The 121,896-nt window shown below is 38.5% G+C and overlaps 5 protein-coding genes across 6 annotated transcripts; 1 reads left to right on the plus strand and 4 right to left on the minus strand.

Annotated features, from left to right (window-relative positions):
- Positions 1-3,831: 3,831 nt before the first annotated feature.
- On the minus strand, positions 3,832-6,613 carry hoxc11a (homeobox C11a). The gene is made up of 2 exons (XM_057319644.1): positions 5,870-6,613; positions 3,832-4,755 (listed from the first exon to the last, which is right to left on the minus strand). Exons 1-2 carry the CDS (start codon positions 6,567-6,569, stop codon positions 4,523-4,525), a joined length of 933 nt encoding a protein of 310 aa, XP_057175627.1. The 5' UTR covers positions 6,570-6,613; the 3' UTR covers positions 3,832-4,522.
- An 8,460-nt stretch (positions 6,614-15,073) lies between these two features.
- hoxc12a (homeobox C12a) lies at positions 15,074-16,634 on the minus strand. The gene is made up of 2 exons (XM_057319736.1): positions 16,049-16,634; positions 15,074-15,312 (listed from the first exon to the last, which is right to left on the minus strand). The coding sequence occupies exons 1-2, from the start codon at positions 16,632-16,634 to the stop codon at positions 15,074-15,076; spliced, it is 825 nt and encodes a 274-aa protein (XP_057175719.1).
- Positions 16,635-23,695: 7,061 nt separating this feature from the next.
- Positions 23,696-26,550, minus strand: hoxc13a (homeobox C13a). The gene is made up of 2 exons (XM_057319673.1): positions 25,887-26,550; positions 23,696-24,142 (listed from the first exon to the last, which is right to left on the minus strand). Exons 1-2 carry the CDS (start codon positions 26,548-26,550, stop codon positions 23,886-23,888), a joined length of 921 nt encoding a protein of 306 aa, XP_057175656.1. The 3' UTR covers positions 23,696-23,885.
- A 32,606-nt stretch (positions 26,551-59,156) lies between these two features.
- calcoco1a (calcium binding and coiled-coil domain 1a) lies at positions 59,157-75,233 on the plus strand. The gene is made up of 15 exons (XM_057319603.1): positions 59,157-59,320; positions 61,531-61,667; positions 61,749-61,851; positions 62,272-62,474; positions 63,968-64,180; positions 64,360-64,508; positions 64,853-64,922; positions 66,087-66,242; positions 66,625-66,879; positions 66,950-67,075; positions 68,320-68,415; positions 69,160-69,247; positions 70,419-70,672; positions 71,510-71,601; positions 72,249-75,233. The coding sequence occupies exons 2-15, from the start codon at positions 61,536-61,538 to the stop codon at positions 72,274-72,276; spliced, it is 1,965 nt and encodes a 654-aa protein (XP_057175586.1). The 5' UTR covers positions 59,157-59,320; positions 61,531-61,535; the 3' UTR covers positions 72,277-75,233.
- Positions 75,234-81,086: 5,853 nt separating this feature from the next.
- On the minus strand, positions 81,087-121,600 carry rarga (retinoic acid receptor gamma a). 2 transcript variants are annotated; one of them, XM_057363199.1, is made up of 9 exons: positions 121,391-121,600; positions 111,966-112,270; positions 87,515-87,663; positions 86,210-86,351; positions 84,723-84,886; positions 84,182-84,358; positions 83,894-84,098; positions 83,527-83,685; positions 81,087-83,418 (listed from the first exon to the last, which is right to left on the minus strand). In XM_057363199.1, the coding sequence occupies exons 2-9, from the start codon at positions 112,132-112,134 to the stop codon at positions 83,063-83,065; spliced, it is 1,521 nt and encodes a 506-aa protein (XP_057219182.1). In that variant the 5' UTR covers positions 112,135-112,270; positions 121,391-121,600; the 3' UTR covers positions 81,087-83,062. The 2 variants fall into 2 exon arrangements, with proteins under 2 accessions (XP_057219182.1, XP_057219183.1); XM_057363200.1 differs by lacking the exons at positions 111,966-112,270; positions 121,391-121,600 and adding an exon at positions 100,079-100,613.
- Positions 121,601-121,896: the final 296 nt, after the last annotated feature.

The following is a 121,896-nucleotide window of genomic DNA, read 5'->3' on the forward strand; positions in this document are numbered from 1 at the left end:
CCCAACGTGATACACGGGGGAATGTTGTGATTGGTCTATGGACTCTATGGACTTGTCTGTCATCGAGCCTTCTCACATTCAGGGATCATTCAAAACAGCCAAATTAGCATTAACGTATCGATTTTCAGGTTTTAAAACTTTTGCTTTTATTTATTTCACAAGGTGGAATTAGCAGTATGATCTGGACTTTCATTTGCACATGTTTTAAAAGTTTTATTTAAAAATGTGCAATTTTCAAATAACATTCTAAATTCTAAAATGTACATGCATTCTTTTTTTCTTCAAGGGAATCTTCAACAGTGCAACGACATACTGTATGTTTACCCAGACCGACAACAGTGGTTGGTAGTGTAAGCAAAGTTACATACTAATTTAGTATCATTTAAAATGACATTTCAAAGAAAAATGCATGATTTTCTTAATAATTACATGTGAAGCTTCTGACTAATGTGCAGTCATTTTGTGGTTCCAGTTGTCAGAACAATGATTATCTATTTCAAAACATATGTACATCTCATAAACAAAGCTTTTTCAATTTTGGTCGACAGAAAAGTCTAGAAAGAATAACAGGCGAAAAACATTAAATACATCATTGCAGGTATTAGCATGTTTGTTTTGTTTTAGGCGTTACAGAGCCACTGTTTTTCTAAACAAATTCCAGTGCAAATAATAAATTATTTACCTACTGTTTACATACTTAAATGTGCAATGCATCCTGGTCTTATAATAAAATACAAAGAGCCTGTGACTGTTTGGTTATTTACAATAATTTAAATAAAAGCATATTATATTGAAAACAAACACTTGCTGTTTTATGATCAATAGATTCTGGTCTCCTCATGTTTTTGTGCGCGTGTGTGTCTGTGTTTATGACAGGAAACTTGTGCCTTTGCGACAGCTCTCAAACATTTACATTTCCTAATTTGTAATAGCATTTAAAGGTTGTTATTAAAACAAATTCTGTATTTGCTATTTTTTTGCATTTTCAGATACCATTTTTCTTTTAAAGGTTTTTCTTTTTGTTTACCCATGCATGAGTTGCCCTGCACGTATACATATATTTTGAAAAAGTGTTGATTTCTGATCATTTAAAAGGCCATTAGCTATTTGCGCGAAGCAATAAATGTGGCTAAAATGTCAGAAAATAAGAATAACCGTCGTCAAATTAAACTTTAATACGTTAAAAAATGTACACACATAGTATTTAACAAACTGAGCCTTTGCCTAAATCTGTTGGCCTTTGAAGGAGAAATGGGATATGGAAATACGGTGACATTTTCGGTAGGTATTCAGTGCCTGTTTTGGAACTGAAACCACCATAAAACATATTTTCAATTTAAAGCAACCAGCTTTTTAACTGTTTCTCCTCACTAAACAGGCGTTCACCCGCAGAGCTCTATGGAAATTTATGGTTGATGCATGTAACTTCTTAAAGACATTTATAAATCAGAGAGTGGTAATCGCAAAGCACATCAGCATTATATTAAATTTTAATATCACAAAAGACCATACAAATGACTAGTGAGAACCAGTGGCGATGGTATTTACAGCTTTTCATCACATACAGGAGAACGGAAGTAAGTATAGCAGTACAGTGTGTGTTAATAGGCTCTGTCCAAAGTCCAAAGCTATACACCGTGGAGGACAAACAGTAAAGGGAAAACACACTAACGAATGTGTATGACCACACGCATGGGAAACGTCTTATGTTATTGCTTCCAGTATTTATTCATTTTAAATGTAGCCTAATGTCAAGTAAACTTTCTCCGTTTTGCCAACTATTGCATTATTATTTAATATTTTGTTATTGTTGTATATAATGCACTGTGTGTTATTTCAAATTTATCTTTCAAATCTGTAAATGCACTTGTTTTTAGCGTGCGGCATTTGTAGTTTATTTTTTACGTCTTGAAGAGCTTATGGTGAATCCTTCCCAAAACGAAAATCCAACTTGTACCTCATCCAAGAAGAAATCAGTTCAGGCCTTTTATGCTAATGTCCCTGGAGCTTCCGCCATTTTCCTAGTTGTTATAGCTAAGACCGCATCCCAAAGTGTTCCAATGCGCCTCGTTTTACAGATACCACTATCTATTCGGAATGATTACGATAGCCACACAAAAGAACAACAAAAAATGTTTTGTATACATGCATTCATCAAGCAAACCAACCCACTGCTGAAACTGTTATTTTATGCCTATTGTTTATGAGTCTTCGCGCAGATTGGTTTGCTGAGGACAAGGACGGACTACATCCTCAGCGTTCGATAGGTGGACGTTCAGAGTTCCTGCTTCTCAGTGTGACGACGCGAGAGAGAGGAATTCAACAAATTAACTACGTCACTGAACCAGGGCCAAGGTTGGCGGGTGTGACATGAAGACAAGTCAGCCTTGAGCCTTGGCTATGCCCCTCTTCGCAGCTCCCCGCCATTTCTCTCGCACATTTCAAGTTAACATCAGTGGCAATGAAACCTCTGTGTTAGCAAACTATAAACTTACACAGACGTAAGCTTTATGGGTTTATATTTTAAATTTTGCATACGAATGAACAGGCCTATGTTGTATGCGTTTTGATGCATTTAAATCTCTGTAGAATGCCATTTCTGTTTGTAAAAGCACTCCCTTCGGCTTACCTTTCACGTGCTCCGAGATCTTTGTTTTAAATCTGTCAGAAAGAACAAATGTTACCAGCGAAAAGCCACAACCATCCAAATTTAAATGGTCAGAACATGCCAAAATGTCATAAAATATCTCATGCATGAAAATATTACATTTTACAGAGACAATAAAGTGTATTTAATGGGAGTGCTAAAGCCGGAGAAGTTACCTGCTGCAGTTTAATGTGAGAGGTCAAAGTGTTGCTGCTTAGACATTCCTTGTTGCTTTCCCACTTGCTCTGATTGGTTCTGTGCTGTTCACCGCGTTTCCTGACTAAAGGGGCTCCTTGATTCCTCTTTATTGCAATGGGTTAAAGGTGAAGGCCTTGACATTATTGAAGTTCAAAGACAACTTTTAATTATATCTATTCATTTATACAGACAAGGGCCAACAAGCACAACTGCACATCTTATGTGCCCACATGTTCTGACAAAATGCATACAGTGTGATCACATAAAAAACTGCACATGGGAAAAACATGCAACACAATTAAATGCTCTCACCTCTGTGAGTGTTACCTTTTTAGATCGCATATGTGTGAGTGTAGACATTACATCTGCATGCGAATTGACTGTACAGGCACTGCGCGATATTACAGAATTGGTTTGTTGTCTGAGTTTTTTTTCTAGCAGCCGGACTTTCTTGTTTACTATTTACTGCGGAAGTGAATACCATTCCCTTCGAACAGACGGTGCAATTAAGTCGAAAAAAAGCAATTTAGGGCTTGGACTTTATTGCAGTGTCTAGACATGAGTGGCGATTTCATTTAGTAGGCACTAAAAGATGTTCTAAATCCTTCCTTATTTTTCACGTGTTCAAAAATGAATGCATCTCCATAGTCACTTTGATCAATATCTTTGTTTTAAATATTTAATAAAAAGAGCATGGGTTTTATGGTAACTTATATACAAATGTTTAGTCACTTTGATGAATCAATCAGTAGTTAATACAAATATAGCTCAATAATGATATTCACTTGTTTGTGAGCAAACGTCTGGTGAGAGCAACGAAAAGAGAGAGGTTTTCTTTCGAGTGATTTGTTTCAATTCTTAGAACTCAGTTTTCAGTATTGTTGCCACATTACGCAATGTTTTTTTTACTCTGGGATACTCCGAGTATTTTTTGTTTTAATGCTCTAAAATCAAGTCACAGTTGACATGCAAACATTTTCCCATTATTTATGTTTATTTTTTATTAATATGTGAAGTACACAGGCCAAAAACCGATCGCTGAGCCTTCCCTCTGCAAAATAGGAGAACTTTGGGTGTACAGCAAATAATTTAAAGAATCAAACAACAAAGCTCACAAGGGCATTGTAAAGTAAAATAGCAGCAGGGATAGGGTGAGAATATTCGAAAATAACATTATATTTACATTCACAAATGCACATAGCATAATCTCTGTACAAGGAATACATTATTACAGATTGTACAAATCACAGTTCTGAATGGTGAAAACATAAAAAATGATGACATCTCCAGATTCGAACAAGAGTCGAGTGTGTATGTTTTAATGTACATATATACAACCAGAAAAAGCAAAACTGTAATTTTTTTGACTATTATAATAGACTGTTTTGTGACCATTCTCAAAGGGTTTTCAAACACTTAAGACGTGACAAAACTAAACTCCAGTTTGTCAGTCAAAACGAGAAATGCCTGTTTGTATATACATATATAATCAATTATAACATTTGCATTCTCTTGTCCCCACCCTCCTGTTTATAACCTCAAATTACTCTAACAGTTAGTACTGTTGTTGGCCCTTACAAAAACGTTTAAATGATTTAAATAGATAGATATTTTAGATTGGCATATTGTAGGCGTACGTGAGACGAATTTTAAATAATAGACAAAACATTTTAACAATTACAGCAAAGGATTCCCAGAAAAATACTGCAAGCGATCTCTGCTTAATTTCTTTTCTTTCATTCTACGATTTTGAAACCATATTTTAACTTGTCTGTCAGTAAGGTTTAACATTCTGGACAGCTGCAGTCGTTTCTCCTTGTTGATGTAAACGTTAAAGAAAAACTCTCGCTCCAGTTCACGAATCTGAAACTTGGAGTATGGGCATCTCTTCTTTCTTGTGCGCGGGGTACCTTGGGATAATCAGAAAGAAATTTGAAATGAATACGTTATAAAACATTATTTTTATTTTTTGCAAAAAAGGAACGACATAAAATGTACTACTTGAAAACTTATATTTCAAATGTTACCAAGGTCGTTGCCTTATAGGGAAATATGGATATCACTTCGAAGCGAAACTAAAACCTCGATTGTATTTTAAATAATAAATGTAAAAATCCCCACATAGAAACACACTGACGCCCATTAAAGATACTTCAAAAGGTTCTTGTTGTTTTATCTGATGTTTTCTATCTGTCCGTGGGCTGAATTAAATGCTTTTTAAACGTATAGACGTAAAATGTGTGGGTTTTTTTGTAAATCCTCCAAAACTACAGATATTAGGCTACTGTGGGCCTGAGGTACTGACAGCTGTAAATGGCCGTGACCATTAGCTTATTTCTGGTAACTAATATATATATATATATATAAGATATTAACGGAAAAAAAAACATTTTACAAGAGTAATTATGACATGGAGGTTGATGTTTCTTTTGTGTCGCAAAATAACAAACGCATATATAACCAAATAACTTTTTTGGTATTAAAAATAGCCATGCATCATTTAATAAAAAATATGTATACATATAAATATGTACATTTAATTTCAAATGAGACAAAAGCGCAAATGTAGGACATTCGAAACTGATAATACCAGCACACTATCATTATGGCTAGTGACTAACAGCACGTTTCACAGCTAATAAGGGTTTAGCTAGTTTGCATTCAAGCTGTTAAAACAAAAATCACAGTATGCCAAAAGTAATGTTCTGCCCAATTGGTTTTTACCCCCGACAGCTAAACAAGAAAATCCCCCGAAATGCTCAACGCAAGTTCATGATCAAAGTTAGCATTTGTCACAATAGCGCGCTCTTAAAATTTCACAGACTCTGGGATAGTAGCCTCTGTGTATAACATCCTCTTTTTTCAAAGCGCTTTCCCATCGTAAAAATTCTTTTCGTTGGAGGAAAGAGCTTTGTAGGTTATAATAAAATCCTTTGAATGCTTATAAAACTCCACATAAAATCTGACCGACAAAACACCGGGCTAGTCCCTTAACCTTTCCCCATTTACAGCTTCGGTACCTACTCGAGTGACTGCTCTTGCTCGCGTTCCCGTCCTTAGTAGCTGCCGACGTACATGAGCCCGAATTTGTATGTTCCTCATCATCTTCTGCGTCTTTTTCCTGCTCCTGGGCTGCCGCAACAGCTGTGGTTTGCTGGGACGAAGTGTCTAGTTTGTTCATCTCGCTCTTTTGTAAACAATGATCGGGCTGATTGTCCGCACTACAATAAGCTGTTTCAAAAAAGCGATCAAACCCTTGAGGCAGCACGTTGTTTTTCGCTACGCCGGTGTAGAAACCAGTAGAGGGGTGGTTGGAGTTTGGATGATGCTGGTGGTGGTGGTGGTGGTGGTGGCTGTACACACTCTCGTTTTTCATGAGCATTTCTGTCATGGTGGATGGGGGAAGACAGTCTCTGTGCACCAGATCTTCTCCTGAGTAGCAAGATGCATAGTTGGTTCTGTGGTGCCATTTGCCGGACGGGTCCAGACCATAAGAAACATCTCGCACCGGCTGCACTTGAGATAGGTTTGTGGAATAGGGGTAGGTGATTTGCCGCGAGGGGCCCTGTGGAAGGAACGAAGAGACGGCGGAAAATTCGGGAACGTAGTAGGTGCAGCTGGGGAGGTAGATGTTGGAGGCACAGCCCGTCCTGTCCCCAAACTCGGATGTCCGGTCCTTACGCGTCTGGGAGCAGAAGTTGCCCAGATTTACAGAGTTGAACATCTTTCCCCTGTAGTCCGTACTACAGATATGATGTTTTGGATTCGAGGAGCAGAAGGAGAAAATTTGGGAAGGCGAGATGACGCGCAATCCGTCTAAGTCGCCCCGCAACACGTGATCGAAAGTAGATATTGTCATATATCAATTTGGAACACATGGATGCGTAGGAGTGGTTCTACTGGGTAAGATATGTGAGATTCAAACGATTAATTTTCAAATCATGCAAGACCATGTAAAACAGTAACAGATTTTGTTTGTTGTTTTAATTCCGTTTTACGAGAAAGTACTTTATATTTGTGTCGTGTGTGTGCGCGCGTTAGAGCCTGTGTAGTGAGTATCGCTGATTTTATAAGACTGAGGTAAGACGTATTGGTTTCATGTATATTATATGTTTCTATATGTTTCGCATGTATCAAGGCTATAAATTAATAAATAATGACATTTGAAGACTAATTGGATTTCCTGTCGTGTTTATAGATGCGCTGATAGTATTCAAATGCTCGAATTTCGTAGCAAAGTTTTTCAGTATTGTTCAAACATGCATTCTCTTTATGACGTCCCATGTAAAATTATCTTTAAAGCAATTCATACATTTATATGTATTCATTATTTGAACAAACAAATATATCATATAGATGTCACGTGCAGGCTCCACCCAAATCTTGAATGTACTAATGGAACATGTGAGAGTTTCATATGTCTTTGAAAGTTTGTTTGAGAAAAACTTGTCTTTTTGTTGATATTATTAAACATTTTGAACGTATGGAAAATATGATGTCCTAATAAAAGATAGCCTACTATCAATTTATCCGAAAATTTTCAACCATTGATTACACAAAAGGTTAATGCTCATACACAACAGTACTTAAAATGAGAGCTTTTGTTCATAGATGATGACGTTAGCGTGCGTGTTAAACACGGTCTTTTATGAAATGAAACGAGAAAATAAAATGATGTATCATACTACTGTGTTCGGCCTTCCTTACTCCTCAGCACTACATTTTACTGCATTCAACATGTGCAAGAAATACATCAAACGACATCTTGGATATTTTAAATCTGGATATTTTAAAAAATGATCAAACATCTGTTTAAGGCAAACAAGTCCATAGCCTACATTTTCAAAACCATCCAGAGCTTACCAAAACAGGTAACATATTTTAGCTTGGGCGCTGTGTTAATTGATACTATATATGTTTTGATGATTTTTTTCATTAAACTCACAATATAGAAGTTTCATTAGTTCTCTGTAATACATTTATTTACATGCTGACATTGACTAGACTTTGTACAATTTATAAAATAATTCGTGAAATTAACCTTTTTCTTTATACATAAAATATGCGTATAGAAATTGGCACTAAACATTTGTCTTATGTGCCTAATATTTTTTATTTTTGAAAAAAATATTTTTAAAAGACATTTTTACATGATTAGATGTCTTAACACCTTTCGTGGAAATTTCAGAGAGCAACATATACAAACGCGCTAGTTTTAAACTAAACATTTGCCGTTGTTTATGTTACTAAACTCTTAGTCAATAGTTTGTCTCCAAGACTACACGTTTTCTGTCTAATGTGTTAATTTTTTTTAAAACAGGGTGACCAGGATGTTCTCCAACACTAACAAAGAAAAAAATGAAGCAGGTTTGGGCTAAAATATTGCTTCTATTTAAAAAATGTATATAACGAAGAACAACTTTATACTAAATAGTTTTGTATAGTTACCAACGTATGTAAGAGGTATGTGGCAATGACTTTATGAGCCCTCTCTAAACTGACAAAAGGTTTGTGTGCAATATGCCTGCAACTAAGTACAAAGAAAGCAGACAGCTGCCCAGACCCAGCACTTGAATTTGACCACTAAAATTCTCTCTGCAGCCATTAAAGGCCCTCGACAGGAAAAGAAAAAAGTTGTAAATAAATACAAAGTTTGAACACATAAAAGGTTATTTGGGATTAAAATCAGATTAATAGCAAATGCAATACAGCGACACATGCAGGTTCAGTCATCCAGTGCTGGCAATTTTTTATCGAGAACAAACTCAAGCATTTTAATTTGTGTTTGAGGAATAATAGCATCCAAATGAATGTTTCTACATTCTCTATCATGCTCGTTCACGGTACTTCCACAACATCAATAAGGAAATTAGTAATGCAAAACAATATACAATAATAACAAATGCATGAAAAAGACACAAGAAAACCAATCCAACATATTTTGAACCCGATCTTGTCATGGTGCTGCATATCTATTTTTTTACGTGTCATAAATTAGCTTAGCATCTTTTCCTGTACAAAACAAAAATATTTAAATGTACATTTAAAATGTCTTAAAGGCCCCCGTGTTGTTCTATAGAAGGTAGGTTTCACGTGTGTCAACTATTTAGATGTCATCATACAGCTTAACACTACACACACTGCACTAACTCGCTGTAGGACCCAGAAATCAACAAAGGCGCGGCATTTCCTTTCTCTAAACAAGCACTATATCCTCACAAATGCTCAGCCCCTGCTGGAGATTTCGACAATTGTGGATATTGTGGTGTAGCAGTTGAATAGAAGGGGCAAGTTCAGCTGAGAAGAAAAGCTAGAAAGGCGTTCAAAGTCCGAGACAGACAGAGGTGTTGTAAATGTTTGCCACTCTCTTCCTAAAACCATCACTATGTAGAACCGTGAGCCTTGACTATGTCAGTGGCATTTTAGCAATGCTCTGAATATAATTATAGAGTTGAGCTACACTGAACGTCATTTGCAAATGCTGCTAGGACTAAAATGACGTGTAAACGAGTGGCACTTGCTTAAGACATATCCGTAGAAATATCTCGAGTGCTACATTTCAGCATGGCCAGTGCAGTCCATTTTTTCTTCCGTGCATCAACGCAACAATTCCTTTGCGTAATCGCCTTGATTTTGACAAGCAATGAAACATATTCAGCAGTAGAGATCTATCAACAACGACACCCCACAACAGTTGTAGGCAAGAATCAAAGGCCCTTCAGTTTACCTCTAGGGCTAGAACCTCACTGGGGCTAAAAAGGGAAACTGTGTAATAACATTACTGTCCCCTCATGGCCTAGATAAATTTAATTGGATGTAAGTCGGGCTGTTAAACTCGCTGGTATGAGCTGTGAACAGTTTCAAGCAACAAAAAATGGCCCTCGTTTTTACTGGTTTCTATAAGTGCATCTAGCTGTGGAGCATTAGCACATGCAACCAATACCCAAATATATCAGTCAGACCACAGAAATACCACAAGCTCTATATTACAGTAATACATTCTTATAAAGGTAAGGCCACAGCATTCTTTGAGAGAAAAGGGTAAACTTCATTATTTTCTACATATAGCCTAATATAACATAGCTTTTAAATAGCCTAAGTGCACTATTGTCACATTTTCCTTAACATTTTAAAGAGTCGGAATACACTGTAAAATTTAGGCTGTCGCAGAACGTTAAAAATGGCAAAGAAAACTAGCAGCTGCTGCGATATATCAGCGGTGACACGAATCTTGTCGATTAAAAAAACGGACTGAATTATTGGGAATATATTTTGGGAGATTTAAAGGCGCAAATACGCATGTGTTGCAGTTTCCGCTTCTACTTTCGATAATATCTTTCCTCAATATAAGTAAAGCAGAGGCACCGCAGAGGGCCAGTTGAATATGGATGTAATCCAGCAACACCAAATTGCTTCTCAAGCTACACTATAATGACGGCTTTGCATGATCTTTTAGGTATTGTGTCCAATTGTTCTATGAAGATTCTATTATAATTCTAAATTCTAATTAAAAAAATTATTCATTAAATATTGTTTTTTGTTACCCCTGATTTTAGCAGAAAGAAAATTTGGTCAACTTGGAATTAAACTAATATGTATCTTATGTTCTTCTTATTAATGCAATTACGTATAATCTATTGATATGTTTATGTGTTTGTTGCTTAAAATGATTCGACGATGATAACTGACTGGCAATTGTTTTTGAATCCCGTTTTCTTCCCCAAGGCTTGATGAGTACGAGATAAAGGTATGTATTCAAAACAAATCTGTACTAATATGACACCACATTGTTGCAACATGACGCTTTTAAATAACTAAAAACAAAAAAGAAAGAAAAAAACACCGTTAACTTGAAACTTGACATGGTCGGATAGGGGCCAGTGGTGTCAGAAATCATAGTGCTTAACTCTAGTAAAATAGGATACGTATCTATAAATTACGTTCTTAAAACTATTACTGGACACTCAAATGCATCGGTAAGTAAAGTATAGTAAGTGTTCTCTAAAATCTTACTCTGCAAAGTAGATTCATTTATTCCACATTATCAGAAAAATGAAGTTTCGAAGTTTATGACAATGTTTGTCAATATAAAAAAGAGAATATTACATCCAGTGCACCACAAAAAGCACGTAATGTATTATTTTTCAATACAATTTTAATAAAGCAAATTGCATAACTAAATAAACACTAAGTTAAATATTTAGTGTAGCCTACCTTTATATTAAAGAAAAGAGTAATTGAATTTTGTCTATTCTAGTGGCACTGGATACTTGGTATGGGACACACTAACTTGACCTTCAATTTGTACGTTGCTCCCGCCCACTAAGACAAAGCTAAATGCGAGGGGTGGGATGGAAAAGAAGGCCATTATGATATTGAACGTCGTTTTGTCACGTATATTTAGCACATATACTATATATATATATATATTCGTATGTTTAGTTCTTTCTTAAATATAGGCAAGAATCCAGATCAAGTTATTTATTTCTGTTCAGCATACATAATACGCCAACTAGCAATAGGACCTTAGGGCTGCTTTAGGGTTTGACCCATAAAGGTTCGATCACTGTTATGGGCCATATGTCTTTTGAGGAAACCTTATAAATAGTAATTATATTTACATGTATCGTTTTTAACTATGACGCTCTAACCCCATAACATATTCTCTAATGAGAAATTACTGCACTGGAAGGAGTTCCGATACCGGTTAAAGCACCAATAAACCTGAAAGCAATAGTCACGCAATGATATGACGCAGTGGATGATGTTTCGTGCGAAGAATTCAATATACTAGCAAAATTAGGCATGGCTGGGACAGATTGTACTAAAAACTTTGCGCTAATTTTCTTTGTTTTTACAAAGTTTTCTAAAAAAATTAATAAATAATACGAAACAATCTATAAACATAGAAGCGTTAATCCAATAGTAAGAAACACATACTGTACATACCGAAATATATGTATTTTTAGTACTAAACAATTGTAAATCATGTTTATTTCTACATTTAATACTTCTAGGTATAAATGTAACAAAACGTTTTGCAGCTGACATGGTCATTCAACGAAGCTGACTTAAAATTAATTAAAAAATATGTATTGACATACCAAACATGACGTTTAAATAACAAATTAAACATCAAATGGAATTTAGAAAAACAAACTTTGCACTAAAAGAAAAATGGAAAGACCTTTAAAACAAAGACCAATATTAAGGCAGTATTTTAAACAAAAGGACAAACCAAACTTGAATGCAATCTGCAAAGGAAACGTGTTCACTTTTACAAAAGCTTTGGGGTGAAATACGTAAGTGTGTAGAACGTCAGTTTTCACATGTATGGAGTTATTATCGATTCAGCTAGACTAATCTTTTGTTAGGCCGCGCATATACATGAAGCTACTCGTTAAGAAACAAACGCTATCAATGTCTTACTCTCAGTTATTCGCACGCAAACCCGTGTAAACTACAGACATTACTAATGTGCGTGCAATGTAAACGACGTCAAAATGTACACGCCTGTGATACTAGCAGAAGCGACCGAGCCTAAATCGCATGACTACACAAGTTTTGTCTGAAGGGCACGGAGGTGCTCAATGACCTCTGAGATGTGGAGACAGGCCGTTTTAAACAGATTTGGTCAGTCTCAAAGTCAAAAGCGCCGCAAAGCACATAAAAAGTCATTGTGAAGATTGCAGCGGATTTCCTTTGAAGAAAGCCTATAGGATAGGCCTTCTTGACACGAGGCTATAGAATAAAGCTATTGATATCTATGGTCCACTGTAGCTTCTATCTACCGATTCTTTAGAAACGTAAGATAAAGTTAGAAATAAGCTATAACATCACAATAAACGTAACACACCTCACTGTGACTATAAGTTGACCCTAAACGCGTAGCAAATAAAAGCCAAACTATTTTCCTTGCACAGTGGACATAAACACATAAATAAACGAGTACAATACTTAAACAGTGGACAAATGAGCCTGTTTCCAAAGTCTAAAATCTGTTAGCTATTCTTGAACAGAAAAGTATTAGCCTATGTTTGCATGGTCCAGGGTCCCTGTTCAATTTATCCACTAGGTGGATGTCTTCACCATTTTCAAGCTCTGGACAAAGCACATCAATAATGTTGCTCGAAATGTGCCATGTTGGCACATATTTATATGACAAAACAGTAAGTTAAGAACGACAAAAACGTCTGAAATATTTAAGAGCTATTAAGATAAATGAATAGAAAGCAATGTTAATGTGCAAGTCTAAATGTTTGCAAGTATTTTTTCAGTATTATTTATTTGTAATATTATTTTTATATTATTGTTTAAGAAGATAATATCAGCGGCCAAATGCTTTCGTGTTAAGTTATAAGAAGCTTTACACGTTAAAAATAGCTCATATGATTAATATGATTGAACATATAGACTAAAACAAAATAAAGTTTAAAGACTTTATTCTTCAGAAACTGTGCGATACACATATATGGATACATTCATGAACTCGTAACTTTATTTACAAGACATATACGTACAAAGGAATGCGACATCGGTGCAACACAGAAAAATTATACAACAGACAAATTCACAAAACAATCAAAAAAGGATGGGGACATGACTGGTTATTGTAGTTGCTGATGATGTCATTCATATAGTTTAATTTCATTTGTCCTTTCAATAATCACACAAAAGGTCAGTTAAATCAAAGGACAGTCGCCAAGTTCAGTCAGTCACATAAGAAAAAAGCACCGACTGACCTAACTGTATAAATTCCTTAATTGTACTACTACTAATAATAAACGTAATTATGATAATAATCACATTAATAATAGTAACATCTTTTTAGTTCGATAACTGTTTTAAAATAATAGCTACATGCGCCATTTCACAATAAAAATAATGGGAACAACATTTGCTTTTGTCTCCTAACTACAGCCATTATAATAATCATGCAGCAAATATTTATTTCACGCGCATATTTGATGATCTGAGCAAATAAAGCTTCTGGTAACAAGACGGGTAGCGCTAATTTGCGAAACAAGCTTGTGAATATTTGAATTTTAATTCAGTCTAATCAGATTGCTATAATTCATTTAGATAGCTATTTCCACCATACTTAAAAATTACTTAATCTTTGTTTTAATTTATGTTTGCGCTTTTTCGTATTATTGCGTGACCATGCATTTCTCTCCCCAAAGCGTTGTTGTAACATAATTAAATAGACCTCAGCGAATATGTCCGAATAACACGGATCAGGGGACGAGCAGTCATTAATGGGAAATTTATGCTTTCAACAATGCAAATATGACGAAGCCAAGAAAAATGCTTTTCACTTTATAAAAATGATTAGCAGCAGCACCATGTTGTATCCAAATGACTTAGCTGCAGGCCTACTTATTTACACCAATATCACGTTATAGATAATAGATGCAACACGAATAATTTCTTTTTAAATGTTATCTCATACTCTTCTTTAAAGCTGTTCTGTAATTGCAGTTTGATCAACAATGGCCCAAGATAGTTGTTGGGGTACTAACTTCATGCCCGTGACCGTGAACGTGCCAATGAACACGTGGCGATGACCGCGGAACGGAGATAAGACTTTGATGGCTGAACGCGCGTGTTTCTAGACACCTACTTTTAACGAAACTGGCAAAACAACATAGATAGGAGATTATGAACATAAACTCTGACTGTGACCATGTATGGTATTTCTGTCTATGTTTTGGAGCTGACAGAGGCCATTTGTTAAATTCACACCACAGCACATTTACCATGACACAAGATGATATTACTACGCTATTTTATTTGTTTTTAGAACTCTGGTAATAAATAATTAGCAGTAATTTCAATGTCACTAAAATGAACGAGAATACATTTTAATTACCCTTTCAACGCTCTCTCACAGCTTATACTTTAGCTAGAAGTTCATTGCAATATTTAATCAAGTGAGAGATGGCCAAGGCAGCTTGTTTCTTTTAATACTCTGAATAAATCATTTCCATCCTATACATACCCAAAATTACTGGGCACAAACCCGCTAAAATAAACACCACACCACAAACATGGTAAGAGTTGAGTTTTAGAGCCAACGTTTGGTCGCATGCCCCTAACATGTTTCAGAATCGTATTCGATTTTTCTGAATGTGTGTCATGGGGCAAGACTTTCAGAGTAAAATGTGCCAGATTACCAATAACTGAATACTGCTGCTGGACTATTGAGAAATGATTTATAGTGTCGTCCTAAAAGAAGGACAAAGCCTGCTCCCTCAGCAACAGTCTCTTTTTCTTCATCCGACGATTTTGGAACCAAATTTTAACCTGTTGGTCGCTTAGACTGAGCCTGTCAGACAGCTCCCTACGTCGCTGCCGGGTGATGAACTCGTTCAGCATGAATTCCCCCTCAAGTTCGGCCAGTTGCAATTTGGAATAGGGCTTTCGTTTCTTGCGGGTCCGGGTGTGCATCGGGTACCACGGGGCACCTATAGAGAAGGCAAAGCATAGGTCATTAGAGAGCTTTAAATCATCTCGCAGGCCGCCAGCACCATAAACAGTATAGCAAACACAATATACATTTCTGTCTCGTTTGATGTGGCATAAGTGGGCTGTCAAAAAGAAAATTCAATGAGAACCCAGTGTAATGCAAACTGTGGACGTAATGGGAGTAATGTGTTTACATGGATAGCATGCCTCTGAACGTTTCACTCTTCAAGTTAAATGCACATTAACGCGATAATTGTCTTTCTGTCAAAGAACACTAGCTATTTAACGGTTTGAATGCAATTTAAACGACTACTTCCAGCACGGTAACAGATATTCATTCAGTTTACGAGTCATTAAAACAAGAGCCATCTTTTCTGTCAACAGAGCAAACTTCCATTTTTCAAAATTGCTCTGGAACAAATAGATGATTTAAAACAAGTCAATTCTATTTTTGCTTTTTATGTTCGAAATGTCAAACATTGCCAATGGGGTTGCAAAATTTTATGGTGTTGTGTTTACTGGTTGTATAAATGACTGGACGCTTAAACTGGTGAACGTGGAGCATTTTAGGGCAACCCCTAGTGGCCTTGAACAACCACGCACGAAACATGCAGGAAAATAATAAGAGTTGCCACAAAATAAATCCACAAACAAACGGGCGTGCAAAAATATAGCTAAAACTAATTCGTTTCGTTATTGTACGTTATCGAAATAATGTGAATGCGAGGGACAAACCTCCTCCACTGGCGATATTGCTTGCGTGGTTTCCCTGCGATATCAGGGTTTGTGGGTCGCTCGTTGAAGTCTTTCCTCCTTCGTTAAGCACCGACGAACTGGAATCGGACTCCAAGGACTGACAGGACGGCGGGTCTTGGGTCAGATGCTCGGTGCCATAATCATACTTTGTGAAGGTGCCACCGTTGCCCATCCCATTGTGCATCCCGTGATCAGACGATACTGATGTATCTCTTGCTCGCTCCTCTCGTTTGAGGCTGTTGCTTTCTGAACAAGACTCTCTGGTGTTGCTCGAACTGCCATAATAACATTTGCCTTCATCCAGTCGGGTTATTTCACAAGATCGATTAAAAGAGGGGTTAATGGATACGGGACTGCTAAAGTAAGACTGAGGATATCCATTGCACGACTCCGATGGATTCCACGGGAGAGAGCAAACATTGTCCCTTCTAGGGTACGAGAGAGACGGTAGCCCCGCCAGCTGTCCCCCTGAGGCTCTAAAATTCGGGAAGTAAAACCTATCTCCAGTGTGGATGTTTACCAAAGGTCCCACAAACCCAGGATTAAGAAGATTATGCTCGCCCATTTCCGCGGGCCAGACCAACAGCTTCTAGTTTATTGCAATCTGACATTTAACGTAGTTAAACCTGGAGGTGCACCTGATTGGTCATTTTCACGTCACGTGCCGGAGCTTACTCGAACACTAGAAGGTACCACCCACTCGGTACATTTCAGACAAAACAAAACATTAACTTCTATATTATGGGTTTTATATGCTTTTTAAAAATACTATAAACTGATTTATTAAAAATGTAAAATCTTGTTTTCTTTTCCCATAGCCCACGCGATCTAAACCGATCTTCTTTTCACTTGCCTGTTTGGAAATGCATAGAAGTGTCCCTAGCCTCGTTTAATATCTTTATTACAGAGCAGATAAATAAATAAATAAAACGAAACCTTTTTATGTTGCAAGAAAATTATTTTTTTCTCGAAGGAGTGAGTGATTCACGTTATTTTCAAACAAATTACGGTTGAATTCAGTGTCATATAAAGCTGTGATGTGATCTTTTACAGGCTTGTTTTAAAGAAATACTGATGCTCAGTGCTGAGCTCCACTCATATTTACTGTAGTGGGGTCAGCAGGTTGAAACCATTGGCTCAGTAAAAGATGATGATATTCTATAAGGTTATTTTAAGACCGTAGCCTATATTTGAGATAATATGCTCTATACACCTCATATGAACAACTTTAACAGATACACCCTATAAATACTCGCAGTCAAACTCTTGGAGGATTGTTACACATCTCACAATCCTTTTATATGAATTTAACAAGCTGGCAGAAGGCATTTAAATGATTCAGCCGCACCAAATGCACCACAATGAATCACATTAATTGTTTTTTATTGTAAATATACAAAGTGCAAACGCAAATTGTCCTCATATCAACTGCAACGACGCAGACTTATGACGTGTGTAATTTTTGAGAACATAATGCTGACAAAGAGACAATATCAACAGTCTAAGTTAAACAGTATATTATTTATTAAAACAGTACTGCAAAGTGCCTACGCAGTAGTGGTAAATTTGTTATAAACGTCTTATGTTTTGGATGTGATTCTTTTTATTTTAATGTACTTTTTCTCCATTTAATTCAATTATTAAATAATTGTAATAAATGCAGCAATAGTCAGTGTCATATGGCGCTGGCGTGCATTTTGTCGTCATTTTTCTTTGGTTGTGGAGGGCAAATAAGCAATAACATATTTATATTCATATGTGCGAACATCTGTTCTATTATTATAAAGTGATTAGTGCTGTGGAATTGTATAAAAGTTTAAATTTCTAAATTATAACTGTTGCGTGCATATGTCTGTTGCATGCAGCATAAGCACGGCGATACATATTTGCTTTTTTATCATTTCTTTTAATTATTTACATTATCTTCTTCCATGTCCTGACATAAAACACGTAAGTAGCTATTTTACATTTAAAAGTTACAAATTTAATTTTATAAACTACATATACACTTTTGCTGCTGGTTTTGTGTTTATCTGTCGCTTTGAGGAAGGAGGGGCTTTGGGATTGTTTATTTATTTTTCTTTTGTTGCCGGCTTTCAAACCAAAAACCACAAAACCACAAACACACAAAACAAACAAAAGTATTTAGGTATGTTGGCTATAATTCTAGAGAGTGTCTAAAGAAATCCTTCTATTAGCTCATTCCAAATATTGATGTAGGCCTATCAATATTATGCATAGATCCAAAACAACCAAGAGAATAAATAATGGTCTCTAAATTCACCGAGGATTTTATTCCAAAATTTGAGACACAAGTTAACCAGTTTTCCATAATACATTACCAATTAACATACAGAGGATGCACAACATTGGTGTAGGCAATATAAACTGACACAAATGTCCAGACTTGAATGTGTTAAGTATCATGAAAGTGAATGTGAAGCTACAGAGACCAGATATTTAGTTAGTGTGAGATAACACTAGTCAATTCTGTCTCATCATTTTAACGTAAACGGACAGTGAAACAAGTTACGTGCTCCCCTGGAATTCTAACAACAATTTACAAAAAAAATGCGCCACAACCTTACCTAAATAATACACCTTAACAGTCAAATTAAAAACAAGAATGTCTTACCAGATGGATTGCCGAAGCTGAAACATCAAAAAATCGCGAAAATGGCTAAAGTAGTTGTTAGTTCAAGGTCAGTGTCTAGTGCACCGTCTGCGCCGCTCTGAGATAGCTGTCTTGGAATCCCTTTTCCGTCCAGACAGGGCCATAGCGTAAACAAAGGCCTTTTATTGTCTTTAAATTCCGGAAGACAGGTTTGCTCAATGAAACTCTAGCATCGTATTTCCTCCGAGGCTACTTTCTGAAGGAAACAAAACAAAATGTAAATTAATTTCGGTTCTGGAACATGTCCTGTTTGATTACTATTACTACTATTACATAATACTACTGCTGCTGCTGCTGCTGCTGCTACTACTACTACTAATAATAAAAGTAATAATAATATCAACAACAACAACAAAGAAATTCTGCTGCGATTGGAAAAACCTCAAGCCAAATATACCTTTAGCTGTGTTCCATTCAGTTCCACGTCGCGTATATATTGCACATGTTTCGCTTTTTGTGTAGAAACAACAAAGCAAAGTTGTTAAAATGAATACTGTATATCACGTGAGCTTATAGAAACAGAAACGACTAAGGTCATTTGAATAAACTTATTATAATTGTTTAGCCAAAAACCTTTCCATTTTTTACTTTGATATTTGAACTAAGTTTGTTAAGTGTTGTTTGTTTTAATTTGTAATTCTTTTTATTTACAAGTCTATATACGCACGTATATAGTTTGACACAGAAATATTAAGAAGTAGCCAAAATATGATAAAAAATCTAAAGGATGAGGTTGTTTGCCTTTTATATTTTTTCTTTGTATTTTCTAACTGTGCACTTATTCAGTTATTTAAATAAATATCTTTAATAAATAAAACAAACCCGTGAACTCGAGTAACCTAGTTTCTGATTTTCTAAAGTATCTGAAAAAATAAAAAGCAAACGTGTGTGTGCGTCACATTTGATTTATTTTTAGTACATCATACTGTTCAAAACTAGATTATAGCCGCCTCATATATTTTAATAAACCCATCCAATATTATCATATCTCTGTTTGCTTTATCTTATTTGGATTACGCTTTTTAAGGACACAAGACATTTTTTTAAATATGTATATTAATCTACGTATTAGTTTAACACTATCCTAAAATAAACCTATATTTTATTTTAATAAAATGAAGCGTTTCCATGAAAATCCGAAGAGCAGTGCAAAGCATGTGTTTTCTTGTTGAATCCGTAGTGCTCACTTCCTGATATTTCCACCATGCCGCCACCAGAGGTTATCAGACCCCTTTCTCCTCAACCCACTGCAGCTCTATCCTTACTTTACAGCTGGGCTTTTCAGAACTGTGTGTTCGGCTGAACAGGCCTGTTGAATTAAACATCTAATCATTAGAGCAAAAAAATCCAAAACTTTGCTATAATCAATTATGTTTTCCAACTCTGCACGAAGTGTTACATTTGTGCCACCTGCATGCGTAAAATAATGACCCTAATTCAAAGTTTTCGAGTCGTGTAGAATATTTGAACTTTGTATTTTAATTTGATTTTTTATTTAAAATAGATTAGAGGATCTATTTTAGAGTCCTTAAGCACATGACCGAAACGTTGTTCAGTAAAATATGTATCTGGAATCGGTGATTTATTTTTCCATAAGAACTATCTTTTAAAATGTTACCTTGGGATTATTAGTGAAATGTCTTGTTTGGACTACAAAATATTATAAAAATAGTACAAAATCCTTTTAAAACGTATAATCGTAGTAGATGGATAGCAGTTGTACCTAAATATACGTATACGAAATATATACATATTTCTCAAATGTGCGCCACACTTCACCAGATTTCTATGTAACCATATAAATATAAGGCCCAACTCCGCTTCATCTGACCTGTATGCAAATTAGGTAAAAAAATTAGCCAAAAATCGCTCAATAATCTGATTAAAAGTAAGAAATATTGATACATATAAAATAACTCAAAAGCAACAAAACAAAAACATTATATTTACTTGATGCAATTCAGACCATACGTTACGTACTAAATGGCTATAATTAGTTTTTTTTGTATATTTAAAATATGAATTATTTAAAATATAAGTGCAAGTATAAATATATTAAACGCATATTAATAAAACGGTGCTCTATTTCCCTTTGCATTCTTTACAGACCATGGATAAAGGCCTCTTCCTAACCAGACAGAAATCGGTAGCTTAAAAGAACAAGAGCATAAATTGAAAGCAATATTTAATGAAGAAAAACATTCGCATCACAACCTCATTAAAGCAACAACATCACCACCGTGTCTACTCTGAAAATAAATAAAATAGACATACCTTTTAACATGGCCCTGAGGAGGATGTCTCTCTTGATATTTGGAAAGAAGAAGTACCCATCGGTGCAAGCCTAAATGGAATTACAGGAGATGACATGACTGTGAGCATTGTCTTTTAGACGTAAACGCACTACCTGTCTTCTTGGTCATATAACCTACACCTCATGATGAGAGAATACAACCATTGGTGGTTTAAAAGTTATTAGGCCATAGGATCACGGAAGAGAAAAATCACGGTGTTCAGTGGCGTGAGAAGTAAAGCGTATGGAACAGAAAATATACGCTATGTACATTTTCACAATGAAAAGGACATTGGATATCAGTGCTTTTCCCCCTTTTATGCATTTATGGCGTGTCATTAACTCTCGCCGTCTAGACAGGGAAATAACACCTTGTTTGCCTGAAAACAAACCACGGGCAGTGGTGTCCTGCCCCTCTGTTTATTATTCACAAACCTCTGTGATGTCAAGGTCAAAGCGACTGCATAGTCATGGTCAAGGGTAACAATCACGTGACGTCAAAACTTCCACTATCACGCAATTAACTTAACATTTGTGGTCTTGAACGTGGTCAAACTCAGCAAAAATATAAATTATTTACACAGCTTACTCAAGTAACACATGACGTACAATGTTTTACAAATGAATGTGTGCGCGCGTGTCTGTTTCACTCGATACACGAGACTTTCATAATTAAATTAAAACAATGATGCAACAATACACTGAGTTTATTTTTATGTAACATCGGTTTACAAAAACGCATCCTCCAGGATATTTTAGAACTTTTCCATACAAGCGCAACAAGGTTGAAGACCCATTTCAATTGAACCCATGCCAAAATAAAAAAACATAAAACATCCTTTCAAATGACACACCTTAGCTTTTAGTATAATTAAAAGACTATTCAATTACATATTCAAAACGACATATTAAAAAATGTATATGCATTACATATTTAGTTTGGTTAATTTAACTCAAAAATCAAAGTTTTGTAGCGTCAAATGATGCCTGAACTATTCTCTTAATTATTATATTCTTATCTTAAAAATGTTGACTGTCCGACACAAAAAGACATTTCCCAGTATTTTTTCATTAAATTTACCCTATCAACGTAAATATCGTGCCATAATAATAAACCAACAACTATATTTTATATACCAAGGACAAAGTTGTTTTTAAGAAACTCAAAGGGTAATGTGTGTATGTTGCGAGAAACGCACTCCGTGTGATCCTCTATTGTGAAGATTAATTAAAAGTGAGATTTCATTAAAAAGCATCCATTTCATTTTTCATAAACATTTTATTTTGATAAAATTGCAGTGGCAAGGAGAAGAAACTACGATCTTCGACATTTACACGCCCAACTCAAACTGAATGATGTAAATTGGTAAAAACACATTATTAGTATTATTATTATGAAGCAATAATCACAGCATGCCTGTGGTCAGGTAAGTGCATTTCCGAAAGTATGATACCGGTACGTGCATGAAATCATATTCAACATATATGCAGTTAGACGTCATGGAAGTATTGTTGATAAGTGCTCATTTAAGTGTTATTTTATCATTCACAATCGTTAATTCATCCTTCCATTTGTTTTGTCTTTTAATATTTTTAACACCAATATTAACGATTTGTCATTTATTCTTCAAGTAGGACTAAACCTGATCCACGACTGATAAGTAAATACAAGCATTTCGCCGACTGAAGACTCCTCGCATAGGCTACTTGACAATAGATACTTTCTCTGTGTTAGGCAAAACATTTTGCAAGCTTTGACAGACATATAGTAGATATATATAAGCCGGCAAACAGATGGAAAGTGGTTGCCATCAACGGACCACCGATAACAATGATAATTGAAAATACATTGAACGGGTAGGGGAAGAAATAGAACGTACTCGTGCTCAATTTCAAATGTCATTTTTTATTTATGAAACATTTAAATTCAGTATACTTTAGGTATTGAACAGTTCACATACTGCACGAAAAGAGATTCAGACAACTTTTGTGAACAGCTCCGATGCTTTACGATAGGCTATATATATTTATATATATAAAACAAAAAGATTGTGCATTAATGTGTAACGCTAAATGATTTTTAAATGCTTACAATCATTCCAGTTGCATGGTAGTCATATCCTTCACTGCTAATATGGACACATACAGATGATCTTGAAACATGCCTTTTTACAGACCTGTCATGAGCGAAATCTAAATTAAATAACAGAAGCATTTAACTGTACATTTAATATAGCAGCCTGGCTCCCACCGGCATCACAAAGCAATGTGTATATCCCACAGTGAACCATTTAGCTTTTGAAATCTCGGAGGCTCATTCTAGCAAAATCGTTGTCATCTCCACCAAAAGCAAATCATGGTTATTGTTCGTGTCTCAGTTCAATATTCGCTATAGCCTTGCGAGTTTATACAAGTCCTGATTCTTCCAAAGTGTCCCGTATGGATTTGTTTATCTCCTCGTGCTTGTTCTTCTGCTTTGCTGGCTTTGACGCATAAATGAGGAGACAGCGAAGGGTCACGTCTTTTTTGTATTTTCTGATGCACGTAAACCATGTTTCTCTTTGATATCTCAATTTAAATACATAATATTTATATATGTACATTCATAGAAAATGACGAAGTTGAAATGTTGTTTCTGTATTTTCACAGTTCTATAGCATATGTCCCAAAGGCCGAAGAGTCAGCGAGTATGGTAGGCTATTGTGTGCATATTTTAAATTAAATTAAAGGTAAGATGGCAGGTTTGGCGGAACGCTGAACGGATGTTCTTCATTCATGTTTTTTGAACAGAGGTAAATATCGGACTTTCTGGACGGAAGGATGTAGGCTGATGGGGAAAGTACAAAACATCAAGTATGCATGTGGTTATTTGACTTGGATTTACTGACAAACTTCTTCTCCTTCACTCTGCGGTTTTGGAACCAAATGGTAACCTGACGTTCTGAGAGATTGGTTGTAGCAGAGATGCGCCGTCTCTTGTCTTTGGTGATAAATTTGCTTGCTGCGTACTCTTTTTCCAGTTCCTTCAGTTGTATCTTGGTATAGGGAACACGCTTTTTGCGTCCTCGGCGATAACTGCTGACTTCAGGCTGCAACGGAACAACATCTGAAAAATAAATGAATAAAATGTTAAATACACGGAAATATTATTATAGCTGCCAAATGATAATCTGTCAAAGAGACGATTCCATCGCCTTTAAGGGTCAGCTCAAATTTTGTGTAAAGCATCCAACTGTTGCATCAAATGTCTCGGATAGATCTAATCGTTAACAAAAAAAACGTCAAACAACTTCACAGAAATTTTAAAATTAAGTAAATGAGTTACGATTCGTCTACCACGTATACAGGTATACACACATTTTTCACTTGGTGAACAGAAGTAGTTATGCGAGGAAAGTATGAAACACCTTTCTTGTGTCAAAAAACTACAAACATACACATATGAAAAGTTTTTTTAACGTTGTGTGAAATGGCTTTTAACAAACAAGGATATAAATATAAGCAAACAGTGGATGCAAGAGGTTTGCGAAAACAGAACCATTCTCATAAGTAAAGCAAAAGTGTATACATTGCAATGACAAGTGTTTCACTAGTAAATACACCCATTCTGTTACGGTGCCATACCATTATGTAAAAACACGTCTGTTATTCTATGTCCTAACATCGACCAACACATTCAAAAAGAACTTGTCCTGACAAAGTAAAATGAGATGAAGGTTGTTGGATTTATCTGCCAAACTGACATACACCGTAAAATGAATGTGAGTGTGTTTTAGCTATTATAAATAATAGACATGCCCACTGCCATTCTGTCTTCAACATGCCATTATTGCCTTATAGCCCCAAACAGACACATTTCCAAAAACAGAAAATAAGTGGTTTGGGCCATGCATCAACGCAGCATTTTAATAAGTGCAGAAAAGGCATTAACATTAAACACAAATTAATTTAGGCTCTATGTAGGTCTAGTTATTTGAATAAATAAAGGCAATTGATGTATGTGTTCCTTTTAGGGGGAAGGGTTGCTAAACGAGTCAGGGGCGTGTGGTGGTGACAAGCTTTCACTACAACCACTAATGCCACAGTATATTGAGATCACCAGAGATATTACAATGGATATTGTTTGCCTGGAGGTGCCACAATCTGATTAACAATACGGAATGACGGAGGGGCATGATATTTGCTCATTTATATATTGCCACGCAGGAGCAAAGCTAAACAGTTAACAGCTCCTGACATTTGCAACATATCCACTTTAAATTTTGAAGCACCTTGGTCACTTGTCAAAGACTCTAACATTACTAGCGGATGAACAAATAGAAGAGCAAAGGTAGCAGTATTGCCCTGCGTGACTGTAGCTTAAGACATCCTTTGACACGATAATGTCCGAGTTAATATATGACTAAGCTCCCTGATACGTCACTCAAACATTGTACTATTTTATGCGAGGCTGTAAACACGATACATATTCTAACTTAACTGTTTTATTATTGCCAAATTTAGGTTTTGGTCAAACCCTTTTTCTGGAAGGCCGATTGAACATTTACTAATAAAGAGGCAAGCACAGGTCAAAACTGAAACCAGTAAATTACACTTTTGACAGGTTCATGAAAACCTTGTGTATGTGTCATCACAATCTATTATGTGGGTTTTGAAATAATTACATTGTTTGACAGCTGCTGACATTCAGCCAAGAAAACAGAGAAACAAATTTCAATATGGCGAATACTTGAGAATAATTTACAGTACGTGAAATGTACACTATAACCTTATAGAATATTCTTTTTTTTTCTCTTTTAAATTCATGTGGTTTGCAAGTTTAAAAGTTTCACAGCTATAGTAAGACCAACCTGGAAACGGAGATTTCCAAAGATGAGAAGACTGTGTTTGATCCTTCGAACAGTACACCTGCCCATCCCAGCCATTCGATAGTGCCCAGTGTTGATAGCCCTCCATGGGGATCAATGCATCGTGACGTGGCTCTGGATGTGCGCTAATACTGGGAACCACCGACATGTCAAGATATCCTGGAACTGCCTGGTACGAGCTGGCAAAGCTCGGGTAGAAAGCAAACTCCTTTGCCCTACTGGAGAGCTCCTCCGTGGGCAAACTGGTGCTCGGCTCGGCATACTTCTCTGCAGGGTGGTAAGAACACGGTTTCTGCTGCAAATTCACGTTGTGCGAGTGGGATAATCTGCAACCGTAGTAGGGGTTTCCAAAGGGGTAGCCGTAACTCAGAGAAGCGCTGGATGACGTCTGAGGAGCGGGGCACTGTCGCCCAGTGTCAGGGGAAGATATATCCGAGTACACGGATCCCTGGTGAGTCGCTATGGTGCCGGAATGTCGCCCCAACGCGGGGTGTGAGATCAGGTCCCTGCAATGAGTCGCAGGGCAATTCCCGCTTAATCCCTCCATAATTTGGTTTTTATTCTGATTATTTTCATTCGGGCTTTTTTCATACAGGTACATCAAGGTGTCCGCCCAGCGTGGATGCAGGACCAGCGAAGTCGTCATATCACGAGCTGCCGATGCTTTTTAAAAGTCGCCTACTCCAAGACCGATACCTCATTTCCAACTAGATTTTACGCACGCGCATGCGCACCATAAAATACATGTGTCCAGTTCATTAAAGAGCAGACACGTGATATGCTAACTAGTCCGAAGAGACAGGGGTTGTGGGTGGGAAGAAATATCCCTTTAAACAACTACTGGCTCACGTTTCACGCCTGGCTTGTAAGGCTTTCAGTGCTCGGGCATTGGCTGAGAGTGTCCGAGAGAGTCGTTCTTAAAGGCAAAGGCTCCAAGCGAAGCGGAACGAAAACAACCTCAGTATTTCGGCCGACGAAAGTCTGGACACTTAGCAGTATGCACAGTTAGTGAAATTTAATTTCCCAAATAAACAATAACAGACGTGGCAACAACAAACAAATGTATGTATAAAAAAAAATCTTGATCTTGATGTACATACAAATAGACTAAATTCGGCAACACAAACACTCGTGCAAATTAATTTCGAATCTATTTGTTATTCATTTGAAAGAAATACGAAAATATGCATTCATGTTAGTTATGTTAATGAACGCAAATTAAAATCATTAAGGTTTTATCTTCATCAAGAAAAGTCAATCAAGCGTTTATCATATTTAATTCTCTACGTCTAACAGGCTCTGTTGCAAATCATAATATTACAAACAAATATAGCCTAAATAGGCTACCAGATAGCAAAAAAAATCACAATCACAAAATCATATCACAAGCAAATCAAAATAACTGATAGCAAACAATCATCTGCCAAATTAATTTAATGTAAACAACTGGAGTGCGCTACTTTGTTTCAATTGTCTCATCTTCAAAAACACACAGCAAAAACGTGTTATATCTGTCCGTATAATTTCGTGCATTGTTGTGGAAGCAGGCTTTTTTATTTCATACCATTTGTCGTTATGTACGTTTACCGCAGTAAGAAATTGATATGAATGCAAACTGTAACAACAAAAATCGATTTTACGTATATAAATCTACAAAACTGTTTCAAAATTACAATTTATACACACTTTGTGGTGCTTTAGGAAGTATGGAGAATTTAGTTCTTTGATGCTGTTCTTTCCAACGACTTGTTACAATTTCTCATCGTTAAAAATAAACAAAAAAGTCACAATTAAACACAACATACACACAACATAAAAAAAGATATTCGCAATTTCATATAGCCTAGTGGTTTATTCTGCTATGCTACATGTTAATTTAATATACTACACTGCAGAATAGTATACGGAATATAGAGGCCCTTTTATGAGAAGGAACAATGCAACCACTACTGCGCCAGTAGTAGTTTCTTCCGGGCTGATGTTGCACTTTTTTACAGTGATGAATGAGAAATGAATAACAGAGTTCTATACTCTATTAAAACATTCCTATGCTTCCTCTGCTGTTAGTCAAATGTGTTGTATAGCGACGAGAGAGACAGAGACTGTTCCTGGAAAACAAGATGATAACATAAAGCATCAAGACTAGAGGTTTTTTTTTGCGCTACATATAATAAATTCATTGATTACTCTTATTCGCAAAGATAAATACAGTGTTGTCCTCACAAGCTGACGAAAGGACGGATTCTACAAATGGCAGCTGCATGGAAGTCCAAGGTCAAGGTAAAAAACGCAGACAAACAGGGTCGTAATCGGAGTCTAGACAGACAAGAATGAACTTCACACTCGTATGCATGCAAACTCGCTGTAGTTTTAAAGTCTTTGAGAATTTGGAAGAGCGGAAAAGAAACTGGCAAACAATCCAGTGGTCCCCAAAGAAATTTCTTCCTTTTTTAAAGAGCGCCGGCACCTGTTAAACTGTTAAGAGTAGGAAGACAAACACGACTAACAATACAGAAATTCCCTTCCGGTGATTCTGCTTTCTTCATATCGTTTTCTGTGTAGCTTTCCTCTCCAGTGTGTTAATTATGGAGCATTCAGTTTACTCAGATGGACTTATATTAGCTTATTTTCTGACATGAAATTAAACGAGCTACAAGGACCAGAATACTGAGAAACACTATTAGATTAGCAGGTATGTATTTAACACAAGAAATTGGCAGGCGAGAGGGTGGAGGTAGGAAGGATTTTTTTGGAAACTATCATCTTCACCCACTTTGTTTAAAAATGTATTTGAACACCTCACAAGTAAATCGAGCGCTTTATAACAAAGGGGTTTTGTTGGGTTGTCCTTACTCGTTTAAAATGATTTCTGTAGCGCAAAATAGTATTTACAGTGTACAATACAGTATAAAAGTACAAGTAATACATATGTAAATATATGGTTTAATTTTATAGTACAGGCTGTTGACTGTTTTTCAGAGTCAAGCTCCAGCATCAGAAAACCCCTTTACACTTTTAAGGAATCAATTAATAAACTTAGCTGTTCGAATAATACAGTTTGTAGTATCGCAATGTCTATATAAGTGTTTATAAATATAATAAATGTAATAACCGTCTGCTAAAAGAATGTTTTCTATCCCTGCCGATGGTTGGTTAAGATTATGCATAATTCATCTATAATCACGGCATAACAACAACAATGTCAAATGTTGTAACCCCGGATCTTTGTTTCACTGGACATTTGTGTTAGTAGTTTATCAATTAGTGGTATTACCAGATACATTTATAAACATTATATAAAATTAGTAGTTCTAAACTTGAACACGTAAGTTAAATTATTAATATTTATTTTTAAAATAGTTTATGTAAAAACAAATGATATTGTATACAAAATAAACAAATACTACAATATAAGTTGCTTGCATTATAGAAATACATGTCTCCAATTTTTGACAACAAATATAGCCTTTATTGGTAGTGCTGTTTTACTTTTTATTATGCAAAATGATCACAGGTGCATACTGAAATGCACTTAATCGTGCTCGCCATTGCGGTGATATGGATCTGGTTACGAGTCTCTATTGCGCCTCAGCACTATTCCAAATCTGCGTGAAAAGTCACGAGTATTCAAATTTGAATCCATTTAAGCTTGTACATAGTGTTCAATGGTAAAAAGGACAAGAAAACAAATTGTGTAGTTTAACGATTTAAAAATACTCCAAATGCGCAGACCAATAAGTTAAAGGCATTTGAATGTTCAGACAAACTGTTGAGAAGTTAAATGGTAACATCTGACTCATCGCATCCGCCTGTCAAATAGTAAGTACGATTTTCATGTTTATCGACTTAAATGAAATAAACAACATGACCTAAACAACATGAGATCATCTTAAAAATGTGTGCATGCATGCCAGTTGGTTGTTTAGGAAAAAAATGAAGCATCGGTCAAGAAAAACAAAAGTCAGAAAGCATGCACGGATAAAGTTATGGCAGTAAAGACAGAAAGACAGTAGTACAGAAATTTGGGACCTTACTCAGCAAATCTGCATTGGGTCGTATTTAAATTAGTTTATAAAGGGATACATGTGATGAATGGAAAGCATAACAATGATATGTGGCTTTTCTGAAACTCTTTTTAACCCTACTTGAGGCGATGAACATCAATGGTGCGCATGAATAGTAAACTGATAAATACTTGTTTGAGCTTCTATCTTTTATTGCGACTATGAATAATATCGGCTCTTATTAAGACTATGGTTGCATTTATCTTTCCCCCCATTCAATTACCAAGTCATAGGACGCCAGAAATGATTGAAACGAGTCAAAGCCATATATGCCATTTAATCATTTGGAAGCTGGACTGTTAGTGCTGCGCGCCAACATTGTAATAGAGAGGCTAAAAATCGATTGCAGCATTGGTTAAAGTTCCCTAGCCTCGATGCTATTACATTGTAGCGTCTGTTCTGTTTTTCGACACAAAGACCTCTAGGCTACTGGAATATTCTATATATACCTTTTTAGTTATTTAGACAAAATTACATGTACTAGAGAATTCATAATAAAGTAGTTTCCGTTGGATGACTATAGCGTTTAGTAATTATGTGGCACTTGGTCATCTGTCAGCTGTTCGCTTGAAACTCGTTTTCTATTTATGAAGACAAAGTTGTCGCTGTTTCCTGACAATATGTGCATTGAAGGTATACGTAAAACATTCTGTCTGTAACAAGTTAGAGTTGTGTTCTTTTTAAAAACTATTCCGCTCCGTCAAACCCAGTCTGCAGGTAAAATGAATGCAAAGCACAACGTCCTGCCTGAGGTAAAGATTGTTAGTCTTGAACTGGTTAAAGACACCTTAAATGTAATTAACAGAATGAGAATATATTTTCCGCTAAGATAAAAACGCTTTCATACGTCGATTAAATATTTAAAACAAAAAAGAACGGTTTTGCAAAAATGTAACCTGTTCTTCGCCTTAATGAGCACCGCATAAAAAAATGTAAAATGCTGAAGGCAGTTGAAAGCCACACCTTTGCCTGTGCATGCACATTCTTGCATAGACGGGAGGGGGGTACTGCAGGCCTTGGTCAGACATTGAAATTTACAGATCAAAAATGTACATTTTGTAGAGAGCTCTGGCATGTGTACGAATATATATAAATATGCCACTGAAATGCCACAGAATAGGCCTACTATACCCAAAACCTTTAAAGTAGAAAAAACCAATATAGTCAAGTGGATATTATTTATAGCTGATCGTTTCAAACACAGCATTTTAAACTGTTTTTATGTGACCTTGTTTGTCCTTCCAGAAACCATTAGGCTGACCTGTCTCTTTAGGAAAAGGACAGATTTTTGGTACATCTCACATGGATGTCAGTCCAGTATGAAACGTCGTTTCAGTCTGGGTGCAATGCGGTAAAACGTGTGGCTGGCACAGCAAACAAGTAGCCTACGTGGGTAATTTAAATCTGTGGTCTGACAAATAAAAATGTGGTAAACGTCACTGCGTTGTCTCAAAACACACAACATTCATATGACACTGTAGCCTTACAATTAATTCACAATAATAAACCTTAAAACTAACTTTGCTGTTCAAAACTGCTACACAGATATACTTTATCAATGGTTAGTTATATCAGCTTTAAATGAGATATTACTACCACAGGTTAAACACATCAAGATGGAACATTTTATCAAATCCAAAACATACCACAAAATACTGATTATACTGTGGACCACAGCCGTGTTTTCTGTTTCGCCAGTCCATTTATTACTTGTTTAAATTCCCTGTCGTATAACGAGACATTAAAGCATTTCAATCCAAATACAAAAATATTCAGATGATCTCTTGAATGTTGACAGTTCGGCCATGTGTAGCCTCGAATTTTGACCAGTTTTTATTTCAACACGCCAAGCCCTTAAAATGCAGGGGCTGCATTTTAATAACAACTAAAGGTCCGTTATCAAGGCGTCTTACGAAAGACAAAATGTCTCCCCCACTTTCAGACACGTCTAGTCGGAAGTCCAAGTTCAAGTTAAAGGAGGCGGTCAGTTCCTCTGCAGACATTAATTACGACAGCAGAGAAAAAACCCCGCAACACATGTGTTCCTAAATATATTTCCTAATAGTTGAAAGAACTCGGAATGCATGTGTCAAAAGTGGTAAATTAATTAGGCCTAATGTGTTTTCATGTACCTATGTTTACTACATTCTGAACATTTTAACCGTGTATAAACCGTGGACGAGTGTTTTATCGTGAACATACTTTTTGTACAATAAGTTGCATAAGGACTATTTCGAAATATTTTATCTAATTATTGTCGAGGAAAAAGGCGGCAAATAAAACAACAATCAGGCACCAATTTAATTCTAGGTAAGGACGTGAAGCCAAGATTCTTAAAACACTTGCCCTATACTGTTTGATTACACTAGAACATGTCACACTTCGCTCATGACTCATATAGTAAAATTGATCAGCAATGAAATGCAAAAAAGGAAATGTTATGTCATGCTTTGATACAGTTTCCCCAAGAATGAAAACAACATTTTCTCTTTAATATTTTGCATAACTTTCCTTTTTATATAGAAAAAATACACCAAGCCTATTTATAAACGTTACGGTAATGCAACTTAAACATTGAAGGATGTTGCAGCTATATTTGCACAAAACGCAAAAAAAATTGTCTTTATCTAAAGGTGCATTTTTAAGAGTTTATCTGAATAATTATTTCTACTAAAAACTTTTTATAGCTTGAAAAGCAAACAAACAAAAAACATTTATTTCTAGTTGACTGCTTTTCAGTCCCAAACTATTCTTCACTGGTATATGTACTGCTGTTTTCTATTTTCAGTTTCAAACATCACAGATTCTCACACTCAAATATCTGCAAGTACGATCGATAATATCGAGGTTAATTCTTTAATTTATCAGTTTTCCTTTCTATAGTATGAAAACATTATACAACGCTCTTTATCCTACAGAATACCTAACTAGCCTATTTTACATCATTGAATTGTATTACACGTTGGATTGTTTATCAACAACATTATTCAAATTAAATATAAAACGTTGAAAACATCACAGTTCTTCACAACTTTAGCGTGTTAACTTGAGGTATGTGCAAAAAAAATTAAGAAATAGATACCAGATCCAACATAGTCGGTGTCGGCTCATGTGTCCTGCTGTACAACACAGGTACTATTTAGTATGGTGTGACACCCATTTCCCACGCAAAAATTACAGAGTTACCTAGGCAGATGAAACACTAACAGTAATAGGTTACCTGCTCTTAAAGAAAGAAAGACAACCTGAAGAAGTTCAGGACAAAGATTAGCATGGATGAGAGCAAAAATGAATACACAGTTATTCAGTATTCTAGAACTCGAAGTTGCCACGGTATTATGGTAACATTGCTGTGGTGTTTGGACGACATAATGTACAACGCGGAACTGTAATAAGAAAAAGTTTCTATTAAAACCAGGATTGAGATATTTATTATTTTTTAACACACACATTGCAAAATATTTTATAAAATGACATTAAAATGTTGAAACATGTACTATATTTCAATAAATGTTTCATTAAACTCCATTTTCATCTATATGCGCACCTCTGTCAGCACAGCTGCAAAGATCCAGCCAGGCGCTGTACAAATAATTTAATAATTGTGAAATTCAAATCGCTTTTTTATTTAAAGATTACATGAAAACGGTTGTTCTAATCGTATTCTTTAGGTAAATGTAACCTGGTTTATACATCCATTTAACAAAACAGATAATAGTGAAGCGCAAAGTTTGTGATAATGTAGATTATTATTAATGCACTGCATATCACTAATTTTCACTTAACGGCGCACGTAACATAAAAAGCCCTTTTAGAACCGTCCAACATGGTGTCCAAAATAAAAACGTTTGAAAAAACAATTAAAACAAATATAATATCGCAGCAAACACTAAAAAATAAGTTTAAACGAAGAGATAGAACAATATCCATGACCAGAGCATATAGTCCGAAAGGAACAGGCGAATGCACAATCCTGGTTGAATGCGCGTGTTCAGGAGACATTGCCATGTCTATTTTTTAAATGTTTTGAACAGTGAAAGTTGTTTACAAGCGCTGGTCTTCATATATAAAATCGATAACCTTCTGCAGGACGGGGACAAAAAGTAAAGTTCAAGTTCAAAGTCTCAGCAGACAGACTGGGAGAAGGCGCAAGGAGAAAGACCCCCCCCTCACCCCTTACAAAATAAATCACACCAAATGAACAACTTTGTCTTTAACATTTAAAACGTGTCTATAAATATTTTTGGTTTAAGTCGATTAATCAGAATTAAATTTCTTTCTCCAAAGTTAAAATTAAACTTTAGAAACTCGCTACGATTTATGTAATATTTTCCTGATCCACAACCGATGTAGTTTTTATCCCGTCAATAATTAAATGAAAGGTCTTGTTTATATATACTACACCCTCTATGGTCACTGTAGGACCACTTTCTCTCCACGGCCATCTTCCTCCAAAGAGCTTCTTTGGACGATGTTTAGAGACGATCTGCGATATGCTCGGCCCATGCCCATGCCCATGCCACCGACAAATGCACCTACACAGATGTAAATTTGAGGGCTAGATTAAAACTTAAAACAAGACACATCGCGCTACTTCAACAACATTTTATAAATCCAAACTCAATGCTTATAAATACTCCCCGTTTTCAGCAATACAAACAGTATTTTAAAACATTATAGGACTTGTAAATCATATCTCAATAAAAGTGTATTTTTTCTTTTGTTTCCGTCCTAAATTTCAATTTCAGTATAAAGAGGCCATAACAATACAGCAGTTACAGTTCAAAACGTTATTATACTTTAGTGATAATCTGGGGAACTACGAATCCGAAAGCTTTTAGATCAGTTTGGCAATATAACACGTGCTATTAAAATAAAATAAAACCATATTAATACATGTTTATAGTACATAGTATATAGAACAGTATAGAATTGTAGATTAATTGTGTACATAAACAAAGATAAAATGCAAGATAAAACGCAAAAAATGTGTGATGGTTAGGAAAAGTTTATTAATTAATTTGTGTTTTGTCAATATTTTGACGAGTAAAAGCGAGAATTTGCATTATCAAATGAAAACTTGTTCCAAAGAGTGTAAATAATAGAGCCATCGATATCATACGCATGGGTAAACCTATCATAACATTACCAAGTTTGGAGCTATTTATAAAGGTGTGGAGTGGTCATCAGATAAAGCCATTCCACCCTGAGTTCCAAATAAACATTTTAACTATGCAAAATGTAAGTGCCTCCAGTCCTCCCATTTTTTTATTTTTATTTAATTGGTAGTTTAAAGACCTATTCTTGGATAAAAGTTGTTTTTCTCAGTCAACGCCGCTATAAATGCAAAGTAAATACAAACCAAATGTAATTTGAAATTAAATATTTTTTATTAACATAGCCACAACGGTTATGAGCCATTGAAAAACCGCATTTTGCAACATTTCATCCTGCGTGGGATTTTATGAAGAGCCCAGGAGAAGTGAAGAGCTGTGATTTTAAATTCGGCTATGTCAACAAGAGAGTGCACATGGGGTCCTTCATTAATCCTTTTCTTAATTAGACAATTAACGCATCCCGCGGTTGTAAAATAATCTGCATGAGTGAGATATTAAATGCATGAAGGACTTAACATGGCTGTCCAATGCGATAATATAGCCTCTGAACAATGGATAGTATGTGTCTTTGTGTAAAAAAAACCGCGGTGTGTGCATAGAGCCGAGTACAACCACTTTATAAAGCTGATTTTGGGGAAAAAAGCAGTCTTAATGATTGAATGGATAACGATAGAAAGATCTACCTGATATGATGAACAACCCACTTGACAGTATGTATCTCTTAGCTATGCTACCAACATACTATAAGCCATAATTATTATAATTAAATAAGATAAGAAGCCTAAATAAAATATTTAAAAGTCATTGTTACGATAGTGTCTCTCCCAGAATGTAAGGGGAAGTGTAAGAATGTAATTTCATTCAAATAAAGATTGAATACATGCAATAGATTGCTTTAAAACAATAAAATAGATTATGTTTCTTGAAGCACTAAGTAGAATGTCACATATACGCACTTAAGCATGTTTCTTTGTAGCATCAAGCATTATGTAAAAACATCTGTAAATTAACAAGAGGCTTAGACCACTTGTCCATCCTGAAACTGAAGTAGATCTCTCAATGATATTTCAGATCGTCAGAGACAAATAGGCACAGGGGTCTAAATGGATTCATAAACAGGCTTCTAGATCCGGATTGCTAGACAGACCATTAATGTGACAAGCCAGTGACAGCTTGCACCAGAATGTGCAAGACAATGATGTGGCCACGCTAGTCTCCTGATTGCCAGCTATGGAAGCACTCTGGCTAAAGTAAAAAAGGAGAGTGAGAATGAGGCAGACAAGCAACAAAGAACAGAACATTATACAGATAAGTTTTCCTTTCTGCAGAAGCTGCCAGACAGCCTAGAATTATTTTTTAAATAATTTCACTACAAAGACAAAATAGGAATTATTTTAAATCAATATTCACTAAACTTAGAATGTAAAAACTGATTTGCAAATGCAGTGATTGTTTTGGAACACTTACCCTGTCTGCAATTGATCAGACATCCACTGCAGTTGCCCAACCTAGATTCATGCCATTGGTTGAGCCTCTGTTGCTAACTTGCTATGTCAAGCTGCATGACTGCTTAAACAAACAGACAAATACTTTTATATCATTACAGTGTTTAGACTTTGTAAGAGGAAATAAGCATAACGCGTTAAGACAGTACAAAGATTAGCATCGAAAAACACAAAGAAAATGTTTCAGTAACGAGGCAACATTAATAGCAACCTAACAGAAAACATATATCAATGAACATCATAATATCATTAAAAAAAGGAATTGTCCAACGTTTGCGTTTAGCATCACGGCAACTTTTAAAAAGCATAATAATAAAAACCTGAAGCCCTATTTTCTGCCGTCATTATTACACCAGTCTACTGAGAAAACACAGTAAAATACTACCATATCTGTACAAGTTTGGTTTCAAAAACAGCCAAACAAACAGACTTCTCCAAAAACTCATTTGTGTAGAGATGAAGGCTATTTTATACACTGCCATCTATACCAAAGAAAGAGAGAAAAGTGGTAGTATTGTCTTTATTTTAAAAACAGACCCCTCAATAGTGCTCGGCTGCCGCTATACATGGACAGCAGCAGGAGTAGAAAATGATGAAAGTCAGACAAAAATTCATATTTGACGGCGGCAACACACAAAAAAAGAAATAGGTAAAAGAATTCGAAGACAGTGTGGTAAATGACTAAGAGAGTATGACAGACGGAAACAAAATAATTGTCAAGATTAAAAGAAATGTCCTACAAACCAATAACACTCATAAGGAAATGCAACAGAACAAACTTTTGAATATTTTAATAAATTAACTGTTAGAATGCATAGGTCCTATTATAGATACCTATTATAATTGTTATATGATTAATGTACACAAATTGTCTGATAATGGTCAAAGAAAGAAATTCAGTTATTTGTTAAAAATAGTACTTTTTATTTTAAAAAAGCATCCTTCAAGTAGACCTGTTTATTAGTTGCACTGTCAGAAAAATGTGCAAAGGTTTTACTTTTATCTTGTCACTGAGACTGTACCGTACACTCAAATCAACTGCTTTACACTAAACACCTTAAGATATCCCTCGGGGTAACAAATACTGTATATGTTAAATGCACCTTATGATGGTATTGTGAAAAGATAAAGGTATACATTTTGCTCCATGTAGGGTATCATGCCTCAATCATTTTGCTAAAGCAATACATACTATTGGAGATACAGAGGTAAAGCTTAACATGACTTAGATTTTATTGATGTTGAAAACTCTATAAAAGTTTTAATAGAAGTAGGCTACTCTGAAAGTACTTCTAGTAAAACAAGCAAAATAAAGAAAGAAAGATAAATAACTTTTACCAAATACAACAAAATGCTTTTTTTAATGTTAGAAAAACTTGTTTGTATCTTTACTATGTCACATGTTTCTGTTACTCCCCGAGCGTATGTCAATTATTTAAGGGGATAGTTCACCCAAAAATGAAAATTCTTTTATCATTTACTCACCCTCATGACATTTCAAACCTGTATGACTTTTCTTCTGCAGAATACAACAGATATTTTAAAGAATGTTGGTGCCCCAACAACATTGGAGCCCTATTGACTTCCATTGTGGACATAAAACCACTGAGACATTTTTCAAAATATCTTATTATGCATTCCACAGAGTCATACATACAGATTTTGTTACATACATGCAGACATGTTAAAGATTCAACATACAGCTGTAAAACAACAAACAGTAAAAAGTACAAATCGCAAATGAATTATAGCAATGAATCATCAGTTAGATATTAGGTTACTTTCAGCATTTAAGAGCTACTTGAGTTTAAAGACATAATTCTTTTTTAAGCTAGTACTCAAGCAATTATTATTCTCTGATATACTGTATACTTACTCAGTACACAAGTTCACCCCTCCAAGATATTTGTACAATATTGAATATGCAGCGAACAAAATTAAGAGACAATTCCGAATTTTCATTTAATCAACATTTCTAAGTGTGGCCATTCCAGTCCACTGTCTTTTGAATTCAACCGCAACCGTCATCCAACAGCAATGTGAAAGACTTGTCAGCATGACAAGACGTGAAAATTGTGATAAAAATCCAGGTTATCAATCACTTTTTCTAATTGCAGGTACAAACATTACTGTTGTATTGCTTAAAAATATTAAATTTGTTTTCTTTGCAGTATTTAAGGTCTGAAAAACTGCAGAGCATCTTTTCTGTTATTTTGAGCTGTTTCTCCAGTTTTTATTTTCAGCAAAACAATGCAAATAGAAACAATATTTTTATTTTAAATTTGGGATAAATATTGTTAGTAGCTCACATAATGAAACAAAGGATTTCTGTACATTAGTTTGTGAGAAAATGCAGAGTTAACAATGCCAAGTATGCAATCTAGAGCTTAAAACTAACTTATTCAAGCAGAAAATAGAAAAATAGATAGAAACTAACTATGCCAAACATTTCATGACAATTTAACTGCATCAAAAAATCAGCAACAGCATTCAGCACAAAGGATTCACCACAACAAGAGTCTGTCAGTTTTAATCAATCTGCACATATCGTCCTTCCCAGCAACCTTTGCAGTTGCATGAATCACAAGCCGCAACCATGTCTGACCCACTCCTTTGTAGTCTCCTGTCACGTCTATACCAAGCAACAACTGTTATTCCACTCAACAGTAAAGAAACTGCTAATGACAAGATGTTGTCATGCAAAACAGACACAGTAAGCTTTTGGAAAAATAAGTTTGGTTTGTGCCTCAAGTGGAGAAGGACAGGCCTCAAACCCAAGGCACACTGCTTAAGTACTCAAGCTAAGCTCATGGTCTCCAGTCATGACCCAACTGGGAAAAAATGTCTCTCTTGAGCCAGGCCCATCAGAGGCAACATGGTGTGATCTCTCCTCTGTTTACCTCCTTAGCCTCAGTCTTAACTCTATATCGTCCTTACAGCTTCTTTGACACCTGCATACAAGCCCCACCTCAGTTTCCATTACAGCATTGCTCTTTTGTTAATTAGACTGCATCTGGTTCCAGTTAATGTCACTGATGTCACTGCTCCCCCTCCCAGTACCAGACCAGTTCATCCAGAGAAATATGGATCTCATTAGAGTTGCCTTAAATTAAATAACCAGTGAAGGTTTGTCCCTATCTTTGTCTCTAATACATAAAATACAGATTTCATAATCAACTAGTCGCTGTTAAGGAAGCCCTGTAGTTAATTATACAGCATCCAAATATCAAATGCATTTCTCAGGGATAAATGGATGCCAATTTAATGGGGGAAATAATAAATTATACTAAAGATTATAGTTAGAACTAAATGACAACTTTCAATTTCCTCAGGAGACACACAGATCCAGTAAGGGTACAATTACATTGTGGGGCGATATTTCTCTATACACAAATATAAAATAATATATTATATTTTGTGTTTTGACTGCTTTAAGAAGTTCGAACTTTAGTGTTTAACATTCTTTATCCCTTTCTTAATTTTATTCTTATGTTAAAACAGACCTATTCCATTTTATTTACAAACAGAAGGATCAGTTCAACCTTGAATGTTGTCAATTCTAGTACTGTAGGAAATTATTGTCATATTATCGCATCGTGAACACAGTCCTGTGTATTATTGGATCGAATCGTAAACTGAGAGTATCAGTTTAGCATTTTAAAGTTTTACTTAATTAATATTGCATATAGGAATTTATAGTCTGTTATATTTGACATGTGCTTCTCTCTCCTTTATCTTAAATGTGCGCTCTCACTGAGCGTGTGTGTGTGCGTGCGTGCGTCTATGTCTATGTGTGTTAGTGCGTGTGCATATTGTGTGTGTGGAGTGTTTTGTATGTATGTCTGTCTTCTGTGTTTTCAACTTTTTCTTGTTTTTACAGGTACAACTTTAATTGTTTTGCTTATAGTCTTATGTACAGCTGCTTTGTAACAATGAAAATGGTAAAAAGCGCTATATAAATAAAGTTGAGTTGAGAGTGGAGTATCGTTAAAATCCTATGCGCAATCAGGACGCAGAACGACGCGCTTTTCCTGAGCATTTCAGTGGCGTCACTATTCACTAACACTTGCATAAATGAGACATTTATATTTAGATATTTTGAAATGACTTACAAGAGAACAGAGCTAACATGACGAAATGTATCACCATAACATTACAGGTCATAATCAGAAGAAAACAACGCCAACATGAGGATCTTACAGAAGGAATCGCATACACTTTTTTTTCTACACGAAGGAAAGTCTTCTCGGCCTGGCTTACCTTACCAACGAGAAGGGTTGTAGTTCTCCTCGATGCTTGAACTTCGAAGTTCCCAAATCCACGTTTCCATTTTTATGGCATCAAGATCAATCTCATTCTTGAGGAATATCCGTTTCCGCAAGAAATAGTAAGGTTTATACACGGTCGCTGTTTATTCATTTTGAAAGAACATTCACGTATTTAAAACATAGGCGTACTAAGTTTCACATCTTTTCTTGGAGATGGATGTAAGTAAAGCCTACCATTATTTAAACGAGTTGACATTTATTTAATTGCACGCACTTGTATGAATGCATTGCACGGCTTTATACCTTTTATGCTTGCACTTAAACCTTGCAAGGTCATAAACAACGTATGTAAACACCTGTTCAACTGTAGCATCTACAAACACATTTGGCCCTGGCTCGATGCAATGCACGCATGTTAGAAATTGGCGCCACCATTGCGTCACGATGACATGTAACGTAAAGCACCGCGAGAAGAAGAAAGGCAGTAGCTGCATGAACTCTGAAAACGAACCTGATGGACAGATAGCTGTAAGGTGTGTGCAAACAGTTCTGCCTGACATTATAAGGTAGATGATGAAGTTAATGATACGGATAAGATGCTGTAAATATGCACTTAATTTGATTATAACACGTTACATATCATAAATCCATGTCAAGTAAAAATGTAGCCAGAGTCGTATTTAAAAAACTAATTACATGCATGCATTTTATTTCAAATTAGCCTTTTTGTTAGCCTATTTAATTGTTTATAAAAAATATTGTGCTCTTTTATAAACAGTGAAGGAATTATGATTTCCACCTTCTGCTTACATTCACAGAATATCAGGTTTGAGACAATAGCTTTCATTTTCCCCCTTATTTTCGTTTCATTGAGAGAATACAAGCCAATAAGTTTAATTTAAATTATTTATATTATAACACATGTAAATGAAGAACAAAACATGTGTGATAGTCTAATATTATCATGGCTCTGCTTCGTTTAGTCATGTTTTCTTGGTCCTGTAGCAGAGCCATGACAAAGTCTTTGGTTAGGTGTGGAGAGAAACATATTATTGTTCTTTTGACAATCTCTCCAGTGTCTTGTCATTGGCCCCGCTCCTCTCGTTTCCTTGTTATCTTTCCCTGAGTGTTTGATGTTCCACACCTGTCCTCGTTCGTTATAAATGCCCTCATGTTTCTTTGTCTTGTGCCTTTGGATTACGTTTGCATGTGTGTTTGTACGTGCACCCTGTACTCGTGTGCCTACGTGCTGTCTCTGTGCTAACCTGCGTTCTTGTTGGATTTTGTGAGTGTTTCGTGTTCCCCTAGCTTCCCCTGCCGTGTGATTTATTCCTTGCCTTGTTTTGGATTTTGTTTAGTTTTTTCCCTCTCATGGGAGGTGTTTTGTTTTGAGTTCTGGTTTTGTTCCCGTTTATGTAGTTCTGGTTTTGTTTTGCACCCCATCGTGGGTTTTTGTTTTGTGTGTTTTTGTTTAAAATTAAAGTCTTGTGTTAACCCCTTCACCGCCTGCCTGCATTTGGGTTCTTTCACCTCGATCGTGACAAATATGAGGTATTAGGAATACATCAAAAATAACATACAAGCACAGACTTTTGAACACTAGAATTTAAAGCTTGATATTAAGAAACATTAGATGTTTAGTAAATTTACTTCCGTGAATTCCAGACACTTTCTTTCATGATGTAGTTTTTAATAAACTTGACAGCTCTTCATTTCTACCCCTCCGTTTTTTCTAGTTATGTTTCATTAAAGAAATAAAGTAATATATGTGAATGACATGAGGTTGGAAGTGAAGGCTTCCACAGGTCGTTTTGGAACTGTTATTGGTAGGACATTTTATTAAAGCCAAAATGATTAAATTGTGCTTTGACAAAGATTTACCAAAAGACTATTAGGACAAACTACTGTAGTTAAGTATTTTCTGTCAGCCAAGCCTATACATTGTTTTATAGCTTTATGAGTGTTTCCTTGGAAAAAGAATTTCAAACTTGCGAAAGCTCAGTAAAAATCATAATTATGGTAATTCCACTACCATGTGAGCATGGCATAAAAAACAGTCATTATGAGTTTCTGGAGGAGGTGAGAACTAGCTGGGTCATGTTAGCGAACACATTCACCTAACATTTAGTTAATATTTTAGCTCACTCTTAAAAATAAAGCTTACTAGAAAGTTATTTACAATCCACATAAACTTTCTTTTGCGGAAAAGGTTCTTTGTATTGGAAGCGGGTACAGAATGCAAAGGTAAGTTAGTTCAAAATTAGTTGTGCTATAACATCACTGTAAGACATTTTTTTACAAAAAAGTCTACCAAAAAACAACCCAACACAGGTTAATTTACAATCCAGTGGGTTTGGTTTGTCCTTTATCTGCCCAACACATTTTTTTATACCTAAGCAGATATTATTAATGCATTAACGTATTTATTTGTGCAATAGGCCTACATAAATGTACCACTAGGACTGTACAATTATACATTATAGTAAATATTGAACTATTTAATCAGGCTATTTAATGTAGCACTTATTTATTTATTCATACATTCGTTCTTGTAGCTCAATTATTCTAGCAATGGTAGCAAATAAAGTATGGTATTTAGTCCAAATTCAACTAAAATGATCTTATCCAGTTCAATTACTTTTTCAATTACATTATCACTCTTAATGGCTTTCCCCGATGCTTGCTGTTCTCAGGTAATGACATCTGTGTGTTTGCCGTGCTGACTGGCTGAGGCTTGCTGCAGGCTCAATGTGTATCTGAGGGGTGGCTGGATGGCGCGGCAAGGAGGTTTATGAGGGGAGATGGTAAACAGACAGCAGTGAGAGCCAAACCCAAGGTCTTACCCTTTGGATCGAGCCAGTCTGTAGCCCGACGAAACAGCTAGCCAAGCAGGAAGCAAACGCACACTCCCTATTCACTAAATCATAAATGCTCTCTTCATTCCTGCACAGTGTCCACTTAAGCTGAACTGTTTGACAAGAATTTGGACATTAAATAATGTTTCTTATACAAGCTATGTAGCTCTCCCGAGTCCCAATCCATTCTTCAGGTATCCGGATTTCCACAAAAAACCTTCCAGGGAAAACACTAGATGTTCATTGATATCATCACTGCAACATTCTGTTTCTCAAAAGATTTAAAACTGGATCCGATCCAGTTTCACTTCATACTTCCTCTCTCATTCTTGTGATGTTAATCATTGTCCCACAGTTACCAGTGTTCTTTTATCACTAAACACTTTTATTGGAAGACATAATGTTTGGTTGTAAACATGTCTCAAACAACATGCTGCTACATTTGTATGCCAACAGAGTCTGAATCCCACATGAAACTAATTACATCATCCTCCGTTCCTACTTTCCCTGTCTTCAAACAGACAGAAATACAGAAGGATAATCAGAGAAAGAAAGACGGGTTCGTGACGTGAGCTGATATCTTCTTGTTGTGGTACGTATTTTCTTCTTTGCACTAGAAGTCATAAAAGGCCTGTAGGTTTTACAATGTCATGTCCAAACGCAGCATCCCCCACTCTCCGTCTTTCTTTCCTCCTCCTTCTCTCGGTGCTAGCTTCACCTCCAAACCTCCTCCCCCCCCACCCTGTTCTATCTCCCTCTTTTAATCAGTCGAAAAAGACGAGCATGTATTCACCACCGAAACGCGGTATGAAATCTGTTTAAAAATAACCAACTGGAAGGAACGTAGTGGTCTTGCGTTTGTCTTGCATTGACTTTTGGATGTGGTCAGAATGTTCTAATACACATACAAAGCGAACAATGCCGGAACCGTTTGTGCTCACTGATGCCTTACCAAGAACACATCAGAAATTCCATTATAGGCTTCAATGCATTTCAAATGCAAGTCCTTTTCAGATCAGCAGATCAAAACAGTTTTTAATGATTGAAGATCAATTCTTAACCCAAAAAAAGTGTCAACACGGTGAAAGTCATTCCATTCTTTAAAGCTGACAATTTGATTTATTATCGGCCTTTCAAAACAAAAGACTCGGAGGTGACCAATAAATCCATCTGTACTTTGCTTCCTCGAGCTATTTGTCCGGTTGAAGTGTAAAACACTACGCGGCGAGCCCTACTTGAACCAGAGCTGTGAATGTATACTGTCCACCAATTATCCTGTCTGTCTGTTTCTCTGCTAATTATGGCTTTGCCTGCTGTGTTTGTGCGTGTGTGAGAGTGTGTGTGCCTCTTACGGAGAGACAGAGGCTAATAACTCCATATTTTTTTAAAAGACAGAAGGCCTCTGGCCATCATGCCACACAAGCAGTCCCACCCAGCACTCAGACCTGTCATTGATCGACATCCCCTTCCCACTTGTAGACTCCCGGCAGCTGTGGCTTAGCGTGACAGAAAAGTGCAACAAATTACTTTGCTACTGCTATTGGGGGCAAATGTCAAATATCCCTCCGTATTTACCAGAATGGAGTTGTGCACCGCCACGTACATAGTAGGTATTTTCTGCGTAGGGTGTGGATGTCACATCAGAGAGAAAAAAACTGGTTTCCTTTTCTGGATGCCATCCAGGTCCGCACGCAGTACCAGGCAGCTGTCAGTCGGATTGATGAGCCCAGCTGGTAAAGATGTGCTGGGTGTCAGCAGGGCAGTAGATTTGAGAGGGCCGGAGAGCGCTCGCTGCATGGGTTAGGTGTGATCTGAAGAGGACATGATTTAGAGCTCTCCGATTGGGCAGGTGAGATGACTGTGCTGCAGATACTTTGTTGGTGAATCAGCAGAAGGTAATTTCAAGAAGAGAGCAGAGGTCAAGCTGTGTGTGTGTGTGTGTGTGTGTGTGTGTGTAAATAGGAGCGTTTTCAAAGTCGCTGCGAAGAAAAAGAAGAAGAACAAGAGAAATTGCTGGAGGTGCAAAAGCTCTCTGCAGATGTCCAAATAAATGGTAAATCATTGAAAAGACCTGGGGCCGCTCAAATGCTTTTTGACTGAATGTGTCTGGCAGCCCACAGGCTAGCGAACGACTAAAACGTTAACAGGAATCCTCAGGGCACTTGCGCACTACCCCATCCCCCCTGCACGCAAGGCCTGTGCAAACACACATGCGAGCAGAGCCAAAATGGTGCCCGATCACATGCTTCAGGAGATGGCCTCTCTCCGGGTGGGAAATGCATATCTGTGCATCGCTTCGCTCATATACACAAAGGGTCTATTTAGGTGTGCGTCCTCATTCCAAGAGCTGTTAAGATGCCATTGGCATCTTTGCTCAGAACACTGAATCGAATTACAGGTGTTCCTTTGACCACAGTTGCCCCGAAAAAAAGGCATTTTATGACTAAGCTTGTAGAGGCCTGGGGAACCAGAAGTGACACAGAGCCACAAAACAAGTTAAAACCACGTACCCGTGATCACAGCCGGCACACACAAGCACAAAATGGGGGAGAGAGTGAAATGACTTTAAGGCGGGTAAAAATCTCTCCTATGATTTACAAGATATCTTCGTTCCCTTAAAACGTTGGTCAGAGATTTGAATGTGTATAAATCATGCTATTTAATGAGGTAAACATTCACAGTTTGTCCACTCAAACGCAGCAAACGTAATTTTTCACCAGCTAAAGTGAAAGTCGTTCACTCATTTTACCCTTCCTTTTACTGCGTGGTTGAAAAAGAAAATAAAGCCACAATGAATCGTTCTATATTTTTAACAGAGACATTTGCATTTTAAAGGCCACCGTGATGAGTTAACTTAACGGTTTCTATGTACAGTTACATTATTGCCTCTAATAATTATCAGTGATAAACTGTCTGAACATTAAAAAGAAATACAAATCCATTTACGTTTTTATGGGTGGAAAATTATAGTGTGACATTTGAGAGTCATTGGGCCGCGGCTTATGGGCTTATTTTGGAAAGTCAAAGACATCTCAGATGTTTAGGCAGTTTATTTAGCCACACTTTGGTATGGTTAGAGAATGATGGTCTCTGTTAAAAAAAATATTTGAACACTTTTATTTTAGTTATCAAACTTTTTAAAATGATGAATCTTGGAAGTAATATCCTGTTTTTGGTCTTGAAGTTTGCGTAAGGCATTTATATGATTCACTGAGACATTTAGTTACAAAAGAAAATATTATTTGCAATATGGCCTGTTTCATTCATAAATTCTGTGGAATAAAAGACTTTCAGAGTATTAAAAGATCATAACATTTTAACACTATTAAGATTCCCACCATTAGCTGCTGCTACTACTAATAATAACAATATCCGCAGCATTCTTTTATAAAAATTGAAAATATATTTTCTATACATTCCTCTGAACATGCACTGGTAGATTTACTGCTAGCAGATTGGCTGTATATGTGGTTTTATGAATGTTTCACTGCCCTCTGGCGGTTGAACTTGTATTTTGCTGCGCGTCTGATCCCCCTCCCCCCAAATCTGTAGTACACCAGCAACCTCGACACGCAAACGCAGTGTTGTGTAGATATTTGGTCATCTTTTGGCATTGTTTTAGGTTACGAACAACGTGTTCCTGCAAAATAGCTACAAAGTGCCTCACGTTTATTTCCTTTCACGCTGTTTAAGTGTCTGCTTTATGGTGACTTTATTTTAAATGTTATGTTATTATGTCATCGTTTGTTCATTTACTTGCTATTTTTATTACTTTTTTGTCAAGTTTGATAAATAAATAAATTATAAAGCTTTTGATAAATAAACATAATATACTAACGTTAATTTACTAATAAATAAATTAATATAAATATTTATAATTAATAATAATTTGGAGGCTCTTTGGTTATTTTGTTTTCAAGTTTACTTCCCTTCCGGTTAAAATAACTATGTGTCACTATAGTTTTCTTGTGTGGTAATGGACTCGCATAATGATTTATGAAAAATCCTTTGTTTGATACGTGACTAATATTTCATCATATGTGGCCTCATACAAGCATCCTGGCAAACACAAAACAGTTCCATAAAACACTTGTATTTCTTTTTTCAAAAATAATCTGTAAAAAAATATTTGATCAAAAACATTCAATAGCAGTTTGTTTGACGTCCACTGAATCAAAAGATGCAGACCGCGCAACTGCAATTCTCCGGTGAGACCACAGGTGGCAGCACAGCTCCTGAGACTCCAAGCATAAGGGTCCACTTTCCACACGCATGAGCCTCAAATTTAGATGAACAACGAAATTATGTCATTAATTATTGTTATACGTTTAAAAATCATGATCTTCTTCTAATGTGATTGCCCTTTTTGGCTTATTTACAACAACATTCCCACTATGCTCTATGCCTTTTGTGTGTGTGTGTGTGTGTGTGTGTGTGTGTGTGTTCATGTTTGTATATGGGGACCTAAACCTGAATACACACCAACACATGGGGACTCGTGTCACCGTGGGGACCAAAATTGAGGTCCTCATGGGCAAAAAAGCTAATAAATTGTACAGAACAATATTTTTTACAAATCTAAAAATGCAAAAAGTGTTCTATGATCTTTAGGTTTAGGGATAGGGTTAGGGGATAGAATATACAGTTTGTACAGTATAAAAACATTACGCCTATGGACTGTCCCCACGGGGATAGTCAACCAAAGCCTGTGTGCGCGTGTGTGTGTGTGTGTGCGTGTGTGTGTGTGTGTTTTGGAGGGACTCACCGACATCACTCATTCTGTAAGCGCTCTGGAGCCTATTCAAATTAATTAACAAATTACCTTAAATATAAAAATGGCGCCTCCTATGTGACAATTACACCATTTGTCAAGTCCATGAGCGGCACTTTCAGCTCCTCTAACTTCCTCAGAAGACCGGCATTTCCACCAGCATATGCTGTGTTTTTAGTGCTTGTCCCAGCATGGGATGCTGCTAACTATCCTAACCAGCAACATTTCTTTAGTCCAACAGCTTCACTAAAAGCCATATTGGTTGTCCATCTGTCTTTATACCTCTAGTATGAGCATGATGCTGATAATACAGAGGTCATGGGTTCGATCCCAGGGAATGCATGTGCTGATAAAATGTACAGCCTGAATAAACTAGCTTTGGATAAAAGTGTCTGGCATAAATGTAATTCACCGTCACTGTGCAAATCCCTGTTATGTATAATAAATTGTACCTAAGAGAAAATATGCCTACTCTCTCCCACACAGAAATCTCCTTTACGTGTGTCAATCTACTGGATGCGGTTTGAGATTACAGCGACAATACAGAAAATCAATGGAACAAGTGAGGAAACAAATCACGGTGAAGCTGAGGATAACGAAGAGATGGAGAATGAGCGAGGGGAAAGTGCAAATGAGGTGAGAGAGAGACCGAGATGCGATGAAGGGGGATAGAGAGAATATCGGAGTGTGTAGAGGTGTGTGTGCGTGAAAGACTTGAGACCGTGGAGGAGATTTATGACAGTTGTATAATCCCCCCAACTCCAACCCCACATCAGGCACCAGCCCACCCTCCCCGGATCTCCTGCTTTACGCACGCGCGCGCTTTCTTTCCTACCCGCCCGCACCGGAGCCCGTGATTAAGATTCTGGCAGGATACGACTGCAGCACTTTGCAAATGGAAGACTAGACATAATTTCCCTAAAATGCTGTTTTTTATCACCGATTTCCCCTCCACCAGCCTCCCACCACACGATTGATAGCTGATGGCACCTCTGACAACTTAACGTTTTTATGGCCAGATTTATGGGCTATCTGCTCCTGCTTCTTTATAGCTAAAACTCTGTAAAAATGCTTATTTCTGTGATAAGGAAAGGGAGGGCGAGTGTGTCTGTATGTGCAACTAGGAGAAAGCGGCAGGCTAACGTGTAGTTGTCGGTGAGGAGCGAAGCCTCTGCATTGCAGTGTGAGCGGCGTGTATAACCATCTCCTGGTGGTTCCCTCAGGCTCCGAGCTCCACTGAACCTGAACTAGAACATTCTGTGTGATGGCCAGATTGCAGATCTCTGACAAAAGTGGGGTGTGTTCAGAGCAAAGGAATGCCTTTCATTTCAAGGGAGGGTCTATTTCTCGACGTGATTACATGTCGTATTCACCGAAATATCACAGAAAATGAATTGGCCGCCTGCAGGAGCTGACTTTGATTTTGCTGAAATAAATCAATTTTACATTTATTGGACCTCTCAGGAAGATTTGCAGTTCAATCAACAAGGTTTTATAGTCATACTTGGGGAATTCAAATTTCTACCCAACTGAATATGGAATAGTTCATCTCTTATCGTTCTTGTATCATCCTCGATCCTCGGGTTAAATCATCATTGAATCTCTTGAACTGGCATTCCATTTTGTGCAAATTAGAGTCGATTAATATGGCACAGTGCCATTAATTTTATTTAGTTTCTCACTATTTCTCCAAACCTAACCATGAAACTGTCTCTGTTATGATGTCAGCATTGTAATTCTTCTTTGACTGTTATTGTAAGTCATAACAATTGATGATTGTTTTTAATCGTGCATTTAAGTATTCCTCACCAGTAAGGTAGCATCAAAAACTACAGATTACCCAAATGTGGCATTCATTTCGCCACTATTTAAATCGCTGCGATGAATTTGATGGAATGTCCGATTTAACCGTAAACACGACAGATATTAAGTGCAGAGTTTATGTGACTAAATTTTTATGCGCTCAGTGTTTATGTCTCCATGGCAAACTGCTCTTTTTATGTGTCGGTGGAACCAACATTTCTTCCTGAATTGGTGAGCTATTGTTTATGTGTTGGCAGTGCCTTACGGAACGCTCTGCTGGAGAATTTCCTCTTCGGCTACAAATCACGTAAGCGTGTGCGCAGTTATTGTGTGTTTTTATTCAGGCCTTTATGAATGCAGATGTCCACATATATTTGTTTGACTTCTATCACTATGCTGAATTGGAAACATTCTTTCAATGATCTGATGAATAGATGTCTTCTCTTCTAATTTTAGTTTCTCCTTACTTCATTCTACTCCCCAGTCTTCTTGAAACTCTTCTATTTTCTTCCTCTCCGCAGTGACTGTTTGAGTGTACCTCAGTGTAAAATGAGGTTTCCTTACCTCATCACAGCCACAAATCATACACTGAGAATTTACAGGGGAATGAGGTCCAGTTTCAGGACTCTCCCTCACACACATTGCTGTAAAGGAACACCCACATACTCAAAAACCAGTTTGACTTTTGAAGTTACACTGTTTACTTCCCACCACTTTGCCACAGGACGTTTATTTTCCACATGCTCTTTTATCAGACCAAAATTCGCCCCTTTATCTTAGCTCACTGCTCCAGGTCTACATCCCCTCCCGTCATCTTCAGTCTGAAAATGAGCGACGCCTGGTTGTTCCATCACAGCAAGGCACCAAATCGCTTGCAAAAACCTTTACTCATTCGGTTTCCCTGTGGTGGAATGAACTGCCAGCCTCCACCCGAACTGCAGCATCCTTCACAACTTTCAAAAAACAGCTCAAAACACACCTGTTCCACATTTGTTTGACTAACCATAACTGTCTATGTCTTAAAAAAATAAATATATATATATATATTGTTGTCTTCATTCTAGTAGCATGGCCTTGTAAACTAACGGTACTGTTTAGCGTGTTGACAAACTGTTTATGTGCTCTCCTACGTGTAAGTCGCTTTGGATAAAAGCGTCTGCCAAATGAATAAATGTGATATCATCATCTTCAGTTATTTTACTAAATGGTCTCAAAACCCTACAGGGTTGTTCTTTTTATTAATGTATACGTAACTGCAGAATCTACACATTTCCATTTTCAAGCTCAAACTCCCTGAAATTTTCCATCACTCTTTTTCCACTAGGGGTGTCTGGAGGGGTGGTGGGAATTTTACGAGAAGGAATCTGAAAACGGAAAATGTGTGTTTCTAAAGCGCACCAACCCAATGATCTTCATAATGCAGTAAAGTAGAGTGTTAATGTCTTCCAGAGCAAAGCTCTCAACACTGATGCTGTACACACGATGGTGTGTTTTGTTGCTGACCTGAAGGGTTAATGGCGTGTGGAGCTGAAGTCCTGTTATTCTGCTGTTTTCGTGTGCATCTTTTGGGTGTGTTGAAAGTTGTTATAGCTGGTATTATACAGGTGTGCGTGTGTTTGCATGTGTGCCAGTTTGCCTTTAATGAAGCACCCAAATTATTGTATAAGCAACTCTGTGTGTGTTCAAACTGTGTAGCATACTTGTAATTGGGCCCTGATGATTATCTGGCTCCTATTAGGACCCCTGCTGACCCGAGTCTGGTGAAGAACGAAGCTCTGAATTCTGGAGCTCAAACAAAGAGTTCAGGAATGTTTTCGGCCTGCGTGTTCACTCTTGGATCTAATTTTCTTTGATATCTGGACGAGCATTTAGTGCCTTATATGTACTGTTCATACCCGTGTTGACTGTTGCTTGTATGGCATATTAGAAGGTATTGTTCTGCTAACACTAAAATGTGCCTGACTGATTTTTTTTAATAGAGAAAGGAAAGAAGTAAGCCAGAGCTGAATGCCACAGCCCTCTCAACACCAGATAATATTTTGATTATGTCTCAAAAATATTGGAAAAAGAAATGAAAAAGCATTTATTTGACCTCCGTGCATTAAATGTATATGAAAAAAAACTTAGCTGCAAAATAAATAGCTTTGAAATGTAAAAGCATTTTCTCAAAACATATTGTTCTAGTGCAGCTTTATAAAAAACAGGGCGTTACAACTCCCCCAGCGAGTAAAAAGTCACAAAGACAAGAATGATTTCTAAATATACATAAAAAAAGGAAAAAATCACGGGAGGAACACTCCACCACACCCTGAAACACATTTAACCCTCTTGTGCTCCCTATTTAGGGGTCACACTCAAATTCCTCCCAGTCAAAAGGGACTAAACATGCACTTAGAATATTTTTGATGAAATAAATGTAATACAATAATATTTTGTTCAATAATATTATATAGATTTTAGGGATTTGTATGATTTTATGTAATATTTATGCAATAATTATGAACTATTTTTTCTATTGAATTGAATATATTTTAATCTAAAATCACTTTTAATCAATGCAGTATTTCAGGTTTAAGTATAGAGAAGGCCCTTAAGTTTTGTACCATTGTCATACAATACAAAAGAAATCAAAACGTGAAATGTTTCACATTCTTTTAGCATTGTGTTGTTTCTATACATTGTCATGTCACATACCCCAGTTTTGGAATCACTGTTTCATATGACTTGCATTATATGCACCCTACCCATACCCATTATGAAAATGAAAGGTTTATGTCACAGGGAAAATGATAAAAATGTAAGGTAGGAGCCCTTTAATTCAATTTTTTTCATGGTGAGATATGCATGATTGAAATTTGTAATGCAAAAGCCTCAAGCTGTAGTCTCAAATTGTTTCACATGCTAGTGCATCGTTACAAACCCATGTATGGGATAAAAGGAATCATTTTGTTTTTCATTTGACCAATATATGCATTCAAATGAGAAGCCACAATGACTGACCCATACAGAGGCCGACTATAAAGGATAATTAAATGAGAATGTCACTTTGTTGGCAAAGACATAATAATAATCAGGCTGTGCCCATTTCAATAAATCATTTGACATTTGAAGCATTTGTTTCAGTTTCATCAGTAATGAGGATCACTGTATTTGCATGCTTGGTTGTACCATTTTGTTTGCACAGTGTACAGTTTCGTGAGTTTATGTGTATGACTACTCGCTTATGGCCTGTTCTTTGTCTGGCTTAGATTTTCCAAAGCTTGCACTTTAGGATGTTCCTCATTAGTGTGAATATTAATGTGGCCAGAAAAAAAGAGGCAAGGCAGTAGGACAGAGAGGAAAAATGTAAAAGGAATTTGGAAGAGCTTTTTAAAGGGGCCATTTCATCTGAATCGTTATTTTTTTGCGGTCCTCCCAAGGCTCGTAACTGGCGGTCTATGAAGAGAGACAAGCCGCAGAGGGGCTTCATTTAAAACCTAAAGGTCACAGCACAGAGAAAGGTCTCCAGCTCAGCCAAAAATATAAAAATGTGGATATGGAGGAAGAGATAGATGTGGAGCGTGAGCATAGGTAAAATGATACAAGGGGGCAAATGGCAAGTGACGAATACAAATGCATTAAGACACCAACTTTACACAGAGAACACAGAACAAGCCAAATGTAATGACATAAAACAAAAGAAACAAAGACAACAAAGGGAGGGTGAAACTTGATGAAGCCATTAAAGTGAAAAGAACATTGTGTATGTTTCTAATGAGCGTATGCGAATCGATTCCATCAAACCAGATGCAAGATATTTTCTTATACATGCAATTACTTTTCTGGACAGCTCTTCTGACAAAATCAAACGCTGTTAGGAAATGTGCCAACGTGTCCAGAAATCGGGTCTGAAACCATCCCTTAAAAGTGTATTGGCACCCTGCCTTTAATGCAGGTACCTGGCAGTAATGCTTTTCCAGTCTGGTTAAAATCCAGAGTCTTTGTCAGATGGGAAATTAATTTTGCTCTGCTCATTTCCATGAATAAATCTTTTCCACTCAGCAATTACATGCCAAGAACAAAAGACGCCTTTCCAATTTCACACTGCTTGTGTTCCAAATGCTGCAGATAACATAACTGCTTCAGATAGTGATGCTGAACTTTTTACAGAGTACAAAAATGTGTGTGTGTGAATAGGGTATTAAGCTCTAGATTTTGACAGATATTTGATCATGTATAAAGGTTCATTTTATGTTAGATAACATTTGGCGATCACTGTAAAAAATCTACTTCAAAAGTAGTTCAAAAAAACTAGTTCAAAAGCTGCCTGACATTTGTAAGTTAAATCAAAACTTATGGCAGCTTTTAAACTTAAGCTTTTAAGTTAAAATAGGTAAACTATTGGTTGCACTTTATTTTACAGTACCTCTACCTATAGTGTACTTACCTAAGAAAGTGCTGGGTAGTATAAGTTAACTACATGATATAAGTTTAAGGGTAGGTTCAGGGTCCAGTTATTTTACAGTATTTACTGTAATAAGTAAACAGTATGTACATGGGAAACAGGACTGTAAAATAAAGTGCTACCAAACTATTTTACAGTATCTAACTGTTCTCACAACAAACAAAAAACATGGGATTTTTTGCTCGTTCAAGCATTGACACATCAAAATGTACCATATTCATGAAATGCATCATGCTTTTTTCCTCCACATCACTGAATGTATTTCTTTTAGCATTTATACAATGCAATAGTTGCAACATACGTGTTGCGTAAGGTGTTCAAGCATACACTATTAGACTTTAGTGTTTGTTTCAACACAACCTCTGCCATCTCCCCGGTCACCATGGTAGCCATTCCATCGTCCTTTATACACCCCTGTAGTCTATCACTTGTTTATCTGTGGGTTCAGTTTAATTACACAGTGGCTTTCTGAGGACCCCACACAACAGCACAAACCCAGAGGAACAGTGCGGGCCAGCTGAAAGAGGCTGATCTAAAGCCCTGCGCTCTGCACTGATAACACAGGCTTCACTGTTTATGTCCCCAGCATAGAGAGATGCACCAGGCCCGCTAGTAAATGGAATGCCCCTGCTCGCTTGTAAAAGTAGGATCCCTGGGAGGATGGGAGGACAGAGAGAGAGATGGGGGATGGTAGAAGAGAGCCGTCTGACATGAAACGAGAATGGAAGGAGCATCTAGGAAATAACTCCCTCAATCCTTTGCCTGGATCAATCCCCCTTTCAATTCCCAATCCACCCCGTCTCTCTTAAACTCATACCCAATTCCAATCATGGCCACAGTAAAGCACTCTTGTAAAATACCACAATGCGACCTCAGACTTCCGTAAATTAGATGCCTGTTGGACCCCTTTGCTTTGAAATACAGCGCGGGCCTGCCTGAAGCAGCATTAAAACTGATGTCAGCCCGGCCACTGCACACGAGAGATATCTCCTCGCCGTAACAAAATGTTTGTGCGGAGGTGAGAGAGATAGATCTCATTCAAAGGTGCCGAATCGGAGGCTACGGCCTGCCAGGTCGGCATTGGATTTCTGCATGTTTGCGAGTGTGGGTCTCTGGCGAGAGCGTGTCCGGTGTGCGTCAACATTTTGCTCGGCCCAGGCATGGCCACCGATCAGATGGATGATCAAACTCTAATCATTCCCTCACGGCCCATCCTGGGTAAAGCTGTCATTAATTTTGCCGAATTACATCAAATTGGAGACATTCTTTATGTGGCCCACAGCCTACAGACAGTTATACGATGGGGACTGCTGTGCTAAGCAGATGGGGCAGCTTGGCCATGCATACTAAATACCCCTGCCCTCCCCTTCACGTTTCTCTCTCTTTTTTTGGCACACCCACCTTCTCTCTCCATCTTTTATCTTCTACCTTTATCTCTGGCACTTACCCCTCCTTTCCCTGTTCTACACTTTCTGGTGCCTTTGATTGACTTTCAGTTTCATCACCTTTTCTCCTTCGCCACCCTTAGATCCTGCTCTCTCTCTTCTCTAGTTTTGACATGGCCACTGCAATCTGCTTTTCTGCACATCGGTTGCATCCCTATTATCCACATATGTTGTCTCTCACGTGTCGTACCCACAGCCTTACCCATCAAACTATACATTCAGGGTGCAGTGGATGTATTTGGCGTTTACTTGGTCCCTCCCGTTTCTCTCCAAAGATGCCACCATGATATGAGCTAAACTGCTCCACCCCAGAGCCCAGTGTCAGCGTAGTCATGTTGCAATTAAATGCATGCTACTGCATGTCAACAGCGCTCATCCCATTCAACATGCTGTAAACGGGTCACGCAAACCTAAGTATAAAAGATCAATTCTGTAATGTTGTGAACGTAATGTTCATCACACATGGTTAAAGAGGATCCGACACAAATTTATTTTGATCCGACACAAATTTAATTTATAGGTTGGCATCATTACACTTAAAGGGATAGACCACTCAAAAATAAAAATTCCGTCATCGTTTATTCACATTGCTGTCAATCAAAACAAGTATATGCCTTTTTCTCCTGTGTAATACAAAATAAGATATTTTGAGAAATGTGTTCATATAATTCAATGGGGTCCAATGTTGTTCGGTTACTAACATTCACTAAAACATCTTCTTTTGTGTTCTGCAGAAGAAAGTCATACAGGTTTGAAATGACAAGAATTGTCATTTTTGTGTGAAATATCCCTTTAAGCATTAGAAAACAATTAAGCATTAAGCGAACAAAACCATTTTTAACGTGTAGAGACTTTTGTAGACTTTTTTCAGTCTCTGTCTTAATTTTTACTGAAATGACCTGACGGTCTATACAAACCTGAAAACCTGCACCCAGTTAATCCCAGTTACAACATTGTGATTTAGACCTTTGCCCTGAATGGTAGCAAACCGTTTGAAGACCTCAATAGTTTTGCAGCATCTATAAAACAACCATAAGGAATCCTTGACCAAGTTAGGACTGACATGGAAAAATGATGGTCCAACATAAGCTGTAACTCCGGACTGCACCAGTTCTTTTCATTGATCTGCTCAAAATCATATGACACGGAGCGCATGGGGGGAGGAGCAAGGTTAGGAGTGTCACGGGCCTAAGGGGGGCTCGTCATCATGCAAGGTCGGTAACATGCTGTCTGTGTGCCATCAATCACAGACCTCTGCCCTTCCCCCTCTCCTGCTCTTCACGGCAGCCTTTGACGCATTTCAGCCAAGCTCACTCTGTTAAAACAATCCCAGCACCTTTATTGGGCTGCCTCATTTACTGCCTGCATGCAATTACAGACTCAGGGTGGCCATCTTGTTTGCGGTGGCCGCCCTTGCAAAGCAAAGCCATTCTGTTGCGGATAGATTTTGATACATATATACAAAAAATAAGTTGATATTTTTATCAGTGGTACAAATAATCAACTTAAATAGGTTAAGCAATTGGAGGTTGATGAATTTCCAAGATGTTTGCATGTAGTGTGCTAGACAGTGTGCGAAGATTATAAAGATGAAATGCAAAATGTCTCTAAATCCTGAACATCAAAAGCAGGCAAGTGTTAAATTGGCACTTTGGCTTAATTCAGATTGTATATATCATTGTGACTTATGACCTCTTAATAGCACCCTGAGACCCTTCATCCTACGTGTGCCGAATTCCTCAAGTAAGTTCTTCTCCAATATAATCGTTCATCCATTTAAGTACACCACAAATATGAAAGATAACATGCCTGACTGCTCCAACATATTACTCCAGGCTATATAGAAAAATTAGGCGAAGTTGTGTATCGGTGCCTTCAATATAATTTACATGTGAAACATAGTACTATGCCATAAAATACTATTTGGAACATTATTGAAAGTAATTAACTTTCAATTATTAAATGGTGTAAATAAAGACAAAACATAAATGGTAAGATACAGCCCGGTTTGAAGTTTTAAAGATTGCATTATCATTTTATTAAACAACTAATCATACATTTTTATACATTTATAATACATTATTTAAAAAATGCGTTCATATTAAATTTAATATAGGTAAGAAGCACCTTACTGGGTCCAAGACACAATCCCCCTTAGTTTTCTAAAAGTACACCGCCATCTGGTGTTCAAAATGAGGAAAGCAGGTTTAAAACAGCTACTGTTTTGAAGCTCAACACAGACTATGACTGCCAACTACTGCTTTCCAGGAACTATTTATTTATCATATTAAAAATCCCATTTTCACTGTTTCATTGTTACAATCACTGACCTTCCATCTTATTTTTAAGTGAGACTAAGTGGGAGAGACAAACATTTATAGGAATTATTGAAATATAATAGGCCTTTCGGCTTCACTGCCAAGCATTCCAGTTTTAAGTTTCTCTCGAGTCTGCAAGATGTAGCGTGTTGTTTACTCAAGCTAAACATCTGACAGCCGACAGGGTTTTAGGGTTAAAACATCCAGGAAAAACGAAGCTTTAAACAGCCAGATTAAAGCTTTTTCACAGTAATGCCACAAATGAAGACTATAAATATATCGACAATATTAACCATGAATACACGATGCCGGCGCTCTACGTAAACAGAACCGATTGACTTTACATTTCGCAATCGTCTATTAAAAATGCGTCGTGTTGCTGTCCACCATGCGTATTAGGTGCGAACCAATTAATTCGGCGAAAATGTGATTGACATGCAGATGTAACCAACAGAAGCCGAGTCGGGACACATATGATGAACGTAAACCAATGAGAGCTCTAACCACGGTAGCGTCATCACGAGTTTAACGTCCCATGTTGACCTTCAAATGCATACTTGATATATATGGGGATTGTAGTTTTTTGATCTTATGATCAGTCATTGAAAACCACCAAAGTAACTTCATTTCCCAAAACGCAGCGGGGTTCTCCAAGCACCCATGCTTGTGTTTTTGTTATTGTTGTGAAGGGGTTCTTGGGACAGCTCATCTCGGCGAATGTCAGTGTATATTACGCTTCTCATCAGTCTTATCGATGTGTTTTCTTCTTTATAACAGAACATCGTTTCTCTGTCGGAAATTATTCTGATCATCTAACCTAAATCGGGTGAGTTTTTTAATACGACAGTTGCATTTTTTTCCACAAAGAAAAACTGCAGTATGCTCCGTAGCACGCAGCTACAGTAGACACAAAGCATGTCACAGTTGTAATGGACAGGATGTCTGATTTCTGGCAGTTCAAGATAATGTGTATTCAAAATAACCTTATCAAAATTTAGCCATATGGTTTGTATTACTGTGTTCAAGTGTCAGGTCTGCTTTTGTATTGTTTCTTTATTTGCGCGTGTGCTGAGTAACGAGCTTGTTTCTAACTTTGGGCCTCGCTTAAGGCCATCCGCGATTGTTTGCTAAATTAACACGAGTTTATTTGGCAAGACAGCTAAAAAGATGTTTTACATTACAGCATGCTACTTATAACCGCTGTTGCCAATATTATTACATAAACATGTTAACATTACAACGCACAAATCGAGTGTCACGTGTCATCTGATATTTTTACAAGCATATTAAATGTAGATGTAGGACTTTTTTATCTATTCAGACTATTTTTCACACATGTTTTGTTCATAAATGATTCACCCACATATGTTATAGTTAACCAATCATATATGAGGAATCAACTTATCCTTGATCAGAAGAACTAGTTTGATATACTATAAAACATGTTTTAAAAATGTATTTATTGATTTTAATCTACAACATTTTTGACATTGATTTTAAATAAAAATAACTTCGAGATACTAGCAGGATAGATGCCAGTGTTTAAGAACAATGTGTGAAAGTTCATCAGACCTTGTGATGCTTCCATCTGTGTAGCACCTTCTAGAAACAAGATGCTGAAGTCAAGGAAAGTGCTGTTACTAAGGGCACCTGTGGTTCGGGGGGGGGTTCTTAAAGGCACAGTAGCCACTGTTTCTTTCTAAGAGAGCTTAGGGAACTTAAATAATGAGATCTGACCATAATGGTTCTCTGCTGCATTGTTAGACACATTGCAGCCTGTTCAGGGTGTCCGCGGGTTCTTAAAAAGTATTAAAAGTTGATAAATAAATTTAGAGAACATTAAGGCCATTAAAAGTATTCAAAAGTCTTAAATTCCATTTTACAAGGTATTAAATTTTGTATCGTTTTTTCATATTTGTCCAAAGTAGGGATGCACCGAATGTTCGGCAACCGAAAATAGCAAAAAAAGGCCATTCAAGAAGGGAGAGAGTTCAAATTTTGTTTTAATTTAGCATACCCCTGTTGAAAAAAACAGCATATGCTGGGTTAGGTATGTTTTGATGCTGGTTTGACCATCTTAAACCAGCAAAGAACCAGCACATGGCCATCTTAAACCAGCACATGACCAGTTTAAACCAGCACAAACCAGCATCAAAACATACCAAACCAGCATATGCTGTTTTTTTTCAACAGGGACTTGTTTTGCTCAATTTTATTTTAAGTTATATTGTATTATATTGAAAAGCAAGACAAAATAATGTATGGAAAGAGTCTTGAAAAGGTCTTAAAAAGTATTAAATTTAGCTCCATGATTCCTGTATATACCCTGCTGTTGCAAAAATGTGGACAGCCTAAATATGGGGCAGGTGGATTATTATGAGCACAAGTGACAGTAGGCCCACCTGTCATTGCAAGTAATCTATACAGTTCACACTGTCAGTCATGGCATCTGCAACATGTGACAGTGTCACAAGCACTCTTAAGAGCTGATCTGTGTGTCAGGGTGAGAAAAACTACTCCGTCATCCTCAGGCCTTTACCATCTAGTTTGACATAACAAACAGGTCCACTTTAATTGCGCAACACACCGAACTTTCCCCTACTGTGCTTTCCTAGATGAGCCCAGATAATGATGCCCATGCCCTTTTTGTGGACTGATGAATAAAAAACCTTTCCTAAATTCATTTCGAAACCAACGGTAACATGCGTATGGAGATCTAGATAAATAACTAGGTAGACTAGATGGAATATAAAATTAGATATCGATAACTAGACAGATAGCACTACTGTTCTTATACTTTGCCTTGAAACCGCACATGGACTTCCATAGGTCACAGATGGATAGACACGTCCATGATTTTTTACCCACTTAAAGTTGAAAGTTTAATAGTCATGCATTGCAATGTGTAAAAATGTAAAAACAAAATACTAACATTCTGTGTAGTTTCTTGATTAATATGGGGTCATACAACAGCATGCATTATAATCATGTAAGAATGAATTATTTTTAACAATGTGTAATTTTATCACTACACAGCTGCCATGGAGAAGACACGGGGGGTCGAGTTCAGAAATGTGGGAAGTTGCTATTTCCCTCAGAGCAGAGTGGACTGTCACTATACCGTCAACCAGCATCACACATGGGCCAGTAATGACTGGATTGGACTTTTTAAGGTAAGGTAGAGACACCTGCATGAATTTGTTATAAAATACTGATTTACTAGTAATTCCTAACTAAGTATTGTTTACACTAAGGTTGGCTGGTCATCGGTCATGGACTACCATACGTTTGTGTGGGCAGTGGCTCCATCCAGCTACAAAGAGGGGACTTCCGTCAACTGCTGTGTTAATTTCCAAGGTCTCACAAGCATTGATTTTGGTTTTGCCAGTGCTTACGCCAGCTGATGGTCTCAACGCAATACAAATACGGCATTGAGTGCTATAGCGACATTAAAGAAGCAGTTTCTTTCATTGAGCTTGTCCTCCGATGGCTCATGAAACAGATAAAGTGTCACAATTGATTTTTCTTGTAGCTTTTTATTTTAACGAAGGATGTGTGATAAGGGTGAAGCACAGGCTTCATGTCATTGTGTTTGACATCTCCAAACCCCACTGACATAACCACACATATTCAAATGCACTTCGCCTATATTTAAAACAAGCGGAAAGGCATTAAAACTGTTTTGATTATCATGTCGGTTTATTATGTGTACCATAAACCGAAGGCTGTGATCACCGCGTGACCTTTTACGTCCTCTTCTTTTCCTCCCTTGTTTAGCTTCTTATCTACCAGGGCCCAGTGCTCAGCAGTACCAGTTTGTGTATGTGGATGGAAAGGGAGATGTTTGTTCTGTCAGCACTGACTTTACCTTCTCGGCCCCGAAGCCTTTGGAAGAGCTGGTGACCCTGGAAGAGGAGGGTCAGGGAGAGGAAGTGGGAGAGGACATGTTGCTGGTTATCCCGAGAGCCCAGCTACTGCAGGTCAGATGGAAACAAAAATATGTTTAATGTGTATAAAAAGACCTTTATCTATTAGAGAATGAGTGGATTGGTTTTAACAACAGTCCGTTTGTGTAGAAACAACAGGGTAAAAGTGAAAAGAAAGAAGAGATGATGCAGTTTATTGATATTTTAATCCACGGAAGCTGCAAACCTCAGACAGAGAGTCTCCTATTAAAATGTCCACAATGTGCGGTTTTGATGTGTGACTTGATAATCACATGAAAAGCATCAGGCGCCATTTAGTCTGTGTTGAGCTTTGCAACCAAGTCAATAATGCCGTTTTTGTCACAGATCCTTATAGATGTAATGTCTTAAGGCAACAGCATATTATATACGTAAGAGTCAAAATACGGGAGTTACCGAGGTAAAGCGAGCGCTATTTCACTGGTCATGTGATCACATGTTGACCCCCTTGAGTTGACCCGCTTCATTTAAAATAAAAAGATTTTATATGCTACTGAAATGACTGAAGACATGATTCTAAATTTATCTTTCAAAAGTACTATTCATTTTTTCATTATCTAAAACTTAATAAGAGGAAAGGAATACTGAGGGCACTATTAAAGTGATAGTTCACCCAAAAAAGAAAATTCTGCCATCATTTGTAAATTCACCCTCTTGTCATTTCAAACCTGTATGACGTTCTTTTCTTCTGCAGAACACAAAATATATTTTGAAGAAAGTAACTGAACAGCACTGACCCCCATTCACTTCTATTGTATGGACACAAAACCAATGCAAGTGAATGGGTGCCAGTTAACAACATTCTTCAAAATATCTTCTTTTGTGTTCTGTGGAAGAAATAAAGTCATACAGCTTTGAAATGACAAGAGGGTGAACTATGACTTTTAAGTCACTAGAGGGTAAGAAAATAACATCAAAGGCTATGTATAACATTTTGGGGTAGAATTTCCAGCACAAATACCTGTATCATAATTTGCATGTTTTCCTGATATAAAACGACTTAAGATTTTGGTCATGTGTCTGAAATAGGGCTGAGTATCGATTCAGATGCTCCAATTCGATTCCGATTCGCAAGCTCTCAATTCAATTCAATGCATATAGATTTCAAACAAATCCTAGAGATATTTCTAAAAAAGAACAGTACACATCAGATTACAATGGCGAATTAATAAAAAGAAATGAAGCGCCACAAACCTGTATATTAAACTTTTTATATTCGATAAACACATCTGCATCCACCATGTTAATGAAGTAATGAATGAAAGATAGGCCTGTTGTAACATCTCCATTGTGAAAACAAAAGTGACATCTAGTGGAGAAAACTAGTATTAGCAAAAAAATTCAGGTTAATGATTCTCTTACAGTATGTTCAATGTTTGCGGAAATATGAAAGACAAAATCGATTCATGGCTTTTGAGAATCAGTATCGAATCGACCGCATTTTAAAAACAACTATTCGAATAATGTATTTTTGGTCTGAAATGTTTTTCTTTTGTTCTCTTTAACAGAGGCACCTGCAGGACTGTCTGAAGGAACGTGCCGAGCTCCTCCAGGCTCTGGAAGCAGCGGACCAGAACGTGGTGAGAGAGAGAGACAGGAGCGAGAGAGACAGAAGCTACTGGGAGCAGAGCCGAAGGGAAATTGAGCGAAAGATCAGCGATCTGAAGGAGGAAGTGAGGGAATATAAAGAGAAAGTGGAGGAGATGAAGAAAAAGCAGAAGGTAGCATAAACACGCACATTCCATCACCCTGTGTGGTCAACCCTGAGTTATGCCTTTGTAAATATTTTGTCTTTAATGTTTACTTTCACAAACGCTGGCCATAGTATAACTGCTAAATGATTTTGGTGTCGAGGTTTAATATAAACTCCTCACTATCATTACACCTCTCTCTCTTGTAGGAAGTGGAGGACATAAGTGAGGACCTGGCAGAGGAGAAGAGGGCCCTCCTGGCTCAAAAAGAAGCGAATGAGCAAAGAATCAGAGAGCTAGAAGAGGATATTAAAGTTCTGACACAAAGAGGCCTGGAGAGAGAGACTGACCTAGAAAGGTGAGATGCTTTTCAGAAGTGGCCGTTTTTCCCCCAGAAGATGCTACTCTGTTAATGTCAGACATATCCAAGATGTGTATTTAAAACAAACCCTTTTTTTTTGGAACAGTTATGTTGTGCGAGTCTACGGTCTTTTAATGTTCAGCGAGACCCATTAGCGTTAATGCAATCTGGCCATTTGCATCCTTGGCCACCTCTAAAAATACTTGGAGTGATTGAATGCTAATGCTTCTCTAAGATGCACTGGACACCACTTAGACCTTATGTTTAGTTTTGTAAACAGTGTTTTATTGTCTGTGCACCCCACGTGGCTTCACCCGTTCATCTGTGCTGTTTCTGTGTAGGATGAGGGAACGAGCCAAGAAAGCTGCACTTCAGAAGAAGGAAGATGAGGATGAGGAGAACAACCTGAAGGTTTCTTATCTAACATTTAAGCTTATAACAATATACAGCTGAGGAAAAATAAAGAGATCATTTCAAAATTATTTTCAGTTTTTCTGAATGTACTACACTGTTAGACGTTGCTGTAGATTTAGCAGCACATTACTGTAATATATTATATTATACTGTAGGGCTGTGCAATATATCGAAATATCACACATGTGCGTATCGCAATATGCATATCGCGATGGTTTGCGATAAATGAGCTATTTAATTCTTCGGAAAGTTATGTATGGTCAAAGTTTTAGGTCGATGCAGATAGTATAGTATCTATCTGGCACGCGGATGTTAGTTGGGATATGCGTGCGTGCGCATGCTCTGGCGCAAGTCAATCAACAATCCGCGTCGCAAAGCTAAATTTGTTTTATTTATGTTTGTTTATTTACAAAATGTCAGATTTGTTTAATGCAACAGTAAAACATGGCTGTTCACTTTCAGAAGTTGTAGTGATGCTTTCTTTTTCCTAAAATAATGTGAAATATATGTTGGTTATATAATTTCTTTAATATATTTTAATACAAATTAAATGATTGATTTTAGAAAAAGAAATATCGTATCGCATATCGAATATCGCATTATTTAGCATGCAATTGCATATCGCATTTTTCCTCAATATCGCACTGCCCTATTGTACTGTATAAATTATATTATATTATACTCTATAAATAAATATATTTATAGGTACGTGTTTAGGTAAAATAAGTTTCGTTTCATTCTGTGAACTACTAACAATATTTTTCCCAAATTTCGAATACAAATATCATTTCTATTCGCATTTTTTTGCTGAGAATGAAAACTGGAGAAACAGGTCAAAACAGAAAACATGCTCTGTATTTTTTCAGACCTCAAATACTGCAAAGTTCATATTCACTTTTAAGCAATACAACAGTAATATGTGTATTTAGGAAAAGTTCAACAATTCTTTTTTTTATACGATAACCTCCATTTCTTCATGTGTCTTGTCGTGCTGTCAGTCTTTCACATTGCTGTTAAATGACTTCTGAGGTCGTCAAATCTCTAATTAAAAAAGATTAAAAAGACTCTGTAGCTGTATGTACAGTAATATAGATGATAAACAGCTATAAAGTGTATATATATTTACACATATAAATACAGTGCTGTTTTTGTTGTTCTTAGTTAAAGATGGAGCGGACGGAGAAAGAACTGCACAGCTTGTCTTCAGAGTTTCAGAGTCTGAGAAGCTCACTGGCACAGAGAGATACACACGCCCTACAGCTTGGAGACACCATCACAACCCTCACACACAAACTCAACAGCGCGCACAGGAAGGAGGTAACACTTTTTTCACATCCTCGACAGGGAGTGTTCTCAGTTGTATGGAACAGAAAGCAGGGGCTCAGAGACGCATAAACAGTGATAGGAAAACATTTGTAAGGCAAGCTAGCCAGCAGTCCGCTTTATTTATGTTTCATTTTCAGAAGCAGAATACAAGTAAGAGATCACGTACAGATGACCCGTAACTGTCTCTAGACTGAAATCCCAACCTACACATGAGATCAAGCAGCTTTAGTGTAGATTTTGTTATCGACTCATTTTTCACGAACCCTTTACACTATACATTTACTATGTTTCATCAGAAAGGAATAGATCAATTATCCTGCAAGAATGAAATGTACATCGTCTGTGGTTGTGATTCTGTGTCATGATGGAGCAGGCAGCCAGTGAAGTGGCTTTGGGGGAGCTCCGGAGCTTTCAGGAGCGTCTGAACATGAGCGAGCGCTTTGTAGAAACTCTGAGGGGTGAGCTGAGAGACATGGTCGCTCAGAGGGACACAGCGCACGCCGAGCTCCATCAGGCCCGTCTGCAGGCCGCACAACTCACCCTCCAGCTGGCAGATGTCAGCCTGGCTTTAAGAGAGGGCAGAGCCAGCTGGGCACAAGAGAGAGAGAACCTACAGAAGAACACTGAGGTAGGAGGACCTGCTGAGGGAGGTTAAAAACAATAGGACTGTTTATTGAAGGGATTCTATGTATTGACAGATGGATAAAGCTCGTCTTGACCGACTGAATGACGAGATCCAGCAGAAGGAGGAGATGTTGCAGGAGGCGAAGATGGAGAAAGAGAGAGCGGTGGTGGAGCTGGGGCGGGAGAAAGACTGCAATCGGGTAATAATAAAAGTATTACGCTATTTCTAGGTCACTAATCTCAGGGCTGTACAGTGCGACATATACAGTATGTGGTCAAATACACACACCCGTCAAATACACAAAAGTCCTGTTAATCTGAACATTTGGGATGAAAAAATACTGCAGTGTAGTATGGTATTTGTTACAGATAATTGTAGTACCCTTGTAGTAAATTTATGAACTGTAGTAAAAACTGTAGTATACTATAGTAAGTTAAGGTTAAAAAACACTATAGTATCTAGGACTTGTATTGCAGTTTACTATAGTAAATACTATAGTGTACATAAGTATTTTTATACGGACAAATATTTTACTATTGTATAGTAAAAAAATACGAGTAACACAGAACTTAGAAAAATTTAAACTAATTTAGGTAAAAAAATATATATGTGGCCCTAATTTATCTGCTGAGATAACATAACCATGGGGTTTTTCACAAACTTGTTGACGCCATGCCAGTTTAAGTGCATGTTGTCATTAAAGCAAAAAAGGGACATACAAATACTAGGAAATTATTAAAAACATGATTGTTTTAATTCTCAAACTGTTATTCTTACAATACAGTTTATAATGACTGAAACTGTATTACACGAAAAATGCTAAATCGAAACATTTTCATCAGTGGTCACAGGCTTCTGAATTCTACTGTATATACCTACTATACTGTATATATTTGTGGCCAAAAATGCTGCCCTATATTTGTATACAACATTTGCTTTAAGGCTTTTAAGGTTTAATTCGAGTACCAAAACATGTGGTGAAATATGGTACAAAATAGACGAAACGCTAAATATTTAGGTTATTTTTCTTCGACAATTATTTAGCAATTGAATTTCTTCAATGTATTAGAGAATGCGTTTTCTTGTAATATACAAAAATCACAAAAAAAGCCCATAAGAAAAAACATAGTACCTTTAAGTACACATGCATTAACTATTAGTAATTTATTTTTTGTTGATCCCTTGCGCATATACTGCGTGCAAAGGTTTGTCAAGCTTCTCTAAAATCAGTTTACATTGCAAGCACAACTACACAACATGTACACTACATCTTTAATAATATATTTTAAGCAGAAATCAAAGATGTCAATTTATAACTTTTGCCGTGTTGGACAATCACTTTTGGCCACTACTATGATATAACCTACCATTTTGATGGACGTTGAGCAAAAAAGTAAGATAAATAATGTACTATTACTTATGTGGACATATGTTTGTGTTCAGGTTCAGCTGAGCGAGACTCGTCGTGAGCTACAGGAGCTGAAGGCCAGTCTCAGGGTGGCTCAGAAAGAGAAAGAACAGCTCCAGACAGAAATACAGGCAAGATCACAGACATATCTCACATCAGTCTCAGAAAAAACGTGTTTCAGTGTAGCCGTCTTAATTTAGTCTATTTTAATCACACAAGTCTCAACGCACGTCACAAACAGACTGTTGTGCATGTCTTAACCATCAGCTGCAGTTCATCTCTCGCTGAGCTCCTGGATGGTAAATAAACTTAGAAATGGAAACAAAGCAGACGGGATTGTAAAAGCAGAAATGTGAATCTTGCATGAATTTCTGTAAATTGAAAATAGTTTTATTTGAGGTGTAATTAGAAGGAACATCTGGTAAATGTGTTACCAGTGTGAAAACATCAACAAATGCCTGTGGTCATGTCACATCCCTTGGAGGCATAAAAATGTAGGCTATTTTTAACTAAGCGTGACTTAAATATAAAAAAGTCATATAGTTTTGCACAGACAGTGTTACTGTCACAGAAGTCAGTTATGCTATCATGTTGTGATTGTGTTATGTATACAATTTGTTTATTTACAGCACTTTTTTTTCATGCTGTGAATTACTGCAAATTTGTTTACTCTTCCAGTACTGGCTTGCAGACCAAGTTTTTCCATTCAAACACACGCATAAACTGTTTTGACACACAAACGTAGTCACATATACACATTACACACACTGCCGGAGTACATTTATAAAGATTTTGAGACAGGATGATAGACAGTGTGGTAAATGTTAAACGTTACAGTGTGGCATTATTTTCATTCGGTACGCCCGTGTGTGCAGGAAGTGATGGAGTACAGCCGTCAGCTGGAGAGAAGACTGGAGGTGCTGAGCGACTCTAAATGGAGTGAGACAGGCCTGCTGCAGAACAGTGAGTCATGTTGCTTTCTTTAATCCCGTACAAACATCACTACACAACGACACTATTGTGAGGCGCCCTACTCTCTTTATTGCCCTCACACGACAATACCACAGAACTCCAGGGCGGATGAGAGCCACGTCGTAAAATCACACCACCGTGCGACGCGGTTATACAGCCCTGTGCAATGGCAATGCACAACAATATACCACCATGTAACACGGCACGCCCAACCCCCACTTACTGACACCACACAACAATCTAATGTAGAACTGCTTTATTATAGACGTATCTTAGACTAATAACTGTGAAATAGTCTCAGTTTCAGACAGCACACGCATGGGCCGCTCAGACAGTCTGATCTCTGATGCGTGTTGCATGAATGAATGGAGTTTATTTGAAACAGCAAGATGCAACCTGATCGGCTGGCTTTGCACAATAGACGGGAGTCAGGGTGCACAGACTTTTACACATTTCCAAGCTGCTTTTCCAAGTGTTTGTGAGGGTCATTTGATAGTAGAATGTGATATTGTAAAGATAATTTAGTTTTGTTTAAGACAGATGTCACTCTACAGGTTCATTTAACGTTGTAAAATGGATATTTCACCCAAAACTGAGGTCAATTCTGTCATCATTTATTCATCCTCATCTTATTTCTGATCGGTATGACTTTCTTTCGCCTTCAGATCACCAAAGAAGAGATTTTGTAGAATGTTGGTGACCAAACAACATTGGCCCTTATTGACTTGCATTGTGTGGACACAAAATCGCCTATTTGAGACGTATCTCAAAATATCTTCTTTTGTGTTCCACAAAACAAAGTCATAGACACGTCTTGAATGAGGATAAATAAATGACGACAGAATTTTGGGGGGCGAGCTCTCTTTAACAATATAAACAAATGATTTCTTTTATGCTTTTCCCTTGTCTGTTAGCTAGCTCTATTCCGGCTTATAAACATAGCTTGGTATATTGTGTTTATTGTTGACGCTTAAGGCGAAATGTCAAACACGCCCTCATTTGCTTTGGGTAAAAGCGTCTGCTAAATGAATAAATGTAAATGGTCAGTTAGACAGACATGCATTTGAGGACATCACATGATTTAACACCACCTTTAAGAGCTTCACACAAAGTGACCTAACAGGAAAGGTACTGTTGAATTGTCTCTCATGTCCGGTTGCAGGCCGTGCAGAAAGCCCCCTGCTGTCTGATTCTGAGGACGAGAACCCGGAGGCCTTGCAGGACGCACACTCGTCTGGCCCTTTGAACCACTACAGTCTGTGTGAGCAGCCCCAACCTGACCTGCTGCTTCCTGCCACCCCGCCACCTTCTCCCAGACACCCCTGTGGTTTGGACATGGTGGTCATCAGCCAACCTGCTCCCCTCTCATCTCCACACCAGCCCAGTGCTTACACACACCCTCATAGCTCAGAGTCGGTAAGGGTTTGTTTGTGTTCTTATCATAGTACATACAATAACTGTGGTAGTCTGATAGTATTTAGTAGAAAAAAATTGAAGGAATGTTATTTACAGTTTGTACTATGAAATGATCTTAGCCTTAAAGGGACCTGTACATGACTCTTTCTTCTGTGAAACACGAAATAAGATATTTTGAGAAATGTCTGTGTTTTTGTCCATACAATGGAAATCAATCGGGGTCAATGTTGTTTGGTTACCAACGTTCTTCAAAATATCTTCTTTTGTGTTCTGCAGAAGAAAGAAAGTCATACAGGTTTAATGACATGAGGGTGAGTAAATGATGAAAGAGCATACCCCTTTAAGGCCTGTTTGGACCAAGTCTCAGTAGCTATAAATGTTTTTATTAGTCTTTCTGCTGAAACAATTCTAAATTATAAAGCCAGAGGTTGAGGTTTTGTACTTAAAACTGCTGTAAACGTAGGTGAATTTGTAAGACATAACCAAAGGAAATCAAAGGTCTTGGATAGGCTATATAAATAAAAATCACATATTAATATTTTTCTTTCTTTTTTTTTTAATGTTTAAAATGTCATCCTACTCTCTGAATATCACTTTTCGGTCGGTCAAATGTGGTCTGAATGTATTAATAAAAAATAAAGGAGGATAAAACTTGTAAAACATGTATAAGAGGTGAAAAGTCCTGAATCTGATGCCAAAAAATAACAAATTATCACCAAAACGATATTTTAGATGCTGTGTGAAGCATCTGCAGTGCTCGCCTGTCATTTTCAAAATGAACACTTTGTTATAAATAAGCCGTTTATTGATAAGTTTATGCTTCTGTGTATTTGACAGGAGGACGAGTACGAGGCTGCTGTGTCAGGAGGTCACAGCTACGGAGAAGAGACGGCCCTTCTCCTTCCTGACAACAGAGATGCCACCCTCGGGTACGGCACGTGCAAACACCCATTCACTGTCTGTAAACCCCATCAGTCACACCGTCGTTATCTGTGACCTGCAGACACGAGCCCAGATAGATTTTCACATATACTCTTACACAACCCACGAGTAAATATGTCACTGTCGCAAAAAACACTCGGCCCTTCTCTCTCCCCAACGCCACACTTTATATCTCCCTGTCACAGTCTGTCTCTTTTCCCGTCTCTGCTCGCACACGCGCGCTAATGCAGGCCTTTATTTACGGTGACAGTCCGAATATGGTGAGGAGATGGAAGTTTTGAATACCACCTCATAAAATTAGTCAGGGAGACAGGAGGAGTGAAAAGCAAGAGAGAGAGAGAGAAAGGAACAGGGCAGGTTCGGTGAGGGAGGACATAAGGACAGATAAGTTGACAGGAAGCTGTAGCAATGATTTACTGAAAGGGTAGTCAGCGCTCACCGGCCAATTTTCAGCATCATTAAAACCTTTTCTCTCCTTCACCTGCTTCTTTCTCTCTCTAACTCTACCGCCCCCTCCGTCGGTTTCCCTCCCTCTATCATCCATCTTTTTTGCCCTCCGTCCTGCTTTGTTGTCTATGAACCCGCCATTTTTTCCCCTAAACCCACTCTTTGTTGTGTTGCATCTCATGTGCAGTGATCTGGCGGAGAGCCCCCTGTGGTGAGGAGAGGGACTGCAGGAGTGCGCATTGTGGACGGCTTTGCTCCATCCTCAACATGTTACGAGTTTTGTAATTAGAAGCATTTGCGCTTTATATCATATTTAAATATGCAGTTTGCTTTGTCCTTTATATGCACTTAGAATATGCACAAGCTATTCCTCTCACACGGTTTTACTACAACATAGTTATTTTAGACATTATCAACTGACAAGCGGAGGAAGCGTCTGTATTGAGCAGATGAAAAGAGAAAGTAATGTGTGTGTGTTTGTGATAGGGCTGTTTTGAATCTCGCTTCTCAAGATTTACCTAAATTTGCTCATAAGGCTCATACTGATATCTGTAATTGCATCAGCAATAATTCAAAGCACAATGTCATTCAGATCCTATCAGGTTTTTAAGGTATAGTTCACCGAAAAAGCAAAATGCTGTCATCATCATGTTATTTCAAACCTTGAATTGAAATTTAAGTCGGGTGTTCATGGATACTCTTATCCTGTGTTTCATGTGCGCAGTTCGCCTATTTCACAATATGGCGACAAAGACCGGAAGAAGGACAAAACGTTTTCCTGTCGCACTGCTGCCATAGCCATTCATTCATTCAGCTTGTTTTTTTTTTACCAAAAGCAACAGTAGCATATGTTGTCCGGTTTGTTCATGGTGTACTGGGAGATGTAAAAATAGGGAAAACAAACATTACAAAAACATTGTTTTTTGAGCGATTTATTTATTATCAAGGTCTGATATATGTTAGACAAATCAGCATAAAGGAGCGCTACATGCCTAACTTCTAGTCTCCGCAACTGTTCTGTGAAGTGAACGGAGCTAGAGCATTGACCTGACAAGCGTTTGCCCTACTTCGGGTTTGTACATATCACGCTGTGAAATAGGTCTATATACAGCCACACAAATTTTTTAGACCATTTAAAAATTATTTTTAGTTTTTCTAAATTTACTATTTATGCCTTTAGGTAAAATGATCATTTTTGTGATCATTACTACTTTTGTGATCATTACTCATAACTACTAACAATATTACTCCCAAATTTCAAATAAAAATATTGTTTCTATTTGCATTTATTTGCAGAAAATGAAAACGGGTGAAAATAACAGAAAAGATGCTCTGTGTTTTTTCAGACCGCAAATACTGCAAAGAAAACAAGTTCATATGAACTTTTAAGCAGTAATATTGGTACATGTATTTAGGAAAAGTAAAAAAAGATTAAGTGATAATTAAGTGAGGTTTGATTTTGTTGAAATTTAACGGACACTGGACTGGAATGACCACAATACATCTAGAAATGCTGATTAAATCTCTTCATTTGCATCATCTTTGGAGGAGACTTGAATTATAGTGCATGTTATAGTCTACTTTTAATGTCTCATTTTTACAATCTTATTCTTTCATCATATGAAGAAAAAAGACTAAACTGAGGAAATGAAGACAACATGTTTATTTTTGGGTGAACTATCCTTTTAAACACAAGATTTAGTGTGGGTGCTTTTTATTTTGTAGTTCCTGTGCTAGAAGTATTTTAAACTGTTGTTACAACATCATGAGAGTTCACAGATAAACTCAACATGTGCAATGGGAAAACACCAGCTAACCAGCGATTGATCATCACGTTTAGATGTAGAAGGGGCACTTTTGATTCCTTCAGGAAGTTTACCATCATCTTAATGTAACAACGTTCAATATACGAAAGCTTTTATCAGGTGGAGGAACCCCACCATACCAATGACCACAAAGTGGATACTGACAATTTTATTTAATCTTTGCTTTTATATTGAGCGGTCCGTGTATTTGTTCCTTTGTGCATGACACTGTTTGACATGACAGAGAAATCTTGTTCGAAATGTACTATGAACGTTAAATGATGTAACTATGACGTTCATCTTAAATTAGCACATTTGAAAACGTTTTTACAATCCAGTAAAAGGTCCTTTTATTTGTAACATGGATTTGTCCTGTAAATTAAACGGTTTAAAAATGTGCCTCACAAATACCAAGGTTGATATTTAGGAACTCATGTATTATAATGTCTTTATGTGGCTTCACAAGGGTCACATGACCTTCTGTGACAGTGTTTAATTATAGTAAAACTCATTACCTGAGAACAAATGATAATTTCAGGACGGCGTGATTATATTTAAACTACGTTCATAAGCAGAATATTTTAATGCATACATTAGGAAGTGCAAATAATAAAAAGGTATCATAAATTAAAAAAAAGATTTTTTTATCAATGTTTAAACATTTCCCAGTTGTATGCATATCTTGCCTCTTTCTGTTTTTTTTTGTTATTGCTGTTATCTTAAATCTAGAGTCAAGTTTAAATAGTTTGTGTGTTATGTTATTTGCTTTTTATACAACATTTCATCATCTGTATTGATTTTAATCATCTGTATTGATGTCAGCATTGTTACGCCTCGATGAAACAGGGTTTCGTTGTCATTCACTACTCTACTGTACTTTATGCTTTTATATTATATGCTTGACTAGGTTTTTCTTGACAGGTTTTACGTTGTAATCTAGTGCATCGAGAAATCACCAGTTCTGCAAGATCTCTGACCCAGTAGACACAGCACGACCTTTGACAGCCATACCACAATTACCAGTAACCTGACAATGAATATATTAAGATTAATCATATTTAGCGAGTAAAGTACATTTTCTTCTTTTGTGTAAGAGTGTCTTTAAGAACACAGGTCATTTGGGGGCGAGCTTCTCCAGCTTCGAATTTGACTTGATGTTTGCGTTTGTGCCCTTATTCTTACATTTACTGACCTAACATGTTTTTTAGTTTGTGTGGTTTTGTTGAGGGTGTGGGATGGGTTTCAGTAATAAAAGAATTCATGTAACATTTGTGATGTGTTTTGGTTTTTATAACGATGACAACATTGAAGTATCTTATGTTTAAAAGATGTTTAAATCACATTCAGATCCACTGTTTTTAGTTGAATCTTTTTAAGGTTAAAGGAACAGTTCACCCAAAAATCTTAATTTACTCACCCTCACGTTGTTCCAAAACCACAGAGAAAGATATTTAAAAGAATGCTTGTAACCAAAAGGTTCTTGGCCACCATTGACTACCATAGTAGGGAAATTTCTTTATACATTTCTTTGTTCTGTAGAATACAAAAGAAGATATTTTGAGGAATGTAGGAAAGCAAACAGGTCTGAGGCATGTTTGACTACCATTGTCATTTTTCCTACTATGGTAGTCAATGGTGGCCAAGATCTGTTTGGTTACAAGCATTCTTCCAAATATAGCTTTCTGTGTTCAACGTTTATACGGATTTGGAACAATTTGAGGGTGAGTAAATGAAGACAGAATTTTCATTTTTGGGTGAACTGTTCCTTTAATCTTGCAGATAGCACACACACATTGTTCTTTGGTTATAAATGCACCACGCTGGCTTTACCTGCATTGGTCGGTCCGGGCAGTGCTTTTGATTTACCTGTCGAGATATATGTGGAGAATTGCACCATTGCCCTCCTGTTATCCTCTCTTGCTTTTTAACAACTTTTTGCTGACCTTCACCCCATTTTTTTCCTCTGTTGCTTTTTCTATACCTCTCCCTTTCTAGCTGCCGTGATTTTCCCCCCTCCTCTCTACATTCACTCCCCTTGCAGCATGGCGGGAGCTAATTATAAAATCAATGGAGCCGGGCTGCCTGCTTTACGGCTGCCTCTAAAACCTTAACAGGGAAATCACTGTAGGATTGATGACTCCTTCACTCTTTATCTCTTTTAATTAGAAATGTAAAAGATATGAAGAGCCCGGGGCCACTGCACTGCATTCTGACATTACAACGTTCTACTTGCTCTCTGTTCTCAAATACTCTTCCACACACTCTTTCTCTCCTTTTATATTCACTTTCCATCGCTCTCTATCGCTCTGGCCATCTTTTTACTGTTTATTTGTGATCTCAACCTTGTTTGGAGTTTAATGAATCATTGTCACAAATTTCCACCTTTTTTAAGTCTTTGAGGAAGACGCTGCCCACCTTGATCTCCTGCGGTGGATGTATGACATGTATGATCTTCTGTGTTTAGTGTCTTACTCCTCAAACCATTTTCTCCAGCCCGAGCCTTTTCTGTACATTAAGAAAGAATAAAATATGAAGTCATTCTGCATTTTATTACTTAATTTAACTGCATTAAACTAGTGCAGTTGTATATTCTTGCTGGGCAAGTTATTAGAGTCATTCCTTTCTTTTATGTTCAATACCTTAAGACATTTCAGAGTTGCTTTTATTCCTCTTCTATACTCACTTTCCTGTCTGTCTTTTTTGAGTGCCAAGGCAAGCATCAACATTAATATTACTCATATTTAGTTTTGCCCAAAATATTTAACTTTAAGGTGTCTAAACATAAACCAGTTCCATGGATTTGTGCACAGAACACGAATGAAGGGCTTCGTCCAATTGCGATGCTGTTTGAGTGAAAATGTGCTATTATATTTCCCAAGTATTCATTTACATTTTTTAATATACTTTTCTATCGGACACGATTTATTCAAATTTATAAAACGAACAATTTATAGCTTATATCTTTTAATAATATATTGTTTAAAATGTTAAAGTTGATCAGACTTATATTTGCCTGGTGTGCAATAAAATAAGCAAAACCAATTCTGAACCATAGAGGGACCCAAATCATATGTAGGCACCATGCAGACTTGACAATAGGCACTTGTGACTTGGTCCACTGAGCAACCACACACCAACGCCTTGAACACCACAAATATTTTTGCATTTTGCAAATGCATTGCAATTCCCTCGCAACCACCCACAGCATCTAATCATTGTGACAGCGAGTTTCCTACAGGCAAGCGGCGCACACATTTTATTCAGAAGATGTATTATATAAGTGACTATCTCTCCACATGTGCCTCTTTTGTTATTTCTGTAATTGAAGCAATTGAAGCCTAGACATCACCCTCGTCTTTTATCATTGCTCTTTTCTCCTTCATTTAACTCTCATTACGTTCAGCGCTGCCGTGAACACCACAGGAAGCTGGGCATGATGGCCTTGAAAGAGAAAACATGCCCTGCCTCTTTAAATCCATCACCTTGCCTGCCTGCCTTGTGTTCCCATGGCAACATCTCATTGGAAGTGAATATATAGGGTCCTTGTGAATCAGTGATTGGATGGACCTTGCTTTAATCTTAGCTCTAGTTTATTGATGTTTAATAAAATGCAATTATACTAATCATTTAATTAAAAATCCCATACCGCTGTTTACCACTATACCCTAAAGCTGAGAATAAATAGAGCTGTATATTGTTAGCCTCTGCGTGCAAATAAAGCAGACAGGTTTGAACACTTCAAGTGCTGAGTTAGACCAGGAATTTAACAAAAAAAGATATGGACCTGGTTTCACCGAGCCAGGACTATGCCTTTGTTAAATTAGCATATTTATTTTGCTTTTATTAAAATGCCATCAATAAATACATAACTGGTGTGCATATTGAGACAAAACAAAGGCAATGACATATTTTAAGATATGTCAGGGCAATTTATTTTCAGTTAAGATGGCTAAAACTTTTAGTCTTGGACTAGTCTTAAACCTTGTCTGTGAAACCGGACAATGGATGTATAATACCCAATTTAATTTGTTTTTTTTTTAATAGATTTTGAGAATATCACGGCATATTTAAGAGTAGACCAATGTAAATTATATTTGTAATATAACGAATAGAATAAATTATAAAATGAATTTGTAATGGTTATTGAACGCATTACTTTAATATTAAAGAGCTCCAATCTACTGCATGTAAAAGCAGAATTACCTATATTGCTTAAGTTGTTATAACCGGTTCGATAAAAGATTGCGAAAATGAACATTTTAAAATATTTTCCTTTTAAATTGCCGTCTATTTAATGACCTACAAGATTAATTCCTTTCTTCTTAGTGAAATTAAGTTCCATAATAATTTGAGTCTTCCATAGTCTAAGCCTTTTAATGTGCTGTCTTTCTGCATGAGTAATGCAGGGATGTTTCTTTGTCCTGGGATAATTACTGTATGACACATGGAGATGAATGAGGGCACACTGGCCCAATCCATTAGTTTTGCTCTCAGATGTGTTTGTGTGTGGTTACCAGTTGATAAATTACAGCGAGTCCACCAGCCAGCGGGGTATTAGTGCAATTCAATGGTGCGTGATCGCCCTCTGCTGGACCTAAAAATATGACATAATTATTAAGGACAGTTGCAAATGTTGAAAACAAAGAAAATGTATTTCTAATGAATCAGATATTTCACAGGCTATCATGAAATTCAGAGTAATCTCCTATCTTATTGCAAATTTACTGTGTTAAAAACGTGAACATTTTGCAATTGTTATCAATCAATGCAGTAGCCTTTTTTAAAGTATGCACAAAACAATCAACAATTTTTTTATTACTACTCACCCTTATGTTTTTCCATGTCCCGTGGTTAAAATCATCAAAGCAGTAACAGAAACGAGCAGAGGTGTAAAGAGTACCTGAAAACCATACTTAAGTAAAAGTACAGATACCTTGCAGTGAAAATTACTCCATTACAAGTTACAAGTCACCAATTCCAAAACGACTTGAGTAAAAGTCTTCGAGTATCTGATTTGAACAGTACTTGAGTATTTTACTCATACTGAATGTAGGCTCAAAGCAGCACTAGTCCTCAACACTTAAGAGACATGTCAGTGAAAAACTAGAAACAGTTGATTCGTGAGGAGAGCAATCGCATTTATTTTCTTAAATCATAATAAGACTGAACACCTCAAAATTGCAACAAATCATGGTCGACACCATAACCTACGTCATTACAAACACCCTAAGTCTCATTTAAGCTCAAGTGCTCATAAGTAAACCAAACTCCTTCAAAAAGGTCTCTTCAATATAACGGATAAATAAAATAATGTTAAGTAGAATTAAAAAGTCAAAGCCTTTTTGCACTGGACATGCTGGTTTGGGCCTCATCGCCAGCTGCAGTCATGTCCTCATTTCACATACACTGTTAGCCCTTACCTGCCATTTCTACAGTAATATATTGGCAACACTGTTGCCAGCTAGTTACTGTAGGTGTTTTACAGTAAACTACTGCAATGGCTGTTTGAAGATACATTATTAAAGAATCTATTAACGCACTTAAGTCACACAGTCTTAGATGAACAAGTGTAAATAACAGATGAACACAATAAATCTGTCAAGATTTCACCAGAGGAGAATTAAACACAAACATCAATAACATCTTCACATATTACAGACACCACTTTCACTTTATTTCTGTCATCTGTGTAAGATCTTATTGAGATTTAACTCTAGTTCATAGTGGTTCAATTATGTTTTAAGTCACCATTATGGCGATCAGTGTTTGCTTTGGTTGGACTCTTTGACTTTCTTGTAGCTTTAAAATGTACACTTATACAATAACACTGAAAGGGACTTTACAGGAACCGCAACTTTATGTTTGCTTAGTAACTGAAGATACATCTGAAAGAATTCAATCATTAAATAATAATAATATAGCATTTAAGATTTATTAAGATATGTTTGGTAAAGTGATTACATGTTATAATGGAAAGATCTCTGTCAGAAAATCTTTCTTTGCAATTGAGACACAGTTAGACACTTGACATACAAACCTCATCAATGGTGACAAACAATCATGAATGAGTTTTGTACTATGTACCCAGCATGCATTGCAGCATGAAGCTGTTCAGTTGATTGTCACCATTGTTGAGATTCATATGTGAATTGTTCATTTCTCTGTGTCCGACTCATTCTATAGGTTAATATTTTGTCTATATAGTGTGAGAGCACTTTTGAAAATTGAAATACTATACATTCTTTTTACTGGTTTACATCACTTCATGGCAATAGTCCCACCATATGGTCAAATTTTGAGCAAACATGTTTAGAGCACATTTAGGAAGAGTTAGTTTTAAAAATAAGAGCTTTTGTAGATGTGTGACCTACAGTAACTAGCTGGCAACAGTGTTGCCAATATATTACTGTAGAAATAGCGGGTAAGGGCTAACCGTGTGTAAACCGCCAGCGATTGACATCTACCTAATACTGCACTCATATTCATATAAAGAAGCCATGTTGACAAGTTTTTGTAAGTTAAGGCAAAATCCACAAGATTGTAGTACCTTCATTGCCCTGTAAATAGCAATATTAATTATAAGATAGGTGTCATGCAAAATGTAATGTGTAATTGCATTAGTCATTACAAATGTAGTGGAGTAAAGAGTAAATATACTTGTTCAAAAATGTAGTTAAGTAGAGAGTAAAAGTTGCTAATATCTTTAATACTCAGTACAACTACAAAGTAGCCAAAAAGATACTTAAGTAAAGTAACTAAGTACATTTACTCCAATACTTTACACCACTGGAAACGAGTAAGTTAGTAGCCACTGGTGCGTTTTAGTCCAATATGTATATAAATAATATGTATATTGTTGTATATTATAAAAACAATACAATTCAATACAACTGCTCCGAGAATCATTTCAAAAGCTGACTGAAAGTAAGTACTGCAGCATTAGCAGGCGAAGTGTGCAAAATTCAAACTTGGCACGTGAAGACTTTCGAATCGCTCTCGCGATACTATGATCTCATACGCAGACGCGTATGCGCAGAGCTGCAGAAAATCGAACATGGCTATTGGTTCTCCAGTATGAACGTGAACATTCTTTTATTAAATACTATATAGACTATATATAAAATATGTATTTGCAAAACATGCATTTATATATTATGTATATAAATATACCCGACATGAATATTCACTCTGGTGGAAATAAATAAAAAACGACAAAGAGGTTTCTCGAAAAAAAAGTTTATTGTGCCTCTTAATGTTTATATGGCTTTTTTATGTAACAGAATTCGTTGAACACAAACATAGTATTGACAATACATTATCCAAAGCTGAGAGAACAAAAATATTACGAAGACTTATGACAAAGTAATCTCAACATTGCTATACGTGTGGCTGTGGTGCAACTCTGAGGAGGAAAGAGGTCAGTATGGCAGCTCACACACTCTCTGACAGCACCACTGTGATAACATTCATTGAACATTGTAGTATACTACAGCTTATTGAGTGCAGCCATCCTCACATTCAACAAACACACACACATCTGAGTTCTGGTCATAGTCATATATTACTTGACTGAGACAACTCAAGTATTTTCAGCGGCTCATGACCACCAAATTGCATATGGTGTGTTTTTGGCAATAAATGGGTCAAGACATTACAGGTAAAACTCTATATCTGCCAATGACTGTGTATGATAAACAGAAATGCTTCATTTACTGTAATTGTAAGACAGCGGGATTTCTACAACGCAACACACATAAATATTGCCTGTTTCAAAGCTGCCTGCCAGACGGCAAGCGTTTGGTCCTTACAGAAATGCCCTGAGTCTGAATTTTAACTAGAGTTCTGAATACATGTATAATGAGCTTTTTAAGTGTGTGTGTGTGTGTTCATGTTTGTATATCCCGGTGGGGACCTAAACCTGAATACACACCAACACATGGGGACTCGTGTCACCGTGGGGACCAAAATTGAGGTCCTCATGGGCAAACAAGCTTATAAATTGTACAGAACAATATTTTTTACAAATCTAAAAATGCAAAAAGTGTTCTATGATCTTTAGGTTTAGGGATAGGGTTAGGGATAGAATATACAGTTTGTACAGTATAAAAAACATTACGCCTATGGACTGTCCCCACAGGGATAGTCAACCAAAGCCGTGCGTGTGTGTGTGTGTGTGTGTGTGTGTTTGAAATCGATATGTGTTTCATTATGATGAGTTTCTGAAAGTCCTCCAGATCTAGTTATCCTTATGTGTCTAACCCGATGAGGTCAAATCGCGTAATGATACACATCATCGGCCATATTTGAGCTTGACTGAAGCGCTGCATAATTTCAGAGTGAGCGTGTCGAATGAAACAGGTCCAGTATGATGCAATGCTCTTTGGGTAATGGACATGTGGGTGTTGTGTTTGGAGCTGGGCTCCCGGACAGACAATGAACCCTACAAGCTGCAAACTTTGGCACAGACACACCATTCAATTGGCAGCGAATAACATGATGCAATAAAAACAGATACGGAACGGGAGTCCCCTAAAAACACAGCTCATCCTAAAGGTCAATGGAAGATACTCTGCCATTGAACTGATTATCAATGACTTCCATGCTGGGCCAAAGTGCCCGATAACCCAACCAAGCGGTTGGATAAAGACCCAGCGGAGGTTTGCCAGTTATAGTAATCCGATTATCTTTCTGTAGTTCTGCCCAGAAAAGCTATCCAAACAAAATATAACTAAGAAAATAGAATACAGGACAAAATATATAAAGATATATATAGATATGTATGGGCTTATTCATAAAATGTAAAGACAACAAACTATCTTAAGGTGGAAAAGGTCGAAATGATATTCAAAAGCAACCGAAAAGGACTATACGTTCAGTTTCCATTCTGTATTTTCTTCTTGTACAAGAACTTTTTGTTGAACCCGTTAAAAGTCTGCTGTTAATAGTGTAATAAGTCCATTTGGCTTCTCCTTTTCAAAGCAAACAAACAAAAAATTTTTTTTAAAAAAGCGTTATATTTTGTCTGAAAAGCCTGTTGTTTTGTCTTTCGCCCCCCTCTCTTTCTGCTCGAGAGGTCCTGAGAAGAGGTTTCTTACGCGAGTTCAAATCCACTCACTAATGTCTCTCATCGTTGACCATGTGGCCTGAGTTAGAAATGTCTGTACAGGTAAGGCTGGAAGAAGAGTGCTTGCGTCTCTCACTGAGCCCTTCCTCCGTGGCTCTTTTTGGACACCTCCGCGTTGGGTTCCTGGCTGCCCCAGGCTTCTCCGTCGCTGTCCGTACCTCTCTCCTCCTCTCCGTCATCATCGTCGTCATCTTCCTCCTCGGGTGAGGGCTCGCTGCCATTCTCCGTGGCCCAGCTATCGTCTTCATCCTCTTGCTCTTTCTTCACACTGAGCAGAGCTGGAGGAGGGGCCGGCTGTTCGGGCTCGGGCTTCTTCTCTGTGCTCTCGGCCTGGTCTTCGAAGGCCTCTGGGTTTTCCAGCATCTCTCGGATGAGAGGAGGCATGGGGCCTGGGATCTCCATCTTTAGAGTTATAGCTCTTTCTGCACCTGTAGCACACAACACAAAGTTCCTTTGAAAAAAACATTGTGCAATTTAACCAGAAAACACAACGGTAAAGCTGAAGTGCTTGTTTGTTTATTGTCCGGTAAACTAACCCTTGGTGCTGATGCCACGCAGGTCAGTGATCTTCATCAACATGCGTGGGAACATGTGGGGTTTGTTAGGTCGCCGCCGCCGTGTGTAGATCTTTAGAGCCTCCAGGAGGGGTTCCTGAAGACGATCTACACGATCGGGCTCCTCAAGGTCCATTCGGTCTACGAGAGAGAGAGAGGAGGTTGAATCTAGATTTCATAGCAAACACAAAGATTTAAAACACATTTAATACTAAGAGAAAAATAATATAAATTTTGAATATTAAGTAATCTTGCAACCCGCTCTGAAGTTTGCTGAGGCCCCCTAGTGGCCATGGCCCCTTGGCAGAGAACAAAATCTACACAATACGCAGACTGCATGCTGTAGTACCTCCACAAATGAGACAGATGGCGCTGAGAAGGCCGGTCTCTGTATCATCCATCTCTAGCGGCAGGAGCTGACCGGCAAAAGAGAACACGATGTCTGTAAGTGGGCCAAAGCCAGCATTGTGCATCTGAGTCCGGTTGAGGGTCAATCCATCTGAAAAAGTCATCGTGTCCTGCTCTGGTGTATATCGTGTGCAGATTCGCAGCATCTACAAGAGATACAGTCATTCATGAGACTTTGGATTAGGCAAGTGTTATGTAGTGGACACTTGGTCACGGCGAGGACACGAACCAGAATATCCAAGCAGGCTGATTTGAGGAGGGTGATCTGATCTGCGATGGTGAGGGTGGTGAAGCCCGGAAGGCGCTTGGCAAACTCCACGATTTTAATGATGCACTTGGTGGAGAGCTCGCTGAACTTGTCCCACAGGCCCAGATCCAGTTGGACTCTGTGATCTGAGCTGGAGTTCTGTAGAAGAGCGAATAAGAAGAGGGCATGAATATCCAAAGTCTGTCTTTAAAAGATTAAAACATGCATTCAACCGTACTCTTCCCCAAAGAAATATATTTTCCTGTCAACATATTAATATACAGTACATTTCAAAATATAAAGAACAATACAATGTCAATGCATTACAATATATTGAATAATAGATAAGGAATAAAAATAGAAGCACATGGTTCCTCTATATGGAAATGTATTATATTTTCCATTATATTCCCATATATTTTTGTTTCATATTATCACTCTACGTCAGTTGTGTTACGATGCCGTGAACACACACATCCTCCTGCTGCAAGATTTAGTCATTTAAAAATAAAACAACACTCACTGTAGTATATTTTCCCAGCTGGCCAAGTGAAGGGAAGGTCTCCTGATGCGCTTTGCTCACTTTGTTAACCAACTCCTCCAGTTCCCCGCTCAGCTCGTAGCTCTCTGGAGGGACGATCTCGTCCTTAACATCCTTCTTCTTCTTATTTCGATCGTTGCGCACAGCTGAGAGTAACAAAGAGAGGCTTCTTAATATTTCTACAGTGAGTCAAGTTCACCCACGCGTTGCCAAACTATGATGTTAGTAGTTGGATGTACGACCTAGTGAAAGTCTACAGGGTGACGTGCCAGAAAACATCTGTCGGTGAGAAATGATTTCAGGTCTAATTCTTGACGAATGTGCACTAACCAGGTGCAGCACAATGATTTGTTTAATATACGGCGTTGTAGGATTTGGGACCAATGATATTTCAATAACAGGGGTGGAGTTATTATTGAGTGAATCTATGGAAAACATCACATTTAACCCCGAAACAACAGTGTATGTCATAAAAAAGCAAAATGTGTGTGTTAAGCAAAATAGTTCATTCATTTTTATTTCGGGCTAAACGACAGGTTTGGTTTAATGAGGTTCACCCCATCGCTTGCTTGCTAGGACCAAAAACACAGCTCGGAACATAGAAGACACCGGATTTATCACTTGTTGCTCTATCATGTCGTGCCTGGTTAGGACACAATGTCACCCAATGCCTAATCCTTAACATGATCACTAGCAACACACACTAAAACTGACCTCAGATCAGACATTGTGGGTGTTTTGGTGAGTTTGACCCAGGGGAGAAAAGTGCCGCCAACCCTACAAACCCCCCTCTCTTTTTCTCGCCCCCCTCCCATTCTTTCCTTCCTCTCAGGATATCCAGTAATAGCAAAAGCACAATGTGATCCCGGTCCCCACACACATCTCATACATATAAACACACACATACATGTCCCAGCGGACACATAGACGGCCAATGTGCCACTCTCCCTCTGACATCACCGCTGTGACCCTGGCAAACGAACAAACACATGCCCCAGACACGTTCTTTCAAACTCAATCTGTTGTCTTTGTTACGACACAAATCTGTTAGTAGAAAGTCATAAAATGACTACAGGAAGGGCTACCAAAGAAATCACACCTACTGCTGACGGATTCATGTGGCTGAAACCGTAGGCACGAAACTCATTTGTGAACGTTCACATTGAGCTCTCACCTCTATGCAAACCGACTGCTTTGTGTGCCCGCCTTTGTGTTTTCAAGTGGAGTCAACAAAACTCTCGACTACAGTGTGTTTTTGTACCCCAGACTCCATGTCCCACAAGGGTCTCGACTCTAAATTTGTCTGTGCATCTCTGGCTCGTGTGTCTCTTTCACAGCTCCTAGCCTACATCAGCACCTCCATGTCTGCCCACCCGTTCAACAGTCTCTATATTTGCATCCGCGTGTGTATGTGGGTCTTGGCGGTGGGCCACGGAGGCCGCGTGCCTGGCGGAGCACTGAACTCTCACCTTCCTTGGACATGCCAACCTCGAAGCACTTCTGCAGTCGGCAGTACTGGCAGCGGTTGCGTGTGACCTTGTTGATCTGGCAGTTCTTGTCGCGGTGGCAGGTGTACACCATGTTCTTCTGAATGCTGCGACGGAAGAAACCCTACAACCCACACACAGGACAGAAAGCAGGTCAGCTGAAGACTAGATCAAACATGATGACTTGAAACAAGCTATGAGAATGTTGTTTAAAGATGAAAAGTTATCGAGAACTGTGTTAAGAATGAATAAAAATAAACCGTTCTTGATTTATCAAACTGCATTTGCCAAGTTCAGTGTTCGTGGAAAATAGCTGATAAATGCACAACTTTGACAACAAAATAATATTGAATTAAATAATATATTAAGTTGGTTTGTTGCCAATGACTACCATAGTAGGAAACATTTCTTAAAAAAACAGATTTCTGTAGGAAAGACTACCATTGTTATTTTTCCTACTATGATAGTCAATGGTGGTTCGGTTACAAGCATTCTTCCAAATATCTTTCTCTGTGTTCATCAGAACAAAGACATTTATACAGATTTGGAACCACTGGAGGGTGAACAAACGATGACGGAATTTTCATTTTTAGCGTGAACTGTCCCTTTAATTATATTTTTTGTATGATCTTAACAATACTATACTTTTTGCCAGAGTTGTGCAATTAATCGAAAATGAATTGTAATCGTCAATTTTGGACTTCAACAATTACAAAAACAAAAGAATCGAGGTAAAACAATTATTGTGCCGCATTCCATTTTGCATGGATCCTCTCTTTTCTTGTGGTATAAATCCACAGCGCACCCCTTTTCTTTACAGTGGTTCAGCTGTGCTATTTCTTTACATTTATTTTTCAGTTGAATTCACAGTTTAAAAGCCCATTTTTTATTTTTCTATGTGGTTTTAAAAGTTAATGAGTAATCGTGTCAAATAATCGGGATCTAAATATTGGCCAAAATATTTTTGTTCATAATCGAGCAGCCCTACTTTTTGCTTGATCTTGTACTTTTTTCATTTAGCTTAATTTTCTGAAATAGTCACTTGAACTGGAATTAAACCCTGGTTTATATTTGTGAGAGGTCTCTTTTACAAAATCTTGTGCAAAACGTTTTGGCACCCTGCTTTACAGTTTCTAAGTGTTAACAGTAATAAAGACACCTTAGAGTATTTTAGATAGCAAAAGCTGAACCATTTTTTCTACACAGTCAAGTTGTCACACATCATCAAGATGGAGTTTGTAACAGATTCATGAAAGAACAACACGAGAGAGGCGACGAGATGTTTACCTTGCACCCCTCGCAAGAACTGACACCGTAGTGGTACCCAGAAGACTTGTCCTGGCAGACGAAACAGGGTTTGTAGACACGAGGTGGAGGTGGTGGAGAGGGTGAGCTGGGCACCATCTCCTCTGAACTGGCGCTCTGGGTCTCCACCGCTGTAGAGAAAACAACAAGAGGGAAAAAAATAACATTAGACCTAATGAAATCACTTCACACTATTTACACAACACGGGAGGATTTAATGAGAGTGCGATATTAAAAGCCACATGCGGAGAAGAAAAGATTCTCCGCTGAACCTCTTAAACCCTATCTGGTTTCAAAGGCACACGAGTGCTTTGAAAGCCGCCGTGATTTCATGCTGAACCGTCATATTGCCCTAAAGCGGAAACACACATGATGCTTTCACTGTTTTTTAATGACTATATGCTAAACAGCTGGCAATTAGGTAAGTCGGGTCTAGTTAGCATGTCTGTGGAATTGACTTGTTTCTAGACCCCCTCCCCAGCCCAAGCCTTAGGGGGGCAGTATTTCAGACTGAAGTGATTGACAGTGGAAAGAAAAGAAAACACAAACAGTTTAACACTAGGGGACAGATAAGTGCTGAAGATAAGACGGGTAGCTCATCTTTGTCACACAGCCTGGGGGAAAAACTCCACCCTGTGTTCGGCGCCTCGCTCACGGGACAGCCGGCTGACGTGGGTCGAGCATTCTTTAGTTTAGACGCTGTCTCGCTAATTCTCACACGAGCGATGGCAGGCGTTAATCTTGACCGTGACACTTTTACATGTATGCATTTAGCAGACGCTTCCATGCATTTTTATGTGTTTGCGTTTCCGGGGAATCTAACCCATGACCCCTTGGTATTTTTAGTAATAAAATGTAACATCAAATCAAACATTTATGTATATACTCTATGTATACTATTTTGGACTGTTTCCACACATTTTCCTCTACAGACAAAAACTCGCAAGAAAAGCTGATAGCTCAAAGGCAAACCGTAATCTCCAAACAACTGTTCTTTCCCCTTTTACCCTTGGTTATCCCCCAACATCACCCTTCCATCTTTTGACACACAAACCCTATTTTCTCTTGTTTCCTGGCCCTAAATTCCTCAGTGCAGTCCTGCTAGGTTTTAATAGAGGCCCCTGCTCGTAAGCTAGGCCTATAAAGGTGGTCTCATGGCTGGACCGGAGGCCCCAACTCGGCTGGCGGGGTCTTTATTAAGACTCAGACACCTCGGGCAGCCTTTCACACCACCAGCTGTAGTCCTTGCTAGTAAAAAAAGGCCGATCATAAAAATAAAAAAAAACAGGGAGGCTCTAAAATGCTAACTTTTACTGCCCCACCTTCTTCAGCCAGTTTCAATGGAGGGCCTAACATTAGCCTAGATCTCCGCCCTCTCTTCCTCCATAGGGTTCAGCAAGAACCACCAGCTTGGTCTTTTACAAGAGTTGGGAGACTTCAAAAGAAGAAAAGGGGGCATAAAGTGAGGAATTTGATAGAAAACAGAAAAAAGAGACGGGTATGGGGGGTGAATGAGGAGAGGCAAACGGCACTCTTTATTGGTTGAGCTCAACTACAGTAGAGCTCTGTGTTCATGGCCACGGTTACAAACAAATCTCTTATTCTTCACGTGAGAGTAAGAAATTCACAGACTTGAGGCTTAAAGGCTACAGGGAGTTCCAAATGCATTTAAAGCGTCTCAATGTGTGTGATTTATGTGACACGTACGGCATTGCGCAATACCTTTGTTTTCCTACTGGTCTGTTTTGAAGAGGATTATCATCTGAATTTGCAATGGAAGAGTTTGTGAATAGGTTCTAGCTTTTTAAGTCGTTTTCTTTCTTCTGCAGCACACAAAAGAAGATATTTTAAAGAAGGTTGGCAATCGAAAAACAGCCGTTGTTTGGTAACCAAAATTCTTCAAAATATCTTCATACAGGTTTGAAATGACAAGAGGTAGTGTGTAAATGATGACAGATTTTTTCTTTTTTCTCTTTAAAAATCACTTTAACAGTACACTTGTTTTGGGAACACCATCTAGTGCATTAATATAAACAACTTGGGAACCAATTTAAAAAGGTGCTCAAAACATAACTGGTCACATTAAGCTCAGACTTCCTATTCTTGTTATGATGGCATACATGTTTGGGGTTTAAACAAGAAGCGCGCTCTTTGAACTAAACGTTAAAAGCCAGATCAATGCCTTTCCTTGGACCTAGTGTAAACTCATTTGTTTATGTAGTAAAACTGTCAATATGCCGGTAATGACTAGTGCTTTAAAAGGACCACATGTGGCGTTAAAAAGCGCTACCGACTGACACCAGCTCAGTGGCAAAGTAAAGAGAGGGAGGGTGAGAAGAAAAGAGATCCATCAGGATCTCTCAACAACCCAAGACGGTTCCTGCCGTAAAAGACCCGGTCGCTTTCCCTCCCTCTAACGCTTTTACCCAAATATCAGTCAACGGTTCTCCCGGGGTGCACAATGGGATGGGCTTTTCCGTGAGGCGGCACTCAGCGCTCCTCTGTTTGGGAAACAAAGCGTTCTGAAACGAGAGGCCTTCTTATCAGCTCGCCAGCCAGGGATGTGATTTGCATGACAATGTGAAGGCAGAGGGCGGATGGCTAGTGATGAAGTGACAGGTAGAGACTGACGGCACTTATCAGTAGACGCTGTTCATTTCCTGCCGGGTATTGTGTTTCTCTCCTGAACTGTTTTTTCTGTACACAACTATTCCAGGTGGACCGTCCTGTGCTAATCCCACTGTCAACCTGACCCGGCGTTACAAAAATGTCCGCACATACAAGATAAACACAAATATGGACAATGCCCACTATTTTTAGCTTTTATAATTGATCTATACAATCTCTATTCATGTGGATATTGCCAATGACCTTAAAGTGATACTTCACCCAAAAATGAAAATTCTGTCATCATTTACTCACCTTCGAGTTGTTCCAAATGTGTATAAATGTCTTTGTTCTGATGAACACAGAGAAAGATATTTGGAATAATGCTTATAACCAAACAGATATCAACACCCATTGACTACCATAGTAGGAAAAAAACAATGGTAGTCAAACGTGCCCCAGAACTGTTTGCTGTCTTACATTCTTCAAAATGTCTTCTTTTGTGTTCAACACAACAAAGAAAATGATAAAGTAATTTTTCCTACTATGGGAGTCAATGGGTGTTGAGATCTGTTTGGTTATAAGCATTCTTCCAAATATCTTTCTCTGTGTTCATCAGAACAAAGAAATGTAAACACATTTGGAAAAACTCAGAGGTGAGTAAATGATGACAGAATTTTCATTTTTAGGTGAAGTATCACTTTAATGCCAGTGCATGAAAATAAATACATGCTATAAAAAGATTTTTTTCCAGACCTGCAAAAGTAATTTAGACCCAGCTCGCATTCATTGGTCGCACAATAAACAGCTAGCGAGCGCAAAACAACGACATCAGGCCACATAGGGAAGTGAGCTATGACCAAGAATGTCTTTTTTCTGGTTCAAAACATCAAAAAGCACAAAGAATAAGTGTCAGCTTCGTGTTTTAAGTGTTGCAACACCACATTTAGCCGAGCAGCATATGACGCACTGGCTATTCTTTCACAATAGAGGAGTAGATTTTGTGTACGTGACTGTGGGTGTGATTGAATCTTTAGTGGAACACTGTTCCCAAATCTAGTCTTGGCATGTGAGCGTGTGTGTGTGTTCAGTTCTGCATGGGCGCTCATCCAGCCAGTGTCTCTAAAGGCTCGCATTTGATTTGCAAATATAGTTCTCCGCGTCTCAATTCCTCATAAGTATTTCAGCGTGTTGGGCGTGTATTCGCTTGTTGTTTGCTCTGTGTTTCTCAGAGCACAATCCTGCTTCCTTTTAAAGAAAGTTGTCAGATTTTGCTTCGCCTCATATTAAGGCCGTACCGCAAGCGTCGTGTGGACATACTGCTTTGTTGTGCGTGCGGCCAGCGCAGCAGACGGGCCGCAGATTAGCCAGGTTTTGTGAAGCGAGGTGATTGATAGACTGACTGGCAGAGACCCCTCGCAGCAGTGCCTGATGGGAGAAAACACACAGCTCTTCAATGACTGCCAGCTTCCTCCTCTCTCTCTCTCTCTCTCTCTCTCTCTCTCTCTCTCTCTCATTGCCCATGACTTTCTGCCATCACCCAGATCCTCCTCACATGCTGTTGTCATCGTACCACCTCATACAACACAACCACGTTTCCTTCCTCTAAACTGCATCACGGTGTCTTTCCGCTGTATGTAACACTCTTTGATTGCTGTCTTTATCTTGCTGCAAACTGTTTGGGACATTTGTCGATTTACATATTGCAGAGAAACAATCCTTCCTGTATTTGAACAATTTTCAGATCCTTTTTGCCCCTCACCCCAATTAATTATTATTTAAAGGGATAGTTCACCCAAAAATGAAATTTCTTTCATCATTTACTCACTTTCTCTCTTCTGCAGAACACAAAAGAAGTTATATGGAAGAATGTTGGTAAGCAAATCCATTGACTTCCATCGTACAGACACAAAACTACAGAGACATTTCTCAAAAGGGAAGAAAAAGTCAAATATAGGTTGTGGACAACATAAGTGTGAATAAATGATGACAGGCACTGCTACAAGCTCAGCGAAAAACAATCCAAGCTGGTTGATTATTAAAAGAAATATAAAATGTATTAATAAAATTGTAAAATGATTCAACTCTATTTTCTCTCTCTCTCTTTATTTATATAAACGGCCGAGGATGCTCTATATTTTTTTAGACCTCAAATAGTCTACTGGAAAGAAAACAAACAAGTTTATATTCACTTTTAAGCAATACAACAGTAATATTTGTATTTAGGAAAAGTCAAAAAATATGTAATAACCTCGTTATAACCAAGTTTTCTTGTCATGCTGTCATTACTGTTGGATGACTTTATGTCAGTTTAAAGTGATAGTTCACCCAAAAATGAAAATTATGTCATCATTTATTCACCCTCATGTAATTTCATACATGTATATATTATTTTGTTCTGATGAACACAGAGAAAGATATTCAGAAGAATGTTAGAAATTTCCAGTTCTGGAACATCATTGACTACCATAGTAGGAAAAATTCAAATGGTAGTCAAAGGTGCCCCAGAACTCATTCTGTGTTCAACAGAACAAAAAAGATACAATATTTTTTTTCTACGATGGTACTCAATGATGTCCCAGAACTGAAAATATCTTTCTTTGTGTTTAACAGAACAAAGAAATGTATAAAGGTTTGAAATAACCTGAGGGTGAGTAAATGATGACAGAATTTTCATTTTTGGGTGAACTAGCCCTTTAAGTCTAGATAGGGCAGATGACGGCTGCAGTAGACACCAAGGCAGCTTATTAAGAATAAAGCTAGTGTGTCAATGCACCACAGATGCAGAACAAAAGACGTGTAAGTTATAGAGCCGAGAGGTGTGTGCTTTCATTAAAGGTGCTGACCGGCAGCAGTTGCTATCAACAGCTGCATGTGAGCTCATTACCTGAGCCCCCCCCCCATACAACACCCCAACACCAGTCCCCCCTCCCCTCCCCCCATGTGCTCCATCCCAGGCCTGTAAAAGGAGGAGCTCTTCCTGTTTCAATACGGCTCTCTCTGAAAGGAAGCCCTATGATAAAACTGGGCCGCCATCCAAAAGATGTCTCTTCGGGAAAGAGAGACAAACAGAGAGAGAGACTTACAATATACCCAGACTGGACAATTCCTCAAGGAATTTACACTCTCATGTCACAACCAGCACATAGTTACGAATACATACATGAACACATATGCACGCAAACGGGCCAAGAGTGTTTGGCAGACTAAATGTAGACAGTTATCGTTCTCATATAGTCATCGTCATGAAGTTTGGCCAGAAAAAAGGTCTTCTGCAGGCCAGGACCTTCACAAAAGGTGAGAAGGTAAACACAGGCAGCAGGTAAAGTGGAGCCTTGCTTTTTGGGCCTGGTTCAAATTTCAGTTACGCTCAGAAACGGCAAAGTGCAGTCAACAATGATTTATTTTGTCTCAAGAACTCTTTAAACATTTTTTTACACTTTTAAAACTCCAACGTCTGGTGTGGCACGGTGGTTAGGACCAAGGGATGGTAACCAAAAGGTTGTTGGTTTTATGAGATAACAATGCAAAAGCATTGATCATCTATTGGTTCCATTATTGCAATAATATGCACTTCAGCAAAGCTTTTAACTTTTTTCCCTTATAATGTATATATTTTAATTTGATTCGATAAAACAAACAGCAAACTCCAGAAAGCTGAGAAGAAAAGTAAAGTACACTCTTCTTCACAGCGATGACATAGAAAATGACGATGACTTTTGGCCACTCAAAGGTTCTTATAAAATTCATTTCTTTTTCACTTTTTTATAATCTAAAGAATGCTTTTCCACTATAAAGAAAGTTTTATGTTACAGAAATGTCAAAGGTTCATTTAAGCATTTTACCAAAAAATGTTCTTCTATGGCATCAGGAAGCACCTTTAATTTCAAAGTGTAGATTCTTTGCTATGCGTACGTTAAAAGAGCAATGAACATCTCTTAACAAACAGCTATAGTTCAGTCCTAAACAGCCCGTTTAGTAAAACAGTTTGGGACCTTTGTCCTCTTCCTCTGGTAGGACCCGATCCAAACTAGACAGTGAGGGGTAACCGGCACACAATGAAGGACTGATTCAGAGCAGACAGATTTCTGGTGCAGACATCCAAATTTGCAACCCCACCGAATCTCCAGCACCCCTGCCAGGCTTCATCTGTGCTGTCAGCCCCTGAGTGAGAATGTCTCCTCTAATTCCTCTCCACTCCAATGGCTGGATGCCTCCTCCATGGACACAACCATTGATCAACGGAGAAGCCAACAGGCAGTGAGACAGCCTCATCTAACAATTATCTTTGATCTTATGGTCCTCGCACACTTCCTCTCACCATCTGTCTAGCTGTCTGTGCTCACCTGCTTCAAAAAAAAAAAGAAGCCGGAGGGTGTTACGGTCTGAAGTGTTTCTCTTTTTAGGACTTTGGTGGAGGAACTCCTTGTTTGGCCCTTATTGCTTCCTTCCCCAAACAATAGAAACCACAAAATGAGAACAGCCGAAGTTGGAAGTTTAACACCTTAATCGTGGACATAAAAAGTTGCATTTTTGTTGAACGCTGGTCAACACGTCAGTTAAAGATTAATTAACAGATTGGATTGGATTTTGACCAAGGCTCAGCTGGTTGTCTGTAGTTAAGTCATGAACCAACCCTACACTAAATTTTGTTTTGCACAAGGGCGGGACCGCGGCTTCCTGTTGTCTACGTGATTTGCGGTTATGGTGAGTAGTATTTGTGGGTTTGACAGCATTTTGCTGTCAGTTTAACAGCCTGGCATGGTTGTGTTTTCTCTACTGGCATCTGTGAGAAACTTCTGCTTTGACTATAGGGGAAATTACAATATGATGCATGCTTACGTGAGTGGAATTTTCTCACTTTAGTGTGGCAGCACGCCTTCAGTCGCTGGCCAACATGTCAGGGTGTGGACTGGCACATTTCGTGGAAACTGGCAATTGCGAACATTCACAGCAAAACCGTGCAACGTCCCCAAGAATAACAGACAGAGCCGTAACCTTGAGGGAAGTCACCTTGAAAGGCACATGAGTTACCGACAATACCTTTTTATTTAGAGCCAACACATCTTTTCTAAATGGAGCGTAGAGCATCACAGACCTGTCAAGCAGATAGACGGTCCCGTCCCTGTTCATACTGAAGATGGTGCTGAGTTTTCAGACGGCAGATGATCGTTTAAAAAGACGGATGAGTAGGGGGTAAAGTACAGATGGTCCGCCTTAACAAGCGTCCTCGGGCTCTCGTATCCATTCATCTTTCATGGCTGATTAAGGATTCACGTTTCTCACACCCTCTCACCTCTATCCGCACGTAATAGGGATGTGCACGACTACATATTTTTTAAATCGACCAGTTGACAGAATGGCTAGTCGGGCAATCGATCTTAAAGCCATGTATAATTGCATCTCGTGTGTATCTATATGTAAATATCAATTTGCATCAGTAAAGAGCAAAATAACGTTTAAACGTAAGCGCTATCGAAACCTGACTCAATGTCTTCTAGCGAGCCCACAGCCTGATCTTCATTTGAGATAAAACGCATGATTTATTAATGGTTTCAATGCGCAACTGCATAGACGAGGAGGGGGCAACATTTCAGGTCACCGTGAGCCTTAGCAACTATGGGGCCAAGCCGTCAGTCAACAACACACTGGTATCAGAACTTTTCGTTTCACACTGAGCTCACACATGGTTTCAGACTGACACAGATCCTGCCAACGCCTTGCCCCCAGAGAGAAACCGCCAACCAGGCACCGGAGCGTTCAGTAAACAACCACTAAATCACTGGACAAAAGGGAGATGATAGCCAAACCATGACAGCCATTGAGCCTCACCCAGAATTGTCGATCCTATAATGCTTGGCCTTGTTTATCAGAGACTTATGAAGGTAATAAAGAACGGAAGCTAATTAACAACGCCTCAAAAATAGAAATCTGGACAAATCTCGATTGACCAATGAGTCTTTCCGCTCGCCTCTCAAGACGGTTCTGAAATCTGCAACAAGGTGTAAGGAACCCGACCTATTAAAAACCAACGCTGAGTTGGCAGACCAGCCCGTAGCCGCAAGGATGTTTTGTTCCGATCAGTGGCAGCGTCTGAACATTTCGCAGTCGCTCTAAAATCCACATCATCCCATGCTGTTCCATGAAAAGCAGATTTTTCATATTTACGGTTCCCTGAGCCTGCTGCAATATTATAAACTGCCCTAACAGCAGAAAACGGATTGCGACGGCAATCTTAGTGGCCATTTAAAGCCTCCTCTCCTGGGTTTGCCTTCAACTCCCTCATAGACAGAGTTCAACAGCCATCCACACAAGGCTACCGCACATTTAAATCATCATAACGCGCACATAAACCCTATACATAATTCACATATGCAGGGCGCTTTTAATGTGGTCAAAGACTCAAAGACTAGAACAGATTATTGCGATGGCTGCACAGCTTTCAAATGTAATGTCACACAAAAATCTTAGTTTTAACACTACAATATTTTACTAAGAGAAGAAGGGGCACTGAACATCTGTGTGGAGTCACAAAAAACAACATAATGATAGCAGGGTATAAAGGGACAGTACAAAACAACAAATATAGAATGTTAAACAGATAATGCTAACTTGTGGGCTGCAAGAAAGAAGGTTTCAACAAAACTGGCTCAGTATGAAACATTATTTATGAAATGTTTAATGCCAACAACACTGTATCTCTGTTGTTGGATTGGGATGCGATCAGTGTATAAAACCACTCATGGCCAACCACTTTTTCCCCTCTCTCTCTCTCTCTCTCTCTCTCTCTCTCTCAACCATCAACCCATCATTTTTTATTCCCCTGTCTCCTCGGGCACTCTAATCTTTTAATTGAATCTTTTTATAATTATAATGAAATAATTGAAGACTTCCATTAACACAAAAAATGAGAGGCAGCTTGTGACAGCGGACACAGGAAGACCTCATTTCCCTGTCTTTCACATACAGCTCTGTATCAGAGAGCTTATCGGACTCTGATGTGGACAGCACACAGAAAACAATGGCATGTGTGTAGGAGACAGGAAGATTCTACCCGTGAACTTTAAAACGGGTCTCCATTTTAAGATGACAAAAGCAAACGGCGACCAAACAATGCAAATTAAAATGGGTTAATCCGTTTTTTTACTTAATTTTATCTTTCAACTCAGTCATTCGGGTTCTCTAAGATTACTAGAGTTACAGTTTACCTCGACATCCCACCCACAACAAACATCTGTGCGACAGCTATTAGTGAAAGTGTCAGAATCTGTCATTGATGTCTTAACCATCAGCCTACAAATGAAACAGATATTACTTCAAAACTAAAGTTATACGATCTTAAAATAATCAGAAGAAGGTTTTTTAAAATGAGTCTTTCAAAGAAAAACACATTTCTGTTTTTTCAGCAAGTACGTTTTTTTTGGTCAGTAAGTGTCATCACTCTAACTTGAGTGTAATGGCATTCAGATCTTTCCAACGGCCTCCTGTCTAACCAAACTGTGTGTGAAATTTCAGTGCCACGCTGATCATTAGCAAATAAAAAGGGAAATTAAGCCCGCAGTTTGCAGAAACGTGATGCTATCTCTCTGATTTACAGATTGCCAAATGACCTGCGCATTTCCTTTCAACGTGTGGCTCAATACGGCCTGGTGACTATTTAAAGTATTACACAATCAAAAACCTCTTTCAGCGCTCTTCTTAACAAATACAGCGCACATTACCTTGAAAGCCGACATTATCTCTCGCACAGCCTCTCCATAACCTCTGACGTTGCATTTAAATCTACAAAGGTCTTGAACTGCAGCACATAAAAACAGGAAAGACTGGCCCGCACCGACACTGGTCTGAGACCACCTTGCTCTTCACCTCTGCAAGCGTAGATCTTTCATTTTCAGCTGGGTTTACTGTGCGGTTTAGGTTTCCTGGATGCCATTACCAACCAGCATGTCAAGCACTATGTAGTGAAAACAAGAGTTCGTGTACCTGAATGTTGTCCACCACAAACAGAAATAGCTTTTTTAGTTAGCACATGCCTCACATGTTTAACCATGGAGCACACGTGGGTAGGTTCGAGCCTGGCCTGCAACACGTCCCACTTCCACCCGCTCCTGTTCTTTAGGTTTCTAATCAAATAAAAGAGCCTCAAAAAGCTAAGGTAACGAAATTCCGGACTTTAGCAACGAGCGAATTTGCATCTACTGAATGGCCAGTGGAGTTTACCCAACATGCACTGCAGCTGGCCTTCCCCTAATGGGATATTAGACTAAAACATTGATTCATCTGCCTTGTTGAAGAGGACAATGAATAGAAACCGCTCCGAGAGCCTGGACTCTCAACGGCCCTGCGGTCGGATAGGCCGGCCTTGTTTACAGAGGTTACTGGGCACAGAGGCGCGTAACAGTACACCACTCCCTCTCTTCCCCGAGGGCAGCTGGATCTGTCCGACCGCCTTTCTATCTCCTCAATTTCCTGGAACCAGCAGAGGAACAGAACTCGAGACGCGGAGCCGAATCCGAGCTCTCGCTTTCCAACCTGGGCCCTGCATGTGCGCTTGTGTAGCACTGGTGAGACATGACTGATTAAATAAACAGATTTTTATCTTGTTATCGTCAAGGCCCTGGCCGAGGAGAAGAGGCATTACGGACCCCCCCCTGGGTCGAGCCCAGACAGGGCATCTGTCTTCATTAAAGAGGACCCAGTGTGGCTGACAGCCACTGAAACGTTGGTGTCTTCACGATTAATGAAGACAGACGACTCGCCCTCAGAGGCTGAGAAGAGGGAACAAAAAGCAGAAGGTTCAACAAACACAAATGGAAAACAGCGAGAGCGGCGTGCATTTTTGAAAAAGAGGCCGGGAGGTGTGGAAAGGCCAACGGTGGTGTTTGCTGAAGTGGACATTTGAGGTTTTGTCTCGTTTTTAGGGCATCGCTGTTTGTGCGTGGTAATACTCATTAAATCATTCACAAAACAATTATGGGAACAAAAATGAGGGTGCTTGTAGATTTCGAAACTGGCACTTGGCAAAATGACTACTTCTGTTAAATCAACTAATGCAGATAAAACCAGTCGATCGAGGCGACTCGTTTATCAATACATAGTTTTATCGATCCATTACTATGTGCTCTCTCTCAAAACACATTCTTTCTCTCTCACACTCACGCAAGTCCCCCTGGTCAAGTATGAAAATGGACTCCAGATTTTATTGTCGAAGCAAGGTTGTCTTTAGAGCCAAAGGCTGTCCGAAGTCTGGAACAGAGGAAGGAAAAATACGCTTTCCTGAACGTTCCCCTCAAAACCATTGCGTTATTATTTATGCCACTATTTATGTCTGTCACGTCGAGTTTCTAGAATTTCCAATTCTGACACACGCTTAAAAAATGTCCCCCGTTTTTTTCTGCATGCTTTTACGCCTGTTTGATGCTGTTGTGTGGGCCGAGCCGTGGCAGGCATGCTGGGATACCAGAGCTGTCAGGCACAATTGTGAAGTGAGGAAGACAAATGCAATATGCATGACTGAAATTATAGCACAGTGTCAGGTTCCCCCCCACCCACCTCTGCCTCTCTCCCTCTTTCTCAAACACTCTCTCTTTCATCTTTTCCACTCGCATTACTTACTTCTGTTTAACTGTTTAATCATCTGACAAGGTCAAAAATCAGGCTACCCACACTGCTGGCGAAGCCAGATTCTGCGCTCGACAATCGTGGAAAACAATCAAATCGAGCAGCGCAGTCTCTCTCTCTCTCTTTTCCCATCTCTAAAACACACAAACACAGCATGGTGCATGCATAGAAGCAGCTTGAAGGCTCTAACTAATGGCTAGTTTGACACGAGGGTCCTTTTCCTGTGGTCAGTTTAAAGACCGGAGGCCTTTAGTTTGTGAGCCGCAGTGGAGTGACAGAGTGACAGAACGAGTGAGACAAACACAAACAAACACTTACAGCGCACGCTGGCCGTCCCCGTCCAGGCGAAAGGGTCCAGTCCAGCATAGAAGGGGCTCGCCTTTCGAAGCATGCAGGCGCCCCGGTTGGTGACATCATAGAGTTGCCGGGGACCCATGCCCAGAGCCTCCATACAGTCAAACATATCGCCCGCCTCCGACGAAAAAATGATCGCTTCTGTTCCTGCTTCTCGATACCTTGCTGTCTCACGTCACGTCAAAAAAAGCCAACAACAACACCCGCAGCTACGACGGCACTAAATCCCCCCGGCTGGAATTCCTTTACTCTGGATCTACGTGCCGGCTGATCCTGCTGTTTTTGCACTCATAAGCGTTTCTATGTTTTTCTCCCCGTGACTGTGTCTCTCTTTCCCGCTGCTTGTTTCTGTTTCCCTTTCTGGCTGGTCGCAGGCTGGCTAGGCTGCGTCTGTGCTCGGGGTGAGCTGCTCCTAGCGTGCTGTAACAGACCTAAATAACAGGCACACACAACACTCGCGGCTCTCAGACACAGCGGAGCAAACCAACTGCCTCGGCTCTGCGCACCCAGAGGGGGGTGGAGAGAGAGAGGGAGAGAGAGAGTGTGTGTGATGGGGAGAGAGAGAGAGAGAGAGAGAGAGAGAGAGAGAGAGAGAGAGAGAGAGACAGAGAGAGAGAGACAGAGAGAGAGACAGAGAGAGATGGGGAGACAGAGAGAGAGAGGGTGGAGAGAAATTGAGAGGGCCGCAGGGAGGGGCCACAGTGTGTGTGTGTGTGTGTGTGTGTGTGTGTGTGTGTGTGCAAGCTTGATCTGTTTAGAGGACAAACTTTTATTTGATTCGCGCTGGCCTCGTTTTTTTATTCATATTTCAGCGCTGCACACAAACTCACAGTCGCTCTGCGATTCGGCACCTCCCCCTTGTCTTGCAGTAAATATGAGAACACCGCCCCCCACCACCACCAACCCATCCCTCAGCCCCGTCTCTAATCATAACCACATTAAAGTCCAGAGCGAGCGAGCAAGAGAGAGAGAGAGAGGGAGAGAGAGAGAGAGCATTGTGCAAGCAGCAGATGCCAGGGCAAAATTCGCCCTTTTGTCTCCACAAAAACAGGGTAAATGACTGATGGTCACTGCTGTCTATACCTCATTAAGTATGTGGCGAATATTCAAAGCCCCCTCTGGCCCTCATAGAAGAGGAACTTTTATTCGGTTCACAGGGAGAGTCTAAGAGCTGGAGGACGCCAGGCAGGAGACCAACAGGAAGATGAACTTGGAATGGAATGTCACGGCTTGCCTTCAGACATGCAATGTAGAAATGATGGATTTGACTCCCTTCCCGTGGACCTTAGCGAGAGTAGATGCATTATTTAACTTGATGTGAATGAACATCGGTCTGTGAGCGATAGACGTACAGTTTGTTTAATGCGTTGTACTGTTATGTACATTACAGTTGATTGTCCGACAACAAAAATGTGTCTTCCAGAGAACCAGAAAAAAGCTGGAGAACATGAACTGGATGTGAACAGGGCCGGGAGGAATCTGTCAGCATTTCACTGATTTCGGGAGAATTCTGCAGCATTCTGCGGAGGGATTTAAATATGCTAATTTGTGTTAATGTGAGCGCTCCATTTTTATTGGCTGACAGCGTACTCAAATTTGTCGAAATAATAAGTAAACAAACACAGGAATGAGAAGCATTCCAACTCTGTAATCCTGCAGATTGCGACAGAGCTGGACAGATTTTGCACAATGGCCATGGCCCTTAAAAGGATAGTTCACACAAATATTTTGTAAAGATTTATTCACCCTCATGCCATTCAAAACCTGTATATGACTCTGTGGAACACAAAAGATCTTCTGAGCAATGTCTCAGTGGTTTTGTGTCCATATAATGGAAGTCAATAAGGGCAAATGTTTTTTGGTTACCAACATATCTTTTATAAAAGAAGTCATACAGGTCAGGAATGACATGAGGCTGAGTAATTGATGAAAGAATTTTCGTTTTTGGGTGAACTATCCCTTTAAGACAGTACAACTTATTAAACCGACTGAAGTTGCACATCCTCACTTTCATCTGTATTAAACGAAAAATGTTATTAAATAAACTGCAATCCATCACTTTTTGGGGGTAAAAAGTCAACAAAAATCAGTTCAGTCAAAACTGTCTCTTTTACCCGATTCACAACGTTAAGCTTATAATAATAATAATGATTTATAATTTGAGCTGTCAGGTCAGATTTCACGGGTTATTTTAACTATATTTGACTTTAACACATAAGTACCTGAAGTAATTTTACGTTTCAGAAGTTACATACTGCAGCACTCAAAATGGTTTCAGTACCTAATTCAACTTTCAAAACAAGTTTACCCCAGTCACCCACTTTCACTCGTGCCCTAAATTACGCCCCCAACCCCCAATAAATCTACCACATATACCTCCACCACACACAGGCAATCAGCAACTACATGACCTGGAAAAAAACTCCACGAAATAAATAGCTCTGCCAGTGTCAGTGCCAATGGCTTTCAATGAGTGAACAGCTGGGGAGTGGATGGAGCCATACCAGGGTTCAAGTCAAGCAAACAGCTGAACACAATGCTTAGAGCAACAGAGGTGCCTGCGGCCCGGCCTTGCCTCATCCATCTTCGGCAGACCCCCTCCCCGACCAACCCCCCCACCCCCGTCAACTTGCTGGTAGTGGTACGGTCCAGCAGCCTAAGAAAAGACACCACTTCCTGTCAATCTGCGCTGCTGGTCGGGTTCTCTATAAACACACACTGCCCTCCCTTACAAACACGCTCTCAATCTCCCACTCTCTCGCAGTTCTGCTTTTTATTTTCCCAAACCCCCTTCTCTTTTTCACACTTGCGGAGAAACGAAACGCGGTTCTCAGAGCACGTCGGGGCTTGCGCTGAGAATGGCATTCATTAAGCTGTTTATTGATCTTGTGGCTCTTGACTTTGTTATGGTTCTCATTTATTTTCTTTAGGCGACCCTCATGGTCACAGAGCGGAGAGAGAGAAAGAGAGAGAGAGTGGGGGAGATAAAGCTCTTTAATGGCCTTTTTGTTTGAGTAGACAGTAAAGTACATCAATTGTGATGCTGCGGTACCGCATGTAATTGTTGCGTCATAAAAGAAGAAAGCGACAAAAGAATGAACAAAAGAACTGATCAAATGCATAATAGTTGACAGAGGAAGCCGTGAAGTCTAATAAAATCTGCTCTTTGTCTTCTTTTTTGAAGTTTAAGCTCCTAGTTCAATGTTAAACTTTCAATGTAACTTAATGTTGAAAGTCTGGTCTTATTCTACACAATAGCAATTTATATGCATTTTTTATTTTGACGCATGATGCAAAATTATTGTGATCAGCAAATGCTTTTCTGACACTTTCTCAGCACTTACACTTCTGCTCTAACTGTAATACGTCTCTGGTTTACTCCTTAAATGTGGTATTGCTGATTATTGTTTTACGGTGTGAAAATACAGTAAAACAAGAGACATATTTGTTTGTCTTCCTTTGCAATTTGATTTGAGCATCTTGTAACAAAAACATTCGAGTCCCACATACTTTCACTGTGAAACAAAAAAGGACTTTTCTCACCAACTTTTCTTCTCTCCTGCTGAAAATCTTTTGTTAAAAACTGTTCTGTGCTTTCTGGAAAAAAAGACTTGACTTGGACATTCAATCCAACTTCATAGTGCTGACCCAAGTTCCTCCTCCCCCTCCCCTTCCCCAGCCAAGGAGGTTGAACTCCAGAAGAAATCCCCACTGGGCCACTAACTTTCCCCCAACCTATCCTGTTCTCCCTCCCTTTATTTCTCTCTCTCTCTCTCTCTGGAGCTCAAGCTATTCTCCATCACTCTCCACCACCTCTGCTTCACTCCCTCCTTTTCCTTCTGTTTTCAAAGTTACACTCGTTCACCCTGCTGCACTTATTAAACCACACAGAAACATCTTTAAAGACAGTTTTGTATTCGGCGTCATAAAGGTCTGACTCTTAACTCTCTCTCTCTCTCTCTCTCTCTCTCTCGATTCCCTCCTTCCTCTCATGTGACAAAACTCAGATGACAAACAGACCCAGAACTGCTGGAAATCCATCTCACTTAGCTGGCTCTATGTCATCTTTACTTTCCAGGCCAGACGAGCCGCACCAGATGAGTCGATCTCAGTCGAGCTGTAGAATCAGGTTTAACGGCTACGTGACTCACTGATGTTGACCTGAGATAGCAGACACTATGCATTAAAAGATATTAAACAGGACTCGCTGCACTGTTTGCCTGTGTGTGGCCCCATAGAAAAGACAAATTACGTATCTCAAATATTTCAATTATTTCTTCAAGACAGCAATATAAATAAATGACTAAACAGACCCAAGTAGGTTGTCAATCAAAAGTCATTTCTTACCACATTATTGTGAGATCAAATTCTGTTATGCAATCCACATTCATTTATAAGCTCTATACTGTACGTCAACAACTGTGTCTTTTTTATTTAGCTTATGCTTTATTTATCTTTAATACTTAAAAAGGAACATAACTGAGAGCTCCAAAACATTGTCTAAGCTATAAAAGAGCAACCTTTGACCAAGAACGTCTATTTTGTTTATTTCTCCAAAGGAATTTAAGATGAAACATCCGAGACAAAGTTAAAAAGCTTAAAGAACTCTTATGTCTCCTGAGCAAAGAAAGTGCAACCTTTTCCGAACAATAAAGTTTTATTGTTTTGATTTATTGAGGTTTTTAGATCGATGTATGAGGTCATATAGCACAGGATGTTTGTGCATATGTTGAGTGTAAGCAAAAGGTTCATGTTTTTCTGCGTGTGTGTGTGTGTGTGTGTGTGTGTGCGTGTGTGCGCATGTGTGTTTGTGCGTGTGTGCGTGTGCAGACAAATTGCCAGTGATGACAGAGACAGAGAACACCACTTCATTTCAGCTCTGTCTGCACACACACATCTCAGATTACTAAAACTAGTCCTTGCAGCTCCATCAGGAAACACTCAGACGTCGACACAAACACACAATGAAACACACACCTTCGGCACACACAACCATTATACTATTCAGTGATGTTATATACAAAAGTACCTTACAGAAGGAACTTATTTAGAAAGTATTTGAAAACTTAAAAGATTAGAAGGATAGATTGGTTACACTTTACAATAAGGTTGTATTTGTTAATATTAGTTTATGCATTAGCTGACATGAACTAACAATAACAACTACAGCATTTATTAATCCAAGTTCATGTTAATTTTAGTAGTTACTAATACATTTTCAAAATCAAATGCTGTACCTGTACAATGCAAAATGAACTCGCATGAATATGACATTAACTAACATTAACAAAGATGAATAAATGCTGGGAAAACTAGTAAGTTTATGTTAGCTAATGCATTTACCTAATGTTAACAAATACAACCTTATTGCAAAGAGTTACAAATAGATTTTATATATTTAATCCAAAAATTATCGTTTAAATATAACAGTGGGAAATTTTAAGTATGTAAAAGTTAATACGCCAGCAGGTGGTTGTTTTGTAAAATAAGCCCAGCAGGGTGATGCACAGCAGAGGGGTCTTGTATCACCCTGAAAGGGTTTATTTAATGATAAAACAATCGAACAATCAGAAGCAAGTATTCCGAAGAGCAGTTTAGTACTTTTGAACACATTTGATTTTTCTTTTTAGCTTAAAAGTGAATACATGTATCATTCATTAATAAAACTTAAATTAAATGAACAAATAATAATACATTTGATTGTAATGCACCTTTCTTACACTCAATGAGCTCATGAGCTCATACACAAATCTAAGAAACTACCAGAGCAGTGCATGCTTAATACATCAAAACAATAAAACTTTATTGTTTGGACTAGTTTGCCCTGTCATTAATAATGCTATAGATGATGCTAAAGGGGTACTTGAGCTTCACTGATTGGACCGTGGGGGTAACTAAGACAAGAAACACCGCTGTGCAACTTTCGATCTCAACATCACATCCTGTGCAGAATTATGCATGTTTCAACACATTGACACATTCCAGAGTTCCCTGCGTATGGGGCTCAAATGACCGATCGTGGCCATAAACACCAGTTTCAAATCTCGAAAAAGTCCATGCTCGCTCGTACATTCATCAGAGCGTCCACCTCCAGCGAAATCACACATGTTCTGCTCTGAAAAGACATGTAATCTTATCCTGACATCTTACTCGTACACACAATACATCTCCCTGAGAGTCTGGTCGTGTCACTCGAAGAAGACCGAAGGGGTTGAACAGAGAGACACGCTGTTCCAGTCCTCCTTGTGGTTTGTACCGCACATAAATGAAACAGTGGAACTTTTCACAATTTTATCAAACTTGGCCATCTGTCAAACCAGCCTTCGCTGCATCTGTGACTGTTTTCTCTCTCTCTCTCTCTCTCTCTCTGTCTCGCCCTCTCTCTCTCCCTCAGCTGGTATGCTATGGTCTTGCTTTCTTAGTATTCTCATGACTTTTGACATGAGTTATTCAAAACTAGGACGCACATGTTTTCTAGTTATGATCTTGACTGGCAAAGTTGCCCACTCCTCCCACCAAGTGTGAAGCCACATCCCTTTGAACAAGTTTCCTCCCCATGTCTATAAAGAAGCCCCTCCCACACCCGTTCGCCATGGTACGATTCTCATACTGCACGTGCCTAGTTCTGCCAGTCAGAAACAGTGAAGCTCCACCCCCTCTCAACGCCGGCTCTTTATCTTCATTTGTCATCATGCTAAAATGCCAGAACACTCTAACTTTCAATATCAACCCACTCACAGCCTCCTCTTGTCACACTCTGTTTCTCACCTCCGCTTTAGCCCGTCTCTCTGGAATGGTGGGATCAGGAAAGGAAATCCACACAGAAGAGGAGGAAAACAGAAGGGTTACAGGGGAGGAAAGTAATCCACAGGATTTTAAGGATTGAGGCGCTAGAGCTGAGATTCCATTTGTGAACAATTTGCAAAATTTCCGAACTGAGCTCATAATGACCTGGCAGAGAGAAATTCACTTCTGGCTATCTCTCCCGCTCTCTCGAACCGTCTCAGAAAACAACAGAAAAACGTGGGAGTCAGTTGTGGGCAAAATATTAACAAAGACTTTATGAATTCCATTTTACAAAAAGCAAATACAGACATTTAATGCACCTGAATATTGGTATTGACTTACAAAGATTAATAAATGCTGAAAAAACGATTTTGTTTATTGTAAGTTCATGTTAGCTAATGTTAACGAATTCAACCTTATTGTAAAATGTTACAAATAAAGTACCTTAGCATTCCGTAAACAGTACAAATCTTTATGAAATGCTAAATTTAACTGAACTTTCAAAAAAATTAAGCATTTAAATTTTTAAGTACAATAAAATAGGCTTAAGTAATTTCAATTTAATATTAAAAATTTTAAATAATTGTTTTATTTAAAATTTTATTACAATTTTATTAAAAATGATTTATATTATTTTAAAAAATATATATCAAAAATATACAAAAAATTACTTTAAATTACTTATTAGCCTATTTTATTGTACTTGAAAATGTATGTGCTTTAAAGTAATTGTAACTTAAAGGGGTCATATGACACGGCTCAAACGAATATTATCGTTTGTTTTTGATGTAAAGCAATGTGTATACACGATTTAAGGTTCAAAAACGCTGTATTTTCCACATACCGTGCATGTTTGTATCTCCTCTTTGTCCCGCCTCTCTGAAACGCGCAGATTTTTTACAAAGCTTATCGCTCTGAAAAGCGCGGTGTGCTATGATTGGCCAGTTAACCAGTCTGTAGTGATTGGTCGAATACTGCAAGCGTGTGACAGAAATGTAACGCCTATTACCATATTTGGAACATCAGGTTCCAAAGCAATTGTACTGACTGACCTTACTTGCGTATACATTTGGGCGGTCTTAGTCAACTCATACCACGAACTGATGTAGATTTGTGGGGGTGTGGTTACACGAGGCATTTCAGGCAGGTCTGGGTGAGCATCCGCTTTTAGATAGAATGCAGCTTTTGTTCCGACACTTTAATTTTTGAAACTTTACGTGTCTAATACATGCACGGGCAACTCATAACACACCAAAGACACAGAAAAACATGTATTCGCACCATTTGACCCCTTTAACACTTTAAAAATATTTTAAATATTTTTTGAAATATGTAAAAAATGTATGACATTTTTATAAAAAAAATTAATGAAAAATATTAAAATGCATATTTTTGTAGTTGCAAAATATGTAAAAAATGGTTGGTTCTTCTTGTCAAAAAGGAATATTGTGATATTGTGATGATATTGTGGTGGAAATTCAATTGGCAGAAATAAACCAAATTAGGTAAATGCCAACATGGACATGATATGAATCCTTAAAAACACACATAAAATGCTGATACAAATCAGACCACATTAAATACAGGGTCTCCACCATGCCCAAAAGCAGGGCTAGATGACAGTCACATCTGATGAATCACCATCACCCATCACGGCCAAACTCATCTGCTTCCTGCTGAACGCCTCTGTGTAAACAATCACACAACAAAGACAATGAACCGGCTCACAGTGAGAATCTTAAGAGCCTCTGATAACTGACTCATGCACCAGAACTGGGTGAGTTACTCCTGAAGGTGAAGAGTGAAGAACTAAAGAGAAGCCTGGCAGAAATGCAGAGGTGGAGATGAAAGACAATGACATCTTTCAGGAAATAAAGATCTGTTCCAGACATATGCATGGCTCTCTTTTCAATTCAATTTCCCTCACACAAAAGCACACAGATTGTGCAGGAATAATCCTTTTTCTGTAAATAATTTTTTATGCCACAGACCCATATTAACCTTTACGTTTCTTTCAACAATCCGTTCATCTATATCAATCACAACACAATGTTGCATTTTAACATCGCTCGGGGCTTTTAAATCACAGTTTGTAATACGCCAGCGAGATGCCAAATCTGGTCTCAATTATATAACAGTGCAGGTATGTTGAGTCTCATGTTGCTGGATGTGCACACATTTTTATGCGTGCGACTATACCGATTCATTCCTGTGGGGGCAGTGAACGACAAAATGTTTGCCTCTTTCTGGGGGACAAGCTAGAACAAGCGTGCTGTTCTCTTTCACACAATACAAGTGCCTTTACACAACAGTTTGGCCCCAGTCACAACAATAAAGGCTTATTCTCACATGCCAAAGGGAAACTAATATCATTGATATGTGCAGCAGGAGAGAGAGAGAGAGAGAGAGAGAGAGAGAGAGAGAGAGAGCCATAGCAGGACTATTAGATCAGAGCCACACGGTTTCAGTCTGGTTGAAGGAAATGACCGAACAGCTTTTCAAAACATCCCGTTTGGCGGCCCGGAGCTCGACGGCCTCCTCCTCTGATTGGTAAAAGGTTTCAGGAGCGTTTGGGGGCTCAGGCGAGATGCTATCACAGGGTAAGTACTGGTAATGGGCTTTCAACTGTTTGTTTGAAGAGCTACTGTACGATAATGACAGGGATCAACTGATAACGGCTTCTGCACGCCCGGCATGTAAGACTACCACACGGAGCCAGTGACCAGAGGCAGAGTGCAGCTGCTCCACACGCTCAATGTAAAACCATCTATCTATCTATCTATCTATCTATCTATCTATCTATCTATCTATCTATCTATCTATCTATCTATCTATCTATCTATCTATCTATCTATCTATCTATCTATCTATCTATCTATCTATCTATCTATCTATCTATCTATCTATCTATCTATCTATCTACTGTATCTATCCATCCATCCATCCATCCATCTATGAATAATTTTTTTATCTTGTCTATATGGCAGCCTTTCTGTCTACCTATCTGTCTGTCTGTAAAAAACGAGTTCTATCTGTCTGTCTAGCTATCTACCTATATACCCGTCTGTCTGCTTGCCTATCTATCTGTCTGTTTGTCTGCCTGTCTATGTCTATTGTTGTTGTCCTTCTATTTATCTAGCATGTTGAACAGGTACTGTATTTCTAAAAGCTCTGTGCCAGCTGCACTGTTGTGGGAAGTACTTGAACCTGTCCCTGCTTGAACACACCTAACAAAAGTGAGCAAAATCATGACAGTCTTTACTAGGAAATTACACACATCGGTCTAGAGAAGCATTCAGCAAATACACCAGCACACACATACATAGGGTCTTCAGTATGCTGGGCCTTTATGTACTGGGGATTTCTGCAGTCTAGCCGTCAGACAGCTCCGACAACAATGAAAAGGCCTGTTAAACCAACTCCTGCTAAAACAGCACTGGGCAGATGCTGGTCTGTTTCTGTTTTCCCTCTGCTCAAAGCGGGGATGAGAATGACCCAGTAAAACAACTTGTGACATGCCTGTCTGAAAAGAATGTCAAACGCCATCCCCAAAAGCTAATTAGGGCCTCTGTGGTCTCGAGTCTCACCCAATTCTTGACATTGCTTAAGGTCTGATGTGCCTTTTGGATGGGTAACATACAACGTGGGGCAGAAACTGTTTTGCAGTTTACAAACAAGTTACTGTGGCTATTAAAAAATGATGTGAAAATTAAAGCCATAGCCCAGTGTGCTCATTAACATCTGACTCCTAAGCAAACCAGCTAAAGCCGGGCGTTTTTTTAACAAGTCATTACGCAAAGTGTTTTTCAACAAAAGTGCCCTCGATCCTGGCCGTCTGTATATGCAAGCTCAAGTGTGTTTCTAATTTTCATGAGCTGCGGAAAGAAAAAGGTTTGTTTATTGTGTATCCGTCAATGTGTGTTTTCGCAGCAGGGTGTGTTCTTGGATTTCACCGGACTAGGACGTCATCCCCAGGTGCTTCCATCACCCCTCCCTCCCTCTTTTTCTCTCTCTTTCTGTAAATACCTATTGGATTAGGTGGGCAGCTGAAGGGAGGGGGGATACTGATTGACATCTATGAGGTTTGAGTTTTGTTCAGGCTTGCAGAGGACGGAAAAAGGAACACCAGGAGGGGAGAGAAGTGTGTTTGTGTATGTGTGTTTGAGGAACGGGGATTCAGAGTCTGCTTCGCTGTTGCCATTCAAACCCATTACAGATTCTCCCCTCAGGGCTTGAGATGAGATCTCAGATGTCTGTAGCAAACCTTTTCCCTGAAGCTAACATCTAAACCAAAGAAGTCTTCAGCCTACCAGCACACATTTTCGCAACACATTCTGGATGTAAACTGCAACTGAATACAGTACTATAAAAAAGAGGATTAGTTGTAATGAAAAACTTGAACAGCTAAAAATCTAAATGCAAACATGATTTCTTTTGTTTTTTTATTCTGTCTGTCACTGCAGTAAAATGTAAAACAGCGCCCCCTGTGACGCATTCTATTTGCAGCGATGGAAAAAAACATAAGAAATGTCATTTTTTCCAGATAACAAGTCTGGCTAGCTGGCAAAAAGTTCAAAGAGTTCAAAAGAGCTTCATGGCCCTTCTGTTAATGCTCCTTAATGAACACTATGTAAATAAAAAGAGAGCTGAAACTTTAAAGAGACAGTCTCTTTTTTTCATCCATTCACATTCACAACTAAACAGATAAACAAACATGCACATGCTTCTGGCTCTTTTTGGAAAAGCATACTACAGCCAATGTTAAGATAAAGGCTTCTAATAACTAGATCTATCTTTCAACGAGGAAATATACGATTTTTGTCCTATTATCTGGCCAAAATGTTTAGTATAAAATAGGGAACACAGTGATATTTTAACACTAAAAATTGGACTAAAAATGTAAAATAAATGTAATTATTTTCAAGGCGCAAACTAGACATGGTAATGTCATGTGACAACATGTCAGCATACTCAGAATCACCTATTTTGTTTCACATATTACTTTTGAAATTAGTATGTGAAACATAAATAGTTGGTATATACAAAATTCAGGTACAATACTCACACAGCGCAGCCATTTCTTTGGGAAGATCCGCCCCGAAACGGCCAAACAGGCTACTATTGGTCAGCAGGTCAAAAGGGGGGTGACTCCGCATGGTATTGAAGGCGAAGGGGTAGACAGCAGGGGGGAAGCCGGTCATGTGACCCACCTGCCGGTCCCGGTTGGTTGCCATGGCGATGGTCGGTTGCCAAAAGTTAGCCAGGCTGGTTAAGTGCTCCTGTGGCGTACCTGACAATGTTGGCAAACTGCTCGGGATTTCACCTCAGCCACAACTCAGGGTTAGGTTTTAGTTGTCCAACAGGATGAACCTAGAAAAAAATAGTTATGTTAAACAAAGAATGTATGAAGTTCAGCTTAGTACATACTATATATAAACAGTAAGTGTAACATTTATCGCATTGTCTGTTATGTAGTATAAAATACGAATTCTGGAAATTCAAATCACTTTGTCACATTATTATCAGTTACATGTACAGTAAAGTGAAAATATGTTGTATGATCATTTATTCATTAAAATTATATGTTGTTTTTAGCTTAACTATATTCAGTATATATATATATATATATATATATATTTTGATATAAGATTATCAACAACATCATTTTTTATACATATATATATATAGACGCGGAAGAAAATTAGGAGATTATTTCAAAATTATTTTCAGTTTTTCTGTATTTACTATTTATAGGTTTGTGTTTAGGTAAAATTACCATACTACTACTAACAATATTGCTCCCAAATTTAAATTAAAAACTGGAGAAACAGGTCAAAATAACAGAAAAGATGCTCTTTTTTCAGACTGCACCGTTTGCACAAATCCAGCTATTAGAATTGACAAGGCACTCACAGACTCCAGTACAGCACAAACATGGTAAATACAGAGAGGACAGAGAAAAAAGAAAATTAAAGCGGTTAGGAAAAAGTTAGGCTGGGGAAAGAGAGAAAGAACTATAAAGAGAGCAAGAGAGAGAGAGAGAGCTCTTGTCTCCTCCAATTTGAAAAGTGTCCAGACGTTTGTGGTGTTTCCAGACTATTCCATATGATTTAAATCACCGAAACTCCACAAGAAAGAGCCTCTCTGTTTGTGCTGCCAGTCTCTCGTCCCTGCACAGCTTTACTCTCTCTCCCCACAGACCTGAGGCCCTGACTCGGGCTCCACTGGAGAAGACAACAGTGAAACGAAAAGACATGGCGGCTTGTTTGTCAAAATAATTCTGCATGTTTCTATTCCTGTTCAATCTCTTGCTTTCGTTACCTTTCTGTTTTACTTTCCATCAACGACACGGTCAGAAATGAGCTCACCCACATTGTTGGTGAAACCGGACATGTACAATTATGGAAAAGTCGATTCAAACCTCATTCTATGCCCGAGAGACCTCCAGTACATCTCCTACGCACACGGACCATGAAAGATCTTTCATTAACGCAGTGGTTTTCTTACATAATGATATTATACCCTAAACTTAACTCTTACAGAAATGTCATATTTTTAGATTTAAAGCAAAACATAATTCGGACAGTTTATGAGCCTTTGAAATAGGGCTGTCACAATTATTAAATAACCGCCTTATCGCAATTATTTCAGATAACCGCAATTATTGTAAATCCTTTGAAAACAAGGGTGATCTGCAGCATTTTACATCCACCGTCCTTGATCGGCACTCACTGTTATGTTCGAATGACATTTCTTCCTCGTTTGAGTTGTATCAGATTTGTATTTTTTGTGTTTATGAGTTTTATTTCAGATTTGCCGTGTCTACACAGCAAGACGACTTCATTCTCACATCTCAGTTTTTTCTGTTAAGACAGACTTTTCTCTTAAGGTTACTCTATAGGGAATGTTACTAGTTATTTACAGAATTTTCACATTTCTTAATGTATCTATATTTTATTCATTGAATAAATTAATTGAAATTCTTCGTTATAATTGTCAAAGCCTTTACACGGACAATTAATCACCATAATCGCAATTATTTAATAGACAATTAATCATCAACCAAATTTCGTAATCATGACAGCCCTACTTTGAAATAGTGAGGACCACTTTAAATGTATGCTTTGTATGCCCTGTTTGTGAAGAAGTTTAAAAAAAATGAACAAACCTACAGTACCCATGCGTGTGTTCTATGTAAACTTGAGCGCTTTAATAAGAGAAGTAGTCTTCTTCCTCACTTGCTTGTTGGTCTGTCCCCTTCAACTTTTTGTTTCCTCTCCCCCTCTGCCGATTTTACGAGTGGGTGGTGCCGCCGGCTTGTTTTTTAAATGTGGTTTTTGAGAAATGAGCTGAGCCAAAGAATTGTGCGCTTTTTGGAAGCGCTGCGGTTTGTGAATCGAGGCAAAAGCAAGGGAAAAATCCTGCTTGTGAACTCGGGATAAACACGTTTAACGAAAAAGAGAGAGACAGATTCAATGACAGCGTACGGGCACTGGGGGGCACTACGGGGGTGGCTCTCTAGCCAGGAAAAAGCTTGTGCTTTCCAAAACACACATTCGTACGGCTTCTTTCTCACCATCGGAAAAAAAACCTCGCACCTGAACACATAGCCTCTCCATAACAAACACACACAGCTCTACAGTAATCCGCATAAAGAAGCGTTTTTTCCCAGTCACGCATACGTGTGTCCTGTTAAAAGAGAATGTTTTATAAGAATCTAATGCGAAAACATCCATTAGAACATGCTAAAACAAATATTGTTTCTCTCCCCGATGTGCCCTGTTCTTCTATGGCTCCAGTATACACACATCTGTCCGACACACAAAGCCTTCCCAGCCACCCTCTGGTTCTGTTTCTTTCAGCAGAGCCAGTTAATTACAGCCTACTGCTGCAGGCAGCTTCAAAACCACTACTAATTTAGAGTTCCATTACAGTAAACTCTTCCACATGTGCATCCAAGCTAGTGTGGCCACGTTGAGCTCAGCCGATAGGCACACGCCCATAGCCAGCCACAACAAGGCCTTGCCATATCCCCCACCCCTTCTCCAGGTCTGGTTTTCATCTGCGTCTCTATATGCCCTCGAACCCATCAATGCCCGCACGGCCCCCTCCTCTAACCCTCCCCTGCTTCAACTCTGTCCGTGACCCCTCAGAACTGTTCCATATGTAACAGATATCATTTAGAGCTCGCCATTCAAAACCACACACTGCTTTAACGCGTTCGCCCTGGAGACAAGGCACCGCAGAATAAATTCTTCGCAATGCAATAGAGGAGAACCGACTGTGCGAAAGTCACGATTCGCTAAAACCCTTATTGTGAACTAAAAGATACTGTAATCACGTTTTCCTCGCGTATCAGTCAATGCTGTATATTCACCAAGCGTGATACCAGAATTAATTTCATTTGAAATGCTTAGTTTGCACTGCGATTTATACAAGGCATTAAATAAAATACCGTTATATGGTAAATGATAAGATATAAGATAAGATGAGATAAGATGAGATAAGATGGAAAAAAGTGCATCAACTAAAACAAAACCGAATGGAAGAGAGAGACCCTTTTAAATACATTACAGAGCATTAAGTCTTCTGAACTTTTGACTCTTTACCGGCAGTAAGAACGTCGAGAAACAAAAGAAGGCAGACACTGGGAACAAAACAGAAAACGAAAGAGAGAAGCGGGGACAATGAATATAGGAAAACATCAAAATCACACCCAAAAAAACTTTTAGAGGGAGAGAAACAAAGAGCAGAAAAATAGTGGAAGAAGGAAAAAAGCAAGCAGGGGAAAATCCAAAACTCATGCAGCCGTTTGAAACGGGGGAACCGACTGAAAAGGGATCTATGTGTTCCTAGAATTTTCCCAAACACAATAATGAATTAATAAACCGCTTGGCACCCGTGCGCTTTCATGAGTCACATCGGCAAAGAGTTTTACAGAGTATGTTCTGCTTTTATGGCAGGCGAGCTGTGCATAAAGTGAGCTCATTTTAGGGCCCTCGCCCTCTCTCTCTGGCAAGGGCCCCTGGGGCGCACACACACATATGTATAAGTACATACACACACGTTCTCCCATTACTGCTATTCGCTGGCTGACCCTCACACACGCTTTTTCAAACTCCCCTATAGCCAGCTCTGGCAGCCGGGGGGATGAGGGTGGGGGTTTGTGGGCAACAGCGGGCACCCACCGCAGGCCCGGCGTTAGCGGGGCTTAGATGAACAGGCTGGGACTTTCCAAAACCCTGATTTCACCACTGTTTCTCCTCACAGAACAAACACATCATTAAGCAGATCATGCTGGGGCCTATTAGACACAGAAAGAAAGATTGAGCGAGACGGCGAGAGAGACAGAAAGGAAAGAGAAAATGCTCCTGGCATGGTTGGGTGATGCGCCGTGTATCTATGACAGAATCGGCTCTGTGTAATTCATGTGGCTGATGACAATTCTCTCCTCTCTGGGCGGAAGAATGGTCAATTTCACTCAATTGCAGATCAGAATGCATCACATTGTCGAAAAAAGCGAACTGCGAAATCGCCTACGCAAACGAAAAGTTTAAAAATGCGAGGAGGCATTAACCGCTGGAGCCGATGGGCGACTTTTTTTCCCTTGTGCCTGGCTACAACCGCAAACCGTTCTTCCAACAGAGCTGTGATGGATTTGGGATGGTACAGCGGTTTGAGTTCATTTCCTGCCTGTGCTCTGGATATTTCCACTCCTCCGTTCTAAGCTCACGGCGCTTTGCCTTTAAAGCTACTGTAACTTTCCACATTAGCCCGTCAATCAGCACCAAGACAGATCGACACATCCGACCGTATGCCCTCGAGCGTTCCCCCCGAACGACAGAGGATCTGTATAGCACCGCAAATGAAGGTATGGATTCAGATCAGACGTCTTGTGGGTGAGGCCTCTGGAATCGTCGACGTGAGGTATCAGGTTCACTTACGGTATAGAACAAAATGCTCCGTTCTCAAAAAAGACCAAGTGAAAATATAGTGATCACTTCAATGTTTTTTGTGTCGTTCATTATTCCCTAGATTTAACTTCCTAGTTACGAACATCATTGGTGACTCAGACAAAATGTTAAATGCTCTCTCATTTGCAAGTCGCTTTGGATAAAAGCATCTGCTAAATGGATGAATGTGAACTACTTCAAGAATTCCAACGAACCCAACTAGCAGAAACAAACTTCACAAACTTCCAATGAAGTTAGTCAACTATTCAGAATTCCATTGAAACCAACTTGTAGAGCATGATGCTAAGTGCCAAGGTTTAACATCTGAATCCCAAACCATTAATGCACAATACAATGTTCACTGTCACTTGAATGCAAGTCACTTTGGAAAGGACCGTCTGCCACATACTGTACATAAATGTTTATTAACTAAACGCACAAAAGGCCTTCCATTTCCAATCCATACGGCACTGGTTCAAAAACACTAAAGACACAAAACCCACATCTGATAATTAAAAAAAGAAATCCGCTCATGGTTTACATACTTTCGGAGAAACAAATAATTGTCATATCCTGCATAAAATATCCCCACATGTATCCGAGGGATGTTTACGCTCAAAACTTTGATGGCTGAAACAATTTGTCTTCTTCTTGTTATGCATGGGAGACATTACAAAAAGACATTGGTGAAATCATAACAGCGCTTTGCGCCATAACCTTGAATGAGTTCTGTGTGGATTCAATTGAAGAAAGATGTTTGAAGGCGAGACGTATGTGTGGAAAGTCTGGCCCTGGCGAATGGAACCTCCGGGTGTTGTGGAGGTCACATGGTCAAGAGGAGGGTCAAAAAAATCCTAATGGAGGTTCAAAGGTCAGACATCATTAACACTCAGATACACAAATCAAAAATATCTTTCTCGAGCTTCTTTTGACTCTTATTTTTATTTACGACTTAACTTGCATGTTACTTAACCCACGTGACTACACGGGACGTTGGTTACAGCGCTGTCAAGCGTTATTAGTAAACAATAATCAAATATAGCTTTGCCAAAATGGACCGCTTCAAAGTTAAACAAAGCGTATCATTGTCAACAGGCAGTTGTTGCTGAGAAAGCCCTTCATAAACCTTTTCATTGTGAGAGATAACACGGACACGTTTGAATTCATCTGCTTTCTTATTAAGAGTGATAGATGATCTTTCACATCGGAGTCACATATCCCATCAATTAAAGCCCGTCTGACACAGAGTCTTTCCTGGCAGCCGACAAACATTCATCACACCCAATCACAGAACAACACTGACAACACTATAATATCCGTCATCAAGCTATTTAGGTATATCATTCAACCACACCCCCCCACCCCAATGAGTAATTGAAAGAATCAAAAATGAAAATCAATTGCGAAATAACCAGTGGCTTTGACAAGGACTCAATTCAGAGCCAAACTAAGGGTGAAAAGTTACTTCTCACATGATAGTTAGTTTTTTATATGAGATGATTAAATCAAGTAAAAAAACTATTTGTCGTTCGGATTCAGTTATGAAGCCATAACTCAGAACGCTTTGCAAGAGACACCTGGTATTAATGTCCTCCTCAGGTAATCCAATCACATGTGGGTGTAAATATTAACCAAGATATTCTTTTTGGATAGGCAATTTTTTTGTTTTTTTCGTTTTCAACAAGCATTATAGACGATTTCATCGTATGTACGTGCCTGACCCAAAGTTAACTTCCGGTCTGTGATTGGTCATAATAACTTTTAGACAATTCTAGACAATTTTAAGTTGTGGCCTGATTTTTTTTTTACAGTGCAATATGTGATCTGTTGATGTATATAGTGATGAAATCAGAAACTCTCTGATCGAAATCCAATTACAGGTGGTCACACGAGCTGCATTTTAATACCACGTGTAAACAGTGACGCGTCCTGTCTGAGCACTTGTGATCGGATCCCCCAGATGGATCTTAACACCAGGTGTAACCGTTCCGAGGAAAAGAAGAGTGAAATGGAAACAGTGATGGAATAGATTCAGACGACAAAATGACACATCAGTTGTGACAGTTCTGTTCCATCGTGTGATGTGGAGAAGCTGAGCACATGTGCACAGAAAAAAATAAACAACAAAAGATAAATAAAAAAAACTTGTTTAAGTGGATGTAAAACATGTCAACAGAGAGAGAATCACCACAGCCGGCAAGCGTGTTTATGATTGCAGTATTTCTCTAAGGATACAAGGTTAACTAATTGGTTAAGATCAGATCAGAGGATTAACATGATTGTGGCAAGATTGTAGTTGCGGTTTATTACATAGAGTAATCAGACAAGGAATCTGATTTATAAAAACAAATGAGATGGCCGCTGAGCCTAACTAGCTATTTCAGATGAACACAGTTTATTTAATCAGGCCAATAGAAGGTAATAGATGGGCCTCATTACAGTAGCCCTGGCAAAGGAAAGCATTCATGAGTATAAACACACACATAGCACAGACACATTAATAGAAAAAAAGCACACGCGCACACACACACACACACACACACACACACACACACACACACACACACACACACACACACACACACACACACACACACACNCACACACACACACACACACACACACACACACACACACACACACACACACACACACACACACACACACACACACACACACACACACACACACAGGGACTTCTATAAGGAGTTATGAGATACGCTTTCACACACATAGCTCGACACATAAAGTCTTTTATACACCCGTAGTTAAAGGACACATCCCTGCACACCTGCAAAAATATACAAGGAAATCTGACGGTTTCCTTCATAATTACAGAGTACAGAACAGATGAACCCCCCTCCAAAGATCCCCCATAAAACACCTGTTCAGCCCCTCCCTGCTACTTATGTTCTACTGCTCCCCAAAATTCCAAAGAAAAAGTCGGATTCATGATTCCAGGAGACGAGACGGCTATGGGGACATGGGCAGACAGCAAGGTGGCATCTGGTCTATGGCGCAACAAAAAACTCAAAATTTAGGAAAAACACAAAAATAGACTAAAGGGGACTATATATAGCATACAAAACCCTACAGTAAGTAAAACATGTTACTATTAATAACCGTTGTATGAAAATATCCAGCAGGTAATGTTGTAAATCTAAAACTTGAATAAGGGTCGGGACGTAACGTACTGTGCGATGAAGGCACACTTCACTGTCATGCCAAAGGAAAAATATACTCAAGGACATAATGACAGCAGTTTATCCAAACATACAAACACTTTAAGACGCTCCCATATTCCATTACAGTGACTGTACTGCTGAGAACAGATTCCACAGTCCTGCTGGAGTCGGAACGGGAGTCTTGGTTGTGGTGAAACGTGAATATCTGGTTTGACAATGGTTTGTTTTTCCTTGTCTCCGGTTCTTTTGTGCGAGTTCATGTAAACTCATGTAGCTGATCTCTCAGACATAAACAGCTCACAACAAAAAAAGGGCTGGCCCATTCCTTTCTCGTTTAAAAAAAGGTGCATACATTGGTTTGGGGATGTGAATGTAATGCGTACACAGCTAACGCCATTTCATTTTTACTCTATTTTTCTCTGCCCCGAATTTGGGTTTGGATGCGTGAGCTATGACGTGCTGTCACACATTCAAAATGGCATAAATCGTTCACAGCAAGCTGACACACTGGCTATAAACTTGCGAAAAACGTTTTAGCTTGTGAAATCACACATAACATAATGACGAAAAAGAGAGGAAAACCTTTCAAATCACAGACTCGACCGAATCATTAAATCACAGCGAAAATCACAGCCAGAGAACAGGTGCTACAGTGCCGTTCCTATTACTGTACTTCTTTTGAACCATTAGATCGTATAAGAGAAAATATGTAACTTAAAGTTAAAGTGACTTTACTGTAAATGGCAATAGGTTTACCTGAGCTGACCCGAAAAACTACTTTCATTGATGTAACCCAATGTATACTTATTATATAAATAATTATTAACTTTTTAAACTAGAATATACCCGTTTATTCAGATGTTGCCTCTTTAAACACATGTTTTCAGTTAACTGGCAAAATATTTTTACTGTGCAAAGGATGCTTGCGAAAACACCTTCCCTAAACCAGAGGCAGTAGGCTACACAACACAAACTCATCTCAGATTTAAACGCATACTTGTAATTCACATTGCTAGAGATACTAAAAACTCCGACCTGTCAGAAAAGTGTTCTGCACATGTCAAGGTATATTCTATCATTTAACGGTATGCACGAGGACGAAAAATGCCACTTTGTTCATCGCGGATACAGAAAGCACATCAACACCGCAGGTAAATGAAAACACGGACCCACAGCGCAGGCGCGACATTTAGATTTAAACAAATCGATTAAAGTGCTGCCATTAATACGACCGATCGCCGTATCTGTTTGTTTTGGTTTTAAATCACTGCGGCCTCTCACTCTGGATTTAAGGCAGATTGAAGTGTAAACAACTGAAGTGTTGGATGGACTTGAGCGAAAGTTACACTCACCCGCTCGGACCGAGATCCGCGAGAAAGATTCAAGGAGTCGCGAGGAGAAAAGACGAGGCGCACGCTTTCTTCGTTCGTCAGAGTCCCTTTCACGCTACACCGTCGTTTCTTTCACTCTTCTTCCTTTTCTCTGCCTCTCCAGCTCGCTTTCCCTCCCTCTCTCTCTTCTTTTCGTCTCTTAGAAATAATTATGCGCTCTGATTCATGAACCCTGTCTGGGTCACGTGACTCCACCCTTCAAATATACAGCACATTTTTCACAAGCCACAAAATGCCTAGAGGGAAGAAACAGAGGCACGGAAAGCTTAAATTTCTGCTTTTAATTCTGTGCCTCGTTCTCTCTCTCCCTCAATCTCTCTCTCTCAATTCGTCAGCTCTGTCTTTCTCTTATTTTACTCTGTATTCACACAGTGACATGCGTTAAGTAGCAGATATAGAACTCATTTTTAAAGTGCTGAATACAATTTGCCCCACAAAAAACACATTCTGCGCTAAAAACTACGAGT

The sequence above is a fragment of the Triplophysa rosa genome, linkage group LG21 (genome assembly GCF_024868665.1).
Source record: "Triplophysa rosa linkage group LG21, Trosa_1v2, whole genome shotgun sequence".
Lineage (NCBI taxonomy): Eukaryota > Metazoa > Chordata > Actinopteri > Cypriniformes > Nemacheilidae > Triplophysa > Triplophysa rosa.

What these genes read in the sequence shown, in the direction of transcription:
- hoxc11a (XM_057319644.1), bottom strand. Translation starts at nt 6,569, where the DNA reads ATGTTCAACTCTGTAAATCTGGGCAACTTCTGCTCCCAGACGCGTAAG. An exon ending in GAGCAAGAGCAGTCACTCGA is followed by an intron (nt 4,756 to 5,869) that starts GTAGGTACCGAA and finishes GATTATCCCAAG; the next exon opens with GTACCCCGCGCACAAGAAAG.
- hoxc12a (XM_057319736.1), bottom strand. Translation starts at nt 16,634, where the DNA reads ATGGGCGAGCATAATCTTCTTAATCCTGGGTTTGTGGGACCTTTGGTA. An exon ending in CAATATCGCCAGTGGAGGAG is followed by an intron (nt 15,313 to 16,048) that starts GTTTGTCCCTCG and finishes CCTTCTCTATAG; the next exon opens with GTGCCCCGTGGTACCCGATG.
- hoxc13a (XM_057319673.1), bottom strand. Translation starts at nt 26,550, where the DNA reads ATGACGACTTCGCTGGTCCTGCATCCACGCTGGGCGGACACCTTGATG. An exon ending in TTGGAAATCTCCGTTTCCAG is followed by an intron (nt 24,143 to 25,886) that starts GTTGGTCTTACT and finishes TTTATTTTTCAG; the next exon opens with ATGTTGTTCCGTTGCAGCCT.
- calcoco1a (XM_057319603.1), top strand. Translation starts at nt 61,536, where the DNA reads ATGGAGAAGACACGGGGGGTCGAGTTCAGAAATGTGGGAAGTTGCTAT. An exon ending in CTGCTGTGTTAATTTCCAAG is followed by an intron (nt 61,852 to 62,271) that starts GTCTCACAAGCA and finishes TCCCTTGTTTAG; the next exon opens with CTTCTTATCTACCAGGGCCC. An exon ending in ACCCTCATAGCTCAGAGTCG is followed by an intron (nt 70,673 to 71,509) that starts GTAAGGGTTTGT and finishes TGTATTTGACAG; the next exon opens with GAGGACGAGTACGAGGCTGC.
- rarga (XM_057363199.1), bottom strand. Translation starts at nt 112,134, where the DNA reads ATGGCAACCAACCGGGACCGGCAGGTGGGTCACATGACCGGCTTCCCC. An exon ending in GTTCTTGCGAGGGGTGCAAG is followed by an intron (nt 86,352 to 87,514) that starts GTAAACATCTCG and finishes TGTGGGTTGTAG; the next exon opens with GGTTTCTTCCGTCGCAGCAT. An exon ending in GGTTGGCATGTCCAAGGAAG is followed by an intron (nt 84,887 to 86,209) that starts GTGAGAGTTCAG and finishes TGTTACTCTCAG; the next exon opens with CTGTGCGCAACGATCGAAAT.